The 144,179-nt window shown below is 33.0% G+C and overlaps 1 protein-coding gene across 1 annotated transcript; it reads right to left on the bottom strand.

The window, feature by feature from the left end:
• Positions 1-34,587: 34,587 nt before the first annotated feature.
• Positions 34,588-95,015, bottom strand: LOC137931490 (trypsin-1-like). Its single transcript, XM_068774888.1, has 5 exons — positions 94,804-95,015; positions 36,177-36,320; positions 35,772-35,985; positions 34,977-35,235; positions 34,588-34,884 (listed from the first exon to the last, which is right to left on the bottom strand). The coding sequence occupies exons 2-5, from the start codon at positions 36,208-36,210 to the stop codon at positions 34,588-34,590; spliced, it is 804 nt and encodes a 267-aa protein (XP_068630989.1). The 5' UTR covers positions 36,211-36,320; positions 94,804-95,015.
• Positions 95,016-144,179: the final 49,164 nt, after the last annotated feature.

Raw genomic sequence — 144,179 nt, 5'->3', positions numbered from 1 at the left:
ATTCTTCACCATGTAGATTAAAACATTTGTAAGTTAATACTCCTCGTCGAACATATTTTAAATGTACTTATAACTATATCTTATTTATTGCCATCATCATTTCAGCCCATAGATGTTCACTGCAAGCATTGGCTTCTCCTAAAGATATCTATGGAAGGATATAGAATAATCGCCACGCTTGGCAGGCGAGTCGTCGATCATAGTACACAGAGGACGATGCTGCCTGTCCTCTGGAAACTTATTTGTGAGCAGCGGCACACCTATATATATATATATATTTATATAGGTTTATATAATTATAATAATTAATATAATATTAATAAGCACAAAGTGTGAATTGCATAAAACATTACAAAACCCAGAACTACAATCGCAAGTATTAGTCCTCGGCCGTTGGGCTACCATTGCTGTTATTACTTACTTATTTATCCCAAAACTTTTTATGTTGAATCATCATACAAATTTTGTATTGATGATATTCAATTGTTTAATTATATTTAGTTGATAATTATTCTGAGCTTCGATACACCTTGGTTAAATATTAAAATGTTGCTATTGACTTAATGGCAATTACAGAAGAATAATTATTACTTTAAAACACTGTATGCCTAGCATCTTCAAGCGGTCTTATTAAAAATCTATGGGGATAATCTATGTCCGATGGACTACGTCGCATGTTTTAGAAAATTAAGAAGTAAGAGAAGATTGTTGAACGTCTTAGTTATTTATGGCACACCGTTTATCTTCTCGGAATGATCAATGAAGGAAAGTTTAATCCACTAGTTTTATTTTTTTTTTTCAATTTTCTTTTTTATGTTCATAATTTAAATATTCAAAATTCTTTTTTTGACGATTTAGTAAACTGGTAAATAACAGTAAATAAACAGGAAGTTAGGTTCGAAATAGCTGTGAGGCACAATGCAGAAGATGCGCATTTGAACGCGTGATCGATATCTATGTTATTATTTGAATACACGGAGCTGCCTAATGATTGGCATTGAGCGTTTGCGGATGCGCCAGCACTCGCTCTTCGACCACTTGAAATAAATTTACGATTATTTTAAAGTACGATGCCAACGCGTCGTTCATGGAAGGATGACGAACCTGAATGAATGGCTGGAAACGTGCAAATTTTGGATGAGGCAAAATTCATACAACATTTCTCTAACGAATTGATCAAGCACAGAGAAATTATTATTCTTTTTGCTTCTATCTATATTTGATCGTTTACATTTAATCACTGTAAGATATATGCTTCTCCTATATTGTCCTGTTCTTTGCAATTTTTTGGTATCCTCAGCCGCCCACTTCCAGCCTCTGTTCTTAGGTCGTCGGTCTATGTTGAACGTGGGCGCCCTATACTTGATAGTTCTTACGCAGCCGTCACTTTAGTATTTTCTACATCGTCTGCCGTCATCGATGCCACAAATACCCTTTACCACATTAGTCCATAGTCAAATGCCTATAAGAGCTCTACTGTTCACTGTTTGACATATATTTTAGATCTAAATTTCGGTACAGCTACTAACTTAAACTTATAGTAAGAAACTTGAAGCAGGCCGTTTCCAAACGCTCCATTGGAAATTTATGAAGAAGGGCTATGTTCAGCAGAGGACGTCTATGACAGGTATAAAATATCTGTCATAGAAAGGACGCATCTTGTTAACAGATAAATTTTATTCTCCAATAGTGAAGAATTAATGCGGCGACCCCTGGACATTTTTATAGATAATAAGTACGAGAAATAATAGACTCGATGTTACTTTCGATAAGTCTAGTCAGTTTACTTCTGATTTTTACAATACCTGTACGATTATTTTCTACTTCATAGTTTTAAGAAATTACATACATTTTACAACTCGTGTCCGCAAGTACTTAAGGATTGATGGAACGTAAAAACATGTATATTGTCTGAAACACAATTTTACTAGGTCAGCAAAATAGAACTGAACAAATAAATTGTGTTCTTGTAGAAAAATTAAAATTTAGTTTTCATTAGAAACCCTTTCTTTTTAAAGTAACAAGCAGTGTAAAGGTCGAGAAAATTACTTTATGGAGGGGTAAATGCAAATAGGATGTAAAAGCTTTAAAGAGATGAATGTAAAGCTCAATAATTTTACATCTTGTTCAAAAATCGATCGTTTCAAAAAATATTGTATTATCAATATAGTAAGAAAAAGCATTTTTAAGATCCGAATTACTATATATTTAAACTAATTATGGTTTACTATCTGCACTGCAGATTTGTAGTACCAGAAGTTATTGAACTGTTGCATTCCAAACATCAACAACGTTACTTATTTATGATTTGTAAATATTTGAAGGTGTTTTATTGTTTTAACGATCTTTAACATCAAGGTATTAAAAACTCACTGATATTCTGTTAGAGTTCTTCTCGGTTCAATTTAATTATAAATTTATTTGAACCGAAATAATGTTCTTTTATATCGGTGCGCGTGACAAGTTACTTTAGATTTGTTTGACAAATTACCACATCCATACACGCGTGTTGATTGATTGTCGCCGGGTACTGTTATAGTTTAACGACGTAGCTGACATTTTGTATTGGCGGACGCCGGACGCGCATTGTGGTATTTGTGGATTCTTGAACCTGTATATCGTAGATGATGTATGAAGGTGTGTTGTTGATGCGACCAATTTATTTTTGTTTTATTACGAAACAGCATATAATTTCAATGAGGTCAGGTTTCGACTTTTAAACAGTTCACCAAGGATTTCCATTTTAGAATAACAAACTTTGTTATTTATTTTATATTAAAAGCAATCATAGATTATCTGAGACGGTAACTTTTGAATAAACTTTTCTATAATTTGAATTATTATTATAATATATTATTCTATTATACGAAGAACAGACCACATACCACATTCATTCATTGTGCTTGTTGATTTAAAACAAATATTATGTAACTTTTTATTCAATTACTAAGAATAAATATGTTGGTATTATTATTGTACATCGAAGCAGAAATAGAAGAGCCAACGTCACCGATGCAGCTTTGCTACGTACATTGCTCGTGTAATCGACAGCATTAGGTCCGAAAGGTTCTTGGGAGGCGACCACGAGCTGGTGGACGCAGATTGGACAGGGCCACTACTAGGTGGACCGATAATATAGTCCAGGTTGCGGAAACCGCTGGATGCGGGCAGTGCAAGACCAGTCATTGTAGCGATCTTTGAACAGGCCTATGCCTTGCATTGGACGTCTATTAGCTGACATGATGATAATAGCATTGAATGTACATCTACATAAAGACTAAATAGATAGTTTTAAAAATAAAAAAATGGACAATATTCTTTTATTTAAGCCATTTAAATAATTTAAAAAAAAATTCTTGTTTATATGGCTGCCTTTTTATTAGAATATGTAATAGGTACATTGAAAATTTAAATTATTACTTTATTTATAAAGTGCTCTGTGCACACAGCGGCACAATGGACGCTCTTATCGCCCTCTACGTGAGTGTGTTCGTGCAATAGCTTACGCAATCGGAATTTTACACACTACGCTACGGAAAGTAATGATTTCTAATCTCAATGCCATTGTTATCTTAATTCGTTCTCTGGATATATTCGTAACGTTAGATTTATGCAAATAAAAATCAATCTTTGTGGCTAATTGTTCAATTGAAAACGCGTGTTAACTATAACTGGAGGAAGGCTTTATTTTTATGTGTACTTGTACTGCGTGAATGCGAATAATATAATTAAAGAAAACGCTGTAAAGTAAAAACATCAATTATCTCTTAACGCTTGCGGCAAACAATGGCTTTAGGAAAAACTTAACCGTCTGTATAGTAACTAACTGTTTCATCATCTTCATCATCACTTTAGCTGTAAGACGTCCATTGCTGGACGTAGGCTTTTCTCATAGATTTTCAAAGTCACTGGTAGGAAACAGCCAGCATGTAGTGTTTTCCTACGATCTTAACAAAGCCATATTCTGTGCCTGCCTGACTGCACTGTCGCTCCAGAACCGATTGCCCTTAGAGGTTTATTATATTGCTTTCTTGATAATGCGACCATTTTTATAATTATGAATTCTTTAGATAATGATAATTATATCAAAATATAGATAATTTTACTATAAACAAGAGATGACAATGCGAAACATTATATCTTCTTTCATCCCATTGATATTAGTGATAATATCTGGTTTATCCAGTACTTTATTGTCTATGGTGTTCTCAAAGCGAATCTCAGGAATATTGGCGCATTTTCTTTAGGTGGCAGATAAGAGTTCTTAGCGCTATCAATCTATAAGAGAGACTAACCGCTAATCCACTCTAACAAATTTTCTTCCTTTCTATTAGTTCTATAGTTAATACAAAGGATTTTATCAGTTTTGATGTAACAATTAATTTCGTAATTTTGAAGTTATAAGTGCTGTTTAAATTGCAGCAATACGCAATAGATAAAGAATTACTTCCTGGCTTCCGCATAAAATTTTAGTTTTCCCGGTTCATTTAAACTAGTTCACTTTTGATTAATTTCTTTAAGGCCATCGGATTAAATATGGTGTGTTATTGAAATTTTTCTGAAGGAAATAAATATTTCTGATCCATGTTTAGATAGTTTTATTTATGGATATGTGCAATATAGTTATTATTATTAATATTATGGACTAAATATATTAAATTAATATAAATTTATGTATTACTTAATATTATTTTCTACACGAGTTCGTTTTCCGGCGAATTATTACAAAACTATCGTTAGTTTTTTATTGCTTGCTTATCACTTTCCGTGTTTTGCTTGAGTGAAATTTCTCATAATCATATTTCATTCGATTTAATGTCTCTTTTAAAGAAATATTAATATGTTTATCGTAAAACATTTATTATGGATATTATTATTTTTTTGGAAACTCCATGCGTTGTATCATCCAAATTTACTTTCCTTACTAGTAAATAGGACAATGGTTTTGTTTTTGCTTATCGCCTACACATCATGAACTGTTTTTTTATACAAGACATTAAATAACTAAAACTAACTGTTATAACCATAGACAGTAACATTAATAAATTCAAAAATGCTAGTAGGGTGTTGGTTACAATGAAAAATTAAATAAAAAATGTAATAAAAACTTTGGAAGTTTAATATAAAAATTTAAAAAAATATTTTTACTTTGATGAGAATTTTTAATACTTACGCCAAAAAATTTTTACCGCCTCGTTTAATTTCCACCAACATAATTGATTAGGTGTAAGGTAAACTGTAAAGGGTTTATAAGCTATCAATAAAAATGTATGAATATGTATATATTACATTTGTATTTTTTGCAAGAACGATAACGTTGCTAATAGCTAGACTATATAATAAAGTTTCAATCACTACTTTATAGAATCGTCATCATTATCATTTTGACCATACGCTTATTGCTAGACAAAGGCCTCTTTAGATTAAATTTATGGATCCTCTATAGTTCGTCCTATTGGAATCAGTTGGACCTTGCATGCATTCAACATCTTCTATCGATCTTTACATCGTCTGTTTACCTTGTCACCCACATTCTACGTTGCGCTTGCCAGTATTTGGTCTCCACTTCAGAACCGTAAGTTCCGGCGGCTGTTCTACGCGTTATATACGCACCTGCCCATGGCCTTTTCAATTTATCGATCCGCTGGGCTATGGCGGTTTCATTTGTTTACTGATCTCCTCACTTCTGATTTGATTCCGTAGAGATATCCCGTGCTCTTCCATCCACATTTCACTGAATATTCTAAATGTAATAATTATTAAAAAAAAATTTTGATCTTACATGAAATTTTACATATACTAGGTATATAGTTACAAAATTATATTTTAAAACCATGTATACATATGTACATTTATCAACGGATATGTTATCTGAACGCGTTGAAACATTTAAAATTAGCAGCTTAGTGCGTTACTAGAATGCATTTCATGAATGTTAAACAAACATAACTTTTACTACAGGTTACTTTAATTATACTCAATGAATTCGACAAATTGTGTTGTCCGATTAACGATCTACAAGCGAACATTGCAATTTATGTTGAACTGTTGTTACTGTCAGTCCGATTTGTCCATACATATTTCATTTAAAATACACACTAAAATTCACCGATAATGTGACATGTTCATGAAATTTAATGCTTTATTTTATCAAGAATGATAGTTTTGATGATTTTTACATAACATCTAAATAAATTTCTAATTATTTTATTATATATGTCACATAGAATGTATATATACAAGAAATCCAAACTATTTTTCGACGAATTGACAATTTACCCTTGTTTATATTTATAAGAACTTTGGATACTTATATGTACATATATACACGTATTTTTTGCCTTACTAACAAATAATTTGGATTATAAACTGACGAAAGAATTAACTATCATGACTTCACCTGCGGTTTCTATGCTATAGATAGCTCATATAAAAGCTAAGCATGTGCGGCGACCTTTGAATATTTAGTGTGATTAGTGTTGGAAACAAAAGATATAAATTTTTAATACGAGCTAATTTTTTTTTTCTTGAAGAATTGTTTTTATTGCCGGGACAGCAAAAGTTATCCTTGACTCATATTGCTTTAAAATAAACTGTGGACCTTTGACGGTATCAGTTAGGACTACGGAAATGCATTCGCATCGTAATGTATGTACGTAGAGAGCCCTTTTATTTTCTCGTAGGGAAATCGGACTTAGGATTTTGAAATTCGGAAAACGAAAAGGTTATGTCCTGGCTCATGCTGGCTAAAACACCACGGTTCTCTTTGACGCAGTTCCAGGCCTGTGATGTGTGCAAACGTCAAAGACTCATATAATGGAGAACCTTCGAGGGAATATCCGTCGCTTCAAGTTTGATGTAACCCGTCTTTGTTCCATAAGATAAATGTGAGTCACAAGTCCTAAAACCTCAGTATTTGTCGTTCGTACGTATTTGTCGTCTAAAAGGAGATACTTCAATATATTCGAAACGACGAAAACTTTAAGACTAGATAGGAAAAAAACTATAAAACAAAATTGCATAAATCGTTTAATATCTCACCAGGAAATGTTTCATAAATCCCGTATCGCGTAACAACTCTTTCTATTATCTGATTAAACATATATACATTAAAATCTTCATGTTTATGCACGTACATTCAGTGCCGCGATATATTCTCCGCATTTAAACTTATCTAGTAGCATAATTATAACAATACTGATAAAAAAATTCTGCGTGGACTCAATAAATCTTTTTAATAGAAAGTGTTGGAAAGAACACATCAAATAATATTTTTTAGTATTGCAGATAATGATGTTATCAATATTGTATATACAAGAATTGTCCAATCCGGTAAAAAAGTGTGTCGGCCCGAACCGAGTTTCCTTGAAGATCTCGTGAGCATATTTACTAAAAGCGAGGTTTAGGTTAGGCAGTCCTCCTTCAAATGAAGCAGGCCGGATAGGCAGGGGACATATCCCGCTCAAAGACGACGCCGTCTACGTATGCTTTTCGAAGAATGGTGTTCCTCTACCAGAAACAGGGTTTTAATAGGTGTTTCGTTAGGGACGTAAATTTCCATTAGCTTTAGCGACGACGAAGTTGACGTCGGATCGACGTGGTCTCGAGCCATCATGATACAACTAAGAGGGATTTAGGGGTAGTTTGAAAAAAAAAAACACTTAGCTTAGTACTAACTATTCAAAATAGTAAAACGCGGAGGACTTCGGAGATCGGAGCCCCTCGCAACGCGCAGGTCTCTGTCTTCCTCCCACAGGTATGATAACTTGACCATTCAGAAGATTTCCACCCGAAAAAAAAATTTGCATTCGCAGTATTGTCTAATCTCCAATCCAAGGAAATCGTTAATTCCACTGTCGCGAATAGTAAACAAAATAATATCAGAAAAATCACAAAATGAAATAATATTTGCACAATGTCTTGTGCAAAAATATATCTACACTTATAACTTTAAAACATGTCTCATGTTGGCACACTTTATCAGCTGACTAATTTCACGGCGCCCTCGAACTAGTACATGGTAATGCTTACTACGCATTACTACCCGGCAAATATACACTATATAAAGATCTACCAACTGTAACCATTACCTACGTTTTAATTTTAGTTTTACATATAGCTAGTTAGTGTTTTACTTCCACAGACGATTTGCCTGTACTAAAAACTTACCTAAAAGCGTGTGTTTATGTGGACCTGACTGTTATGATGGAAGCAATTTTCTCGAACGAGCCATAACCTTTGTTATTAAGTTGACTTTTTATTGCTCGTATGTCCCGTAACGTTTTATATATCATTAATACTATACGTATGTAATCACATTTACGTACTATCTTCATTCACATATACTAATACGTCTAATAATCACGTAAAACTCAATGAATTTGTTATAAAATGTTTAAATTCTAGATTCAATTACAAAGCCCCGAGTCTTAAAGTTAAAATTTTATTCTATATCATTACAAAGTTGTAGTGATATTAAGTAGATATAAATCTATGAAAACGCGTCAATCTATGTCGCCGGTGACCCAATACAGAGAGTAAAAAGGAGCACGACACTAGCTGAGTCCAATGCTAAGTACATAAACAGTGAGAGAGCGCCGGACCGTATGTTTTCACCGGCTATACAACGCGCTCTAATTTGAAAGCGATATGCCTTTCACCTTCCGACCGGCGCGACGGATGCGGCTACGGTGCGTTATGCTTAGCTACATTTGTTTTTATTTTCTAAATCCGGATGTTCAGATATAGGAAATCATATAAAATATTTACAACATTGGAAATAGTAATTATAATTTCAATACAAGTCTAACAAGTCGTAGTACGTCATGCGATATAAGAAATAAAAATATTTGTTTCTCTGTATTACGTAATTTAACTTTTCAAACCTTTACATTTATTATTAAATTGAACATATTATTGGTTACCAAAATTCTTAAACCTTATTGTATGTTTGTCCACCTAAATAAATAAAAAAGTTAAAAAATAGTAATAAATAAACTATTATTAAAAACGACATATTGGCCTGTTAAATTGCAAGAAAGGAATAAAAAAATAGAAGGAATAAAGAAATCACTCTATATGCATACTCACCATACACTATATACATAATAATCTGCTATACTATTAGCAATGCTAAACAGAGTTAGAACATTCATTATGAATAATTAATGATAAATTACTTCTATTATTAAGCGTTTATTACAAATATGTTTTAATAATATTGTTATTGACGTGACCTTAGATTTAAACTTTTAAAATAATAAGAACTAAGGAACGAAATATTTGAGTAATAATTTGTTTAGTTAGCATTCATGCAGAATCGTTGTTTTTAGTTCCCTAATTTCACTTCATAATAAGAATAATTATTATTTTGTTATTATTTTAACAATACTATTCCTTGCGATGACAAATAATTACGACTTGATAAAAATACAGGATTATGTCGGTAAGAATTTATCTAACAACTCCAATGTAAAATATGTTAACAATAAACCGATGAATTTATATTGTTTTCGGTATCAATGGTACGTTTTACAGTTATTTATAGTTACAATAAAACCGGCCCTTAGCATCAAATGAGGTGTGATGGAATAAGGAGCAAAGCATCAACTTACCGAGTGAAAGTCCACTTTCTTGCCGCCTTGTCTCCACAGCGAGCCGTGGAAGCGAAGCCGTTTGACTAGAAGGGCCTATCAATGCCGTCATTTATTTTTGTTTCATTATATTACATTTTCTTCTACATTAAGCTTAAATTAATTACATAACTGTTATATTTTGCAAGAGCTCCTTAATTAAAATGTATCTCAAAATATGTATATAAAGAGATGAATAAATATATCAGATGTAATATTCTTAGAACAGAGAAATCGGGTGCTTAAAATACTATTTTTATTAAAATCAAGTAAAAGGGTTAGGTCAAAAGTGATATTTGAGATTCTAGTATTTTTGCATCTACGGAACCCCTTTAATTGAGCAAAACTCGTGCGACGGTTTCCCTACTACAGTGTAGGTTAATGTATTGTCGCTTTCTTGGCTTCCCTAGCCTCGTCAAACGCATCGCTAATTGTCCCATTGCTAGCCCACTAATTTAAATTGCCTGTTAACTTTAGAAAACGTTCAAGTGATTCAGGGTCAATGAGAAATCATGTTTGTTGTCGTCTTGCTTTCAACACTTCTTTTCACACACTTGTTTTATAAATAGAATCAAATATAATTTAAATTCTATAAAATTTATGGAAATTCTATAAAAAAGTTGTTCACACGACTATCAATCATTAATATTTTGGCCGTAGGATTACTGCTATTGGACATTGCTCTCCTCCCGACATTTTAAGCAGGACCGGTCGGAAGCAATCTGCATCCAGCGTCGACAGAAGATCTGAGGACTAAGGATATTCTGTGCTTGCCGGTTCGTGGTCTTCTCTCCAGAATCATAAGACTACCTGTTCTGTTCGCTTCGTCACCTGTTTATTGCTACTTCGTCTTGCTAATGGCCTATATCGGCTACTATTAAATATTACACAATCAGAATTAGATATACCAATGAATTCGTTTTTTCACAATTTCTTTTAGAAAAAACTTTTTGCTAATTTTTGTCATCAATTGCCTGTTTGTCCTTTAGCATTTACTGCTTCGCCAGATCTTAGGTCGCAAAACACTAAAGGTGCTTAGTCTAAACCTTTATGTTAAAAAATAAAATTACCGAACTTTGCCAGAGAACTCTTTCGAAAACGACTGCATAACTATTTTTATCTCATGGGATTGGGAAGTCACCTAGCTTTTACATAAATTGGGCGGGATAATTCGACTGTTTACAATTTTACATTATTAGCTTTAATATAATATCAGCTATGTAATTGGATATTTAATATCGCTCAAGCCAGCCAAAAATAACAGACAAATTAAATACTTTAATACAGTCTCCAAGCTTCAGAAGCGTGGATATAATACCAATCGAATTCAGTAGCCCGGTAATTTTTGTATTTTATAGCAAAGAAAGAGCGGTTCGTTGAAAATGTGTTGTAAATTGGTGCACCAGAGGTCTTTTCGCCGATTGAAATCCAACAATCATTGGCAAGTATTCAAGTATGCTCATCGCAAATATTTACCTGTCCGCCACAAGTTGATGGCACTCAATCGAATTGTGTGATCATCCGCTTGTTTACGCGTACTTTTTTAATTCGTTGCGTCTCTGTTTAGCCGGCCCCTACGGGCTGTAGTTTTTAAGATTTATAAATAGATCATTCTTTGGCAGACATTTCAAAATCATGATGAGTTTTTATCAAAAGATTTGTTGCCAGGCGCTTCTCATTTCATCTAAAAATGTAATGCATGTCGGCTTTACTCACATAATTGCAAGACGCATTGAATATTTCAAATATTTTTTTAATAATAAGTTTCATAAAACTCTATCAATACTTGTAATATTACCTTATAATTATAATTGTCACATAACTCAATCTCTTGGGAGCTTTATACAGAGAAATAAACAATGTTTATTTCTTATTATTTTGTTAATATATTTATATTGAAGAATATTTTTATAAATATAGTAATCGTAATAATAAACAAAATGCATTTGTTGAAAGTTTAATGCTCAAGTTGTTTATTAAAACATTTGTAAAGCTAAGAAGAAATTGTGAACATAAGCAATGATGGTTTTAATAAGGGAATAGATTTGTGTAGTATGAATCGAGGATGCAGGTCGGGAATAAGTGCTAAGTTAGTACAATTTGTAGGAGCAGAAGCAATCGATGTAGAAAGAGGTTGTAGGTTGCCCGAGCGGCAGCCGAGAGGCGCAGTAATAAGGTCGCGGACGCGGCGTGGCGGCGCCGGTCGACGCCCCGCTCCCGTACCTACCGCTGAATATCCTCGCCTCTTCTGATAATTGCATCACACGAGTTCATACCCGACTATATGCTACGTCTACTGCACCCAAATAAGGTTTGCTAGACACGCTACACACACATGTGCACACGTCTTATTCCTCCATATACAACATTCAACTATATTTTGTTAAACTGAATTTATTTTACTACATATATTAAACGTAAACGTTGACTTTAGAAACGTTTAGAAAAGCTCCTATGAAAGTTGTACGTTTAGGGTAGTGTGAGTAATATTTGTATATAGGGTGATTGGTTATACTTGTAAACGTTTTATAAGAGAGAATGTATAGATAAAAAAAAAAACAATATGTTAATTTACTAATAAACGAATAAGAAATCCAATAAAATATTATTGGAAAAAAATGTTCCTGCTTGAGTAAGAGGTAACTAAATAAACTATTACACTTATTAAAATAAAACGTATTCTATGCTTCACTGGTAAAGTGGAAGGCAGACATCCCAGAGGTGGAAGCTTTATCAGATGGTTGGACCTCAGCTCGAAACTTCTTATTAAATTTCATACTGCACTACACATGCCAAATATAGAAACAGGTGGCTTGTCATAATAAATACGAAGATTACTCCTGGACCAGTGGATCAAGGTCCTCAGAGATGAGGAGGAGGATTTCACACTACACTACTTTCACAGCTTGTGGTTTATTACAATACTCATTAGTGTAATGTGGTTAAATATTTTAAAGATTTAATAAGTCTTCAACTCCAATCCTCAGTCGTTATCATTCTTAATGATTCGCAGTCACGTAAAAGAACACAATGTAAACCTATAATATTTTTCATTATAAAAAGTAATTATTTACATTGTATGGTGTCGATGATGTTTTTTATTTCAGATGTAAATGATCTGTGACCTTATTACAACATAAGTATTACAATCGTTCTAAAATTACTTAACAGTTAAATAGTCGGTTACAAAGTTTAAGAGTAGGTCAAAAATTATTTACTTTAATCTCAATGATAACCTTTCATATAATAGAATTGTCTCAAAAATATTATAGTTATTAAAGCACAGGTAGTATAACACTACTATTGTCATCCAAGTAAAGATTTTATTCCATCCCTTAAAGGAAAATGTACACGCGTATGTAAATATTAAAGTGGTAAGAAAGCAAGTCTAGTGAATGTATATTTTGCTTTAAAGTGGCTCGATCTGTAAGCCTAATGAGACAGGCCCTTGCCCGGCCGTACCTAGCCCACTTTCTTTCGCAGCACTGCCTAGAGATGCTAAGTGTAGGGAAACGCTACGTGACAGGAGAAATAAGGAGTTACGCTAATAGTACGCTGATTCGTGAGCCGAGATTGGTTCGTTGCACGGATCATTGAACGCTATAATTCTAGATGTGATTCTATAAACTATGCATTAACTGTCTTACATATTAAATAAACTAAGACTTAAAGATTAAGCACTATAAATTACATAATTATGCTATATATTACATAATGCGAAAATTTTGGACAAAAAATAGGGTATTGAAGATGTAAAGATATTTTGCAGAAGTTCTTGATAAAAAACAGAAATACTAAATATTTTAAAACTAAGAAAAAAAGAAAAGATGGCTCGGAGCAATTCTCGTGTCAACTGTATGAACGTAAGTGAGATAGTTGTCTCGTCTTGTACGAATGTTTTTGGTTGATGATGTCCCCGTTGCGTTTAATGTCGGGGCTATAAGAACGCTTTAATATATGTCTATATAGTAAAACTAAGAGCGTGTAATCCTGCTTTTACACAAAGAATAATTTTAAAAAGTTTTCTCACGTCTATCTCATCACGTCATTATATTATTAATAAATTGGATAAACGCACTAGAAATAAAGCTACATGATCATATGTCATAATCATTATTCAAACATTCGTTATAAAACTAGTCACAGTATTCAATGATCGAGTTAGGCAATTTGCGAAATAGGCCAAACAGCAATCGCATCTACTTGTTCATTCAAAACTGGGCGTGACCGGTCTATTGTTATTCATACAGTGTTGCATCAGTTTGCAAATGACATCTTATCGAAATCGTGAATTTGGTGTCCACGACCTGAGTGGATCCTACTTCCGGTAACAGCGACGCGATGGTGGCAAGATCGTTTCCGCTCTTGGGCCCTTGCGTACGCGCTATTGATAATGATAAGGTAAGTGGATCACTTATTGCGCTGCGACTGTATTTACTTTCTAAAGTGTCAGTTTAACTACTAGTTATGGTTAAATCGGTGATATTTTTCTTTTTTGTGAAATTTTTTTCTTTCTTTTTTGTGAAAATGTGAAGCCCCAAAAAGATTGCTTGACCTTCAAGGTTCTGGCGTGGAAAGACAGAGAGAGAGAAAGAAAGAGAGATTACGTTGTCACTGCGAGGGACTTGTTTTTATTCTATACATAAAAATAATATTATAAAAAAAACTTACTTTTTCTTTTTGTATGCTAGATGTTATTTAAATTCTTTGTTTTTAGATATAAATCAGGTTACAACATAAATATACCAGGAATGAAAATTTTAATTACTACTGTAGAATATCCATTAAAATAATAATAATATACTTTTTGTTTGTGATGTTTTTTTTTATTATTTTCGTTTTACATTAGCTCTTCACTGTAAATCCAAACGGTAACACCACTTCAGTAAATTTTGATGCCACGCACTGACTTGGAAAACACACCGGATCTGCGAGCGCTAAGTTCGATATAGGTCTCCTCCAAAGATATCTAATGAGAGATATAAGCGCCACGCTGGGCAGGCGTGTTGGCGATTACGGTGTAGTGTTATGATACATAGTTCATGCTGCTACCCATCCTCTGGAAACCTGTTTATGAACAGTGGCATTCTTATATAGTTAATGCACTTAAACATTGTATTCTCGGGAATCGAAACTGCTACCTACGATCGCAGCTCAGAGTCCTTATCGCTGAGCTACTGCTTAACGAAATTTTTAGAGCAAATATCATCATCGGTTATATGTAAATCGCATTTGAACGGAAATATTGACGAAGACAAACTATAAATGCCACAACTAAAGTATATCTCTAGATTGTTATCTAAAAATGTTGATAAGCAACGTACACAATGCAGTACTACTACTCTTCGTGTATATATTTTAAAATTTAATGAAATTCCAATCTTGTAATCTCGATATGTAGTACAGAGATATTATTGAGTGATTGGGTGTTTAGTAATCTTCTCTTCGTCGTTTAATTTGCTGTCGGAATAAAAGATTTATGTTTTATGTTGTAAACATCTACGTATTATGTTTATAATTTCATTCTTTATAAATTTCATTTAACGGCACGTGAAACAGCTCGTGTAAAATGCAGCGGCTAATTCCTAGCGAGTTGCTATTTTACTGATAATCGTTTCTAGCGTAATATTTCCGCTTATAAATCATTTCGCTGTGCTTGACGTATTCACTTACGTACGCGGCTCGTATTGTACATATGCACGTTTACGTTCACTAGACCCATTACATATTTTTCCTTATGACGTTCGGTGAATTGTAGTACAGCAATATATGCTATATTAAACATCCTTACGTTTTTTAATATTTAAACATTGTCGTTTGCCAACGTTGTCACTCTTTTACACTGATTATGTGTTTTTTTTAAAAACATCTATTACTTTACTATTTAATATAATGGACAATTGAATGTAATGTAATGAATTGAATGGATGAATGGACTATTTGAATATTAACTACTACATAATTACAACAAAATGTTAGATAGATAAGATATATTTTTCTAAAGTTCTTTTTAATATTATCTTATAATCGTACGATAATTGAAATATAATATACTTTTCAGAGAAATCACTTTAATTATCAGTTAACATTTAAACGAATTTTTATTCGTTTAAATATATAGATTGGTCGACAAATACCGACTTTTCTCGTTTGGTTTAGTTTAACAATAATAATTTCGTGCATCGAACACGCGATCAACGATCCTTAGCCATAGCACCACACCACTAGGTTGCCACTGCTCATTATCAATAAAAACAAAAACAGTGGTGAAAATCTAGTTTAAGTGCTATATTTACATACTCGGCTTTAACACTACATATGGCGTCGTAGGATTTCAATTTAGTGTGAATTTCAATAAAATGAAAGTGGTGTAGGACATGGCCCGAACGACCGAGTCAACCGCCACTTGTCATCATGACGATAGTGATTGTAATATTGTGTTATCTCATACCGCGTATCGCAACGTTCTTGAGTACGTTTTCAAAGAGCACCGGCGGTTACGACGAGTGTTTGTTATTATACGTCGCATTACAGACTAATTGAAGGCTAATTTGGTGGTCTGCGCCGTCTGCCTTAGAGTGTTGTTACTGCTTCGAGTCGATAAACACTCGATAATGTATATCAAGGATGGTGCTTTCGTCACAAGAGTGTAGGGTTGCCAATATTTTTTAACTTGATATATTTTATATGTGACGATTAATTTTGTAATTTTAACTAAAATCGATTAAGTATTATTGTAGTACACCCAAATTTAATAGAGAAGAAAGAAATAGGTAAGAATTTTATTATTTATTATTGCCAAACATTCAGTATTCTGAAATTTCTTTATATAGGCAAATAATAGTTACCAAATAAAAGTTTAGTTTACCTTTGAAGTAGACAAAATTGTACATAAATTTTATTTAAAAATTCATTTACACCTTTGCTTACTTCATCATATAGCATTTTCATTTAATTAACTCATAAAGTAATTTTTATGAACAAATACATTTTTATAGTAGAAAAATAATTGAAACCTCTTTTGCATTAAAAATATAATATAATACAAATAATTGTTTCTGGGAGTTTTTCTTTCGGTTTAAATGAACAGATTGCAAAAGACGTACGGTTAATGTGCGTAAGAAAATGTAGTCATAAACTAAGAGACGGAGACTATCAGAAACAGAAGAAGAGATTTTGTCCTGCTTATTATTTAATGTGTGGTGACAGTAGGCAGAGCGGGCGCGGACGGGCGCGGACGGGCGCGGACGGGCGATTGAGTCATTGCTTGTGTCGAGTTCGCTGTAACCGTGTCAGTGCGACCGTCGCGGAATAGAATCAAGGTTGTGCGATACGAATCGCCGACGCGCGTTGCACCTGAATCCGTACACTGAAAATTTCCGTTTGCAGTCCACCTAATTAATGCTAATAACGTCTTCTTATCTTACCACATTCACACGTTTTCACTGTGTCTTTTAATTTCAGATAAAAGATGTAGTTACATTTAGGTTTTTCTATGTAATAATCTTTTTTTTTAACATATCGAAAATAATATTACATGATCTAATGTGTCCGAATTATCGTGCTATAAATTTAAAAAGTTTATTAAACTTGTACTTGTATAGGCATTTTACTACGATGTAAAGGATTCCTAAGTAACAATACAATTCAGGAATCATCATCTTCATCGTATCAGCCGATAGACGTCCAAGGTCTCCCCCAAATATGGTCACAATGATAGATCTTGCGCTGCCAACATCCAATGACTGCATGCGACCTTGACTATGTCGCCAGTCCACCTACCCATGCGGCGGTCAGCACGTGGTCACCATTCGAGAAATTTTCGCTCCCAACGGCCGTCAATTATACGAACGATGTGTCTAACTCATTGCAACATTCCATCAAGCAATTCTTTGATTTATGAATGAATTCCTCTAACTACTGTGTAAAGGTATTTATGAAAGAGATAACAAAAAAAAAACCGCCTGAGTTCTCAGATTAGAGCGTGTTTGGAACCATCATAGCTACGTATTAACTAAAAGATTGCAATTAAATTTGATTCCAGTGTCTATCAAATTGGGCTCATTTTGCATTCTTCTAATGACGTACATAGATAACCATTTTTAACGATTAAAAATGGAGACTGCTATAAATAAATAAAAAAATATTTGTTCTCACTCTCTCTGTCTATATGTCTCTCACATCCTTATTAGAAGGTGATAAGATTAGCAGGATGGCCACCTGATTGTAAGTACCTGATAGAATACAGTTTAGCGAATGATATTCATGTATGTATTTTGGCTGGCTTTTACTTAAAACAGAATAAATAAAAAAAAAACTTTTAATACACAGGAATGCGATAGCATTGACGCATTCCTGTATAATTGTAAGAAATCTATTCTTTAAGTATCAAGTTAAATTAGCAAACTTGCACCCGCTCTCATTGACATTATGGGTGTATTATAAAAATAAAACGTGTTTGGACTCACGTACGCAGTGTAGATAACGCAAACTCCGATTATTATTTTTGATTTTCATATACAGGGCGATTGATTATAGGTTTAAAAACTTTAAATGGGTGAATGCATATGTCATTTGGTAAATATTTTATGGTACACCAAATCTAAAAATCAATGCTTTCAGAAATAATTATTTACGAAATAATAATATAGTCGTAAGCTAACTAAAGTGAGAAAAAACGTTTTCAAAATTCGAATCATTACACCTTAAAATAAATTTTGTTTATTATCTTTCCCTATAGACTTTGTATTATCAGAACTTATTAGCCCGTCGTTTCTAATTGAAATAGAGGTTTACAGCGATGATTATTATACAGGTTAATAAAAAAAGGGATTGATTCAACATTGTAACTCTTAACAAAACTTTCATTGATCGTCGATTTTTTAATCTGTTTCATTTTTAAATCTACTCGGTCTTGCAGGAAATATAGTTATGGAGAATAAGTAAGAAGAAACCCCGCAACAACACATCTGTTAATAAAGTTTAATAACACAGATATAAGCATGTACACTTCGTCAGATATAGCCTAAATGAAAACAAAATAATCAAGTGAATCAATATTCTTATTATTTAAAGATTTGTTTGAAGAATAACAAGCCTTTTCATTGAAAGCTGATTGAAATTACAACTCAAAACTCACCTACACCATTATGTATAATAAACAATTGTAAATTTTAATAAATTTAACATTGTAATTAAAAAAAGAATTTAACATAATTTGTTAAAAGACTTATTATGAATTATTGGCTTGTATAAAATTATATATTACACTGTACCTGGAGTACGTAAGGCCAATGAGCTAATTTACAAAACAATTGCAATATAACGTTTAGAAATAACGCATTTTCAAAGCGGATATAGTAGCAGAGTTGTGATTTCCATCGCTTCCGGTCGTCCCCGGCGTCCCCGTTCTCGCCCCCACCACCCTTTCCCAAGGCGGGCCTGAAAACGGAGGGTCCGCTCGTTGGAACTGCCGTCGCTCTTACTACATTTTTATTATGAATTTGATTTAAAGCAATTACTAACGGTAATTTACAAGATCACATTAAAAATTTAAACAATTATGAATTTATCTTATTTCAAATTTTATAAAACTAATTCTGAAGTCCTTAATATTTTAGCACATAAATCATGGTTTCAATTTCAATGTAACCTTATAAAAAATCATATTTATACCCATAATTATGTTTGTTATTGAAATTCCCAAAATTATTAAAATTCTAGTAATGTTATGAAACAAAAATGTTTTTATCGTCACAGAAAAAACTTTAATTACTCGTGTTACGCAACGCAATAATTAACATGTAATAATGTAACCAGTAAGTGTCAGTCGATTAGAGGTTTTTGCCCTCCATTGTGAGCCCATCATGGGCAAGAATAATTTACACTGACGCCTTATGCACGGCTTCCCGTGCACAGCGTGCAAAAACACATGCGTATTACACACTAGTGTAACTAGTAAATAGAATGAAAGCTCTTCACGTTAAACGCTTGCTATACTTTTCTTTCAGCTTATCTCTTGATACCGTACATGAATTAAATCGTTTTTATTTAAATATTTGGACAAATTCAGCTAGATTAGTTTATATACATTTTTAATACATGGTTATGGTTTGGTAAAGTTGTTTTGGAAAGTGGAGGGTAAGAGATGGACAGACCGATATCTTAAACGGCGGTCCGATGCGAGCGATAGAGGCGGCTGGATAACAAACTCAGAAGGAGTCACATTCCTCAGAGTTGAGAGAAATAATTATAGAGAGAGATGGCTTAGTAGGTAAGTATAAGAATATATGTTAGAATATTGCCGGGTGATGTATTTATTGGTTTCATGCTTCTTTACGTACATTATTTTAGTAGTAGTCTTTACGTCTTCCCATATATCAAGGGCAAACCGAAATCGAGTGAAATGATTATGTACATTAGGCTAGGCTTCTGAAGAACCCTCGCGATTTACTTCTTAAAACAAGGTTTAGGCTACGCGCCATCTGTGCACTGCTCACTCAAAACTGTGAAATCTGTAAATTCCAACAGGGCAGTAGTGATCATGTGCCATAAGACGTAAAAAAAATTATTGGTACTTTTCTTTTTAGTACAACGTAAATACCATCGTAGCATCCGCAAAACAGTAATACATTAACTATACTTTTCAGTTCAAGGGCGCCGGCGCTACTACAGTTACCGAGCTAATGAATCGTATAATCACAACACACACAAGCTAAGATGTGGTGTTTCACAGGATTTTGTATTACATGAAGTTGCAGATTGTATTATAATAGATGGATCGTTTCAGGATAATGCCTAGTTCGTCTCCTCACTTTTTAGTATTAAAAAGGGCTTACTAACTTGGGAGACTGAAATGGGAGAAATTATGATCAAGAACGGTTTTCAGATCTTGTTTACTATTCGCAACTCGTATATTTTATCTTGGAAAAACGTTGTATTGTTCATAGATCCATAGGGGTTGAGATGGCATAACGTTAAATGTATTAACCATAGATAACTTTACAGTAACTAATCTCGAGGACTTTCTCATGAACGGGCTGCCATTACATTCATTATTACATCTGTCCGCCAAATTTTTGATTGCCGCGAGGTCGTTTAGGCGGACGCTTCATTAACAGAATAGGTGCCAGGGCAAGGCATGTGCTGCCGCTCGTCAAACCGTGTTTAAATTATATACACTTCAATTCGATGGTATCTGAGATGCTATACAGATGATATAGATGCTATAGTTCGATTTATTTACAAGTTAAAGTAATTCAGTTATGTATTTATATTATATCTATAGTTACGTGACCTGCAATGAAAATCTGATTCATTTTCTGTCGAAGTTTTGCTATCATAGCCACCAGACTTAACTTATTTGTATATAGAATCTTCAGAAAAGGGATAAAATTGTGATATTCTGCTTATCGCTATATAAAATCTAATGTACACACTTACACGTTACGCCAGAACGTTTTCTGTTTAATACATTCATTATCTGCTTATAACTTCGAAGGGAATACGTTTTTATTTATTTATCTTGATTTGTTAAACTATTTTAATTTGTGGTGTGTGTGTGTTTTACATGTAAAAAATCATTAGCAACGCCTGATACAACAACGGGTGGTGACGCTTTTTGGTGATAAGTAGAAAGATTTAACCACAATACCACGTCCGCATTCGTTACTTTGAGACATGATATCGTACTCATTTTCACCATATATGACACTTTATCTTGCATCTACAATCAAATTATAATAATTCTATAATAGCTTTGTTCGGCAACTAGACAGCGTTTTGTGTAAACTAGCTACCACCAATAAATTAATAATGTAGCGAATAGTGATAACATTTTAAATAAATGTTATTATAAAAATGTGAAGTATGTTTTCGTATACTACTTTGAATATCCCGCGAATCTATTAAACAATTTAGAAACAAATATTTTAACAGAAAATAATTATCCTGGTAAAAAGACCTTTGATTTTTATACAAATGTATGTAGTTACTTATTTTAATTAGGGGATATTTCTTAAAATAGCGATTATGAAATATTATGGTGATTGGGGTGTAGAAAAAGGACAAAATGTCAACAAGTTTGAAATTATAAGTTTGTCATTCTGAGTATACGGTCGCTCTGTTAATGTTTGAAATATGTACATGAAGGAGGGTATTTATAGATATTTTCGAAGAGCGACCGGGTGGCGGTCGAGGGTCCCAAGATTTATGGCAGAACGGGAGAGTTCCATCTAACTGGGCTCTTCAGATTTGGGGTGCAAGACATAAGCAAAAGGTAAACAGAATTAAAGTTAAAATATTTTCGTTTCTTTATGGTGAAATAATACATCTCCATTTATTTACCTATAAGTTATGTACGGAGTATTACGTGTTTTAAGTAGTTCTGCGTTGCCTGAGTTTCCTGTTTTTATTTGGTTTATTTTGAGATGTTGCAAAACTATTGCGGAGTTTAAGAACTATTTTTTTTAAATATTTCTCCCAACGAAGATTACCAGATACGGCTAGCAAGATTAATAAATTAGTTTAACTAATTATTTATCTACATGTTGCAGTGTACTAGGCTACAATTATAAAATCAGTCTCAATATTGAGAAAGTTTCATTGTTAGTGCTTTACTATAATAAACTATATTGTAAATATAGATTCATTATCGTTATATAATTAATTTACAAATTAATCATCGTGGTTTGTGATATCTATATTACGTTAAGATATAATTTGAATAGTCACAATAATTGATAATTAAAATAACACAGACATAAAAATACTGCTACGTTTTTGTTTACAACTTCCATTTAGATAATCTATCTAGACTTTCATTTTTTAACATACTTAACCGCTTTATATTAAATGTTAACAAGTTCGCTACCTAATACTACGAATAGCTTTGCGCTTTAAGTTTATTTGTTAATTAAAACTAAATATTACATAACTTTACTATTTTAATAATAAAGATATACAGAGTGATTAGTTATAGAAGAAAAAGCTTTATAGAAGTGAATGTATAGCTAATCTGCTGTCAATAACGGTACACCCTATCCAAAAATCAATGGGTTCAAAAATTATAAATAACGTAAGAAAAAAGTTTTCAAAATTCGGATTACTACATATTAACAGTGGTTATGGTTTACTATCTATCCCGCAGACATTGTGCTATCAAAAGTTATTGGCGGGTTGCATTTCAATTAAAAAAAAAATCAATCTGTACTTTAGAGCGATTAGATTCAACCACATACAAAGTGATTAGAAATAGTAATAAAAGTTATAAAGCTTTTGTTGAAAATTAGGCTCTACATATAGCACTTTAAAGCTTTCACCCCTATAACTGGTCAGTCTGCATAAAATGACTATTTATTGAGTTTTGTTTAATTATATAAATGTTAAAAAAATAACATAAAAATCGATTATAAAAAAATTATTGAAGTATTCAATGCAAACCGAGGTTATCTAGTATCCTTTAACTTGTACCCTACCAAGATTTTGTACGCCTCACACCCTCACCGGCTAAGGGCAACTCATTTCGCCACCCAGTACTCTATCTACGTTTCCAGATATTTTCCCTGTAATGCCATTGTTAAAGGGAACTGGCAATTGGTGACGTAAACTTAAAAAAAAAGTTTCACCAGATTATGCTATTTCGATCACAGTTTAATGAAGTTCACGTTTTTATGTACAAGACATTGACGTGGTAATAACGAATGTTGGACTGTGGCAGTATTTTTTATATTCGCGTGATTAAGATGGCAACTAACCAATACATCCTAATTTATACAGTGATTGGTAATAGGTGTTAAAGCTGTAAAAGGGGTGAAAGTATATCTCATTTTCTGTCAACGTATGGTTTATATACACTATAAATCTAAGGTTTTAGAAATAATAAATAACGTAATAATAATGTAATATTTTCAGAATTTTAATAGAAAATGAAGTAATGTAACATATTTCAGAGTGATCATCTCAGACATGTTGATTTGAATTGGCTGGAGAAGCTTATCACTATTATATTTCTAAGCCATCTTTTATCTTTAATACAGTGCAACAACACGTGTTTTTACGTAGTTCTACATCTGCCTCCTGTATATGTTTCGCAGAATTTTAAGGTGTTAAGCTCTATAGTGAACTCTTAGCACTAAGTTTTTTGAATATGCTTACAATTTATTATAATGTATTTTCTAACAACGAACTACACGACTTATAGATCAATATATAACTTATTGCGTGTAGATAAATATTATCTTGCAATGTGCTAAGTAACAATAATAAAACTAGACCCAAAATTGAGAAAGTTTTACTGAGTAGTCGTAATACGTATAAAGAATGCGCTAAGGGCCTGCAAACACAAAGGACAAGGGCTGCCTGTGTCCGTGGCGGTAAGCTGCGGATCTCGCACGTGGCACGGCCTCTTCCCGTTATTTAGCAGCAGGTAAAGATTTTTTTGAACAACATAGATATTATGGAATATTCGGGGCGCGTATCAGTCACGAAGTTTCGTTCCCATTCAAGAGTTATTACTTCCCACGCGTGAACAAGCTTTAGGAATAATAAAAATATATTTGGATGTCAATTGGCGATTTTAATTATTTTCTTATGAAGTCATTTTTATAAGCTTTTATTATATTATAAATAAGTATTCATTATGATTATATTGGTTCCAGTGGTCACCTAATAGCAATAAAGGTAAAAATAACTCAACAATAAATACAAGTTAAACATCACTAGTCATGTAACACCTAAGGTATTTTGCTAGCTCCTCCACAATTTCACCAGTTGTAATACACTTTCAACTATATTCATATAACAAATTAAAGCTTTTCTGAAGAAATAATGATGTTTTTTTATAGATGATCTTTTGCAAAAGGAATAATTTTTTTTTTGAAAATCAGAAGATATGGTGTAATAGAAGGAGGTTGTCATCGATTCAGTTAAAGCGTTAAAACTGAGACACAGAAGATAAATTTAAAATATTTTAAAATGGGCGCCAAATTAACAAAAAAAAATGATTTATTAATGATCCCCTCTTTCAAAAGAGCATGTTATTATTAGTAATTGTTATTATCGGCGATTGTCAACTTATGTTTCAAAATCCTGTCACTTTAAATAAAACGTGAAATCGATTATTTTGTAACTATGTCTAGCTTACTTTCGTAATGGTAGAAGTTAATGTTTGTTTATTAATCGTTTTATTTATGTTTTTTCATCTGAGCTATCGGCTCTATATATGAAGTTCTTTTGTATTTAAGGTATGCAATATTTACTTCAGTTACACGTCTACACGTGCTATAAAATAAATCTATATAATAGTGTTCGCACCTTGTAGATTTGAAGGCATAACGGTGGGGCTATGTATAATATTTTAATAGATTTATTAGTAGGGCGCTGAGCGTTACGGGTAGAGCATTCCGATCGCCATTCTCTAATTTGTGTTCGTTTTTTGTGCGTCGCGGATGGCGGTTTGCTCTCGAAAGGTTTTTTGTTTCCTACGATAAAGACGCAACCTAACGGAACAATACAACTCCGGCGCATGTTCGTACAAAATTGGAGATGAAACGTTTGTTTCTTGTTGTTAAAATCAATTTGAGAGTAATGAAACCAACAAGCGTATTATTTTGTCACTGATACTGTTGTAGATATATTTTGATAAATAAACCACAATGTTTTGTGGCGGTAAATATTTGAAAAATAAATGACGTACATATACTGAATATTTTGCGCAGATTTGTCTGAAGTCTGAGTTTTAATCTTCTAGTTCTAATCTTTTACTTAATAGATAGACAACTGTGTTAAAGTGGTCGGAAGATACTGGATACACGCCGTTTCAAAACAGTCTTATTAGAAATCTTTCAGGGAAGCCTATTATTCTAATTACCTCAAAAATGATTTTAGTAAGGCAATTGCTTGTATTGCATTGTTGATATTGTGATATCAAAGGGCTACAGGTATACGGAACGTATTATCTCATTTATACTAAATGAATATGTTCGTATAAAGATTACTCATCGGTTCGACCAGTTATCGACAAAAGGGAGCTATCGGAACTCCTAAAATAACTACATAAGTTCAGGAATAGGATAGAGTGATCGCCCTCGTACACGCTATTTTCAGCTATACTATTCTACTGTACCAGCCGTCGAAACGTTGTCGCGGCGAATTCAATATATTTCCATCATAATGAGATTAATTACCTTATAAGCCTTTTTAAGTTACAACTTTTAATATAAATAAATTTGTGTAAAAGTAACGTTTACTGTATTTTATTTAACTTTATAGTTATTACTTGTTCATTGAATCTTGTTTTAATGAAAGAGTATACGATGTGTTGTATGAATAGAATAGATGATAGCAAATAGATGATATGTTAAGGAATCAAGAATGTTTGTGGACGCCCAATGTTAGGAGAAATCGGGGTTAGAGTCTCATTTTCTCCTAAAATGCTTAAAGGCAGGTACAGGTAATAGAATTTGAATCACTTAACTTACTATGGTGTCATTTTAATGACGCTATTGACTTCTTCGCATCTACCATAATTGTTGAAGTGAATTAAGATTCTTAAAAAAATAGATAACTAGATAGATAGGTTCTTATTGAAACTTAAAAATGCTATCACAGTTTGAAGAATTTTTAAGTAATAATATGTCTTGGGAATGAATTTTTCTACTAATGTATTAAGAATATTATAAATGTTGCTAAAAAAACAAAACCTGCCTGAGTTTGTTGTGGGCTCTTCTCAGATCAAACCACGTTTAGAATAATCATAGGCTTATGTTTAAATATATAGGAGAGCTCAATCTGATTCTAATTTCTATCAAATCGGGCTTAGCTGTTTTCTTGTGACATAGACAAGAGGTCAATGTAAATGATCCTACGAGGATAGTTTTATGAATGAATGATATATCCGTAGAGCTTGCCTTAATACAATACACTACCTATATACTGTCTTCATGTGAATATTAACCTGTCACCTATAATACTTATACACGAAGTTTTTTGTACACATATAGATTTGTTCGTAGTCTTGTCAGTTATAACACATAACTGAATTACACGGGTATATTTTCTGCGTATAAAATTCGTCTGTTATGTTTAGAGCAAATATTGGGTTGAAGTAACATTGAAACTTTGATCCAGGACTCAGTAGTCTAATAGTATAGCCACTGTAACTTAAGCTAGTCGGGTGCATATGTTTTATTTTATAACAACTTCAATATTTATTTTGACTTTCAACAATAACATAATATTTCCACTGTGTTAGAAAAAACACACAAAAGCTGCAAATGTTGTTGAAACAAGATAATTAGTAGGGCGGATGTCACAATAAGTAATCACTGTTGACTCCCTGCTGGCAAGGATCTGTAAGACTGATTTATAGGATTGTCAAACAGTAATAGAATGCACTTGTAAATGATGGCACGCTGTGCTGTGTTGTGATCCGACACGACATAAAACATTTGCACCGCTTCAAACAAAAGATATTTGTTCACAATATTTTTTTAGTAGTCGGGTGTTGTTGTTTCTAATGAAGACGCCATTTTAAACTTTCCCTTGATATTATCTTCAAAGACTTTATGTTTTCGGAGTAAAACGATAAATAAATTTTAATTATGAACTACGGCTGTGGCTACCGGAAAAACGAGAGCTAAATAGGGCAGAGAAATGGGAAGCTACCTAATTGTAAATTAAAAAGTTCGCGGAGTTACGACACCACAGTCCACAATGACACCCCACCAGTTGAAAGGGGGGCGACGATGCCGCTGCTGCCACCCCCGGCCCGCACCCACGGACCGTCGCACGGGCGGCCTGGGGTGTAGACACCCGTGGAAAGCGTGTGACATTTTGTTTTAAAATATTGTCCGCACGAATACGTTCACGTGGGTCATTTTATAATCGTCCGTTTGCTTTCACCTTTTTTTCTTCGCTCTGTAAATGGCCAGTTTTGCGTATTTATTCACAGCGGCACATGAAAAATATTAAACATTAGCACAATGTTATATATACAATGTATTTAATTACATGAATGCATATAAAAGTATATTTGTCTAAACTGCTACTAAAGAGGCGTTCAGTTATATTACACGCGCGCCCGAGGTGTCTTAATTACCGTGCATGATACAAGACGCCGGCGCACGGGGCGTGGAAGCGTAGTAAACACGCGTTACCCTATCATTATTGACCACAGACTACTCGCAACAGTTCATAGGTCGTTTGTATACTGGTTGTTCCGCTTGTTATTGTTTTTGTAAAAGATTAGTGAGATGCTCGCACTAAATGTCGTAGTGTCAAGGCCGGCAGCTTTCCTCTGGCATTCCGTTCCCGCCGCCCACTGAGGGATATCTCACATTCACGTTGTGTAATATCACCAAGATTCGGTAACTATTGACAATGAACTCTAACCTGTTTCCCGAAGCGGAATTTATTCGTTTCCAGTATACAATTTTGGTTGCTTTTTCATTCTTTATTTCATCATTATCATATTATTTTTATGTCATATATGGAATATCTAAAACTATATTTATTCTGTTCCATTAGAAAATACAATATTATTAAATTGTTTACCTTCTGTATATTCCTCGAATAATCGACAAAACTAATTGTACTGATTAAACACATTATGCATTAACTTAACTTATGCAAAAAGGACATATTTTAAGTTCAATATTTTTCGGTCACTAAAATATTTTTGTAATCATTTCGTCATAGCTTAAATACTTGTTGTAATAGAAACTAAACTAGAACTATTTTTATTTGTGATGGCATGAACATTGCTATTATTTAAATCTAGATTGATATTCGTAAATATATAAACCAGTTATATGAAAGTCTAGTTTAAAACGCTTATGCATCCGTAAAACATTAATTTGCATGCGATTTATAAAATAACAGGTTGACTGATTTCACAGAAAATGCGATCAAGTCCTATTTGATTCAATTTACTACACATTGATTTGTAGGTTGTCGACTTTACCAACTTAGTAAATATTTTTATGAGTAAATCTAACAATAAGTAGTTATTACAATAAGCTTCCATACAATGTTCAGAAAGATGACTTTTTCTTTATTTTTGTTATGATTGATTATTTCAATGTTAATTAAACGTGAAATGGTTTATAGTTTAAAAGATTTTCTCGCCTGTAGGATTTATTGATTTCGACTTTAAGAAAGAAAATATGAGCTGTGGTTACAATGCGGATTGGTAGATGTCATGTATATTTTTAATTTTTAGCCAATTAATCAGGTATCAGTATTTACCTTTGCCTCAGAAATGCTATAAATGATAACGCATTTTTTCCTTATGGTTTTAATTACTTGGTATTTTACTTTTTTCACTTTAACTGCTGTTTGTCCTTTAGCATTATCTGTATCACCGTGTTTCAAATTAGGAAGCCGCTAACTTCCCAGATAGTTCACGAGGACGCAAGGCTTGAGATGTCACACGAATCTTGTTCGAATGCTTAACGTTTTCTCCATTTTAGTTTAGCTAACGTCATTTTGTCTATGTCAAAAACGCCGAGTAATATTTGGTGAACTAAAACAGTACAATGATAATAACACCGCTTACAATATTGTGATTTAAAAAAAAAAACGAATCAGAATTCGGAGGCAGTCGAGTCATTGTTAAATCGATACAGAAGCTCAGTGTAATGCACTCACACCACTCGATTCGCTTATAATTCGAGATTCATAGCGGCTTATTTCTCATAAAAAGTTGTTCCCTTCAAATGTAGTAATTTCGCAGGGAGGGTGAGTCTCCTCTTCCCCCTCCTACAATCTACTCGGGCTGGCCTTTTAACGCCAGGGATATTGTCTCTTTAGTTAGATCTGTATTTACCATAGTATAAGTAAGATTAGAAGACAGATCATTTGTATGTAAGAAGAAATAGTGTTTTTTTTTTTAACTAAATTTAGTGATTTTATCTATTTCGTATTTCTAATGAACATACATTTGCGAGGATTTAACAATTTAAAAAAATATGTTTGTTATCGATATTATGTAACGAAATAAATTTTGATATTTATTCATACAAACATTAAAACTTAATATTAAGTGCGTATTAATTTTAAAAGAAAACTATTAGCGAAGTTAACATTGAAAAATAAAACGAATACGTGATGCGCCATCTATATTTTAAGTATAAAATTAATGAATTAGTATAAACGAGATTGTGGCGGCAGATATCATATCTATACTGCTACTAATAAAGTGGGCATAAATATTTAATTTATGACAGCGAAGCACGGCGATACAGGCAGCTAGCAATTATTTGTCAATATAAATTTAATTTGGCATAAATAATGACAAAACGAGATAATATATTCCGATTGAAATTCATCGAGTTGTAACTAGATTAGTTGATTTAAAATGTATTCGCCGGCATCTCAATCAACAGCGAATGGACTTATAACGCCTCTAAAATCTCGTTATTAACTTTTTAAATCTGTCCTGATGTTGGTAATACGTTATTGATATTTGTGAACGGGCTGGATAATAATATTTGTATATCATTTACCAATATAACTTGACCTCCCCTGCCTTTGCGCCTTAGTTCGTTTTAGGTGTTGAAGGGGTTCCTGTGAGTAAAATTACGTGTCTGTATAGGCTGGGCGGGGTATAGTGGTGTCCACAATGGATGGAGAGGTAGGGTCGCATCACAATGAGCCTGCCGCGTAATTGTTAAACTGAACGGGGGTTGAGCGCCTTGTCAACTGTTCCGTCACAGATTAAGCTGATAATTCAACAAGTTTTTGTTTCGCTGCCTATAACACCGACCGTTAATTAGAGACGATTGTACACATTTTTTTGGACACTTAATCTTGTAGACATAACTTGACTTAGGTAATGGTAATATTGAATACATTAGAACATGATCTTCTTTTGTAAGAAATTGTTTTAACGCAAGTGGCCTGCCTATTTTTGTTACGCTTTCATTGTAAACGACAGGTAAATAGTTTGTCCATGCCACTTCATATTATGTGAATCACATATTTAAATAATTTAGGATATTGTTTTTAATGTAAATGCATACCTACTCGATATTTTGAATTAAAAAAAAAATTGAAAACGGGCTGCATTGCAAATTTATTGTTACGTCGGAATAGGGAAACAAAAGTAAAACAATAACTAGAGGGAGCCAAGTTTAAACAATACGTAGCCATTACAATAAACACGTACTAATGAACTCTACCGTAACCTTTCTAAAGAGTGAATGAAGGTAAGCACCGATACCGATCGCGAGTTGGCGCGCAACAATATACTTCATCCCTTATTAATTATTTTATTGTAAGCATAAAGGATGCCGTAATCGTCAGAATAATAATATCATCGCGCATAAAGAACCCCAAGTAGCGGCAACACAAGCGTAAAAATGACACGCCGTGCTACCAATATGTTTGTGTGTATTACATTAGATTTATTCGACTGGGTCACTCACACAGCCGCGCGACTACCCCGAAACGGGGTGCGCTCTGGTGTGGGGGCGACACGCACACGGCCGCGTGCTGCCACCCGCCAGATGGCCGCGCACACAGGCACACGGCGAAAGGGAAAGCTACACTGTGTAAACAAATCGCGGGAAGCGCCGTCCCTCTCGGCTACGAAGTCGGTGTATGTCACACCGCTGTGTGCTGTTGACGCGATCCGACGTAGATTGTTCTGTGAAATTGCCAGGTAATAGGCCGGGGGACTATATAACACATACTTATTGGTGGGTTTAGACGCTCAACGTCCTAATCGAATTGAATATTGGCGACACATTGACGCCACTGACTTACGACCTTATCATGCAATTTCATTTAAAACAATGATCATTAGACGAAGGCAAAATACTGTTTTCACCGTAAATTGATATCTAAAATCTGTTATTGATGTTAATTGCCGTTGGTGACAAATTATGCAACAAAATGATCTTAAGATTGTGTTTTAGAAGCAGCTAGCTTGTTTTACAAATTGGTCTCTTGTCACCGCAGTGATTGTCAAAAAATTTAGTTGTACATGAGTGATGGTCACAATAAGGTTGACATATCAAGGATATAGCTCTAAACTAAAAATAAAGATATTTAAAAATTCTATATTATGTAAATAGTAACAGATATAAACATATATAAAAAGAAAACCTGTACTATATTCTTAAGACAGTTAATATAGATACTAGTTGTATCTTTTTCTTCGCCGCTCTATATACAGACAAACAATGAATGCCTCTAGATGATGCGATTATTTGAAGCATGTGAAGAAGAAGCTTCGCTTAAAGATTTTTGTTAATGACACGTGGCTTTTCAGTTCAGTTGACAAAAATTTCAAACAAAATCACTACTGCTCAGTTTTCCGGGTTTGTCCGAGACACATATCAAGTAACTGTAAATAGAAATCCTTCGACAAATACGACGATCAATTTTTTCATTACCTATTTTTTACCAATTCGGAATATTAATTTAGTCACGGCTTATCTTAAACATTTAAATCAATTGTTCAAGATTATTTATTTACCCAAATGCTTAGAAAAAAGAACAGTATAAACAGTCCAATAGTATACAGGTCATAACATTTTGATAGACTTAAATAGTTACTTGTGAAACATGGCGGAAATATCATCCTGATCAAATAACGCCCGGAACATTTGTAAACGTCTCAATGACAACACTGTGAAAACATTCTTTTTATAGATCAGAGGAGATGCTTTATTTCAAAAGCAACATGCTCAACGTGCTATTAACAAATCTCCTATAATTATCCTACAAACATCGGAAGAGAATATAAAGAATGACGAAGAACGAAGTAGCCATGTGTAGAACTGAAGTTAAACGGTAAGTGTAGAATGATTAGGCGTGATATGACTAGTCAGTGTGCGAAATGTCACAAGCGCTGTGACGAAAGAACCAGATTAATTCTCGCAAGAAACTTGCTGCCCGCATAGGGTTGTCAAACTTCTGAAACTAAACGATACATTCAGACCCGTGATTAATACTAAACATTATTCTAAATAAATACGATTTAAATAAAGAGAGTATATTACATTATCAAAGTTATAGAATATTAAGGATTGAACCCACGAAGGGCCGTGGTCTCCTATTGAAATGTTGTTAAGGTCTATGTGTAACAATGGTAGGTTGCGGATTTAGTATTGTCGCAGCTCAACGATAAAGGAAAATATCCGGAAGAAATCGGAATTTCTTAAAATAAAAACTAACATTTATCCATCAATCTGTATTAGACTATCATGGTGGAATAAAACCCATATTCTTTCTCGAAGAACGAACCTTCGTCACCACAGTTTGCTGTTAATATTATAGAAGGATGTTATTGAACTAGAGCATTTATCACTAACAATTAAAATATTTACACTGGATAGTTTGTTATAGGTGTAAATGCCTTAAAGAGGTGAATTTTTAGCCCATTTGCTATCAATTATTGTATGGTATAGCCTATTCAAAAACCATTGTAACCAAGTAATAAAAAGCGTTTTCAAAATACGGATTACTTTATCTTAAAATTAATAATTATAGTTTGCTATCAGTGCTTATAGACCTTGTACAGCTAGAAGTTATTGGTACCTCGCATTTCAATAAAAAATAAATTAATACAATAACAATAACATATTTCAGAGAGATTATTTTATACAGGGTAATTGGAAATAGGTGTAAAACCTTTTGAACCTTTTTGTTATAACTGAGCTATATATTTAACCCCTTAAAGCTTTAATATAATCAATCACTTTGTATATGTACGACCGGCAGTGGAATAAGGACTCTTGAAAAAAGTAGACCATCAACTGTTGGCTGGACCATAGAAAGATATGGAGAAGTGGAGAGAACTGAAGCAATTGGAACTATTTATTTAAAAAAAATATTTTCGTTGCTTGCCTACTTTTGCTGACGATAGCACATTTTATAGCCTGACCCCGGCATATTGTCACGAAAGATGACTTCAATTTGATAGAGGCTAATCATAATCGAATCTCGAGCGTTGGATTTAAATGAGGCAATCAATCAGCGCGGCAGCGCTCGCTGACGGGAGGGCAAAAAGACTTGCATGCTTAGACACACGGCGCTCTGTTCTATTGCAATACCTTTAAATGTTTATACGCCAATTAAATTGGCCCATAAAAACGTTTTGGCTATGTTTTTTATTGAAAATACATTTATAACATCGTAAATTTTGAAATTAAACAATAAAAAATTAAATTAGGCGAGGACAGGTTTATTAAATTTAGCAATTTTTATATTATAAAAACAAAACAACCGTGACAATTGCAAGGGTTTGCGAGAACTTCTAGTATTGGCTTGTATAAATGACGGCATATATATTACAGATATGAAAACTCCTTTTATTTTACATTTTCTGATATAAATAGGTTGAGAGCCGAATGTCAAATGCCTCTGTTACTATACAACTAAACTCTAGGGGACAAATAACATATATTTTATTTTTATTACTAATTTTATTTACGGATTTTTATATGAAAAATGCACACAAAACTCGAAATAAAAATACTTAGTTTTCTGTTGTTAACCTTTTATGTGTATTCTGTATTTGTTTTAATTATACACAAAGTTTGTACATATCGTTCGATATGATTTAGTTATTGGCATCCTTTCATCACTCGCCGCAGCAATGTTTTAATTTTTTATTTGGTGATTTCCTACATCATCATCGTCAAGTTGGAAGGTCTCTGCATCTAACGTCGTCACTAGATTTGAATTTCTTAAGTTTGAATATTTGGTTACATAAATATTTTCTAATAATAGAGCTCTAGAGATACTAACTATTATTTACTATTTATGATATTTTAAAAAGGTTTAATGTTACCGAATCTTACAAGTTTTAAATTAAACAGATAATGTACCGTATTTGATACAATTTGCGGGGATTTTGAAAGCATTTAGGTTAGTTTTATTTGTCTTGTGTATTCTTTCGAACATGACACAATATTTTTGGAATTAAGATGTAAATAATTAAGACGTTTTAATCTCTGAAATACGTATTTATCCATGTTTTATACTCGGAGACTCTCGTATATACACCTGGATAATTAGGATCAGCGCAACCTTCACCCCAGGAGACAATACCAATCAAAGTATTGTTAACAACCAGAGGACCGCCGGAGTCACCTTGGCAGGCGTCTCTGAGTGGATCTTGTGCGTTTGCACACAACATACTGTTGGTGACGTCAGCAATACGGATGTATGCACGTGCGCATGCGCTCTGTTCAACAACTTTTACGCGTGCAGCCAGCAGTACTAGTGATGATGGACCTTCGAACTGTAATGTACATTGAATATTGTTAAAAAAAAATTTTCGGCTTTTTAAATTCTTAAAGATAATTCTAAATTAATAAAACAGTTTAGACTTACCGAGATGCTTCCATAGCCAGAAACTAAAGCATATGTTCCGACGGGCAGAATTAGATTATTCCCGGGTATATTCACAGCGCTCACACTCGAACTAAACGTCATTTTGTTAGTGGTGACCAGCAACGAAATGTCATTTTCTAAAGACGTCGACGCATAAAATTCATGGACTATAATTTTTAACAATTCGTATGTTTTACCCCCTACTAGCCGGTTTGCAGTACCCACAACTGCTCGTAATAAGGATGGCTCTGATATGTAACTGGAATTAAATTAATACTTGTTAGCACAGAATACTTCATGCATATTCTTTTTATATTTGTAAATAAAAAAGTCGATATTAAATTTTGTACAGAAAAATAAATAAACCGAAACCACTGTGGCGATCTTTGAGGAAGACCTATGCCTTGCAGGCGGTCCTATAGATGCCCACTGCAAAGGATTGGGCTTTCCCAAAGATATATTTGTGGAAAGATATACCATAAACGCAACGGCCGGCGATGAAGCGATCTTGGAGTGGTATCATGGCACGTAGAAGACGGTGCTGCCCATCTTCTGTAGACTTGTTTGTGAGCAGCGGCGATCCTTTACTGTTTACTTTAATGCACAGTGTGATGACGATGAGTGTGATGACAAAGTTGTATTCCGGGAATTAAACTCACGATCCACGATCGCAAGTATATCTTCTAACACTAGGCTACTACTGGCACTTGTTTTGATATGTAACTTGCTAAATAGTTATAGCTTCTTTTTTATATTTTATGGAGTTTTCTATTATGGTTCTTGTGTTTGACTTGCCTCGAGGTGCAATGCGCTGCTGTTAATAACGTCCTTGAGCTGATGATCACAGCGCCGCACATATGCGCCCATCCTGATAGTACTTTCCTCTTCAGAGTCGCTTGATATGGAACTTCCGTTATATCAACTTGGTAACCGTTTACTATTCGAGTTGTAGATGGATCTGTAGGCGTTAACTCAGAAAGAGGCGAGGATTCTAGTTCACTTGATAAGACTGAAACGTAAATAAACTATAAACAGACTAATGGGTTTTTTGCATTTTAATTTAGTTCAACAGTTAACCACAAAGTACGATAAAATTTACGATAACAATTCAGTAGCTCGTTCGTTACCCAATGTTATTGAATACAAATGAACCGAAATGATGTAAAGCAATGTAAATAGAAGTTATTATTTATCACTTACCGAAAACCAATAAAATCAACGTATACTTCTTCATTTTTCACAGTTGCAACTATAAAAATTAGATTTTGTACTGCCTCAACTTCGAATGATAACATTTTTATCATTTATAGACAGCAGCTCTTCAATTTATCGCGATTCAGAGATCTGCATCATGAAGCAATCAGATAAAAATATTTGTGAATTACTATGACTTATCTATATATATGTGTATATATATATATATAAATATATATATTTTAAGTCGATGTATAACACAAATTAATAGGGAAGTAGATGGTAGATTTAAATAAATAATAGTTAAGAGCAAGTAAAATTAGGACCATGTTTTACAAATATTATGTTTTTATTATGTCTTAAAAACAATATGTCCATTAGGCTAATTAAGAAATCCTTTAATTTATCTCTTTCATAACAATGTCAACATTTAAAACATTTAAGTTTTGTTTGGTGATAGATTGGTAGGCAGCGCCATCTGTTATTCGCACAAATAAACAGTATAGCAACAAACGAGGGATTGTATTATTAACGATGTAGTTATAACCAATAAATATTCTTTAACGAGATACTTAATGTATAAAACATGCTAATTAATAGCCTTTACAATAACTTAATATCGAGCTACTATAATTGATTATTATTGATAAAATTATGGTTGCAAACCAAAATTTTAGACAAACTAATGATTTGTGAAACGACTATTTGACGCGAAATTCAATATATTCTATTGTGTATATGGTATATTGGAATCACAAATTAGTTAATGTAACTCGGAAACGTTTAGACTGCGTAATAAGCATAGTGAGCGAGATAAGATAGAGCTAGTCAAATGAATGGAAAGTCAGGCGTATGGGAGCAGCGCCCACGCGGCGCGCATTCCATAGGGAGCCAAAGACCTCTCGCTTCCTGGATCACACACATCGAAATCATTAACACGTTGGGGTCTATCGGCTGATACCGTTTTTACTGGTTTGTGCTTTAGTACCTTCAAATATTTGATATGTTTTAATTTAAATGCTTAAAATCGGGAAAGGAAATCAAATCAAAATTAAAATTAATAAATATTATAAAGCCAAACTAAGAGACAGCAATTCTAAAATATTGGAATGACTTACAACTACAATAACTTTTAAAAAGTATGTAATAATTACGATATTTCAATTAACGTTACAGTTTACTGTAAATACTTAAAACTTTAAAAAGGTATTGAAAAATCATATTTTTTTTGGAGTAACATTTTATTTATTTTATACTACTACACTCATATTTCTTTTTAATATTTTGTAAATACATTATATAGAAATGACTTAACTTATGTTTAACGGACTAAATAAACTAAAATATATATGATATAACATAGAGTAATTCGCACAGTTTTAAATTAAAATTTCAAGACTAGCTGTTACATTTACATGTCCTTTTATATTCTTCGCACAGTTTTGATTTATCTCTTTCAATAAATATTCTCTGTTATATAGAAATCTTTACAAAACTTCGTAATCGGTATACTCATGAAATTAATACACGTTTATTACCAAGAATGTTTAATTTTATTTGAATTACGTTAAATAGTAAATAAAAATGTATGTCATAGTGATCACTGTGTTTGTGTACAATGTTTGCGGAAGTGTATTATTTACATGTTTCTTTCGTTGTAAATCTTCCATTTACTTCATAACAGTTTAAAAGAAAGAGTGAAACAAGCCTTTCATTAGTTGTATCTTATATTTCTACGCTTAGATTATGTTCTCTTTTATGATCCTATAAAAAGCTATAAAGACAGAAAAGTTCTAGAAATTTCTAATAAAGTAGCACATTTGGTTAATATGAAGTCAAAGTGATAAAAAGTATATAAATCGATTTCTCACGACATAGTACCCTTTTTCCTCGTCAAGGTCAAATAGTATTGATTTAAAGTCTGCATAAATAATATAAATGAGCTGCATTTCGATTAGATAACACTCGCAGTGGGTCATGCACTGAAAGCAAGAACTAACAAATAACTACAAATATTAACTAAAACTCACAGCCTCCGCACGTGATTAGGATAGTTTTCATCTCAATATTCCATTATTAAACGTACAGTTTACATTTCTATGATTAGTTCTGAATCCTGAATAATGTTGAGGGATTAGATTACAGTTGTAGTTATGATATATAAATTATTCATAACATAAATTTAACGATTCTCGATTTTTTTACTATTATAGTTTGTTATCAATTAGAAGCAAATTATTTATACAGGATGATTAGTTATAGGTGTAAAAGCTTTAAATAGACGATTTTACAAATTTCACCGTAAAAAGCTATAAAGCTTTTACACCGACTTCCAATCACCCTGTATAGAGTGACCGCTCTGAAATTTGATACATTTATATTGGAATGCCTTAAGTCAATAATAGGTCAAATTCACGGTCTCTCAATCCGGTGGAATTGTGGTATGTAACGGGACGAGCCGAGGCTTCCTAGGGAGCCCTCGAGCTTCTCCATGTTAAAAGAGGTTTTATGCTAAGCGACTTCAGCGCCCGACCTCCTTGCATCGCCGGAATCTGCAAATGATAATTCCAAAAATATATATAAGATACCTTTTGGCGTTGTTTATTATTTTCAAAATTATTGACTTTTGGCTATAATGTACATTGATAGTAAATAAGCAATGTATAAATCATTGATTATTCATTTAGGTTTTTTACACCCATAACCAATCACCCTCGTACAGGTGCAATAGTTTATGTATTGGAATCGCGTTAGGAATATTTTATTGATAATTATTGTTCAGAAATTAATTAAGTTATGCATCTATTTTATTGTGATGCATAAACGGAGAGTTTCGCACGTGGCTGCTGAAGCGTGAAGGACGGGCGGTATCGGCGCGCTGTGATTTGACGGCCGAGTTCTAACCGCGCCACCCGTGCAAGTAACAAGCTCCTAGCGTTTAAATAGTTCTCTTTAAAACGAGGCGATTTTCACAATGAATTCATTATTTGTTAGCCTACTATACACCTGTTCAAATAATCGATAGAATATTTTGTAAACTGCTCTGTTTTTGAGGATTCGACACGTATTATTATATAACTGATTTGGTTCAAGGTTGTGTTGAAAAAGATGAGTTCTTTTTGCAATTGTTTGAGGCAGAATTTACCGATAGGTGATTTAAGAAAACAGGCTAGATATTTTATTTCGATCTTTTATAATTCTAGAATAGATAGTCTTTAATATGGTTACGTTAAAATGAAATACTCGAATAAAATTAATAGTTAAACCAGTGCAATAACAAATATTCGAGTAGTTTTATGACCACGTTTTTTATGTAACTATTAATAAAAATACTATTTACCAACAAAGACTATTTGAAATAACGCCGTCATAACATTGGGACAACTAAAATTTAAAATTTATGAAACGAATGCCATTTGTCAGCGACAGCATTAGCGACCGGTTTGAGCGGTATTCATAAAACGTATTTGTGGCACAGCCGAAATGAGGTATCAAATGTCCAACAACTTGTTGGTGTTATCATTATCGCGACTTAGGAACATTATATCGACAGTTATGACATTTTTTACATTCGCCGTGTCGAATTTTTGATATTAATTAACGAATGATATTCGTCCATCATTAATAATAACATAATGATGTTAAGTGTAGCTACTTAATTAATTAAAAACTTCATCACTTTCAAGTTGTAAAATCGCATCGTATTTTAAACATAATGTTTAGCGTGCAAAATTTAACGCTTAGTATATTAACATAAATTTATCATTATCACATATTTATTATGATACCATAAATTTTTAATTTGTTTGTTTTTCAAGAATTTCTGCTGTAAGTCGTTTATAAAAATTACATCTCACTGACCCCTAAACATGAAGTGTACATAAGAATGGTATAATCCCACGTACAAAAAAGTTAAGAGTCACTGTAAGATGGGATTTTACTTGGTGCTAATAATAAGCTATGATATTATTTCCAGATTTTATCTTGTTTAACATAAAAAAGTTATAACACTAGTAAGATGGTAAGATACAGTGGTAAGCGATATTGCCCGTCTGTACTAATGACCGTCATTAAAGATTTTTAATTACAAAATTTTTGGCAGCACCTCAACGTCATCTAATAGGTTATGACATCAGGTTATAGCAGCCCAGTAATTTCATCATCTAAAGCGTCGTTCAAATCTAAACCCTAGATCGTTTGCAAATTGCTTTTTAACAATAAAAATAGATGTTTCGAAAGTTTAATTTGTTATCCTTATTTAGGAGTTGGCCGTTCTATTAGGCAACACTGCAATGGTTTCTTTTGTTACATCTTTTGATTTATATATAATATTATTCGCTTAGGATCATTTACAGTCACTTGTTTACGTCGTGGCAAGAATGTCAGACGCAGCCAATTTTAAATAAAATACAATCAGATTTAGCTTCTCTGTAATGGTATCCTTCATGCTTGAGTTATAAGGGTTCCCCAAGCGCTCTGATATCCGAACAGCCCACAACAAACTTTAACTATGGCTTGCACTTACTTTCATAAACCTGACTACAGTGGTAGAGCAATTTATTCTCAAGATCTGTTATCACTTAAAAATGTTTCAGATTGTGATATTTTTCGTTTAAATGTGATAATTGAAATACATAATAGAGGACTGAAGTGTAGCGTCGTAAATTAGGATGATAGAGGTAATGTTTGAAATTGGTCATACTTCATCATTATCATTTTAACTCTGAACATTTCATCACCTCTCCTATAGGTTTCCAATATAACCAGTAGGAAACCTGCATTAAGCGTCTTCAGACGACCTAATTAAAGGTAGACAGTCTATCTTGTGGATAGATTTCGTTCGCTGCGTTTGCCAATTCTTGACCTTAATTCCAAATCTTAAGGCCTCAACGGCCCTCTGCCCACAGATACCTCAACTTACTGATCCGCAAGGATATATCCGTTACTTTCGTTCGTCTACGGATCTCCTCATGTCTTATTCGATCTGTGATCTGAAGGCGATATAGCATCTCGATAATATTTCAGATCATGCTGTATGCATTACTCCGGTCTTTGCATATTGCCTTGTTAGTTACCAGTACTTCACGATGAGGATTTATAAGAAGCAAAAGATTTTTATGATCATCTCTAATAAAGAAACATTAGACAAAATGTTTCCATAAGATATTCTAGTCCTATTGGTGTGTGATTAGAAGAAGAATAATAAATTGATAATAAATATAAATTACATTTTTAGTTCACGACATTATAACGCTTCCATATATATAAAAATTATATTATTTTGCATCAAACTGATGACATGACATGAAACTTCTCAAAATAATATTTGTCGTATAAATTGAGTTTCGTATGTGATTATGGTACATAGATGTCGAAATAGCTAGGAATGAGATAAAGATTTTGGTTAGCAACAATTGAAATTGCCTTATTTGACTCCATGCATCCGCCATTTCGGACGTGTTATCAAGCGTTTATCTGTTTTGCAAATATTGATTTTAATCATGCCAAGTCTGTTTTAACCAATATGGATTTATTCGTAAAAAAGGCTTTTATATTTTTTACATCGGTTTCAAGGAAGGGGATTAAATTATTGATATATTACGGTAATAAAAAGTCGTTTCATCAAAATCATATAACAAATGAATGCAGTCATAGGTATCAATTAAAGTGTAGTAATTAAGATGATACAGTGATTTACGAGAAAATGTCAACGTAATGTACAGTAGGACTTTTCAATGTTGCGCAGAAGATTCCTAGCAAATCATAGATGCAGTAATGAATCCAATTAGAGTCGGGTAGCATGTACGATCACGATGTTTATGTCTAACGAACATGTTTTGAATATTTATAAACCAACCTTTGTCTCTACTGACACTGGCCGTACGTCACACGAACGATGGCGATCTTCTGACACTTTTGTTTGAACTGTAAACAAATTCTGATCGTGTGTTTATTCTTCGGATGCTTCGTCTTATTTTAATTACGTAAGTAACAATCTATTATTAGATTTCAAATTGATAAGTAGTTAATTGTAATCATGTATTGTTGGTACAAAATGTTTCGAACACTGACCGTATTGCAGCTTTTAAATATCTCGTAACCTTATTCTTAAATCTTCTACTTTTAAAACTCAAAATGTTCCTGTAATCTTTTTCCATAATTTTTTTTCTTAATCTTTTATAAGTGAGAGGCTGTATAAATTCATATGCAGTATAATATTTGCATAAAAATTACTATTGTCATGTTAAACTGAGGCTCTTAGTGAATTATCCGACCCAGTGGAGCGACGATTTCCTATTTATGGCGCTTTGGCATTGCGCCTTTATTTGTATCAAGGTAGTGAGCGTAAAGAAATACGTGTTAGATAACATTAATACTTCCGATATTAAATATTTCATCTTGCCTGTTCGCAATTTGTTACAAAAATTATTTATGTATTGTATACTTACTGATATGTACTGATAAAAGGTCCTTTAAAAGTTGCCATCTACGGGAGGTATAAGCAATTTTTGCCATGAGAGAAGAATGCATATTCTTTATTATGTTTTGATATCCAAAGCATGAGCACCAGTAAAGTTACTTGGCGGAGGAAATATACTATTTTAAGTAACCATTTATATATTTATACACAAACTATAAACAACTGAAGGCAATTTACATTAAAAAAGATTTTTTTTATTGTAATACAACACTTAGTCTTTTTGTGAGAGAGTGACAAGTTAATTATCATTGTCGTGTAATTTTATTTGCAACAAGCGCGATATCATTATCGTGTTGGGATAGATCTAAAAGTTAGGCTGAGTCTTGTGCCCATAGTTCGAATAAACAGTAACCGATCAAGTCCTGGTTCGATCCACTCAAGCTCTATTTAATAAGAATGCTAAAAGCATCGAGTAATAATCCAAGCTCATATCCTTCTGTGCGGTCCCTGCACCATATTGCTTCATTGCTTCCTAACCTAAAAGCTTCAGATTTCACAAATTTTCACACATCTGGTAAAGTTACTAAATTTCTTTACTTAGAGCTCTTTAAGACTGCAGCAAGTGCTCGAAAGAGCAGAGCAGAGCCCTTTGAACTGCAACGATTGAAGACCCGGTTAAAACACCAATTGGTAAACAGCATTATAGTGCTACCGAAACCGCTGTACCGTACCTTAGGTTTGCACGTGGCAATATTCCTGTAATGCTTGCGTAGGCGGCGTTTATGCTCTTTTTTATTTTTTGTTACCACCTCGCCGCGCTTTTCTAAAGAGCGGTATAGCCCTTCCGGTAGCTCTATATCTATAAATAAAAACTGTGCGACTAGCTTCTTATCAACACATTGTATGCGCTTTTTGTAACACAAGATGTCAATAGCTTGTTTGGCGACAGATAAAGGCGTTGTAGTGATACCTGACTAGGAAAATCCTTTAGTTTCTCCGGTAGCAAACTTTAGGAGAGATATAGCTGTAATAAAGCTAATTTTGTTTTCAGTAGTATTTATAAATATTTACAAATAAAACATTAATCTTTAGGTGTATTATATGCAATTACAATTGTAACACATTCTCTAAAGTTTATATAAAACTCTAATAAATGCAGTAATAGTTGTGATTTTAAAACTAAAATTTGTAAAAAGTAAATGCAAAATACAATATCTCAGTTTATCTAATTTGGTACACGATGATACATGATGCGACAGCTTTTAGACCATAGTCTCACAGCTTATAACAAGATGATAATGATAATGGTTGATCCAGTTACCGCACGAGACGTCGCCAGACAGCGGTATGGCACCGAGTCGGTGGCGCTACGCACGGCGCATCTCGTGTTATTATGCGCGTGTGTTTGTGGAGCATCGTCAGCGCGACCGACCGTTTTCTATTTTTCAATCGCACCGTTCCGCCTTTCGATACTTTCCTATACTAATATGTACGCTGAACCAACGCCGGCAGCCCCTTCCTGATTCACTTATTCGTGCACTGTTTATACGTAACGAACGAGCTAGGAATGTAAGACTGGGGATCAGAGTTAAGTGGTCGTTGGCAGGCGGAAGGCGGCGAACCCGTACAATGGCCGACGCCGATCACCGCTACGTTCCCAGCTCATTACGTATTTACTATAAAACTTTTGCTTCTCGCGCTCTTGTGTGGACGGAGCGTTTTATTTTCTTATGCATTTTTTTTTATTTTGTAGTTAATGGAATCTCGCTTTGAGGAAGTTAGCAACGGTCATTTCTCGCAAGGGGACGCAGTAATGCGGCTAACGATTACTCGACTACTAAAATTGCTCGACTTGTTGCGTTATCTTTGGAATCCTGAATTTCTAACCTACTTTAAAGCTTATTAATAAATGTCCTTACATTATTTTAATTTATTGCATAATTACAATGTTTTATGAGACAATTTCGTATTTGAACAATTACTAACCGTTAATTGACATTAACGGCCTTTATGATTATTTTTAGTTGCACAGAGATTATAAAAATCTTTATAAGGCATTTTAGTAACTTTGTTGTCTTTGAACAAATCATTATCATAATAAAGTTGTTTAGGTAAAAAGGTAAACAAAGTGCTAAGACAGAGGACGAGATTGACTAATCTCTAATAAATGTCATAATTTTAATAGTTGTAAAGTCTTTAGTATTTCCATTGATACACAATGTTGAAATATCGTTGATGAGTGATTGTTATTTGATAACCCTTTACAAATAAAACTTCACACATTTGCTTCATTCTAAATGTCAGGGATTCAATAGAAATCGCCAGCTTTAATCGATAAGCTTTTGAAAACAACACGTCAAGGCTAACGATAGGTGTAGATATTAGTCTATGTACAGACTGTGAATATATTTTAATTTTACGTTTTTTTTTTATAAACTTAAATAATAAACATAATTTTAATTCATTCGATGACTTTCGGTCGTCACTATTAAAAACTTTATAATTGAAATTATAGTATACCGTAATTTAATAATGAAAATCTATTGCCAGTTGACAAAAGGTTTTTTTTTTACTTTTCATAGTTTTAATATCTTACACACAACAATAAACAGATAATATCAAATATGTGTAATTTTTTAGAGTGTCGTCTACATTTAAAACATTAAATATTTTACTACCCATCCCGCTCTTTTTTTGCAAACTTAATGAAAGCTCCCTCAACTTCTCTTGTAGATATAATTTTGTATAATTCGATCTTATTAGATCTACTTACTACCAAGAAGTTCCAGTCTCTAAGCCTTATGGTTGTAGAAATATCATAGATAGAATATCATAGATTTGCTTTTAAAATCAATAAAATGGACTGTTAATACGAACAAGAGAAAAACAGTGGTTGAATGTAGACATGTATGTGTACGCAACTTTTCGTCGTTATGCAAGTCGGTCACTCATCAATTCACGTCGGCTCAATACGCCCGCCATTATTGTAGGTAGGTGAATCTAATAGCATTTGAGACCAGGGCCCGGTCACAACATGTTGCATTAGTCGGCATTTGTGACTTACACGAACGTTACTCAACCGTCTTTAATAATGTTACTTACGTCTTAAAACCTGAAACTTCTTTAAACATACACACACCCATATATATATACTCGTATATATATGTATATACACTCATATCACACTATATATATATATATATATATATATATATATATATATATATATATATATAGTGTGATATGAGTGTGTGTGTGATTTGTGAGTATAGACATAGTTTAATAAAATATAAAATCTATATTTTACTTAGTACTTTAAACATGCAAAAGATTGACAGGTTTCAAGTTTAATATCACTATTGTATTCATTTTTATTTATAAACATTTCCCTATATTGTTTTTTCATCGAGTATAGTTAGCAAGAGGTCTTGATTTTTCTTGAATGTCAACATCAGGTAATAAATAATAATAGCAATAAAATATTAAATTAAATAGGAAATTATAAATGAAGTAAATCGTAACTTTAACTAACGACATGACACTAGATTTGATGATAAACACAGACACTGAATTTTGTACAATTATCTCCATCAGTGTCAGACTAGATATGATACCATGAAAAGTATTATAGTTTCTGGTACAATAATAATACATATGTAGTAATTTAAAATTATATAATGATTTTAAATCGGCGGGAGTTTACACACATTTACACAAAAGCAAAATATCTGTCCATGTCTTTCGTTTTTACGATGTCGAAGCGTTCTTTTGCTCTTACTGTGATTGTTCCTGTTTAAACAGCGTCCTGTGAACCAAAATTTTATGCCAGCTAATATAACGAAAAAAAAATTACTGATTTTGTGTATGTGTCTGAAAGAAACTCGGAGTTGACCGTGTTTTTTGTATAAAAATAAATATTTCATAGTTTTTGGGGCATATTTAAAGAAAAGCTATATAAAAACGCATCTTAGAATTTCCTTACAATCGCTACTTGCTTACATAAAAATTTGTTTGATCGAAAAACAAAATAACATGAAAACAGAATAAGAAGTAAGTAGTAGTATATATTTACTGGACAGTTAAAAACCAGCAAATACACTATTGTTTGGCGATAGAAATGCGCCCTGTGGTATTATATACCCAGATGGCTTATACCCAAAGGAAATTTAACTCCGATATAACTCTTACACTTCTCATCATAATTATCATCATTGGCCGTTGGACACCCACAGCTGGACTTCATAGACCTTCCCCATAAATTTCCAATAATGACTCATTGGAAGCGGCCTGCATCTAGATCCTTCTGTCGACTATCTTCTCTTACTTCTACCAAAATTAAAATTTTTAACAGCAAATGATTAACAGGGTTAGAAACGGAAATTTTAACTAAACAAAATAAGTTTAATTTTTAATTACATCTATCTGCTTGAAGTTGACTCGTTACTTGCATGTCACAAATCGATAAATGACGAAATAAATCAAATCAAAACTGCTCTGTTCTGCCTCTTGCTTACTGTTAATTTTAGTTAAAATATTTGTATGCGGCCATTCTATGACCAGACAAACCGACAAGAATGAGTAATGATATTCGCCTGATAGAGTCGTTAATAGGAAATGAATATATCGGTGTATTGAACTTTGATCGAAGTTACGTCTTTAGGAAATTTAAAGGATTCCTTGTGTGATGCCCACACACACCTAATTTGGTCTGAGCAAAGATTGAGATATCAATTCGTTTTAAATTTAAAGAAGTAAAAAACATTTTTTCATGCCCACTTTTCGCCTACAATGATGACGAAGAGTAAGACTGGATATGCTTAAAAATATTTTTATGCTTGACTAAATTTATTATAATTTCTCAAGGTATTCGTATTTACCTTATAAATTAATTGGACTTTTTGTAAATTGCATCTTAATAATATTAAGGCCTCTCCCACAGATATCTATGAAGCATAATCGCCACGCCTAACAGACGGGATGGCGATCGCAGTGTGGTATTATGGTACACTGCTGCCAATCGTCTGAAATTTGTTTGTGAGCAGTGGTTATTCTACATAATTGATGCACAAAGTGTGATTTATGTAAGATAGTATACCAGGAATCGAACTCGCGATCATCATCATTTGAAAATAGTCACCCAATATTAAACTTCATAGTAAATAATTGTTGCAATTATTATCTATATATAATGTAAAAAAATAATTATTATATACTATTTAAAGTGTGACGTGTTCGTTGACTTATACCGTGTTTTTAACAGCGATTTGTAAGGTTGTATTTGACATAAGAAATTAATTAATTAATTAAGGTAAACATTCCAAAAAGGTGGCAGAAAATAAAACAACACAATTCCCAATTAAAATAATAAGGTATTTCAACAAAATATTAGCTTTTACTAGTTTAAGTTATGAATTACACAGAAAAATATTTGTTATTTCAGGTAATCTATATAAATAAATAATTTTTAGGCACATAAAAAAGGCAGTCACAATGTCAAGTGTAACTGTTATGATACAAATATATATGGTAGCGTTTATCATTTTCCTATACCATATATTGTACACATTACAAGCGCAGAGTCTGGATATGTAGGGCACACAAAATCTGATTACTGAACAATATATGTGATCAAGGCAAGCAAAGAATTAACATAAATCATTAAATATTCTAGAAAATTAAACAGTAACTTATTTGTTACAGTTCCGCAGTGTCCTCTACCGCATGGTTTACACTAAACAGTCCTATTTGATTCTTCGTGATCTTTCTTATATGAATCACACCTGCCATTCAAGACAGTCGAGAAATCTATATACTTCTAGAATTATTTATGATGTCAATCAGCTTAGTTATTCTTGTTTAACAATTCGTTTTTAAAATTGACAAGAGATGACTCAATGTGTACACAGCTTTCTATTTTATTCCAATCAAGCTGATTAAGGGGCGTAGTTAAGCTGACAACGTCTCTGTTTTTTTTTTACCGCGAATCAATTATAGAGTGAATATCAGTAATAATAAATCGTTACAGATTATACAGGTGACTCGTTATAGGTTTAAAAGCTTCACTTGTAGTCAATTAATGTATGGTAGAACTTACACAATAAATAATAGTTTCCAAAATAGTAATGATCATATGATAAAAAAGGCGTTACCAAAATGTGGAATGAAAAATAATAAAATTATTTATTGTTTACTATTTTTCTCTCCTGTCAGGAGTTTTTGGCCATCACATATTCCAGAGTGACAATGTTTACAGGGTAATTTGAAAAATTTTAAAGCTTTTTGCTGACAACAGAGCTATACACGTTGGAGTGACAAGGTGTTTAAAGCTTTGACACCTATAACCAATCATACTGTGTAACTTATTAACATGAGATTTATTTTTTAAATGCATAAGTATTGTGCTAGTCTATACAGTTCATAGGCATTGGACGGAGGTGCCACTAGGACGGAGGCGTGGGCGGAGGTAACAAAACTTAATGAACTACATTGTCTTATTGCTCTAAATGGCGGTGCGGGTTTTTTCTCCAAGTCCGACCGCTGGACACATGTAAATAGCGCCGTGGGCGGACGGTTTCCGCTGTTTATACGCGTCGGTTTCTTTTGTATTTACTTTCGGTCATGCGACAATTTAAACAAGATGTTTTTATAATTTTAAAATATATTAAATAAGAAATGTTTTCTAATATTTTTATTAAATATAATATAGTTTAAACATTACAATCAGCATTTTAAAACAATCTATTAAAGTAATGTTCGGTGATCATAGAAATGGTTCAACTTTTTGATTCTAACAATGTTTCTTTCGCAAATTCCATTGACATTTTATTATCCCTTCAAAACAATGCACTCGTCAAATATTAATTATATTTAGAGAAATGTGTTATTTACATTCATCTATTTTTCATTTTTCTTCAAATGAATATTAAAAGAATTTAATAATAAGCGCAGTGTGGGGGTTTTGAATCCCATGAAGCAGCACACTGTGAGTTGCACCATGACATAAAGAAGTAAAATATCGAGAGGAAATAAGCACGTTCTAGAACCTACATCTATCAAACCGCACTGGGCTCGAAGAGTAATAACACCCGTAGAGAAATTCCTGTCTATAAAAGAAGGCCGATGTCTCATTAATGCAAACTTTATGGGGTTTATACAATTACATATAATAGCATATGAGAAATTTACTCATACCTACCTACCGCTTCCTACCAGTGTGGTCGAAATGATGATCATGCTTAAAGGTCTCTTCCATATATTTACATTTACATTAGACGATTTGAAACCTTGACTAAAATTAGAAATTTAATAAAGTAAATAACAAGTGGTTAACTAGTTCCACACATTTTGATTTGTTACAGCAATATTTTTCAATTTTACAATAAATCAAAATGTCACCTTCGCTCACGTAGACACAATAATTAATAGTGTTTTTGAACATAAAACAATAAGCCGTGAATAATAGCATACTTTTATCTCTCTGTGTATCCGTAATAGATTTGTATCATAATTGATTGTTCCCGGTAGTTAAGAGGTGTTATTTAACATTAGCTCTTGTCACTGATGTCATCGCGCGATCTGAGCTAATTCAATTTTCCAGTTTCATGCGTAGCGTGATAGCATTATAAAATAAAAGTTTTAATTTCCAATTTGCGGTTCATACATTTCATATGTGTATAATTATTTTACGCGAGTTATATATTTTACTTATTGATCTTTATTAGTTTTTATCGTAGCAGCTAGTGTTATTTGCATTTTTAAAGTAAATGACATTAATAAACTCTTACTTTTGGATACGATCTGCTGTTAATGAACACTTAAATAAAGTATCTATTGTTTTCGACGAATAATTGTTGTTTTATTGCTTATCGTATACTCTACTTTCAGGTATTTTTACATCTTAACAAATGTTTCACGGTTATAACCTCAAAAAGCGTAACGAGAATGCGTCATTTGCTGTTGCAAACAACTGTATTCTCTTTAGGAGACAATCGCAGGATTATTGAACAAATGTTGTGTGTTAAAGTTGCTAATTTATTAGAACTGATTTAACTAAAAATCTAAACAGGAATATTTGCTAAGGTACAAGTAGATTTCAAGAGGAGTTTAGGTTGACGTCTATCAAGAAATGGTCGATTCGAACACAAGTGAACACTACAGAGAGGTATTAATGTACGGTGTAATACGACTGAGACACAATTTAACCAAACAAGGGCAGGAGCCTTGGCGCCCACGCGGCATCGTTATTGGTAGTTTTAATATGGGTAATTGCGGACTTATTGAGAATTGCGTCGGACCGCCAATACTCCCACGACTGTTTAATAGTCGCCTGTCTAATTGTGATACGGTTTTCGTTTTATCTGATTATTGATTATTCAACACGTTTATATTTTTATTAGGGGAAAGCCATGAAAAAGTTAAGGTTAAGTTTTTTTATACATCCACATTTAGAGTTTTTTATAGTTTTTACTCACTATGTTGATTGACACATACTACTCTAAGCGTCAAATAATCTAAAGGAATGATTGCTTATAGATGTAAAACCTTTGAAATCGTCAATGTATGGCTCATATTTTAGCAAAGAGTCTCAAAGTTTTGACACATTTTTCCAATCATCCTGTGTAAAGTGGTGTCTGTGAATTTTTTTATTGGACGTCGCATACCAATAAAAATGTAGTTAATGTAAATGACCAATAACTTCTGGTAGTACAAAGTCAGTAGAAACATATAGTAAACAATAATTAAATTTAATATGTAGTAATCCTTATTTTTGGAAACGCTATTTCTTACTTAGTTACTATGGTTTTTACAAATAATCCATTGATCCCTTTGAAGTCTTTACATCTTTAACGACCGTGTATATATTTTTTATATAGCAGATTACAAATCCCCCCATTTCAATTACATCCTCCTACGGTATTAGCAGGGAATTGTGAAACGATACGATATTAATATTACGTTATTTATTATTGCTTAACCATTGATTTCCAGAAAGGGTGCACTGTACATTATGTCCTACTTTTTTAAACTAAAAATTGTTAAGAAGATAAAATAAATAACTTTGGTGCTTATTATTTTACATTTACCACATCGACCGTGTGTCACACAAAGTCAACAGATAAAAAACAATCAGGCTTTAAATTTGCCTACAAACAATTCGAATAAAATTCTTAAATACGTAATACAATCAATTTTAAATCAATCAATAGAGTTAGAGATGATATATGTGATTTTTTACAGCGATCAATTGTTTTGGGGAACTATTAGTCTAGACAATGTTTTTCATAGCTTTCGATAAATGGGGTAAAATAGTAAAAGACATTTTATTTAAATAAAATATATAGCCTCGTCTTAGAAAATCAAACGTATCAGTGATATTCTTAAACCGCTTATGGTTAGTAATGTAAATTCTAATTGTCGTAATAATCGCTTCATGACGACACTTGTATGTAACTAGTATTAACTATTTATATAACAACAAAACCTGTCCACTGTCATTTTAACTTGCTGATTCCCTGCTATGCTTTGTCTACAGATCTCCTTATTTCTAATTAGATTTCGTAGAGAAATTCTGAGGATAATTCCACAATCCATGGATGTGAGCTTGCCAATGAGGCCCGAAATTGGATATAATGTTTTTTCTTCACGACATGTTATAAACAACCTAAACTGTCGGTAACAAAACCTTTAAGAATATCAATGGTTATTTTGTGTTATATTGTAAAACTAATTATTACGATAGTATTTACCTAACAAAAATGCATGACGGTAAATATAACGTATAGATACATTTACACACGTACACGGTTTAAATGCGACGTAACTGAAGACTTAGCAAATGTTACTTACGTAATCTTAGCGGTCACGGGACACACGATTGTATTAGTTTTAACTTGATGGGGCGTACGTACATGCGGGCAAATAACAGACCGATGTTTTGTATTTACATAGAATTGGTCTTAGTGCGTCGCAATAGACTTATAGAGTGATGTCACAGTATCGCAGATCTATCTGCTTAAGGTCATTCAGCGAATCAAATCAATCGGTCGAGCTCACTTGTAATACGAATTGTTGTAAAACAACACTGCGTTTCATTGCTATTGAAATATAATAAAAATTAATTATTACATTAAATACTAAATTATATAAAGTAAATAAACTTAATTAAATCTTCTTTTTCTTTCTTGTCATTCAATGGATAAAAGTAGTTATTAGTGTGCTAGAAGTGTCGCCATCTGTGGTACTTTCAATATTTATAGTTATAGTCTAACCTTAAAAGAATGAGTGTGGTAATAAGGATTGAAACAACATTTATGTTAAGTATATGTGTGTCCACGGTTCATCTAAGATTTCATCATTATTTCAGCTGCGATGTCAGGTGCTACCCTGGTTGGAAGCGGCCTTCATCTAACATTTCCTGACGATCTTAACAAGGTCATGTGTCCTCCTTGTGGATGAAATTGCTATGCTTGCCGGTCCGTACTCTTTACACCAGAACCTTTAGGATTCAACGGCTTTCTCTTCTGCGCCATGTGGCCTGTCAACTTCTTTTTTAACTTGCCAAACCAGCTTTATAGGTTATTTTCGTTGGTTTACAGGTCTCCTCATTACTGAATTGATATCGTAGAGATAACATAAACGTAGCCTTCTCTGTGAGTCGTTTAGTGAATGTAAGCTTGCTAATAAGATCCAAAGGGAAAGGCCATGCACAAATTGATTATTCTAATTTAAAAATGAAAATATTGATTAGTAGAATAAACCATATAACAACCAACTAGGTATAAGTCGTCACCGCTGGTGCTATTTGTTAAACTCGTCTGCCACCTTTCGGTATGCACTGGGATTGTTTTGTTATGATCCGTGTCGGCACCTGTCTTTATATGTTACGTGACGCTCACGATACGTTTTTCATAAAGCTTAATTAAATCTGTTTGGGAACTTCGTCATTTAGGACCGATGATATTTTGGTAATGTATTTTTAACATCTTAATTTATTAAAATTTAAATATAATCTTTGTCGTCGTAACCTTAATCGTCGTAACATCGTTAATCTCCATACATATTTATTACAAAATATAACGAATCGGAATAAGTATGAAACATTATCTTGTTATATATCCATATCTACAAGAGATTTCCACCTTAGTACTGATTCATCACGACATATCTGAAACCATAAAAGTAAGAGACTTGAAGTAGTAAAATTTTTTAGTACCAAGTAAATATCAGCTAAGAAAGGTTTTTACAAAACTCTATCCGTGACGAAAACTAATATGGGGCTCATTAAGTTCGCCAAGCGGGCGGGGGAGAGCTAGTATGTTTATAATACGTTTTTGACGTCAAGAAAAGTCACATATGACAATTATTTAATTATAGCTTCTTAAGAAAATATGAGTTTAGATGTTACACTTATATTATTTTTTTCACTTGTGTTGTGTAGAGTTTTTGATCCACGGTTTCTTGGAAGTGTACAGACTTAGGACGCCGCCGTTCCGTTAGCATGTAAACGGATGCGAACGCGAGCACGTCTCGCGTGTGCGTCGTTTTGTGTCCATTACCTGCTCTCGGCGACCCACGGGACCGCGGTCGCCGATGCTCCACTGCTGTCGCACGCTTTAACACTGACGTTTTAAACTGCCGCCTATATAACTTGTACGTTAAATATTATGAACGTTTTTGTTACTTTCTGTTTAGATGGATAATCATAAATAGCTATCAAAATATTTCACCCAAAAAAAACAAAGAGTAGATTTAATAAATTATGCACATAAATCTGAGACTTTTAATATATTTACAATATATATGTGTGTTGTGACTCATCAAAATATCTCTGGAATCATCAAGCATAGTTACTTGAAATTTTGCATAGCTATTCCTTCTCATAATCAAAGATCAGCTAAAAACGACATTTATGAAATATATAAATCTATAGTATTATATTTACTGATATAAAAATTGGTCACAATCATTTTTGGCGTGTTAAAAATGACCAAGAATGGATTTTATATAATCACATTCACAAAAGGGAGTACTGGCGAAGCGGGCAAAGGATAGATAAGACTTGTACAAAATCCTTGGTTATACAAATTTTACAATACATAAAACACTTTTTATCCAATTGCAAAGAAGAAACAAAGGCTTGATTTATAATATACCGTATAATACCTATATGAAATATTTTTTTTGAAATATGTGTTGTCCCTACGCGTTTAAAAACGCCACTGTCTAAATCCGAATTTGTCTTATTGGGCAATGAGAATGATATGCAGCAACAAAAGGGTTCTGAGAAGCACCCGTCCGGACTTGTTCGTCCCATTGACTCACTCGATACGTGTTGTTTAATAATAACTGCGCTTCCTTTTACAGGCATTTTGCCTCGCTAAGTATTGTTACGGTCGAAATAATTTGGTGTAATTGGCGCGAAAATTACGCGCAAAACTGCTCTTAAACTTTTATCACCGTAAAACGATTCCTTAATTGCAAGTGCCAGTAGTCTTATATACGCGTTTAATGATTATTATAATTTCTTTTGATTGGAAAAAGTAATAATATTAATTTATATGCCTTACTTATTAAACAACTCTTTTTCGGGACCGGATATCGCAGTGTTAAAGAATTATCATTTATCATACAATACATGCATGAATATAATAGAATTAGGACTCACCACTAAATTAATATTTTGCTTTTCTTACATACATACATTATTAACTTAATTTACTATTTTTTTTTATATTGACATTCTCCCGAACACCGAATTCAACTCCGATGTGGCAATAGCAACTACGAAATAAGAAATGATTCTATTTATACCAATTACCGCAAATGAGTTCAACAAATGGAGTAATTATAAACATGTAAAAATGGATCGATATTATTTACAATCACATCTGTATTTATTCATTTTCTTCATCCAATTTTTCGTGATTTTGTAACCATCGCCACTATTTCAACATATGACCATTATTCATATAACCATTTGTAAAAACAAAAGGTATTGTATTTATCCAGCAAAATGTATACAGCTATCAATAGAGTAATCGAAAAATCAAATTTATTAAAGTTGAATTAAATGCTACTGTAATCATTGACGATTCTTGTGATAATTCTATGAATAATCTAAGTATAAATTTGATACAATCTCTTCTGCTTCTTCTTAAATAAATCAATCTGTTCTGCTTCTTCTAACGAAGGTTGCGACCATTAGGGCAATTTTAATTTTTGGCACCGCGGCTTTGAAAAGTGAACTGGGACTCTTTCAAAATCACTGGCGTCAGATTTATAGCCAGGATCTATTCTTCTTCAGCCCACACTTGACTTTGAATCTTACCCTGGCCCATAAGTTGCAGTAGCTCGTGTTTTGGACTTCTCATAATGTGGCCTGAATATTGTAACTTCCTTGTTTTTATTGCATACATAACACTTTTGATTATTCGTCATGCTCTTTATCACTGTTTTATTTTTAACTTCGTCTTTCCAGGATATCTTCAGCAATCTATTGTAAAACCACATTTCAAAAGCGTCAACACTCTTTCTCATCGATTCTGTCAGTGACCATGCTTCAGTTCCGTACAGGAGAAAAAAAAAACGTAACAGCATGTTACTCGCATTAATAGCTTGATGTAAACACGTGCAGCATTTTCTAAGTAACACTTTGCTAAGATGTTACCACTGCATCCTATTCCTTTGCCGCTGATCGGTTTAGGACTGCAAAACCAGCTAGCTAGAATACCTCCTTGACGTTCCATTATTCGTCACCTATGGACTCTGATCGTGTAACATAAAAGAAAGCGCTACTTAGAAAATATTGCATATGGACCCCAGTTATAGCCTGCATTTAGGCCCTGCCTATATATACCGCTTGTTTAATTATTAACAGTTTCAGCATATTTTTGTAATTGCTTTTTATTTTCAACAAGCACATATTATTTATTAACGAATTATATCAATAAAATATATAAACACGTTTAATCGTTACATGTTCTTACAGACTAGGATTTATATTTATTATATACATCTAGAATATTGATCTCATTTTATAATCGATCACAAATTAGAACAAAAGTTACAAATTCTTTCTAGAATTGAAATTAAAATCAAATGCAGAAGTACTATAAAAATCACTTTTACGGTTACAAAGAACGCTTACATTTTTAAAGTTTAACGCAGCCTTAACAATATTAATCCAGTATTGAAATTTACCACTGTCTTTTTTGTAAAAAAATAATATTTGTTGAGTCTTATGGTGGTTTACCTGTAAACTGTAAAGATAAATTACATTGTTGTTTGGTTAATATCGTTAGCAACTGCGCCCTTACGCTACTAACATCGAGGTTTCAGTTGTTACATATTTCATTATCCTGGCTATTTCACCAGCTAATGCGTTTTTCAGATTCATACGTACTTAGTATTTGCTAATTTTAACTGTATTTTTCAATATGAATCAATAATAGCGTCACTTAAGTAGGACGACAAAAGACTGCCTGCCAGAAGAGATTAATCTGATAGAACCTAGTACCAAACTAAGTTCTTCTATAATGACCTGAAAATGATCTCCAAATTTATAATAAAGTTACAAGGTTTCCAAACATGCTGCGATATGAAAAGAACTCACGACGATCTTGACTATGTTTTATTTTATTACGACAGCCCTGTGGCTCTATTTAGGACAATTCTTTGCCTATTTTTTTTAATTACTTAATTTTCTTTACTAAATATAATCACTATAAGAAATTAGTATCAGAGTAACTATCTAGCTTAGTCATACTCCTTGACCTTGAAAGGAAAGGTGTTTATCAATTACGCATTTATAATTTTTAAAAGTTTTCTTCAACTGGTCAACGTGAATACAGCTTTCTAATTTTCTTAACGCATATAGACTGCGGTTTTTGATCGATATTTCTTTTAAATTTATTGTCTATTTATTACGATACATTACGAGAGTTTAGTGTTAAAGTGCACAAAGTTGTCTAGAAAAGAGTTTTTCATATACCTGTACAAACTCATGTAAAAAAAATTACAATGATTTGCAAAGAAAAAAATTATCTAGTCAATGTGGTTGGCGATTTCTTAAATAAAAGGTTATTTTTTTTAATACCTCATTACGTAGTACCCATACGTTCGATATGTGGTGAGACAAGTCATTTTCATCAGTCGCGGCGCAGCGGATACGACAGGGCGGATTATGTAACCCACTTTCACCATGCGTTAGACGAGAGAGAGTCCCTGAGATTTCCTATTACTGCATTACCATTGGAGTTAGGAAATAAGAGTGTTGTACGTAACACATCGCACGAAACTGTTTAATAGTCGTGCAAATTGTTCCTGCATGTCTTGTCATGTTTTAAATCAATCGTGTGTTAATAAAAAACGACATTTTTGTTATAAGCTATAACCAGAAAGTAACTTACAAATCAAACATCCGAATTAAATTTGAACTGTTGTTAACGAAAGTTTTTGCTTTTTGAATTATGACCATTTATTTTAATATTATAGTAATCATATTATTTCCATCAATCATCAATTTCTATCAATAATATTTCCTAAGAAAATGATTATCACTTAAAAAACAAGTCTTTTCTTCATCCATCATAGTTGTACGCAATCATTACAATAATCAAACATACAATACAATACAGTAACAATATGAGACACTAATGTTTTACAGGTAATTTAATAATTTTCTATTAATTTATGCGTGTATGTTTGTACGTGTGTGTATATCTATATATATATACACACACGCAAACACAAAGTTCTGACTCGGTTCCGAGTTCTCTCTCTCTCTATATATATATATATATATATATAAATATATGTATATCTCCTATATATGTATATATATATATATAGAGAAAGAGAAAGAGAGAGATAGAGAGAGAGATTAATGTAAATACAATTAATGTAAGATAATCGCATATATATATATTGTATTTACATTAATATAATTAACATCACAATCCATATTTACGTGAATTTTGTTAAGAGACAAATGTCCGGAGCACAAAGATCGTCCACGATAAAGTATTTGGGAGGCGACCTCTGGCGGAGGGCAAGGCTGTTCCGTAGTGCCACGGGCAGGAAGGAGGAAAATCATACAATAGTCGATGTACGGTAGCCTCGCTGTGACAGCGAATGCCACGATGAGGCGTTTCACACTTTATTGTTTAAGTTAGTCGTTGGTAATGTAATATCAGCCTTCACGTAAACCTCTAAAGGTATCAGGTTCGTTTTAAACGAATCGGAGTTTCTCTGGATTTAGTTTTACATTGCCACATAACAATGACACGGAAATATGTCATGTTATTGTTTTAAAATATTAAAAGAAAAAATATTTTTTGTATAAATTTATGTTTTAGATATAAACGAGTCAAGTAAGGCGACACGATGGTCGGCAGATATTACGTGTCCTTTTATGCATCATGTATTATCGCTATTTCCGCTGGTTTGGGGTGCCAGAGTGCTGTGGCCACTTATCCTAGACCTCGATTTCGCTACGAGTTGTTACTTTACTTATTCCACTGCAAAAGGCCTCTCTTTCATCCGACAGAGCGTAAGGACCCCGCGCTTCAACTGTCAAACAAAACCCGTTAACTATTCTGTTTCGAGGATGCCCAAGAAGGCAGAACTATGGTTCGATAGACTACCATTCTTTGTTTCTTCTATAACTCGTTGAGCGGTTGAGAGCTTGCTTATGTTATACTATGTGATATTTATACTTTGCGACATTACATCCACGCTTGTCGTTTTGAGGCAATAGATACATATCTCATTATCTTAGTATTTTAGCCACGAAGCCTTTAAGCAGAAATAGTCTCGTCAACAGATACGTCTTAGTTATCATTACTAGAGGCCTTACTTAAACTAAAAACTTAGTAGTCCTCTGTCAATACATTATATTTAATAAAATGATATCATCATCATGGTCATTATCATTAAAGCAAAAAGACATCCATAGATGGAAAATAGGTCTTTCACGGAGACATCCTCTAGGACCTATTGGGAGTGGCCTCTATCCAAGGTTTTTCAAAAATCTTAACGAGATCTTTTGTCCACTTTGTAACAAGTTCTACGCTGCACTTCCCGGTATAATATATAGTACATATAATATATAGTTTTGATAGACTTATACCAAATTACATACATACATTCAAACATAAAAAAATGAAGTTGTTAATGAACTGATCGAAGCACGAACACCAGACTCTGAGGGTACAGAGATGTGTTATTAATGTCTTGGTCAGTCTTGCAATAGTATTAACTACATGCAAGTTTAGCTAATAACGTTATATTTATTTACCGATAATAATAAAGATGTGCACGGAATAGTTCCAAAAATCAAAATTTACGTATTATAATTAATTCTTACTTGGTCTACTTGCGATACTTGCGATACGGGCCAGGCGCCTAGTTTGGTGACAGTTGTGAAATGATATAATAATTAAATTGCTGTATCTGTATATATATATATAAAAAGACAAGCGGTGTAAACATAATACCAATTTATAAAATAAAGTGATGAAGTCATAATTTCGTTCACCATTGACAATTCATTTATTTATTAAGTTAGTTGTTTTTTCTTTTCTCTCTTAGGCAATTGCGAACTTCATCCAAATTGATTTGGTGTTTTTATATGATTTGTTACATTTTTACGTGTTAGTATTTAAACATAAACTTAAGTATAAATGGGCATACAAGTAAAGTATGTTCATACCTTTTTGAAGACTACTCGATTCTTGTCCTACTTCTGTTTTTACTCTATAGTTGTCTGTAAGAGATTGCGTCGAGTGCTAACCACGGCAATTGTACTTTGGTTACAATAACTCTATGATTTTCGTTTTGATGTCACATTTAAAACAAAGACTATTAATTACAAAGACAATAATAATAATAATATATGTTATATACATATGTATAATACATATTTTCCGAGCATTGATGTAAAATATTTACTCTTGCTTATAATCAACAGTTCGTGAACGGTGTTCGTAATCTCGGATACGAGTTGAGAACCATAGAGCGGAACGCAAGCCGACTTTTTAAGAATCCCGCTATCCATCCCGCTGATATTATGCACGTTTTTCATTACTCACCGTCGAGCCCACCATGGACAATTATTTAATTTTTTTTTTCGTCTAAATCGGACAGTCGCGATGGTTGACTGGTGTCTCTCATAACAAATTGCATTTTGTCACGTAACATTTGCTTTTTAATAATTAGCAATCATGAAAAACTTCACATTGTCTAAAATAAATGCCTTACAGTAGTCAAATATCAAAACAAAAATTACAGAATTAAAACGTGTTTCAGGGTCATTAAAAGTTTTAATAATTACTTTACTCACAATATTATAATCAACCAACGATTTCTTATAAAAATTAATAATTTATTTCGTACACTGCAAACATTAGTAAAAGTATGATTGTGTTATGAATTTAATACGTTATTTTACACGATATTTTGTTTATTTACATTTTAATACGTCATTTTTATTTTGATTTGGCCTAAAATGTTTGACAGCGTTGTATATATGTTTTAATTTACTCTCTGATTTGTTTGTGTGAAAAAAATAAGTGCTGTTTGTATTTTCAATTTTTAATATTTTACAGTACATTCGATAAAACCTCACTTTTATTATGAAGAAAGTGTGAAAAAAATACAAGAATTGCAAAGTTATTATCGTGTTTTGCGCTTAGCAACATATTAGTAGATTTTTTTGTACGAATAAGTTTGTTATGACTTTAATTTGTAATTACTACACTACACTGTGAACTAAATTTATCAATAAATATTTTAACAAATAAATATACATATATATAAACATATAAACATATAACTAATATACATATATAATATGTATTCTTATTAACAAGGTCAAGCTCAAAAATGGCGGTAATAAATATTACCGTGATTGTATTATATTAGAAAGTCCATAAATAAAAATGTGGTGACTTCGTGATTGCTGTCAAACGATTCTGTCATAGAATTATTAAAATGTGTTTGCCCGAGTATGTCTCGACTGCGGCGGAATCCTAAATGTTGCAGTAACATTATATAATATTACTTAAAGACAAATATGTCAAAAAAATTCAATAAATTCGCAATGTAAATAACTTTCACATAGATATTATTGAAATACTTCAGAGACCATAGTGCACAGTATCGGCTAACTTTCTAGTAGTACGCGTATCTCAGAGGATCGGATTCTCACGGGCGCCGACGATATTCGCGGCCATTAGCCCCAGAGTTCTGGCGTTTTGTGCGCTCACAGAAATGGATGCGGCAATATTTTTGTGCAACTTTTCTAGTCATTTACTTTTAGGAGAGCAACTATGTTCATTTCAAAGCCTTTCCTATGTTTCCTCCTCCAATTTACCCTCTGTGAAGCTCAACTGTTAATCCGTGACTCACTAGATCTGTCCATCGCAAAATTGTGACCTCTGATTCTTAATCCGTTAATTGTACTTTAGACAAGGTGTCTCTATAGTGATGTCTTAAAGTAGCAAAAGTAATTAAAAGTAAAGAAGTAAAAAAAAATTGACAGCAAAAGTAAAGCAAACTTTTACTGTCAATTTTTCTCTTTCTTTGATGTTCTTTCATCGTATCGGATTATTTTCATCAAAATACATTTTCCCCCGAATGCTTTAAATCATAATACAACGTTCAATGTTTAACAAGAGCACACGACGATGATTAACTTGGTATAATTTTAGTACCGGGTCTCAAAAATGAAATCTGCTCTTTCTATATTCTAATATTTCCATTTCAAATTATAATACGTACAACAGTTTTATTCATATTTATGATTTCCAACGTCTTCTGACAACCTTAAGATTGTCGTCTGTACTTCTTGTGGGAAGACGTTTTACGATACGATTGCAAGTCCATAGATGTCACTCCAGAACCAGTCTTTAAGACCCCAGCTGTCATCTGTTCTGCACGCTATTTGACCTGCCGACTGCCACTTAATCGTGCCAATTCGATAAGCTATGTCGGTATGAAGATCCATAGATAAACGAAAGTCGTTTGTCTACGGATCTCCTCATCCCTTATTCGATCACGTTGTAAAATCCTGCTCATAACCCTCGCCATGGCTCGCTGTGGAACTGTTAACTTATCAATGAGTTCCGAAGTGTATAAATAAATATCGCTGTTAAAAGGAATCATGGTATTTTAATAATCAGTTATTTACACCATTGAACAGAATTCGAACGTAATTATTTTTAATTAAATAAATCTATTTTTTTTTTAAATATTATGTAAAAAATATTGTGTGTAGTAAGCGTCAACATTATTGTATCCAAATGAAAACTAGATGTAAATAAGCAAATAATATTTTATACCATATCATTTGATACGGACATCGCTGCTTTCTTCGGTCGAACCGCGCGTACGCCTCTTCTAGGTGAGTATATTTATTTAAATATGCGTGAACTTCGCTCGCCACTGCTCCTTTGTCTCGGCCTTTGTGTTGCTAATATAGCCAGTTCTCTTCCTGGTCGTCTTAACGTTTTATCTTATTGGTGTTTCGTATATACTAATGAAGGTTAATCCTTTTTTTAGTAAACAGATTACTTACAATTATATTTGCGGCAATAAAGGAACTGTTTAAACAGTCGCCTTGCCAAGTAAATACTGTATCCGCTTGAATACCAAAAGTTTTTTGCGCCTTTTTGTGTATTAAAAATTTTTGCGCAATATTTTTCGCTTTTCTTCGTTATTTCTCATTTTTGAAATTTTTGAATACGACCATTACCTGTATAGGATTATGATTTATATTTTTATCGCTTAACGTAAGAAGTGCGCACATATGTTTTATGTAACAATTAGCCTTGCAAAACCACAACCAACACGTCACGTGAATTTTATAGATGGCTAGCAATATGTTTGTTGTTTTTTTATACCAGATGATTTGTTGAATAATATCAATACGGTGATACCATCGAACACAATGTAAAAAAACCGGATTATAAATCTTTCCAGTTGAATCGTAAAATACTTACATGTATAAAAATAAAATAATTTTAAACCGTGTTGTTAATACGAGGTAATGTATGTAAAGATTCTCAGATTTATTTTCAGGTTCTTTTAATAAAGCACTAAGGTCGGGAGTACGCTGGTTGGAGCGAAGATTTTGACGTATAGCTTCATATTGAGAGCGAAGGGGTGGCGGTTTTGCGCTTTCTTAATGTTAAAGACATGCGTTTAAACGTTTTCTCAAGAACTGTCACGTAAATTAATGAAGAGCCCGCCTTTCAAAATGGAACAAAAGTAAAATGGCGGACAAATCGCCGTCCAGGCACGGACGTAAACTTGACCGCGACCATCGTCACTCGTAAAACATTTTACAGTTAATTTTATAAGGAAAACGTTATATAAAATGTATATACATTCTATTTTAATATTTTAACGTGCTATAAAAATTAAACTGGTACTGTTCTCTTGTGGTTTAAGCCCCCCTTAAGAGATTGATGAATGAAAAATACTGTAGGTTTGCCGTCTCAATAAATAATATAATATAAATAAATAGTTACATTAGTTAAGACTTAGTTAAATTTATTGGTACAAAATATGTTACACAGGTAAATTCTTATAGCGTAGGGTTAGATGTTTTAATTTTTATAGATGATTGAATACTCATATCACATTTATTCAAAATCTTAAATGAATTTTAAAATACCTTGATATCAATGCGTCGAAAATAAATAAATGGAGTACTTCGGAATTAAAATAAGCTAATTAAAAATCTTTCGTGATCAACTATGCAAACAAAATACTGATCTGCGTCGTAAGAACAGTTTTTTCTTGATTTTCGGCCACTACGTGATTCAGGGCGCGGCTAATCTCACGGTAAACCCACCGAGATGCTTACAACATTAGGTCTCGTTCACAATGTAAGATCAGAAATGGCTGCTAGCACAGCTATACCAAATTGAATCCACTCCGTTGGCTAAGCGCCTAGCAAATTCATATTTAGAACGCCACGCTCTCGGCGCGCTTCTATTGTGAACGAAACTTTATATTTCAACACCGCGGCACGTCTGTTGCGTACAACGAGATGAGAAAGCCGTTTGTGCCTTTATGACAACTTGGTGAAATTTTCACAAGTGATTATAATAAGACCTTTCGTCTTGTCGCGGTCTAAACCTCATTCACATTATAAGCGCGCTTTGAGTGAAAATGTGACACCGACCTCTAAACATTCATTATGCTTAATCTATCAAAATAAACATTACTGTCTTACTGTAAATATCAATACTTTCATTTAAAATAACTAATAATAATGAAATAAATTTGTATGTCACATCAGGTAGAAAGACTGCAATGAACAAAACACCAGTAAAATGAAAAATTGAAATTGAAAACAAAAGACGCCCACAGTTCATACGTAAATAAAATACGTTCATTAAAATACATATCTCTATTAACAAACAAGTAAGAAATCGTCACCTAGTTAAGTAGAAAGTTGGTTACAATGCACGTATCTGTTTAAATGTATGCGTGAATATTATTGGCAACACCATGGCGCGACGGACAGATTTAAAGCTAACTATTCATTAGACAACTCCAATGTCAAAGCCCTTTTATAGTATTTGCCTTGGCGAACCTACATTAGAACGAAGCGAAGTATTATATCTAAAATGAAATCGATTCGGTCGCTTTGTGTATGGGAAGCTTTAGCCCGTTCTGGATGCAGGAAGGCTCCACAAATAAAATATGTGACTGGAAGGCGACGGCGAAGTGCCGTTGAGATGAGGCTGCGCAGGCTTGTTAAAACGAAATAGAAGCATTGACTTCGTACCAGTTAGAGAGAGACGCGATGCGCTCGCTTGGCTATCTGGAGAAACGCGAGCACCTCATTTAATCGGTACGCGCTTCGTCGTATAGAGCAAATCAAAATTTCCGATGCTCCAAATAGAATATTTTTTAAACAATACTTATGGCTCATATGTTATCACGCATAAATATTTGATTATACATGTTATATACATTCATCAAGAACTCTTTAAAAAACATATGTTGTGCACTTAAATGACTAGACGGATAACGCAGCTATCCGGCTGATAAATGTCGTTACGTTAAGGCACCTCGCCTTGGGAAAAAAAAAATTGTGAGATTGTGGAAAAGCTTGAGCAACGAATCCTTTGACCCAGGCTGTTCTGACCAGAGCATTCGATATAGATGAATGCAAGTCTTGCTTCTGCTGATATCTGTACCACAAATTCTTTGATATCACATGTTCCAATACTTTCTACTACTACACCCTTTCTTCGAGCACAACAGTACCTAAAACGAAGTAGTACATAACATTATTATTATTTCCTAGTGAATAAAAATGGGAATCAGCAAAATAATATGTCCTATGATAAATATTTTGAATCTGTTTTGAGATTCCTAATTTTCCTCAATAAACCTTTAGACAAATCTTGATCAATACTGTATAAATCAATGTTGGCATGGTTATTACTAATCATCAAGTATATATATTTCGTTTAGTTCTACCTGTTACTTAAATATAAACACGATCTTATATTTTTAAAGACATTTTCGGCAACTTTGTGCTCTCTTTTATTACATCGACTCATTAAAATGATATCTACCTCGATGGTTATTATTTTTCTAATATTTCATTCGTGAAATCCGATAAATAAGTAATAATGCCCATTAAAATTACCCACTTTACAGCGTGATTTTATGATTAATAATGACAAGATTAGTTACAATAAACTTTATTTTTATAGTATGATAACAAAATTTTTGAGCCTCGCTTCGAAAATTTTACAACAAAATTTCACTGGCTTTAAATATGGTGTTTCTGTCATTTAGATCTGTACTATAGTTTTAAGCGCTTACAAACAAAAGTAACTTATTACCAGATGCCGAAGGCTCGGCGCAGGTTACATATTGTCATAAACTCACTCCGTCTTAGTGGTCGGGTATAACCTGACTACTAAAAACCCGCACTAACTACTATGTGCCGTTATCATTTTGCCCGGCACACACTTGCGTCCGTATGAAATATCGAAATGATATTTAAATTGTTTTAATTTATTTAAACAAATAGGTTACAAAAAGATTTTCTAAAACAGCATAATCGATTTTATATATCTTGTAATGAATTAAAAAAGTTCATCAAACAAAAACTAGTTATAAATCTTTTTATAATGTAAATGATTTTTAAGTCATTTTTATGGGTATAACTTGCTCTAACTACTGTATTAAGAATATAGTTAAATTGACCACAAAAAAAAAACTCGCCGAAGTTTGTTGCGGGTTCTTCTCAGAGCTTAGAACAGGGCGTGTTTGTAACTATCGCAGCTTTAAGTTGAATGATACCTTTTAGGGATGTTTAATCTGATTCTAGCTTTAAATGATCCTGTTTAAATAATAATATCAATAAATAAAAACGCTTTAAAAGAAAGCAACGTAATGAACACAAACTTTTAACAAAATAAATAATAATTCATAATGCAAGCACATTTCTTTGTGATGATAACGCACCATAACCGCGTACCGTTCTTTCATTTTCACAATGATAGCGAACTTGCGACTAGCGGTAGTTCTACGGGTCAATTAACCTAAAAATGTACGTTACAATGAACAGGCAACGCTTTAAGCTGTAAAATACAGTCCTCGGTTCAGAATATCTTTTTAATTATTTATGTTTAAGCGTCTTGATGCATTTCAACATAACCAAGATGTTAATTTAAACAGAGGTGTAACTATCGAGGAATCATTTTATAGATAATCAATGTTTTAGACAGATAATCAACGGGAGATATACATTAACACAGTCATGACATAAATTGAGAAACAAGTAAATTATTTAGATTTTTAATATAAATAATGTAAATAACGAATATTGAATAAATGCCGTCGGCCGATGTTTTGCAAATTATCCTATAAAGCTTGGCGCGTTGACTAGAGAACGCATCAAAATCCCTACGTATGCGTATAGAGGCGGGCGTTTGCCCTCGCTTGGCATTCCGGTCCACCGTCCACCGCGGGCCTCGCTTCCATTAGACACATTTACTGCCTGTTGCTGTCTTCATTTTATTCCTTACCCCGCCCTTTATTACGCCAGAACATACTTGCTCGAGGAAAAATATAAAGTAAACAAGGCTTCTAAGTCATATACAAAGCCAAACCTAAATACAAAGACAAAACAATTATTTAGGAATAGATACAGTCCAAGCGTTAATAGACATTACAGTAACAACTGTAGTTTCCCGAACTCGGAACTTCTGGAGTCAAATTGTACGAATGACTAACCCGTAATTTTATATTGTTTATATATTGTCCACTTTGATGGATCTTTCTAATTTTCATGAAGGTTAACTTGCTATTGTATTTGATGTAAATAAACGTAATAATTAAACACGTTTTTTTATATTTTAGTGCATTGTGAAACTTGAGAGTAAATAATAAGCAAGATTTATTTTTTATTAATACTATAAATATCTTTAACGAAATATACACATATAAATAAGCTTAATGACTGATTTTGTTTCCAACTTATTAGGATCGTGCATTGCCACCTAAAATTAATATAACCTTAAGATTTAGTGTAAGTTATCATTTTTGGAAGATTCTCCAGCTCAAGGGTTCAACTAAAGCGAACAAAGAGGTCGGATCAATGAAACGGATGCATGCTAATGTGGGATAAATACCAACACATCGCACGGTGGCCGGCGCGCACACACACGCACAAATCACTAACACACCTTCGTTTTGTACGTTCGGTGTATACTCGGGCATTTCTGCAGGGTTGGCGAATTTATCAATGTTTTTTGTGATAGATTTATGAGTGTTTCTGTGGTACATACATAAGGTATTATTGGACAGGAATTAGAATACATATTTTATATTAGTAAATTAATAAAGTTCTCTTTTTAACTACTTACGGCTTCACGTTAAGCAGTATTTTAGGAGATAAAACCATAACCTGCTTTGAAATAGTACATGTCATTTTAATGATAAACTGCCAATCTGATCTGGGCCAATTTCGCGGCCAACCATAAGACCGGGCCTTAGCTTCTGACCATCGAGTAGAATTCGTCCTGACATTCAACAATATTAATGCGAGGTATACACTTTCCGAGCATCAAGAACCGATATCAAGGTATAACGTTCACAATAGCCCAAAAATAGCGCTAAAATCTACTTGATGTTACCTCATTCAAGATAAGAATTCGAACGTCAAAAACTATTTAAATATAACTCATAGTGAAAGTTGTTTTTACGCTTTGACATTTTTTAGATCTTATATTTTTTTATCTACAACCCTACTTGTATGTTCATATGAAATTATTTTTTTTTTAATTTCGAGAATTTTTGACAAAATGCAATAACCTAAAAAAAAATTTTTACGTGAGTATGTTTTCTAATTTATATTATAAAAATATTACAAAAATCATCTAATACTACAATTAAAATACGATGTTATAAAATACATATTGTGTTTAGTTTAAATGAGTCATTTGGTAAATAAACGTGTGTACAAGTTATTAGTAGAGTATAACCCGGAAAACTTTAATTTCGATAAAACCATTAAACATAACTTTCATTGCTCCTTTATTGCGACGTGACGTATATAAAAGTTTAACCAAAAATTCATTGTATGATAAACAAGTAGAATCTCAAGTTACACGTTAACCGAAGGGTATAATGGTTCCGATTGGTAACGCGCCGCCAGCCTTGCAAGTTTTTTTTTCCATTTTAGAGGACACATTGCCATTTAACATCGGAGGTCCTCTTGTCATTCACTTTTTTTTTAATTTACCTGAGTGAGGACAGAAGTCATTTCGGACATCGCGACATCGCCAACAGATTATGCATCTTCAACCTTGTTGCGCGTTAATAAGCCATCTTTTTAAATATGATAGCAGTATAAACAAATGTACTTGCGCGAAGGTAACGTCCAAGATTTGACTGGCTTTATCGCAAATTTAAATATTTGTGTGAGTGCATGACGTCACATGCTTAAAATAAAATCACTTAAATTTGTTACAGAAAATATTTTACAGTGTTCATTTGCATATCTATAATTTCAACTTCATAATATTATTTTCTGTTGAATTTACAACCGGTTCTTTTCGACATCTATGGAAGAGGCGTATGTCTAGCATTGGACGCGTTAAATGATAGTGATAATTTTGTTTGAATTTACAAAAACAACACAGTGAAGTTAATACTCCTTACCTAAAATTGAACTTCATACTTAAAATCCAACGAAGGTAAAAATATTACTTAATTTTAATATTTGTAATAGAATAAATCATTAGTCATTTTAATTGATAAAAATCGATTTTTATATACAGCATAGACTTTAATCGTAAACTGAAAGAAAATAAAATACAAAGTAACTACTACCCATAGCAAGAATTAACTTGTTATGAGCATCTAAGGCGTTTCCAATAATAGTTTAAGCTCTTAACATAATTCACTATGAGAGACAAAAAATTAGAAAAAAAAATGGAATTGGTAAAAGCGCACATAAGAGAGCGGGAGTAGTGTAAGTTTGTGTATGGGCGTAAGTGTGAGAGACATAATAAAAAAGAAAATTAATTATTATTATATTAATTTGTATTAATTAAAATATCGGAATGCGTAATAAAATTATGAATTAATTCATGTAAAGTTTTCATATTAGTTTAAACTACATAATAAAAAATATGCATGATAGTTCCAACAAAAAGAATCCAGCTGTATTTTAATTTCCAATCAAGCGTCGTATTGAACAATCGTCGAAAACGATAAAGGCGGCGGCGCCAGTTCTTATTCGCTATGCTTTGCGGAGCGCGTTTAGTGAGCTCCGATCCTGAGCCTCGATTCCGTATTCGCTCGGAGTCCGGGGTCACCGCGTTCCCTGGCGCGCCCGGAGGCAAACCCGTTCCGACATTTCAATATCACACCGATATAAGCGATACATGCCGCCCGTTTATTTGGTACGTATTTATCCAGCGTACTGCCCGCTAACGCTAGAACCTTATGCTTATATAGGACGCACAGGTTTCGTTAAGTGTAAATGTTGCCCTTTCTAGGAAAGGAATTATATCTTATGATGACAAAACTGAAATGGGGAATTCCATACTAAATTACTAATAATATAGTTAGGCATAAATAATCTCATTTAAAAATATTAGTATAAATAAACGAAACAAACCTAATTTGTTTTAATTTACATATTAGCTAGATTGTTGCAAAATAAATTTTTGGAACATTTTTTTAAAAAAATGTAATGTTTCAATAAAGTTACTACGTAAGAAAAACAAATTACACAATAATTTTAATATATTATCGATGTTAATAAATTTACGTTTAACAATACTTTCTACTCTATATAGTAATGAAATCTGTCGTAGTAATACTTTTTGGACCTTAAAAGAATATGTATGATACGAAAATAGAATTCTTTAGTAACCTTACGCATGTAGCAAATATAACATCATTCTGTTATTTATTTTCACAAATTCATGGCAACTTTAACAATTACGCTTCAGAGTGGATTTTATATGTCAGCATTTATAACTTCCTTGATACTGAATATATTTGATCCAGTCTGATTATATTCTACATCCGGCTTCTTTTTTGAACTTTAGTAACAATAATATAACAATAATAAAACCTCAGAAATTGTTGCTTGAATATTTTTAGCCCAGTATAATTTGAGATAAAGAAAAACAGTAATGTTAAGATATTTCACAGTAAACTATATAGTCTTGAACGATATCAATATTCAATTTGCTATTTCTACAGGTCAGCTTGACGTTAATGAAGCATTGACAGCACGAGGAATGTTGCATTTATCACACAGAGTATTTAATCATTTCTATTTACAAACCAGTTTTTTTAATTTACGTTAGTATAACAGTAACTGTATATTTTTTCGTCAGCGTTTAACTTGCGAGACGCGGATGTGAACGACAGATATCCTCGTCATATCGCCATGAATCGACAAATTCGTCGATCTTTTTTGCTTAGAAATATCAATTGTTATTTCTGTATCGCAATTCTGGTTAATTTGTTTATCAAATAAATAGTTATTTATATACGAGTGAGAGAAAGAATTATTTAAAACATTTTAGTAAATTTTGGACATGATAATTTGACAGTAAAATTTTATTTCGGCTTCCAGTCATCTTTCTGTCATTTGCCTTTAACTATTAAGTGTATAATTTAGATAAAATTACAGGTAAATACTCTAACAAAAATTCCAAAAAATATTGTGGTGATTTTAGAGTACAAACCAAATATATTGGAGTCATAGAAAATTAGCAGTTATATGGATATCTACGTATGCACGTATGATAGAAGTGCCATCGAATAAAGAATCGTATTAATTTCAGATTTTTATCGTTAAAAATTAAACAAATAATAATTCATTAGCAGATGTTATAACTTACAGATGTTCAAATAATTTTTTTAATGTCATTGATTAGTAACTTTATATATTAAATAATTAAAGAAACTATATAATATAAACTATTTGATATTTTTTTTTACATCACACGCGCTTCCTTATAACTTGTTTAATTGAAAGAAGAGGATGAATTTAATAAAAGTTTGTTATAAATAAATATAATTACGAAAAATCAAGTAAAGGTGAAGAAATGCCTACTGCACCAGGATAGTGACATATGGATATATCTTTATATTAGAAACTTCTTACAATAAGAAGACCATGTAATGAATTGGGTATGATATTGGCATGATGACTAATACATTTTATTGGCGGTATTATTAGTTGATTTTAAGAGTACATTTTATTGGTCACTGCATTTGAGGTTGTTCAGTCGTATCTCTGACCCCTGATACATTTCGCATTCCAGAAAGTTCGGCAGTTTAAGTGCGGAAACTAGCGGCAAGATACAATAGTCCGAGACGCCCATTGGCTGCGATTCGATAATAGTGAATAAATACGGCGATGAGTTATCGACTGTGATCTCGGGTCGTCGCCCGCGGTACCGTTCCACTTGCCCCTGAACGCGACTAAACTAATGCCGCGGAGGTATGAAACTAAGCGCATTAGGGGTTTGGAGTAGGTGATTTTTACTTAAAAATATAAAACGTGAAGACATGAATACAAAACGAACTACATAAATAGAAATTGTGACAAAGTAAAGATATATGACGTATGTATTAACAAGTGTAAATATTCATTATAAATAGGTTATCTGAAAATATTTTCTCAAAGTGTTATATCAGCTATGGGCCATCCATTGCTAGACAAAGATCTCTCCCATCGATTTTTGATAGGATCGGTTGGAATCGTCCTGTACCCAGAGTCCTCCGATGACCCTAACAAGGTCGTCAGTTCATTTTGTAGGCAATGTTATTATATATTAATAAAATTATGGTAAATATTTATTGTGTTCACGTGCTATTATAGAAGTGTGGTTATGAAGTGATATTATAGAAAGCATATAACTGTAAAGTATAAAGTATAAAATAGGCAATACTAATATAAATCAAATTATCCAGTGTATTAGATTACTTATAAATTAATTTCAATTTAAGAGAAAATGAAAAATAACGCATCCATCCACGTCGTAATCATTTGAAATTTTGCTCCTCAGGTGCGTTTTTAGACGAATTCCGACGTGACCATTCTGCTAATCAAATTTCGTAACTGCGGTTACAATGCCATTATATTTTTTAGTTGATCAATTATTTTATACCGTTAAGTAGACATAGATGAATATCGCAGTCCGAAGTTTAAGCTCGCGCGAGATGGAAATTGGTACAAAAAGCGCTTGCGTCTCGTACAACGAAAAGATCGCTTTGTGCTTGAAAGTATAAGAATTCTTAAATATTTATATTGGTAACATTTATGCCAATATACCGGATTATAATAGATACATATGGCAAGAGTTTAACAAATATTTCCATATTAATGTGTCTACTATTAATTAATCAGGAAGCCTATATTAAGTAAAGGATCAATCAATCTGCAATTTATTTACAAGATTTAAAAGAATTCATGATAAAATTCTTTGAGTAAATTTGAGTATACATTAATTTTGTAATATTTAATTTATAATACCTGTAATGGTCTAAAATTTGTCAAAATATTTGATCACATTTTTAGTACCGCAAGAAAAAATTAAAATAAAACCTTATTATGAAACTGCTGTTTTTCCATTGATATCTACATCGGAAAACGCTTTAAATTGCCAACGGATTGTAAATTCCAATGAGTGGAATCTGAATTATATAAGTTACATGTATGTAAGTTTTATTATTTAATGTTATATTATCCCTAGCAATTACCTATAATTGGATTTGTACCGTTCAACGTTTAATTTATTGCTTTTTATATTATTAGCTAGACCATTAATTATCCTTGTAGAAAATAGATAAATATTTCAAATTTGAATAAAACAAACACAACATCTGTAAAAAAAAATCTCCACTTATATTTTACTATATTATCCGGAACGCATTTCTGTGATCCTAATGCGGTCTATTTTAACTCTATAGTGGATAAATACTGTTATGTACCGATTTATCGGAAGAGGTAATTAGTAAAATTATCGGCATAAACTTGAGACATGAGGTCCGAATCGTACCGTCTTATGTCTCAAGGTTTTAAAATCCTCTTGGGTGGATAGTTACTTATCTCTAGGTTGTTTGTTACTTGTCATTACCAGATGAAAGCTTTAGTGGTCTCGCCGTTTTATTACATGTAAAGAAATTACCAGTCTTGTTACGTTGTTGTCAGGACATTTAGTACTGAATGCCTGGCTCCCTTTTAGATTTTTAACACTGGTTAAAAGTTTGCTACTTGCAGCATCTTCTGACGACATCCTACGTTGTGCTTGTCGGTTCGTGGTATCCATTCTAGAACCATACAGTTTTAGCTACAATCTTTTCTGCGCGTTATGAAGCCTGTCCACTCACACTTCTTTTTATCAATCCGCTCGGCTGTATCGGTTACTTTCGTTCGTCTACGGATCTGTTGGTTCCTGATTCGATCTTGACGAGAAATCCATAAAAAATAATCCTACTTGTGCGGGCTTATGGTAAATTAAAATATAAGCATCAATATAATACACAATTACCAAATATTACTTATTAGCGATTTAGCTTGCTGTAAATGATCGAAGCGCACAATGTAGCTCGTTTCTGGTAAATTTTTGTATGTTTTGCTCTGTAATAAGTAATGCCTTATCCTGTTGGTCAAAGTACACCTTATTAAGAGCCATTCTTTCAATTAAACTCAGAAAAGTATATTTTTAGACGTATTTATTGATAAGATCAGCTTACAAGAAACAATAAATGTTTTCCGCGAAGCCTTAATTAAACTCTTTTTTAGGCAGTTTAAATGGAATATACGTGAGTGTCGTCCATTTATCACGCACAAAAAACTCGAAAGAATAAAAACTTGAAATTCTACAAATATATAAATATTTGCTTTAAATATGTTAATAAATGTCCGATGTTTATCAAAAATGTCCATGTATATTATCATAACATTTGCCACTGTGACCTTAAAATGTTTAGTAAAAGGATAAGAACAAAGATGTGATTGTTTTTTTCTTTATTGTTGGCAGGCACAACAAAGGCTCTGTTACGTCTTCCTTACTACGTGCTCGACCTTAGAGTGTTGTGGGCATATCGCGTAGATGAAAGCTCGGCGTACAAGAGACCAGTTTTCGCTGCAAACTTATCTGTCATATAGATCGTTTGACATTTCTTTAATGCATTTGTAATATTTTTTGACATATTTAGGTGGACCATAATAATCAAAGCTTCAAGAGCTTAATGAGTACAACTCCATGATTTCGTTTCGGAGGGGGTAACTTGTCACACATCTAATGCGAACAAGGAGGTCATACGAATAATATTTACAAGAATAATGAGGTGACATGAAGTGGACACCACGAAGTCAGAAATTTGTCGTTATGTTTTGTTTAAAGAAACATCTCAAAATTAGTCTTCTGTAACTCTTCTAAAACGCTTGGAGTTGGAAACATACAATATCGCTTAGAAGTATGTTCACGGAGATCAAGAAGAGATCTTAACAATGACCATCATTTTCAAAAAATTGAATTATATTAATTTAATTCTTCTGAAAGACTACTTATTATTAAAAAATGGCTGTGTAAATATGTACAGTGCCCAACTACAGAGGTTGAAAATTAACCAACATCGAACAGCGTCAAGTTGAAATATATTAATGACCAATTATGCGGTAGATGCCGCTGCGTCCCAACAATAGCTATAATAAAAGCCATAAACGTCACGATGTTTGGCGTCCCATGGCGCGCAGGGAAGATCTGTTAACGAGAACGAAACTCGTCCTAGTACTAACGCCAAAGACTAAGTCATGTTTGTGTACAGAAATGTAATTTCATTATTTTTTCCCACAACTTCTTTCCTAGTTAGAAAATACCATCATCTTCCCTTCAGCCGTTGGATGTCCACTGTTAGATATAGGCCTCATAGAATTCCTATAGAACTGGTTGGAAGCAGTCTGCAGATGATCGCCGGATTCCTAATTCGATCTCCCTATTTGAAAAATCCCAGGTATAGCCCTCTCCATGGCACGTAAAACGACTGCGAGCCTGCCAATGAAGGGGACTAAATCTACAATGAAAAAATTATACTATAGATAATAGATAATAGATATGACGAGTAATAATAACTCACCTCACAATAATCTCTGCTGCTATTGTGCCATTCTCTAAATGTTCAAAGTAAGGCTCGCGGCAATCGTACTTAAAGAAAGGTGACGCTTTGGAGGACCTTAATGTCGAGGTTCGAGTTAATATCTCAAGGTCCAGAGGTCGTTAAGTTATGATGGATGACCTATGGAAGAAGAAAGAACCCTTATAGAATTACCCACAAGCTGTAAGTGCCTTGCAGAAGCAAAAATGGCGAAAGACTGAGAACGGCCCAATGACTCGACGCTTGAACGACTAACAAGAAGAAACAATAGATACATGCATAATGACATACTTACAGCAAAGAAAAGTACCTATAATTAAACCATAATTTTTTTTGCTATAAAATAATGTTACCAAATACTATGGTACTTATAGTACATGAATATGTAAATGAAAAATGAAATTATAACTATATATTTTTATTTCACAAGTAAAAGTGTTTACTGCCTACTTACGTGTCTCGAAAACTCATCCATAGCGGGCGCGTCGGCCGAGTAGGGCGACGACAGGCGTGCGCGCAGGTCGCTGCGGGGTCAACGACCGGCCCGTTACGCGGCTTACGTAACAACGTAGCTTACGGGCTCGTAGCGATCGCATTAGCGCGAATCAACCCCGTAGCGGGATCAGCAACGCCGCTGCCCAAGTGACACCATAAAAAGGCCAACTAACATTTGTACCGAAATCTATTTATTTATTATTTTTATTATGTTACTTTATTATTGATCAGATAAACATGTGTAAATCACATTCTGTTTTTAAATGATACATTGAGTATTTATGAAACTTCCTAAACTTCTTTACCCTATTAATGTAATGCATGTAGTGTTTTGTTAATGTAATCTTTATCGAACATTGTTCGATAGTAAATGTGGCTACGTAAAAGCAAATTGTTAATGTAATCAGAGAACACTGAGTTTATTAATAGTATACGGAAATGCAATTGATATATGTTTTTACTCCGTCTGTTTTGAGGCGCCATATACTTACAAGAAAATTTGTAAATAAAATTTATAATTATGTAAAATACTAATCATATTTTATTACATTGTTGTTTCTTAAGTTAATTATTTAATGTCTACAAACTTTTCGAAGCAATGAGTGACATTCTTGTTTGAAATTACATTTAAAAAAGCTGTTTTAAAGTACTATTTCTATGCTTTTATATCAGTAGTGGAGCCATGTCTGTAATTTGAGTATATTTTTGTAAAAAAATATCAAGAATTGACTAAATAGAGAGCAATGAACCCTAACGAGCTCCAGACTTGTCTTGCCCTTGTCTTCTTAAAACGGTCTTAAATAGAAAAGGCATGAAACGTCTTTTAATTTATAATATGTTGAATATGAAATCCAGTTACCAAAAATAAAATAATATACCTCAAATTACCGTGTTTAATCTTTGTAAAATAAAACATTAATACGTCATAGTTATGACAAATTATTAGTATAGAATGTTCATCACGTCCGTACTACCCATGATCAGGGGCAGTGTGAAGAACTGCAAACATCGGCAACATAAAAATAAAATATCCGCAACAGCTAATTTAAGTATTATTTAAATTCATTATTTTGTTTACTTATTTGTTAAACATGAGAATATATAACAATGCATAAAAACGGTGTAATATGTAAATATGCAAATCTAATAAAAACCGAGACCTAATTTTGTTACATTAATTTCAATTTAGTAATAAATAATCTCTTCAGATCACACTAATTAAAATCATTTAGTGAAATGTTAAACACGTTTAACAATGCAAGATTAGATTGTTATCGGGCCCGTATTCGGTTAGTTAATTAATTCCGCAAATTAAATATCATAGCGCGAACAAAAAACCTGCGTGTTAACTAGTGGAAATTAACTTAATCACTTTTATCTAGCTGTTTTGAAATGAAAAACTGTTTCGCTGTGTAAACAAAGATGATGGAAATTTATGAGATCAGAATTACTAAAGTACAATTTCTATAATATAGAGACTAAAGACCACGGCAAGCGAACCGTAATACGTTTACGTACAAGATGAACAGATGACCTTGTTAAAGTTACCGGAAAATATATGATCCATGTCGATTCCAATCGCTGTTATTTGGAAACTATGAGGGAGGCCTAAGTCCAGTAGTGAAAATACTACCTGAAATGATTATGATAATGACTAAGTTAGACAAAAACTCGAATCCGTGTATACGTCATCTACATACCTATGTAACACTGTACAGCCAGTATGAATATTAAAAGAAGAAGTTTAATATATTTTTGTTGCAAAGTATACATTTTTGTTCGTGTGAAGAAAGTTATACTCTGATCTACCATAATCAGCGATATGAATTTCTACTATGGTTATGGTTTTTTCTTTATTAAATAAGGTCTGCTTCTAATTGTCAAAATTTACTACAATATTAAGGTTACACTAATTAAAATAAATTGCACAATAGACAAACAATTGCAAATACACACCACAAGTGTTGGATAAGAATATCACTTTGTTTCGGTGGGATACTAGTATATACGAAATGTACATGCAAAACCAGCGTCTACATCAGTATTAGTACTAAATTTGTTTGCTAATTTGCATATTCGAGGTATTGGTAAATAAGAGCGCAACGCGGATGGAAATAGCAACAATAAAATCATTAAAAATTACGTTAAAGGTAATAAATAATAGTGATACAAGTGTAGGGCATTAATCATTTTATCCTTTTTATTAAGATGCGAACACCAGCAAACTCGAACTATTAGGGGATCAATATCGGATACAATGGTATTGTAAAATAGGGGCTCACATTTTTATATTCACAAAAAACTAACTCTTCCACAAGCTCCCTCCGGAGTAACGCACGACCGCTCTATGTTATTTTCCTTTGTAATAAGAGTGAATCTTGCCTGCCTGGATATTTGTTGTTCACATTGTCTAGAGGAAAACCAATCAATGCGATATATGAACGTCTACCCTTGTGCTCTCGGATTAAGATTGAAACTTGCTTAGAGATTTTGAAGAAAAGCTTTTAAATCATCCACTAACATGTATTGATTGAAGTGACTCCCGTTAGGTTTGTACATACATAATATCTGTCTCCGTAGAGGGTGCGACACATGTATGTTGCTTTTTTTGTGAGCTTAAGGCGATAGTTTTGCAAAGGCAAATTCTTCCAGAACTCATGACACACCGTAGTGTTTTGTTTTGTGTAAGCATTCTTACTTTGAAGTCTACATAAATATGTTACACAAATTTAGAGATTAAAATATATTTAGACGGCCATTTATTAAGTTATCGTGTCAATAAATTTCATTTGAGTATTTTAGGTTTTTATTGCGGAAATTTAATTTCCATGTCAGAAACCGTCTTCTGATTTTTGATAAACTATTAATCATGTATGTTAAATATTTGTAAACTTTACAAGAACATGTAATATTATAAACAACACTTTAAATTTGTCATCATAAATGATCATGTATTAAAATTATATTGCAAGTGTAAACTTTACGGTTTAAGTTAGTTTTAATAGCTATAACTTTTTATAATAAGGCCTGTTAACCGGTTTAATAATATCAACCAGCTGTTACGAAATGTCATTAGGCTATAGGTACAGTCAAGTCGAAGGCTTGCAAGGCTAATGGACGCCAGGCTCGACGTATTGGCAATCTGTAACATCACCTGTCACTTTTAGAACAAGTCATTTTATTTACACTAAAGAAAACAATCATTGCTATTAACCGAAAAAGTAAACAATGACCATTTTGTTTTGAATCAAAACAATTATTCCAAAGAACAAAATCATCAAAAATAGTTCTTCCTTATAAAACAAGCAATTTCGAAAAGTTATATAAAAGAATTCTCAAGTTCGTGGCCATAACTAATTTAGCTTACACATTAAAATATATATTTTAATTTCGATTTCCCTAATAAACGTTATATTTTCTATATCAATGAAAACAATAAAATTGTAAACTGAATAATTGAATGCTCGCAAGTTTTAGAGAGGATTATTACTCGTACATATTTTTGGTGACATCTGGTACCAACATTTATGTTTTAAAAATAATAATATTTTGACTCTTAATTTTCAAAAAACAAATCAAATGTTTTTTCGAATGTTATCAATTTTCAAGCAATATCATATGTATATATTTTTTTATAATTCTTCGAAAATTACACGATATATTAATTCTATTATGACACTGCCAGCCGTACTAGTACTACTGCTAGTGTAAACTCTGTTACAGCCTTCAGTGTCCTTCGAATAGAAATAATCAAACAATACATTCCAAAGGTATTATTAAGATATTCATAAAACACAAAAAATAGGCTCTATTTAAAAATTTTGTTACCACATGCAAATAATATTTATTTATACGTTAATGTGTTTGTATGATTGTGTGAAGTTACTTAGCGTTTTTAAGTGTGTAAAAAATTAAACAGAAAATAATATTTAAAAAAAATTCTGATTATTCAATGATTCCCATATTGACCAAGATATTCCTTTCTCGTATTGCAGATATATAAGTAGACGTTCAGCGCAGGTTGAGCTCCTAGATGGTACGGCGCGTAGCAACAGGAAAAGCCATGAAAACATCGAGAATGAGGTCGGATATAACAGGGTTGTCGGCGCGCCAACGAGTGTCTCTCCGCGCGTTTTATTGCCCCTTTTATTTATTACGGTGAAGATTGAAAGGGGACGCCATTCTGGACGCGAGAGATGATTGTAAAGAACCCCCTACACAACGCACCGGCCTTATGGATCAATCTTATGTAAAAAGCTTTGAAGCTGTGTGCATTTAGTGCATCTTTGTAAGTGTTGTATAAATCGTACGCTTATAGACAAACCAAATAACTTTCATTATTGTCCATTTTTTCTATCGTGTTTCGTGATTTACGAACAACTATATAATGAACCTCAAGCACATGCGGTGAATGGGATATTCACTAGCAACACAAAGTCATAAAAAAAAATTCTGAACTGTCCTAACGTACTTGTAGAAGCTGATGGGCACTACCCAAACACGATGCGGGGTGAAACACAAAATTTCACTAGATATGCTGAAAACGTAGTCGCGCTCCTAATCTTGACCTGATATAATGTTACAGATAACGCTAAATATCCCATAGTAGCCGATAGATAAAAAATCGATTATTATCTATAACAAAAAAAGAAAACAAAATGCGCTTATTTTAGAAAAAAAATAATTGGATAGACTTGTTACTTGAAAGTTTTCACCTCTTACGACTAGAAGTGTAAAGCACGCTGTAATTTTTTTCCCGCGTAAAACTTTTGCCCTGTCATATTTATTTGGTTTGAATATTTATTCATTATATTTGTAGATGACGTCTTTATAGAAGTAAATAGTGATTTTTTTTTGTTTTTTATTACTGATATTATTGCTTCAATAACTATCGATCTAGTTTTCAAACGACATGGATTATCTTCAAACATTTTTCTAATTAACTAATGTGTGAATAACATACGACGATAACCCATTTTGTGTTTAACTTTATCAACACCTTGAATGCAATAGCTGATCGGCAAAATCAATACGCTTTGCCGTGGCGTATTTCACCTTTCCATAAAAGCAGTGCACTTCTCCAAATTTATGTAGCTGGGGTGGCCCCCCATAAAGTTCAGATGTGCAATAACGACTCGGCCAGTTTAAACCGCCGATATTACCCGCTCGCATGAAATATTGATGCCCTGCGTTACTCTGTACAAACACAGAGTAAAAACTGCCGCGGAGCTCGGGGATGCAAAAGAGATGGACTTTGGTTGTGAAATACTTAACAACCCTCGATAGTTTCTTTAAAGATGTTTATTGTATAAATTTCTGCAAGTATTTTTTATTACATAACTATTTTCATTTATTACAAAAAACCGAAAATGATATCATTATATGAACAAAGTTATAGAATTTTAATAATAAATACTTGCCAGATATTTTTAAAATCAGGAATAAGTAAGGTTATGCTGGAACCTACTGCTATAATTTACAGGAAAAACAGTTTTGATAAGAACCACGCTATTGTCTTAAGGAATATTGCACCGCCTGAAAAGTTCGTTACCTAGGAGAATCATTGTTACAGAAAGTCCGTTCTAAACAACCAATGATAGAAGCATTTAATTGGTACACTACGAGATTTTTGTTTTTAATTATACACACCATAACAATGTCGATGATTAGAATTTGTTAAAAATTATGAACGGAAAAGAGCTTCACTTTGTCGTGTTCCTCTAATTTTATATATTAAAACATTTCGATTATAAATAATACCAAATATATGTAACGAGATAGCGTGTTAAATATATATAATTCCACGAAATTTCTAGTGATAATTAATTTCACTAATAAATGACACCGCTATGAAATGTTAACAATAATAATATTTAAAATAAAATGACAAAATTAATCAAAATAAAATATAATCTTTTAGTAAAGAATACAACATGTAATAGATAAAGTTTTGTGAATTTATTTATTAATTACAACATTTAAAGTACGTTTTTAAAAAAATAAATTACTATGGAAAGTTCAAAAATGAAAAGTCTCGTTTGAAAAGCATTGGATACTCTGTGCCGTGAAGGTAACTAGATTATCGTCCGCCATGGCGCGGTCGTGCAATATATCGCACCGATTGAGCCGTTGCTGTATGTTGTATCATTCGCGGAATGATTTTCAACCCCCGTGCATACGTTCACACACCACCCTCCTTTAGGGTGGCGGTCGTCATAGAGTGCTCTTTAGTTACTCTCGCAACGTTTTTAGTTTTATTTACCGAGGTAGAAAACAAATCGGTTTGAAGTTTGGACGAAACATTTTTGAAAGTTATTTACAACTTGATTACTTAATTATATTTTTTTTATTCTTTTGCGCTTCCTGTTAAATATTTTAATATTACATTTAAGATAACATTTGCAACATCATAATATGAAAGCATTTCAATTACACTGTCACAACGTAATTACACAGCCCGTAATTAAATAATTAGACATCAGTTTAGCAAATAACATTATACATGATATTTGTAATCCTCAAGCCATAATAAGATAATTATACTCTACCACATTACTTACTATATTCGTTACAAATTGAAGTTCGCGATACAGCGCATAGCATTGCTAGTAATGTCATAATAATGGTACAGTGTTTATTTTCCTTCAGAAATATTCACCTATGGGTAAATGTACAACTCATTCGCAGTTGATTAATGTGTCCAAAAACCAATAGCAATAATAAATAATTCGAAGGTGATATAATAAGAAAAAGTGGTATCAAAGTACAGATATCTACATATCAAAATTAATTATTATCTAATTTACCAGTGTCTGTAAGTAAATATAAATTTAGTTAAATACGACGAAATTGAAATATATATTTACAATGTGAATCCATTCGTCTTGGAATCTAAAATGAAACGAGTCTTTAATCCAGAAATATCAATTAGGAGGACATGAAGTTTTCTTCTTACATATCCTGCATATAAGAAATTAGCAGAAATAATATTAGTCATATAAAGTGGCTCTATATCAACTTGTCCGGATAATACACACAAGAAGGGGTCGGTTGGGTCATACAAGGTCATAGGTGTAAAAGCTTGAAAGGGTTTACCCTTTTAAATCTTTCACATATAGCTCATTTGCTAATAATTAATGCGTAGTACACCATGTACAAATGACAATGGAGAAATATTAAATAACCTAATGACAATATAGTAAGAAGAAGCATTCCCAAAATTTGAATAAAATATATTAAAATATAACTATATATTAAAATTAATCTTCATTTACTGTCTGTCCCTGCAGACTTTGTGCTTTTGGAAGTTACCGGCCTGTCGCATTCTAGTGAAAAATAAATTATTGTAACGTTGTTCAGTGTGATACGAATATTTACATTTCAATATATACAACTAACTTATAACTTTTTAATGCTTTGAGACATATGAGGGTATAGGTCAATTTGAATTTACCACTTTAAAGATTTACACCTATAGCCAATCACCTGTATGTACATACATACTAATAATGTAGATATTATGATCTCAAGCGATAACAATAATTTACACAAAGTTATACTATACAATTAACTCAGAAAGAGTATGGAGTTGGAACTGAAGACATTTTGTAAGCTTTCGATCGAATTACGGATCAATTGAGGTTAGCGTAGAAACAAAGAGTCGGGACGAGCCGTCCGTCAATAAGTCTCGCCTCGGATCGGTCAGGGTTGGTAATTGACGGGGGGCGGGGAAAAGGCGGTGTACATAGGGTTGTCACTTCTAATGTTTTAATAAAATATTTATTCAAAAATATGAAATGACTAACTCTTTTATTTCGTTTGTTTACAATTTTAAAATGTTCTAATGAATCACGAAAACTTATAAACGCAAAACAGGTTTAATATGCTAAAAAAATAATAATGAAAGTATTACTTTTTATTGGTTTTATAAGTGTGTTGTGTTTTTTTTAAATAAGTATACATGGTATACAAAACAGTGGTTTTTCTGTAAATGTTTACGTTATTTGCACAACTGCAAGTGCAATCTTAATAACGCCGTTGGTGACAACCCTGCGAGACGCGACGTGGGGCAGTAACGGAGCTCCTTCCCCTAAAACATTGTCATCTGAATTTGTGCCCGGAGTAAATAAGAGTCCCGGGGAGTCCTCCGCTCTAATGGCGGCAGATTTATAGATTTTCCTGGATGCCCCGCCGCGCCAGGATTAAATTACGCCGGGCGTATTGGCCGGGAGGAATATTAGCGCTGCCATTTGTTTCGAAGCTTTGCTCTTAACCGTTTTCAACGGACACTCAGATTTTGACATGGAAAATTAGACATGTGACTGACTAGAGAATAATCTCTGAAATCGCTCCCTTTTATGAGTTGACTTACATTTTAATTGACTTTATCTTGGACACCTTTGTATATCAACAAATCAATCGATCAATCAATCGAGCGATCAATTTGTTTATTGTAGTGATAGTTTACGTTCGATTATTTTATACAAAAGGGGTAAATCTATAGCTGATTCACTTTAAAGTTTTGAACCTATTTTCAACTGTGTAAAGTGATCACAATTAAATATGTATTTTTTCTATTGGAATGGAATAGACCAATAACTTAGTGGTACAAAGTCCGCAGGGACAGATAGTTAACAATAATTGGTCCAATATCTTGGAATCCGAGTTTCCTAAACGCTTTTTCTGAGTACGTCAAGATTACGTTGTTTTTATTTCTGAAACCATTTATATTTGAATAGGTTGTTCTATTTATTATTTTACAGGTTGTGCATTCCCTCCGTTAAGGCTTTACTCCTTTAGCCAATCATAATGTATACGACCATAGACTTAAACAAGTAGAGGAATGATCATGGTATTTATTATCCGCGACACAGATAGTTTTAAAACCTTAAAAATATAAAAAATCAGTATTTCATATCGTTTACGACCGACGAAAATAAAGACTTTGATATTGTCCAGTTCCATGTCCATATTTTCAGCTTTCGTTAAATGTTTATGTGAAATAAACATATTTCCCTAATATAATAAGCTTGGAATGAAAGTGAAACCTGGTCATCTCAAAGTAAAAAAGGCACGGCGGTAATCTCTAGCGTTTTAATAACAGTTTTCTTCTACTTTGTCCCCTCGTCGCATTCAACCCTTCGTCTGCCGGATAAGAGGCGGAGGGGTCGTGGTGTCCCTCCCTCTCCTGATTTTAAAAATCGCGGCGGGTTAGGTCACGGGAGCGTAGTTTAATACTCTTCGCTTACTTGGTTTCGCTTTAATTATAACATTAGTCTTTGTAACGCCATAAAAAAAATATTTTTTAAATCTCAGTAAGTTTAAACGAAACAACTCATTTCTGTAAATCATGTAGAAGCATTTAATAAAACTAAGTGGATCGACAACATAGTCATAGTCGCGGGAATTCACTGGACCGGTCTATATGGCGACAGCAAGGCCTATATTTTATGCCCTATGCCTAGGTGAAGTAATTAATATCAAAAGTTAATATAATATAGTTGCTATAGATTTTGATAGTTTTTACCGTTTAATAAATAATTTAAACATCAACACTCATTATATTGCTGACATAACAAGCATTACTGCTCTTTTTCTACAATGATAACATCTTTTATAAAATTAAAACATTACACTTATCTGATGTCTCAGTTTTGAGCAACTAGTTTTAACAGTCTTTTTCTTGTAAATCTTTAATACAATTAAACAAATTAAAAGATTTAAAGGATATTTTTATAGTTGCAGTAATCAAATCATTTAATTCATCGTCACATTTGAACTATGACAACTTAGGATATAGCTAACATAAATAAAGTTTCTATCCAATAGATACTTTTAATGCCACTGATTTCTTTACATTCACTGTAAAACAATTCAAGAAAACAGACCATAAAATAACGACAAAATATTTGACGGCATCAATGTATTAACTATCTAATTTATAGCATTTAATTTATTCTTAATATCTGAACTAAGGCCTTATTAATAAAAAAATCGCTTCATTTTTTATCTTCCCCAATACGTCAGGTCAGCGCTGACAGAGACTGCCGCTTTCCAACCAAAATTAAGAAAGATACCGTCACCAAAGATGTAGCACATAGTAGTAAAGGATAAAAAGAAATAGAAAAGATTAGAGAGGGTCTTTGCAAACTCGTAAATAAAAATGCAGGAAATCAATAAATTACGAATATTAAACAAATAGTAGTAGTTAATATTGATAAAAAAGAGATTTTTTAAAATAACGCTCGATGATAAGGATAGTCCTTTTTTGTAATTCACACATTTAAAAAATGAAATCCCCATACAAACGACGACCATATTTACTAACGAAGATTGTCTCCCAACCTTAATAATAAATGGTATTAAAATATAAACACCAGTATTTAAAGATTCTTGAGAGGTTGATTAACCTTCTTACCAATACCAATACCGCAAAGAATATCCTATCAGAAAACCTCAGAAATCAGGTCATAAAGCTTGACCGACTCATGCGTGGATGGAAGCGTACGTTTTGGACTTCATCAGAGCTGAAAATTGGCCGTCATCTAGTTCCGATATATCCGCTAGATTATGATTTATAAACAGATTTAGAGTCTCGTATGCTATGATATTTTGAAATCCCGAAAACAATCTAAAACATTGGCAGTAAAGAACTTTTCGTTCAATTGATCATTGGCCTCAACGTTTCGAGTACTAGTAAGCTTTACGTAATTTCAATGTTGTTATTTTATTGTTTAAACTAACACACGTTACGGTAATAAATGCTTTATTAATAAAAAAGCAGATATTTTCTTGGAAGAATATTAATGTCTAGACTAAGTACACAGCGACGGTTTATTTGGTATTCACATTAAGTTTTAAATTTTAAGTGCTGCGTAGGATTGAGCTATTAATTAGCAATGTCTCTAAAAAAGCTACTACTATCAATTTTAGCAATGTATTATTATTTAAGAGTTTTTTTGCATAATAATATGTTAATTTATTTAACTTATAAACACACACACACACACATATTTACACACACATACACACATATTTATATATATATATATATGTATATATATGTGTATATGTATGTGTGTGTGTGTCATGGAACACACAAAGGTCGCACTTGTATTCATGAGTTAGGGCGGATCTCACTTTGCTCCCTTAAAAAAAGAAGCAAAAAGATCTCAATGGCTACACTCGGACAGCTACATATTCGCTTTAAAACAGAAAAAATTATTAATCTGTAGGTCGCGGATTCTTGAATCTCAAACTCTAGATAAATTAATAAATAATTGTTTTATGAAAATATATAAATTCCATTAAAACATTGAAATTTAATTAAAGAAATATTTGACAGTGCTCAGAAATTACTTTTATAATATCTTGGACCATAGAAGTAAAAAACTCTTCTTTGTTTGTAAGTTGTGGGTATTCCGCTTATTAGTGGCGTAGTGAATATTACTTCTACTGTGTTCGTTGCAAAAACAACGCAAAATGTTGTACTACATGAATTTGCGAAGATATGGAAGGACTTTCTACATTCGCGTAGGAATTAAAAGCCACTGTTACTATGATTCCTAATTTTTTAGAACCCCTTAAAAAAAGTTCATCATTTTAATTTTTCAACATGTTTTGTGTAAAATAGCCGTCAATCAAAAGTGAGGCATTGGTTACCAATTTCTAGAATGTTTCATCAGTGTACAGACACATTAATCATTTGCAATTACGTTAAACGGGCAAAGGATCCAACGGGCCATACTACGACCGCATTGTGAATAGGTACTCCACTGACAGTGGACAAATAACAAAACTGGGTTAATCTTTTGCCTCCCACTACGCCTCGGGGTAGGGAAACCCCCATAGTGTTGTCTCTTTCTACAACAAATGAAACTGAAAAGAGCAAATTACCTATGAAATGCTCTATTAAATTATGAATTTTTTAAAAAAAACTATTACGTGTTTACGTTTATTTATTTATTTTATTTACGGAATAGTGTAAATATTTGAACATTGATAATAATGATACAAATAAAAAAATATTGTGATTATTTTTTCAGGCAAGACCGATTCGAAGAAGTTCTGAAGGATTTTAAGTAGTGGTGTTCAGCCCGTTTTCAGAAGTTCCGATGTTCACCTGGCCCCTTGTTGCTTTGAGCTGTTTCAAGGCAATCCTTATCTGGTACTGACTGACGTACGGGATATTCATAGTGTCCCTAAATGGACAGCTTGGCTTTCAGGTTTTTGATCACAGGCATATGTATAACTGTGGAAATAAATACAAATTATGCTTTGGGATTTGGCTTAAAAATTTTAAGAAGTTCCTGTCTTTCTAATTTTGTACTGTTTTGCCTAACATGTATAGTAGTAGATCTGTAATTTTCTCGCTAAAGTGCTTGAATAATTGATCCTGGAGGAATAGCGAGAAATAAAAGTTACAAACTTTCTGCAAAAGATTTTTATTAGCAGCTTCAATAAACCCGCTTAAATTTATAACAAACTCAGTAATGTTATTATATATTCCTGTAACATAATAGTTAATTATGATTATTAATATCACGTTAGTTTATCTATGTGTGTGTTTTGCTAAATGATTTTATACTGTATACAAAATATAGAAGTTGTAGAGTGATTTTTTACAAGCACTTGAATTAAGTATGATTAACCGTAGAATCCAAACAAAAACGTTATCGTTATTTCAGCTGTAGTTAATTGCGGAAACTGCTCATTATAACAATTGTAAAAGTCTACGTAAATTTTGTTTATTATTTTTATATATTTAACTTTATTGTGTAAATGAGGATGTGAATTTTAAATCCATTGTATCATATATGCATATTTAAGTAAAATTTCCTGTAACTTAAGATACTGGAGGAACATATTATAATATTACGGAAACTTATGTGTGTATATATTTGTCAATTGTAGATTATTAACATAATATCTACGAAGTCTCACCAGATTTGCGTGATGGAATATGACCTGTGCATTCACTTTAAGACACAACGCCTGTGTAAAAACTAAATCCTCAGTAAAGCTACGTAAAAACGATTAAACGTTTAATTATTTTGCATTGGTTTAGCCAAGTTTTAAAACAGTTAATTACTCTGTCGAAGTAAACACCAGTTGTATTATAGTTACAAGTTATTTTAATTTCTTCTTTTCGGTCGTGCACTCTTCTTTGGTAATGGTTATGCCCATGTCGTTTCTGGTGCTCCTGCTGCCTTAGCTATGCGCCGCAGTGTTTGCGAAATAATAGCATTCACTTACTGAATTTTTAATAATGTACAATAACAATAATATTATATATTTTAAATTAAAAAAAAATAGCGGTGATTTACAAGTCTTACTATCAACGAGTGGTTATTATATGATCTTCTTTCAGTGTAATTTTCTAAATTCATAACAATGTCTTTTTAATTTTCATTAATTCAATTTTTATGTGACATGGCTTTAAATTTTTTTAATATCAAGTAAAGCGAACCAACAATTTTTTGGTTTCTTTTAGACTTTAAATTATAACGAAACAAAAAAGATTCGGGCAATAAAAAGCTAAAATTCTCGAAACGATATCGCTTTAGACGTATTGAAATATTATAATACGCCTAAACCTATAATTTGATTAAAACCGAGGCGAAAAAGAAAAGGAGTCCATTGAAATGGGTCATTAGAATTTGGGTCGGTAATGATCAGGCGCGCATCGCTTATTAGTTTTTTTGTTTGTTGTGTGAGTGTTGTTAAGCGTCCAGGTACTTCGATTAGATAAAACCTGATCATATGGATGTGCTAACCGTGTTTACAGAATGTGATCTTTCATCACGTTGTAGCATCGGAGGGGAATGTCTGTTTATTGGCTACAAACTCTACTCGATTCATCCTTCTTAAACTAGACTCCTTCAAGAAACATAACCCTGAGAAGAAATGAACTGCCGAAAACAGTTTTTAGCTCTAGAATTCAGGATGGATAAACTATAAGTTCAATAATGATGTAAAAACCATAAAGGTTGACACCACCGAATGCTATCGAATATGATGTTTGGTCGCACTCTAATATCTTCTTTTTAAGATTACTTCTTTATTTCTGAAAGTCGTAGTCCTGGCTAGAACCTTTCGAATCTTGAAACTGATCGATTTCTTTCACCAACTTTTGTGTATGGTCAGTCTAATTTACTAAATTATCTATAAACAGTATTAAGAGGGCCTATTCAATAAAGAAATTCCATTGTAGTTGTAACGTTCAACCATTTTGGATCCAAAACTTATGGTTTTTGTTCATCGATAATGGGAATCGCGGTTTGGTTGCTTCAGATTATTAACCGTTTGACTTTCAAGGTTTCATCTAATTCGGTACAAATCTCCGACAGTACACGTGGCGTATGCTAGTAAGACGGGTACCCTGTGCAGTGTTGCGATATCATTGCTCCGGTGTACAGTAAAAGCAATTTCAAGCGGAGGCTGCTGGCAGTGGGCCAGTGGAAATAAACTTGCTACGACATTCGGAGAGCAATACATGCTCCTCGGGTATGTTTAGCGTGCTTACCTCTATTTTACCACTAGTAAAAGTTGTCTTCTCGCTCTTTGCCCAATTTCTGAACTCATTTGTTTAACATCTTCCTTCGATACTTAGCTAAATATAAAAACTTCGTCCATTATAACCATTAAGATGAAAGGTTAGAATTATATACTTGATCAAATTATTCTTTTATTTGTAATTACCAAGAAGATTGTGAAAATTGTTAATTTCTGCTTAAGAAGTAGCTACAAATAATTTTATATTTCTACAATTGCTATTTATTACAATAAAGTTTAAAATGCAAAATGAGGACAACGCTCACTATATATTCATGTGGGTGACGCACATTTAGTGCAATGACTAATTGAAATGTCCATATCATCAATTCTTTATTTCCCTTCAAATTGAAAACATTTTTGTAGGTGAAAGACCTCTTCTGTCACTTAGGTACAAATATTAAGAAGCTTGTGTCTTCCGTTTATAAGCCTTGCCGAGATTTTTGGAGAACACTATAGCAATATGTTCTCCGTCAGCCTTCTTGTTAGAATGTCATCATCATTGTCTGCCGACCTAGCTATTACCCTTAAACAACTAAATCGTTCCTAATTCAAAACTCAAATGACACAGTGACTAATTGTTGGCGTACTTTCAAACGTAACGGTCGTGTCGTAACGATTTGATCCAATGAATTCTTAACGTGAACGAGCTTTGGTAAAATTACTAAACTACTAGGCAAAAATGTAAAATAGTGATGACTACTTCGGTAATACAGAGGTAAATTGTATAACTTAGCATCAAGTTAGCTAGTAACGTCACTTACACTAAAAAAATGACTCACCAAGCAAATTCCGACTGGTATTTCACTTCGATTAACTCTTTTTTAATGTTTATGTTGTGTCTACGTTGTCCATTAGGATAGACGGATTTCTGTTTCGCGATAATGTAGAAGATATCTAATGTTATCATAGGTTTGCGTCTTTATTGGTAAAAATCGTGAGAGCTGTCTGAGAGGTAGAAGCAATTTAAAGCAAAGTAAGTTGGCCAAAAGCCAGACGTCCGACCGGTCTTAGCTTACGACAACGTTAGGCATCGGAGATAAAAGTCGAAACTATATCATCGCATAACTTTTGAGTGCAGTTTTAGCGATATCTTAATTTAGTCACATTACAATTTGTCCACATCTATTCATAATATCAGTACTAGTTTATAAATGCAATCTTTCAATAGCCTTTGAGAATATAGACGTTTGCATTAAATATTATTCAAGATTCACAGTTTATAATGGATTTAAAAACTAATAAGTACTTTTATTTATATTAATATACTAAATATTTCACTTACGAAAAATTGAGCTCAATAAAAGAAAGCATGTACACCTATTAGGGCAATGTAATGTTGAAAGATAATGCTCGTTGACAATTATATTATTTTTGAACATATGCTTTGGTTATTCATATATATCATTAAAATATATCATTGAAAGAAAATTATATTAAATATTGTAAAAAATTCCTAATGAAACCACTAAAGCATACATAACCACAGTGGTCAAAAATTAACATACATCTGTCTAAAAATTAGGCATTCGAGAGAATTTTAATATTCGATTAGATACATCTCAGGTATACTAATAAAGAATTTATATCAAATACTTTCAAAAAATAAAATTTGGTGGATGGACTGGCCCAGATGAAAATCTTAAACATTCGGGAAATCATATTAAGAATAAATTATCAAAAAACACTTATAATAATCTGAACAGTTAGTTTTAGATAGAATTCACCGTTTTCACATAAAAAGAAACCTACAAATAAATATATACTTGTGCAATCATGATGAGGCGCTAGGTTTGCGTGGAATGGCCGGTGTTACGTTTTTCTTGGAGGTTGTAACCCATGGTTATCTTGTGTATATAGTGAGGATTCATGCTTAGAGTGTAGTGTTCCCAATTCATTCCTACAGTCAGTTTGTGCATTTCTCATGGCGAAGGAATGCTGTAACTAAAAAAATCTTTTAGAATATTTGCAATGTTGCGAGTACTATGGCATTCGTTCGCAAAGGGTTTATGAACCTTTTCTCACTCTGGAAATAAAGCATTTAATTTCTTAAGAATCCGTCGACCAACTGGTCATCGTTCTAGAAAAATGCGCTCGTCTTGATGCAAATTAAATATGTTTTGCAAGTAACGATAGGTTGCAATATTTCGAAATTTAAAAAAAATCCATCGATTTTATTACACAATCTTTTGAATCATTTGTAATAACATTCAGCGTAAGTTTTTACAATCTCTGTTATTTAAATATGTAGAATATTAATACTTTAAAAATAATTAATACTCCTAATACATGTATCGGGTGTAAAAACTTTCGGTACGGCAACAGCAGAATCAATTTGAGGCCAGATTATTGGCGAGTGGCCAATCCGCGTCCAGTATCCAACAACCGCAGAACTGCATATTATTATACCTATAATGCTTGCTCTGACATCAATCACAAAATTTTAACACATGGACAGTGTTGCGATGTACATTACTAAATATTAGACGAAACCTAACACCAACAAAAGAATTGTTGTTAATAATGCAAAGTTTTTGTTACACAAACAAAAAGATATGTCTAGAAATCTATCATCATCATCACCATTTCCGCCGCAGAACGTTCACCCCTGTATGAACGCTGGATGCAGGCCGCTTCCTGTCGGTCTTATTAGATATCTATGTGAGAGACCCATATTCAACAGTGGACGTCGTACAGAATCAATAATCAAGTCAAATAGTAAAAATTAATGTATCTACATGCGGTAATCGTTAATATTCTTTATGGAACTAAACAAGAAATTATAGACATATATTACGCTAACTAGTTTCTTTTAAGAAAATATGTCACCTTCCAAATTAAGGAAAACATTTTACGTTGAAAAGATATAAACTGATGTCATTGTTGTTACAAAAAAACGGAAGATAAACACGAATTCTCTATATTGCAAACCTATTATAAGCTTATTCCATTAATATTTAAAATAATTTAAAAGATTACGAAAATAATGCCAATTTATTTAAATTGCGCAGCAAACGATTTTCTAAAAGAGTCGATAGGAATTTCACTTTCCCGGAAGGCATGTCTGTCATTCAGTAAAGAACGTAGCATATGCGTGTTGTGCGATATGCGTGCTTGACTGCAACTGCTTCTGAGGAAGCCGAAGGCGTTTTGATGCGATCTTATATAACTTACCATTTTTGCAGCTTAACTTAATTTAATCGGATTAATTCGATGAATCGTGGGAAACATAATAGTAACTAAATGTATGTAATGGTTACTCACACGAATATCTGTAATTTCATTTATGAGAATTTGATTTCATATTTCTCGATGAACATTTTTTTTTATTTTTTGTCAATGAAAAAAATACAGAGCGTAAAATAGGTTCAGTTTCATTAAAGTATTAAAATTATTAAATATAATGAATCATATATAAAACTCTTGGAATCAAATTAGTTTTACAGACACAATATTTTATAATATACAAACAAAAAGCAAGCTGAAGGTACCTACCGATACTTCGTAGACAAAGATAGCTATTCTCTCGCAGACAGGCAATGTTCTAGTAAATGCCACTTCTTTAAAATTACGTGCTCAATCGGTTGATTGGCTTTTTCTTTGATGTGCTTGCCCTTTTATTCGTTACTGTTATGATTTACGCCGTGAAACAGTTTATTTGTAAGTGTATTCAGATTTATTTTCTGTCACATTGTCAGAACGTCTGCCCTGGCAGGGTAATACGAGGATAAACAGCAAGCCGTAACTTTGCGCCGGGGACACCTTGAGCGTTTAAATTTAGATAATTTCGTCAATGGTTATTTCATCGATACTTTCTGCGCATTTATAATCCAATATACATACGGAGAACATCGATTGAAATCGTTCCGGTACTTTACGACTTTATTTCTGGCCGGCGTGTTTTCTTTGACTGCGTCAGTTAGCTTGGGACGGAGCATTCGGGTGTGTATTGGATAAATATTAATAAAGCCGGCGGCCTCGTTTCTGGGAAGTTGGGAGGATCTTATTATAACCGCAATAGCACCTATAATTAGCACCGTCCAAATTACCAGTGGCGTGTAGGTACAAGTAACAACTCGATGACGTTACGTATCTGCCTGCTGCTCGGAACAAATTTAACGATGCGAATTGATTTTCGACGAACTTCTCGTACGATATGCAATGCGAAGCATTTATTCTTCGTGTTAATATATTATTGTATTTTAGCCAACCAATAATTACAATTGTTTCAGTTTTCCTGACAACGTTACGTTGCAATATTAGAGAACCGCTTAAATAATATATTGTTCGTAAAATTTTGACCATTTGAATATTGTTATCGTTATACAGTTCAATATCGTCGAGGCAGGCTTAAAGAATCAAATTACTAGAATATAATCACAGTTTTAGAAAATACCAGGTTAAATTAGCCGGTCAACCTTTTCTCATAAAGTGACTTCTAAGAATTCTCATAAGTTAGACATATTCATTTGACAAATTTATACCCCTTGCTCCGTAAAAAATAATATTATTTACAATACAGCAGTAGTAAACATAAATGAAGAATTGTACTCTAAACTTTGGATTGTACTTTGTTTTCTTTTCATCAAGGGATTTTTGCTTTACATTTGTTCAGTAAGAAATCGTTATATGCTTAACTAAAAACAAAACCATGAGTCAGAGAAGCCAACGACCGACGCTCCAGGGTGATCTTCGAAATTCCCGAATAATTGTCGACGCATAAGGTGGCGACGAAAATAACGTGCGAGACGAACCGAGTCGTTCCCCTACAACAAATTAATTTTATTTTTATATTGATGAATTGCCTTATTTGTTTTGTGCGCAAGCAAACCTCCATCTTAGATGTCTACGTTTACGCAATGCCTGGAACTAGGCCAACATTAGTCCTTAAGAGCTCGAAAGTTTTTTTCTTAATAATATTTTCGTTATTACATTAGCAAAGCCTGTATGTGCAACTAGGATTAATTACTTTTAGGAATGTTTAAATGAATTATTAAGATAAGATATTAAGGTATATTATACGTTTTTTACATTATTTAAAGCATGTCTTGTTAGTGCAACTTATATTTATAACAGTATGCTGACGATGGCACCAATTAAATCGAATCCTTGAGCCCTCCGCGACCTTCCTTTGCAAGGTAGTCCTGCGTTCAATTTAATATAATAAATAATAGAAACTTAGTTTAAAGGTATCAAAAATGCAGTTTTCTTCAAAAAGAATCTTTTTAGAAATTAACATCTGAGAGTTGAAATAGATCGAAGTAGTAGTGTATGTTTCATACATTTAAAAGCTGTGTACATAAATTCCATACATGGATAAATGATATGTTACGGAATTGTCCTGATAAATTAGGGAATTAAAAAATATTTTATTTCGTGTTAACTTACAATGGTAAAACGGTTTTTGATGAAAAAAAAATGTTTTGATTATTGTTATTCGTCCTTCAAAGAACAACGCATACCCTTCTGGTGCGAAGCTACGAATGACATGAGGCGCTTTAGCAATAAATATGAAAGTATAATGTAGCCGTGGATGACGCCACTTTGAATGCTAAGCCCGTACTGAACTACAAGCACGGGATCGCGCGGGAGGTGGGTAAATGTGGGAAGGGAGGTACCGCCAACAAACCGTGGGAAATGCCTGCGATACCGCGTTAACAGTCCGGCATAAAACAGCTATCATTTGTTATTTTGATGCGAATTCTTTTGCACTCAACGCTGCGTGACTATATTTAAAACTATCTATTTAAACTGCACCCGACAAGACAGACCTTAGCATTAGGAGTCATTTCAAAATTATGTTCGAGGACTTGATTTTGTACATAATTTTTGATTGCATCACAAAGTTCGACTTACTCGCTCCCAAAGTGTATATTCATTAGGGGTAATGATATTCGCGAATTACTACGTGTTTATACCCACAATGACTCGTGTCAGTGTGTCCGAATCGAGGTTACACACATATAAAGCGTCATGGTATGCGTTCACGTGGCAACAACGATCGTGTACAAAACCAGTGTCCACGTTAAGTTGACCTTAGAAAATTCACCTTTTACCCCGATATCATCGTTTTTAATTGTACAAAAGAGGAGGAGAGTAGTTCTCGATAGACTGGTTGAGTAAACGTGTGGCAGACGTCATTTGCACACATTCGTAAGTCTCGCACACTTAAGTATATGACCGTGGCATTCCATCGACATACACACACACATTTATACTGCGTACCTTATTAAAACGAGACGCGAATCGACGACTTATCGGGCAATTAGTCGCCAATGGCGTCAAATATTGTAAAGAAGTTTATTCTTGTTTTCATTACATTGATTCTATTATATATAAGAGCGCATAGTATGTGGCTTATCTTTAACAATTTTTAGTTAATTTAAAATTAAATTACGTTTCGTTCAGGAAGTAACATCTTTTTAAATTATTTACGAAACCCACAAAATTAATAAAACGATAAATAAAAAAGTATTTATTTAATATTCAATAAAATTTATAGGACTTGTTCATTTTCATGTGAAACCTTCAATGTAAATCGAATATTACGTACAGTCGCTGCGAGTAACCGATTGGTGTACCGAAGTAAGAAGGAGCGAAATCGGCACGCGCGCGGAGTTGGCCGTACGCATGCGCCCGATAACAAGTCTCATCGCGAAATATTCACATGTTGACAAGTTATGAATTATTATCAGAAACAATGTTTAACGATATTAATGTATTTGAAACCTCATAAGTATATTTACAATTATTAAATATGCTTAAAAATAATAATAGGTCTAAAGTGACACAATAGTATTTTATGTCCTTTGTAACGAGGGTATACATTGTTGTTTCAATCCATAGATGCTCACAGCAGGGCCTTCTCACAGATATCTACGGGGGGATATACCATCATAGTCGTACTTACCAGCGGGTTGGCGATCGCAGTGTGGTATCATGATACGCAGTCGACGCTGCTGCCCATCCTTTTGAAACTCGTTTGCGAGTAATGGAATTCGTATTCTTCCTTCCCCATAACTAAACGTCTAGCTGAAATTAGATTATCGGGCAAAGTTGTGGGCTAATGTCGGAAAATTTATATATATATATATATATATATATATATATATATATATATATATATATATATATATATATATATATATACTATTGCTGTAAGTATATAATTGTAAAAGTCATACAAATATACTTACAGCAATGCCACGATTTTGAAAGAATTTTTGTCTAACCGAGTCGTCCAAATTGTTCTATATACATCCATCTTTAACCCTGCCAGCAAATCTCTGCTTGACATTGATTTATAGGACATTCTGTTTACACATTGTATAGACAGTAATCACGGCATGGAAAATTCTTTAAAAACTCAATATTTAAAACTCAATGTTACTTTTTTGTTTTCAAAGGTTACGAGCCGAACGATTATCCGATGACGAGTGATATGGCATCTTTAGTATTATACGACGTTTTTTTATATAAATATTGCGCAGTGACACGTCTGTGCTTGTCACCTTGAGACATGAGAATTTTTTTTTAGCAAATGCTGTTTACCTTTTGATATTTAAAGCTTCATAAGATACAGAGCGCTGAAGATGCTCAGTACTAACCTCTTTACAGGAAATATGCCGTAGGGCTCCCAGATAAGCCTCGACACGAGTCCTAACATTTAATATTCCACCGGATTATACGACCGCCAACTTAAGGTCATATAGGCGGACGCTTCATCATGTGACTCGTCGCAAACAGGAAGAGAAGATATTGGCTCAGGCTGTTACCAGGCACATCACCATTTTGAATCAAAGATGTCCGAAAGGGCTTTACCACAGCTCGTGCAGTTAGCATTACAGGATTATAAACATCAAAGACGCTTCTCATTAATATAATAACGTTTTGTTTGGATGATCGAGATACCCTGCCTATTGAGGGATGGCAAGGTTATATGGTATTCCTAACTACTAAAACTGAAAGAACTCCAATTATTCTTTTAAGAACTTTTTTATTTATCCCTCTGTACTGTTCTTGACAGCTCGTCTCAGCAAATTCATAATTCACACTACTCCTGAAAGCCCAGTGTTGTTATCACGGTGGTCGCTAAAGCTAGAAGGAGTTTAAAGCACCCACCCTAAACACCCGTGACTCCGTAATACAATAACCTAAGCTCAGAATATAGTTTACGTACTGCAGTATGGTAAACATCACTGAGGTACTCAGTCGTTTTCCCGCCAAAAAATCTTACGAGAAATTCATTTTATTAATTTATAAACATTTGAACTGACGGAACGGACAACATAAAAAATAATAACTCTATAAAAAACAAAGGATAATAAGTGAGTCTTATCATTACACTAACAACATCGTGAAAAAATATAATAATATAGACGAATGAAATATTCACTTTGGCGTGACCTTTAGGTTTTTTACAACCGATGATAAAATTTAGCAAATGAAGTAAAGTACGTTTCCCACGCAATCTTAATACTTTAATGTTTATTGACCAAATTCAAAGACGGATCTTCTTTCAAAACCTAAACTATGCTTTTTATAAACCACGCACTTTCGCGAAAGGTCGATGTTAAAATCTTATAATGTATACCTAGTGAATATTAAATGCAACATCATATTAAAATAGATTAAGTTGATTGACCAGTTCCAAAAGTTTATTTTGTTTTTGGATACATAAACAGAAACTTTATGCTCGTAGTTTGTCGTTATTTCGTTATCAATTCTGTAAAAGAAACAGGAACAAAATTTATTCGAACATTGCGATCAAAATCTATTATGTCATTTCCATAATAAATAAATATCTACAACAATGCTGTTTTTGTCAAAATAAATCTAATCATCGAACATTACAACATAAATTACTTTTGTATAATTGATGATTATATTATTGTAAACAAATTCAATTATTTAAATTATTGTAAATGCAACACATTAATTAAATAAGTCGCACGTCCTGCGCGTTATTTATGGCCTATGAGAAATCTTTATTTAACTATTAATGTCTATCTACTTTTCCATAAATCCACAAAACGAATTAAAGAGATACTAAATTAAAATTTATTAAATAAATAATTTATTTCACTACACTGACTACAAAACTAAAATAATAAAAATAAGATATATCTTTATGTAAAATGCAATAAATTTTGAGTTTGGATGTTCATTTTTATCTGTGGTACGCCATCTGTCTACTGTGATGACAAAACAATATTTAGCTCACTGTTATAGGTTATATAAGAACTCATACGGTATGGAAATTAATTGAAAACATAAACAATGAATTATAGAATAGCAAATTGAATAATAATGGCATATCAGCGATAGGCACAGGTTTACGACTGCGGAACTCACGGACTGTGAGACATAAAGTAGCCAGGACAGTGGCTCTAAACATGTCACCCCTAAAACATGTTTTAATATTTTAAAAAAAACTAAACATTTTTTTATTTCCACTATTCCAAAATAGTTTAGAATTAATTTGCTACTATACATATAGGAATAAACAATCAAAGCTTGCGGTATTTGATGTGTTAAAGATATTATTGTTACCTAAAAGGTCTTGTCACAAAACATGTTCGTACATCATTAATAACGATTGGAAAAAAAATCGCTTACAACTATTTACATTTACGATTCATCTGTTATCTTTATTGTTTATACAGACATTTAAAGAACATTCGCGTCGTTGTACGATCAAGGTGTCATCTTAATGTATAATTCTCGAGATAACCACGATTAATTAAATTTTCCTTTTTTATTATTTAGAGGTTTATTCATAAATGGAAATGAAAGTTTGAGAAACGTTAAACTAGCACACTATTGAGAGGAAAATATCCAATGTTCTGAATCTAGAATCTTCGCTGGCTGCAGAGTGCACGATAGGACAACGCTCGTAAACTCTCCGCAGAAACACAAACACAAATGACTCTACTTAAACCTAGGAAACTTGTAGAATAGACTTACAAATTATACAATGAGAAAACTTAGCCAGAAAATGAAACTTTAACAGATGTTTCTTAGAAATATTACAAAAAATTATTGCTTCCTGAAAGTCTATATTTCATTTGATTTTGAATATATATATAATTATACGTATAAAATTTTTAAAAGGTTCAATGGGTAGCATGTTTGTCAGCAAAGATCTTTAAAGCAATTTCCAATTGGATTCAATGACGTATAATTTATTACAGCAAGTAAACTTATAGTTTAATGTTTACAATAAATACACTCACTTAAATATATCACAACATAATACTTGGAACAACAACAAATTATTAAACAATTCAATAATATTTTTTCTTCACACAAGCAAGTTGAATTTAATTTCTTAAGACAACGCGTGATTAAGTTGAATTATGCCTAATTTCTAATTATAGCTCCACAAGGAGTTTAAAGCGGTAAGTATAGTAAGTCTGGCCAGTTTCACTATAGAAGGCGTGTCTAAATTCTATCATTTGCTAAATGTACACACCTGTAACTAAATCAGACTTACCTATTGTAATTTATTAATACGCATAAATATTAATAAAAATTATAAAATTATAAACAGTGAAGTATATCTGTTTAATTTATCCAATTGATAAACTGGTTTAAGATTAAAGAACCTTAAAAATCTTCCAACGGGCTACTGATTTGGTTTAAGACATTTTGAACATAGCATTGGGCGCTAGTTCGAATCGTATGTGCTTATGGAGATTTTACATTCCGTACAGTTACGTTGTACCAGCTATCCTAAAACAGGTAAGTTTTATCCTATAAAGTAATCTTGTATACACGTAAAGTACAAACATAAGAAATTTGCAATGGAGACAAATTAATGTATGAAAAGTCATTTCATAACACTTGTAGTATTTTATTTTATGGTGATCCTATAAAAGATCGAATCTTTAAATAGACACATTACGTGTAATTCCTTGCACAGACTTTGTTAAATAGTCAAGTAAGTTACTGTGTCGGTGTGAGAAAGACGATAAAACTAATAGTCAACAAAGATAAAGTGTCAAAAATACAAGCAAAAATACAAGTTTCAGTAAATAAGATCAACGGTAAAGACTATAACTACTAGTAATGGAAATGGTGACCAGGCCATAGGTCACAGAGTTCTGGCTATAAATAGAGACGCCCTACCCTTGAAGATATTGAAGGCTTAGCCACTGATCTGTATTTTTCCATCAGACGGCAATTATAATTATAATTGCACCTGTAGGACACCCATTACTGGACACTACCCCCTTGGACCTCCCACAAAGATTTACAATTAGACTCTTTCCAAGGGTACTGCCTGATCTTGCCTGACCTTGTCTGACCTTCTTGGATAAAGTCTTAGTTGTAGTAGTTATACAGCAATTTGTGAATGGACGTGATGGACCTTTGCTGTGCTTGCGAGTCCGTGGTTCAAACTTTAAGACCCCTGTAGCCATTTGTTCTACGGGCCATGTGGCTTGGCAACTGCCACTTCAACTTGCCAATCCCCTGGGCTTGTCGGTAGCATTCGATCATCCACGGATTTCTAGTTCGACCTTATAGAGAAATCAATAGGTGTTCAATGATCAATGTGTGAATTCGGAGATGTAAAAGTGAGTAATAATTATAATTTCTTGAACGTAAGAGTTGCGACTAAGTATTAGAGACCCTTGCCATAGAAATTTTGAAATTTGAAATCTTATATATAATTATATCAATAATGGCTACACGTAGGCTAATTTAAACATTTTTATATCGTTTTACAAGGAACAGAGCATTCCTGCTTAGCAACGATATTGGTTCGACGAACATACTTAACATTATTAACCTATTAGGGATATTGATTCTATCGGCAGTAACAACGCACTAACTTGATTAATCTCTAAAACGGGTATAGTTTTGTTCATTATAGTAAAGGTACTACCTTGAAGATTATTCCAATATTACATAATAATTAAATTCCTTGTTAATTTTTTATTACTTTTAGATGCGTATGAATCTTACAGAGTAATGAAAACAAATATTCTGTAATAATACTAAATACAAAATTGGACAGTTATTATGTCATTAAGAAATATTGTTTCACACGTTCCTTAATTCTTAATGAAATATTTGTATATGTATTTATACTATAAAAGGGTGATTAATGATGACGAAAAGCCTTATGGGAGTGAGTGTAAAGTTCACTGAAAACGCTTTTAAATATGTTACATTAATTTATTTATCTATAGAAATACAACTGGCTAATAACTTCAGTGTAGGGCAGTACGAAATCTGACTCTAAACAAGCAAAAATTAATTTTGATATATTAGAGTAATTCCAATTTTTGTAAAGCTTCTTCTTACTATATTTTTATAACGTTATTTCTAAAACTATTGTTTCTATGATGGCGTGTATCATACATTAATTGACGGTAAATAAGTTACTTTTTAAAGATTTTGTATTAAAATTAATCACTATGCATAAAATCTTGAATTGAAATAATTTCTAATAAAATATTTACTGTTATGTTTGAGATAAACTTTGAAGTGTTTTGATATTATATGTATCTACGTGTAATTTTTACTAACATTTAAATACGAATTAACTACAAAATAATCTATTAAAAATTTACAAAATTAATCTAAGTGGTCTAGATTCGATTCATAGTGTAATATTCTCAATTATTAAAAATTTCCGGCGGACAAAACATAGCGCTAACAAGTTTCACCTTGACTTAAAGTTAGTGATATCACACCCACGTGACTCGAGATAAATTTTCTCTTTGTTTCTTCATCTGCGTATAAACATCGAAACACTTTATACACAGTAGGCTCTCGGTTAGCTAGTCAACGGTCAAAGTTTTAAGCGACAAGCGAACACGTGGCTGTAGCAACGTGAATGATAAAATTTAAATTATAATGTTTCTTACCTCCGAAAGCCGAGTTATTCATACTTCGATTTTGTCTTAGGACAAAAAAATTATTGTTAAATAGTAAAACACTAAAATAGAGAATTAGAGCATGAGTTTATTTTTTATTAGTAGTCCTGGAAAACACAATTGACGAGCTTTTAGAAGCTTGGACGAATTTTTAAACTATCAGTAAATAAATTGTTTAAATGTTATAACATATGCATTAAAGTCATTTCAGATAATAACAAACCAAAATGTGCTAATTTTTTTTTTTTTGTAGACTTAGTATTATACATTTTTTCAATTTAGTAACCTTTTTTTAATGTTAAACAAAAACAACTATCCGTAAACTGTTATTTAAGGGCTCTTTTAGGAAAGCTTAGATGTATGATTGTTTGCTGCATTATTTTTCTTGTTTCATGTATATCTCTTGCACAATAATTTGCAAACTAATAACAAATGTATCTTAATACACTGATAACTCTCTTACCAGAAGCCCTTTATGTGACTAATGTAGAGAGATGTGTATATGCTCTTAAACCGTAGAATATATCATTACCGAGTTTTAATTTGAGACCTTCGTAGCAGAAGACATAACTACTAGGCAAGGTGTGGTATTATGCAGGATATTGTGTACTTTTGTCGCGTTACAAAAAATAAATAAAAGCATACATTATGTTAAAAATTTTGTGGTACTTATTAGGTACTTTAGGTGTACATTATTTATATTATATATAGGAACAAATGCATTAATAGTTACTTCAAAACTTCATTGTTTTTCGCCATATATATATATATATATATATATATATATATATATATATATATATATATGGCGAAAGAATAAATAATATTGTATACAGAACAGTTGCATGTAAAAGCTTATCATTCATTCGGCCTCTTCTCAATAGTTGAAAATCAAAGATATGTTACTATTTTGCGTAGTACGTTTCGGTAATTAACCAATTAAACGCAGCACTTAACGCTTAGACTCTAAGCACATGTGTTGTAAGTTTGTAACTTGTACCGCCCAATAAGTTAGACATGCGTATACCTCTATGCAGCAGTCAATGAACTAGCAGAGGTCAGGAGAAATTATCTTGTACAGACCGCCTTACGCGACATCTCAGCCACAACGTCCGGTTACACTTGTCTCGTGATTTAAAATTTGAGTATGTGATTTTTGGATTTTAAAAAAATTATCCATATCACTAAAACTTTCGTTATTGCTTGTAGTCTGTTACTTATTTACAAGACAATCTGCTATTTAAATACATAGTAGAATCCTTTGTCCCGTATTGCGTTTTGCATTCTTTATTAAAGTCGGTATGAGCCAGTCTTCAAGACGTTCAATGACACTCGAGGGGAGAGAGGGGTTAGAAAGGCTGCGACGGTGCAGTCGACATCTCGCCCGCTATCGGACTGAGATCTGTCCACATATACAATTATGCAGTTGTCTACACTACTGTGCCTGCATACATTTAAGAGTGATAATTTTGAATGCGTATTAACTTAAAATATTTAACCTATCATAACATGTCATAACACATAACAAATTTTTATTTGATTTTTGAAAAAATATAAAATTAAGTAGCCATAAATAAAACATTTACAAAACATCACAATATTATAGACGACGCTGAATTATCTGAATATTATATTGCTTCCAATCGCTGTTCGAAGATGGAAGTTTATTCTAAAAGCTTTACACCATTCCGATCTACTGCCCAACTCCAAAACTTGCCTCTCTATGTACCATGTCCGATTGGACAGATGTGGTGACATCTTTTATCATAATCATTTTAGCCGCTGGACGTCCACTGCTAGACCTGTCCCTTTTCCATAGATTTACAATAACAGCAGTTGAAAGCGGCGTGCATCCAGCAGTTAAATATGAAGTGGTAGTTATAGATTAGTAAGAGAAGCTTTACGATATTCCGAATTCAGCAAGATATAAAACGACACATTCTGAATCCAACGTTTTCTGATGACCTTCAAAAGTCCTTATGGGTGGGCGTTCTACGCTGCGCTTCCATTATTTGTTACTAATTATATATTCAAACAAATCATTTTATTCAATGTAAGTTTTAAAATTTTGGTTAGAACAGCTCTAGAGAGATATTGCTTAATCGGCATACATAGCTCGGCACGCCATGGCTGCGTCGATAAACGCCGCACTGCCCGCGCCTTCGACCGACCGCCCTCCCGCGCCAATATGCGTTCACCCTTACACACACGCCCACTGCATTAGCGAACTCTGCGCACACATAGACACTAGGTGATCTAATTTATATTTTATTGTGAAACATTTTAAATATAATAAACACAATATTATCATCTAGTATCATATCGTTAGATTGTTCTCGATAGTCTTACATTTCTAGAAACGAATGTAATTGTCTTATTTCACGTTTAAGTGGAATAAAACAATTATTATACAATTAAATTCAATTTTTATTTTTAAATAAGTAAATAGAAACAGATTGTATAACTAAAATAACAAAAGTCTTATAACCGATTCTTTATAACGTTTAAAAACTATCTAACTAGAAGAACCACATGCCGTTCTAATTTAACTAATTTAGTAGAATCCTAAAGCTGTGGCGAGTGTTATCTCCTTATCATTTTAGCCGTAGAACGCGCTTTGTATAGGTCTTCCCTAGATTTCCTATAGATTTGAAGTAGATAGAATCCAGCGTCTTTCGATGACCTTGAAGGTGGTCACCTTACAAATGGACATCCCTTGGTGCGCTTGCCGGTCCGTCGCCACCATTCTAGAACCAAAAGGTCCCAGCGGCGTGCCTTCTACCACTTCAACTTCTCAATCAGCTGGGCTCAGACAGTCACTATCAGTCATCTACGGATCTCCTCCTTTCTGAATCGATTTTGTAGAGAAATATTATGCGTACTCTGTACCACGGTTAGTTCAGCGACTGGGAACTTGGCAATGATAACTAAAGGGGATATTAGGTGTTCTTATCCCAAATTAGTAATGAATATTCACATAACTACTCCAAACTACTGAATAAAGAAACATGCATCCCCATGTATGGTATCTATATCTTCCTTCATGTTTCTTTCTCATCGAGTAGAAGCTGTATAAACGATTTAATTGTACAACTTTGTTACGCTTTACGTAATCAACTTTAACAAGGCACATTTTACGACGCCTTGTTAAATCTGCAAAAGTGCAAAGGTCGACACATTCCAATAATTACAATATGTTAACTTTTATTTATAATAATAAGAAATCTGATAACTACTTGTTAGAGGACTAATTAGAGAATAAATTACCAATAATTAAACAAGACCTTCCACACAGTCATGTGATATAATGCGACACAACATCATGTGATATAAGATCTTTATACAAATAAAAAATTATCCCGAAATATGTTGCTTGGAGCCAGATTCAAGGTAATATTTTTTTTAATTTTCGTTAATTCACGTGAAAGATTTTTATGGAGATTAAAAAGTTATGAAATAATTGCGTCGAAATAAGGAACCAATTTTTGTGTTTTTCAATTCACAGAGTAAATTCAAAAAAATGTTCTTAGATGTGAAAGACATGACGTCAAGCAAAACCTTATCGTGTACCACAAAGTACTACAATGAAAATCTGAACGAATAATTTCTAAAATCTGACAATGTGCGAGATGGAACACCAATTTTATAAATAATCAACAAATGTTAGATTTGTGGCTTGCTCGTATGCTGTCATTTAATGATTGGTGTACCCCATTCAAAACATAATAGTTTCAGAAATAATAAATTGCGTAATTAAAACATAGCAAGAAAAAGTGTTTTCAAAATTCTGATTACCACGTGTAAAATTAATTATTGTTTATTTTCTGTCTCTGCAGGCTTTTTACTACAAGAAATAATTGTAGTGTCGGGTTTTAATAGAAAACATTAATTAATGTAACTTGATGGGGAAAAGGAGTAAAAGATTTAAAGTTTTTTGTTAACTAATGAGCTATACGCTATATTATCACACGATCAAAACTTTTATACGTATAACCAATCACCTGTATAATTATGATATATAGATAATAAATAATACTTTATAATAGTAGATAAAACCAGAATGAAATATATTATATAAAAGACACCTAGAATTGTCATTGCAGATTGATAATGCATATTTTAGATATCGTAGTGTTGTGAAATCAATCGATGTATGAACTACACTATCTTATCACGTGAAAGCCAAAAAAGTTGACAGACCCGCACATCACCCGAATATAAATGAACGAGCCATTCACCGAAGCAATCAAATATTGCCAATACGTAAATCGTGTTTTGATACGGTTTAGGTTTTTTTTTTTAATTCGTGTTTTAATAAAACTACGATATTTCTCAATATGTAACAACGACCTTGTCACCGGTTGGTTAAAAAAAAAACTTTATTTAAAATTTGTCATTCAGCCGCAGCCTTGTGTAGGGACGACGATACATGACCTAGGCATCAATACTGTTTACAACTCAAAGTCACGCAACACTCAACAACTGTCGAATAGTTAGCTACATATTTTATTAATAATGTTATCAAGTACTTATTCGTTTTTTTTTGGGCTAATAACTATGAAGCATATTCCGGTAAGTTTTTTATCATATCTAAAACAGACAAAATAGCAATAAATGTGTAAACAAGCTATTGTGGCTATGTACGTTCGGGTTTTCTCTCCGAAATCAAATCAGGAATGAGAAAATCCATTTATGAACAAAGGTGACCAACAAAGCATATGAGCAGGCCAAACAGCACGTGGATGATCACGTTGAGATTCTGGAATGGAGACCACGAATCGGCAAACGCAGCGTACAACATCAAGGTAGATAAATGACCTTGTTAAGTTCGTCGGAAGACGCTGGGTGCAGTTCGCTTCCAACTGCTCGGAAATAAGAAGATGTCCTACGGCTGAACGGATGACAAACAGATTTTAAATAAATTTGTATAGGCTCATGTACAAAATTTTGTTTACATAAAGTATAAAGTATACTTGTACATGGCGCGCTTACGAATTCCTTAGGCAAGTCCACACTGCCTACAAAGAGAGATCGTAATAACCATAAACAAATTACACATTCATCGTTACTGCAACAACCGTGTGGAGTGCAGGTAAGTTATTGTAAAGAGAAGCTTTCTCTTTACATAATAAGTTAGCTGGCAGTCGCTTCGTTGACGAAATCAGTGCATCGTGTTACGCAAGCAAGGTAAGGTAGCAAATGTTTGGTTTGCTGTACCGTGTTTAAGCTTAAAACAGTTTAATCCTTTTCACCATAAGGAATTTCGACTACAACTTATTTGGCACGAAGTTACTTTACATATAAAAACGCATCATCACCATCACTTCAGCTGCAGGAGGTCCATTGATTGACGGACCTTACTCATAAATTTCCAATATGACCGGTCGGAAGCAGCCTGCATCTAGTATCAGCTGCACTGGTGTATTTATTCTAAACCATATATATCAGTATCTATTCTTTTATCACAATATTCATTAATACATTGACGATGAAAATAACGAAACTATTTCGTAAATCTCGTCACCGATTTTAATGGTTCTTTACAGACTGTCAGAATCTTTAACACAACCCACAATAAATAATTCAATTGTATTAAATCAAACGATTTTATCAGGTAAAAAATATTGGCTGAATTCTGAAGTGCGCAACCATCCCACTAAAACTGTCTGTCAGTGAAATCCTTACTTGTTAAAAAAAATCTTTTTGAAAATTGAGCCGGAATTCAAAAAACACATAGTTCTACAAAGAGACACCTAAATGAATTAATTAAAAAGCCTCAAAATTATAATAGTATAAGCATAACATTCCTCTAATGAATGATTCAACCTCCAATGCGCGTTCGCTGGAAGCAGATTGAACACAACTACACATCGAATCTACCGGAGTAGAAATAGATCATAATTAACAGTTTTCGAGGATTGACTCCAAATCATGAGCACAATGTTATGGGTGGATTGTTCAAGGCCCATGTGGGTAGCATAGCCACTTTGTTCACTAATGCAGTCAGTATATTAAATTTATTAAAATTATACAATGCAGTCAGCCATGTTTGTAAATAAATAGCTTCATATTTTTGCGTTATTTTGCTTTGTATATTCTTCTCTGTAGAATTTACCAAGTTACCAAAGTACAAAGTTACCAAGTGACAAAGAAGACAGACGATCTTGTCGTCGAAAAACTCTAGTATCAGACCTCCTCCAATCGAAAATTTTTATGGCCTTTGTCCAGCAATAGACGTCTTGTGGCTGAAATGATGATAATGTTGATTTACCACATTTTAATTTTTGATTCCATTATAGAAACTTTACCACAAAAATTAACCTAATAAATGTATTAACATTAATTGCATAATTTTATTGTTGCTCCACTATTATTATACTTCTAAATTCAGAATGTCCTCCTGAGAAATATATAAATCTACCAAACAAAATTGATCTTTGCAATTGAACCAAATAAAAATGTTATAATGTTCAGAATGAGAAAGTTCACGCGCAATATTGAAGTGATCGTGAATAAAGAGAGATGTGCCAACCAAAATGTATATAAAAATAAACGAGAAAGGTTTTACGGAGTGAAATCTACGTGGAAATATCAGCGAGGCTCGTGCTGTGATGACGAGTAGCTAGTGATGAGCGGCGAGCGATTTGTTTATCGATAGCGAATCATTTAAATTCTCGGCAAGCGTCTGAGTAAACACGGCACAAAGGAATGTATTTTTAAATCAGAGCAATATGTATCGAGAGGCGACGAGCCGGTATTAAAGTAATTACGAAGGTGACTACGACAATGAAGTATGTAAGTAATTGTTATTGTCTTGGAGGTACGTACAGAGGTCGACGCAGACGCCAATAATAAATGAAACTCGTACGCAATTTGAAATCCTGTTTTACTGGTCAATAGGCGCAAATCAGCTTCAACGATATCGAGTAGATATAGTCTTGTGCGATTGAGTATACATGACAATGGCTTGTCATTGCGGCAGATATAGTTCTTACTTCACGCGTGACACTTATCAGACGTGAGCCGATTTATTAATTTGCAGTCAGGTAGTTACTTGGCCAACCTGACTCATCACTGTCGTGAATAAATAACCAACTTCTTGTTTTCGATCTGTTCAATATTTACACGATATGGTACAGAAATACTCTAGTATTTCAAATCTGGTAAAAATTACTCTTTGCCTAATTTATTTTGTGTATTTAATTATATCTAGAAATATAATATGCTTAATTTTCTCATTTATCGGAGTAAGCATTTCCGATCTGGCCTTTAAAACATCTGGCTTGCATTTTATAAATCTATAGCTTATAGTACGAATAGCGACAAGTAAAACCATATTTGATATTTTGTTATATCACTACTGTTGAGGTTTTTTTGCCACGTCCCTTCACTAGAGGCAGCGGAGTTCTACGTTGTTGCTTTTTTCCCATTTACGAGTTTCACGGCGACCGTTGCCTGAAACTTACACGTACCCAGAATACAAATGCTGAATAGCATTATCCTTTTCTATCTAATGCCCGTCAACGATGTCTGTCTCCCTCTTCCCACAAATAAAAATGTGTAGCCTGAACAAGGTTTAATCTGAACAACACTATCTATATTTAACCATTATTACAAAATATACTTTGGGCCTTTGTTTTATAGTTCATTTTCCTAGTAACACAGAGTTTTTGATAAGTCATTTTTAGTGTTTGTAGGAAAATGTTGTCTTTTTCGAACCAGTTGCATTTAAAATCCTCTATCCCTGTTCCTGCTCCCGTACTGGCATATCTAAAATGATCTGGACCAAGTAAAGCGATTACTTCAGCGCGGAGTTTATGAAAAATGTAACGTTATCAATTTTACAATTTCATTTTATCCGCGCCTAAAGACGTTTCAGAACACTTTGCCAGATAATTATTAATTATTATAATTCTTAGATCGAAAATAATTAACATTGCTATCCCAATTAATGTCATGACTTTATGATCAGACAACATATTACAAATAAACATGCTTTGAATATTTATTACATACAAATCATTGTTTACTGTTTAATTTTTATAATTCTGATTTAATATGATATAGTATTTAAAACTTTCCAGTCATCAATAATTTAATATTAAAACGTATTGAAGAAGTTACATAAAATTATATTTACTTGTAAAAAACATTGTAACAAAAGCCCTATGGACAAGTGACGGAATTGTACGTAAAAATATGGAATATTCGACGTGTTCTACACAGGCACAAAATTATTGATTTAGCTAAAAATAAACAATTCTCTGATGTTAACCAATACATGATATTATATTAATACATTGTTAACGTTTTTATGTACACATTACTTATATAACTGGTTATTTGTTGTAACAACCAGAAAGAATCATTGACATTTTTGCCGGGAAATATATGGTTTATTTTACTGCTCAATATCTGTATTTCATTATTTCGAGTAACCCCCTAAGCCGAGGACCCTTATCGGGTCCCTTGCATACATTCATCCTACAGGGAGTCCGCAAAGGCTACCTTGTTTGTAGGTCTCCTAATCTACTGAAATAGGTAATGTACTGACTACAACGGTTCCTGAGTAAGCCCTCGATTAATACTGTAAAAAAAGTTTTGACTGTTACCTGAAACCTGATGTATTTTATTACCACAAACATTAGTTCAGCCGCAGCATATTTACTGCTGAATATAGGCATCCCCTATAGTTTTCCAATAACATCGGTAAACCTGCATCCGGCACCTTCCGACAACCTTAACCATCCGTCTATTCACCTTGCAGATGAAAGTCGTCCGCTTCGTTTGCGATTTCATGACTCTGACTTCATTATCTTAAAACCCCAACGGCCATCTATTGTGCATACTATGAGGCCTCCCCACCGGCACTATTACTTCCCAGTGAGGCCTGAAGGGTTGAACCAGGTGTCAGAGCCGTAGATGCCAACGGCAGCTACGGCATTATAATGACAATATACTCCTTTTATTTTAATTAGATTTTTTAACATGTAGCAAAAAAGGCGATAAATAGTCTTATTAAATATTTAAAGCATATGCTAATTTCACGATTGTTCGCGTTTAAAACTGCATCGCAACTTTAAAATATCGATTGAGAAGTTCAAAGGAAGCGAGTGCGAGGTAATGCCTGCGCAAAATCAGGAATGCTGGACGTCGCCTACCATCGACCGGTTTCCACTAACGCACTGCACTATTTGCGCGCGCGCCTACTTACCAGCCACTAGGGTTGTAAGAGTTATCCCGCACGTGCACAGGGCTCGCACAACTTTAACTATCGTAACGAGCTCTGGCCGGACAGTCTGATAAATTATTAGAAACGTAATACTCTTGTAAATTATTAACGACGCTCCATGCATTCCAATTTTAAGCCTGCATAAAACCAATTCGAAACTTAAATTACATGTATTACATCATAATTATTAATTGTACATTGGTATTACAAACGTGTTTTATCATTAAAATTGTGTTGGTCTTAGATAACCAATGAGAAATGAGATGAATATTTACGATTATATCACACACTGAGCTTAGGACTGCTGTTAGAAATATCAAGACATGAATAATAAATATTTAAGTAAAAATTGTCTGTTTATTTGTAAATATATTCATATTGACTTTTCTGCTTTGCAAGAAGATTTGTTGATCAAAACAAAGAATAGGTCAAAATCAATCATTCGTATTATTATCAGCACAGTATCATTTACAATGATCACTTGCGCACTTCATAAGAGAAATGCCCGAAAAGCCTAATTTGATAACAACTAGATTGAGCTTGTCTATAACAGCATCCTTCAACTTAAAACTAAAAGTGTTTCAAATACGCTCTGGTCTTAAAAGCGCACGAAACATTCAGACAAGTTCTTTTTATCATAAATTAAGAACATTAACCACATCTATGAACTGACCTAATACATTATAAATAAACGTACATAGTTTCTTGTCGAGTCCTTCTTTGTTTTAGTTATTTTAGCATTCGAAACAGTGGTCAACTTTCTTTTAAATTAGTGTAGTGAGGACACTCCTCACATTTGCTCAGAAAATTAAAAAGATTACTAAATCTTTGACGCAGCCTCACTTATGGTAAGTTCTATTCGAATACAAAAATTGATTTAACTTGGTCAGACAAATGTTTTAATTGAATAATGTGACGCCATTGTGCTGTATTGCCAGGTTCTAACCGGCAGTAATAGTGATAGACTCATTAGCAAGTAAACACACGCTCAATGTCCGTGCTTATGTAAATTGATCCCAGACTCGCTTCATCCTATAGATGTATTGTTATGTTCGGGTAAATGTCACATTTACAAGTATGCGTGTGTTGCGTTCGCTGCGGTATGGTATGCTGTTTAACATGCGCTATATCCACATTGCGAATTATTTATCTATTATTTGTTTTCTCTTTACAGTAAGAACAGTTTATGTTAAAAGTGATCGGATAATTAAAATTGGTTACAAGTACAAACCAAGGCTATTTCAGTTGATGTTAAAAACGGATATTGGGTTTTATCATCGGATTTGTTTTGAATATATAGTATGTAAAATACGTTGCGTATTTTAATCAAGAAAATGAGGTGAAATGTGTACCTGCATAATTGTTAGGCCTCTTACTTCTCGACTCGCCTCGAAGCTATGTACTTTCTCATTTCTACACGATTTTCATTTTAGTCTCCCGCCGTTCGCTGATCGTCATGTTATTATAGCCTTGGCACCTTAAACTATTTACTTAGTAATTTGCTATTATGTCTAAATGTTTTATATGATAATTTAAGACTTTTTTAATACTGTACATATACATCTAATGTTTATTATTCTATTGTTGTCATCATTTACTCTGTTTACTTTTATATTTAATTTCTAGAAGACTTCTTTTAAATCATATTAACAATTTTATTTTGGTTATCCTTTATTAGTCATACGCAAGTTCATGACAAAACGGAATTCTATGAATTTATGTTCATCCCGATGACAGACAACCTCGGTATTTATTTCTACATCTATTTCTTAGACGCTATAAAGCCTATGTAATTCCATGAAAGTAACAAAGAGTCATGATTATGGCAAACTACAGTACACTGTTCCATAATTCATTAATTAGATCAAATGTCTCAGCAGCCGCGTATAGGTAAACTACATAGAAACTAGTTTATGACTGCATCAATTATGCCTAAGCATATCCTAATTACTGTAATGGTGTTCGTGTAATCGAGAAGGGGCGGGCGGCTGGCAGAAGGGCCGGGGTGGAGTGTCGCTCACGTGCCCCGAAACACTGATGCAAATGTGTGTTGACTGCATAAACTCTAATTATATCGCTGCTGCTCACTATTTCACAGGGTACTCGTTAATTAGCTGAAAGCCTGAAAACAATAAACTTTGCATGTCAACAGCCGACACGAGGAATACAACCACATCATCGAATATTACCCAATTAAGTCATACGACTGTAATCTGGTATTAGTAGGTTAGTCATGAAAGCATTATGGAGGAGTAATTAGAAATTAAAATTTCGGTTGTATGAAACGAGGAAATAACTTGTTAAAAAACTGTATTTTCTACGTAGTTCATATATCATAAAAGTATGTAGTTATTATTGTGAAATATGTATTATAAATGTATAGTATTGTAAGTAATCTGTAATATACGACCATTTCCAACACCTAATGGTTGCGCTTGATGACTAGTCGCTCTATTTTTCCTTCTTAGCCAGATACATTCAATGGTTGGCGGAAACAAATAGCGTTTAGCAATCAATTTGCCTTTTCACAATAACATCTGATTTAATTTTGTATTCTGTTTAACAACAAAGAGTTTATTAAGTGTGGTCAAGTTATATAATTATGAATTGTGATTAGCAAGCATTTAAAGCGTACACATTTCTGTAACCGAAAAACTACGTCATGTGAATTGTGGCCATTTTTATAGAATAACGTAAGGAGAACCTATGTGAAACTAACAAATAGCGATTCATGTGCCTTAATTCTTATATAAACAATGAGTAACGCGGAAGGGTTTTAGATAAATATTTGAAAATTTATGAATGTATATCAAATACTACATATGCATTGCGGCATGTTCAAATATACATATATTACGAAAAAAGAAAAATTAAAAGAAATCTGGTCATTTTCGTAAACTTTGCTTACCGTAAATTGTTTGAACATATGGGCTACAAAAAGGTTATCATTGTATTGCACGATAACAGCTTTCGCGTTGGTATTTTTGTTATTATCATAATAACATATTGTTTTATAGTTCTTTAGCAAAAGACTTTTATCAGAACAATTTTAAATATTTTATATTTAGTTATAAGTTAAAAGTAGGTGGGTTTGAAATTAGACTTGAAATAACAAATTTTCTAAAGTCCGAAATTTTATCTAAGAACCTGAACGCAGAAGAAACATCACTGCATGTCGTTATTGTAATTAAGCAAAAGAGGCGTCGGAAGAGGGAGGCTGCGACGTCGAGAATGTTCTCCGATCTCATTTCCATGCAAATGAGGGTAAGATGTGTTATACGTCCGGCGCTACGGGCTGTTCTCAATAGAACAATGCCTCACCTACGGCATGCTACTGGTATTTAGTCGTATTGCACGAGATTGATCAGCAAATACTATAAACGATAAAGTATTACAATTCCTCTATTTTTCACGATTTTCCATTTAGTGGTATTTTTGTATTAGTTTGTAAGGATCTACAGAGTGATTGGTTATGGATGTAAAAGCTGCAAAAGGGTGAATGTATAGTTCATTAGCTGTGAATTTATGTATAATGTGTGTGATCTTTGAGGGAGGACTACGCCTTTTTTTTCTTTGGTGGCCCTCTTTACTGGGGACCTCTCATTCCACCCCCTATTTTATTGGGAACAGGGATTTACTTTCTTTATTAAATTTTTCACTCTCTATTATTGTCGTACTCCTCTTCCATTCTTCACAATCTCTATATTCTCTATCATTCTGTTCTTCATTCCATAATTCAGTTAATTTTTCTCTTTCGCTCTAATATAACTTCGTCCATCCTCAATTACTGCAGTTTAGTTTATTTATACAATTTATATATATCAGAGCTTTTTTAATTAATTTTACTCTCTCTTTATAAGGCTTATGCCTTGCAGCTTTAAACTTACAAATTGACAATTGGCATACACCCCTTAAAAGATTTTACTCTTATAATCAATTACCCTTAATATATATACGCAAATTATTGTTCTGAAGTTTATTTAGATTACTATTTTCGCAGAACTAGATTACTGGTTATATTAATTTATCGTACACATTTTTTATAAGTATTTTGCAATAATACTTCGTAATTAATAAATATACCTTTAATAAATTTACCTTTTTTAATTTTTGAACAAATCGGAATCTAATTATTTTTTTTATTTTTATGTATTTTACATGAACAGATTAATTCAAATCAAAAATTTTGATTGATCATATCAAAGTCAAATCTTTACTTCAACATTAATTGGTATGTTTGTCATCTGACATTAAACTATTTGTGTTAATTGCAAATTCCTGTTCGTATAATAGATGATAGTTACCGTTGTTACTAGTGATTGTATTATAATACAATCATTATAGTTGAGTTAACTAAAGTAAAAGCACTAGGCCATATTTATGCATTTAAGTTATTATTTTGAAAGTAAAATTGCAAGGGCGAATTTTTAATATGCTGTTAAATTATTTACATGTACATGACTGCGTAAGTTTGTCGTAAAATTTTGCGCTAAGCGAGTTCAGAGCGACAAAACGCTGTGACCTTCCACTCGACGCGACATACACTGATGCGCCAAGCGTCACCTTTCTCTCGAGCGGCCCGTGCGAGAGCGAGACCAATGCAAAGCCGCGTCGGTGCACCGGTACTGAGGCGAGTGTTTGTTAATCGCACACAAAAGTGCAAAATTTGCTATCTGTAACCTCCCACTTTTTTCATTCAAGTTAATAAAATTATTGATCTCAAGGTTAACTCACCGCAGAGATGCGTCAGATTTTGCATTAGAAAATCTTGAAAATCGCCGCTTCTATTACAACCCCTATTAGAATCCCCACTAACTTTATGACACATCTGTCATTGAAACAAGCTTGTATCCGGTGAAATAAAAATTAATAAATAGACTTCTTTCGTGGTTCCCACAGAATCATCGAGTTTAGTTACAGTAAAAACTCTGGACCAAGTACCTTGAGCATTCTGCCATCTCACGGTAAGCGAAGTTGTAAATACCGTAGATGAAACAACATTTGTCAATAACAAAAAAATGACCATCAAGCTTCTTTGCTTCTTCTTTAATTGTGCCACTATTTCGTATTTTTTTTTCCTTTTTTGTTTATTCCAAACAGAAGTAATTTGAATGACCGTAGCATTTACACCTCTCTCACTTTGGGCCTTATTGGCAAGCTCACAGTTGCTCAACGAGTCATGATCTGTAGACAAACAAAAATAACATAGCGCTGCGGATTGGCAAGTTGATGTGGCAGCAGGCAGGCCACATGGAGGAGCAATGGAGCCAACGGACAGGCAACCGCACCGGACGCCAACTCAAGGTTTTCAGTGACCACAAGTCTGCTTCTCCGGTCTTATTGGAAATCGATGGGTTAGGTCAATTTTCACCAATGGACATCCCGCGACTGAAATCATTATAAAGGATTTAAATGGCAGGTATTATTTAATTTCATTAGACATATGCCCACCTTTAGAGGTAATCGAATGTAATTACTATGTTAGTAATTACATCAAAATACTTAAGTTATTCACATAAATTGAGCAATTGTTTTTAATATTAAAACACATTCGTTATTATTCATTAAATTAGCTTTTAATCACAATAATTCAGAAAAATATTAAATTATTTTCAATTTATCAATAAATTTAAACAAAAATAAAAAAATGTCCCTAGAAATAAAAATTGAGTATTAAGCTTTTGTATCGTCTGTACCTCTAATGATATTCTCGTTTCACGTTGACTTATTAAAGTGATTACAGCCTTCTATTCGTATTGGCATTTTACTCTTGAACATAATATATGTATATACCATAGAGAAACAAAGACAAAATGTGCAATTGCGATACATTTGTTTTAAAAATAGTTCTGGTCATATTAATAAATGAGCGCGCCGTCAATTATAGCGTGCGGGCGCAGGATCTATAGTGACACCAAAAATAAAGTCACTTCTCGGACATTTTTAGTTTTGGACAAACCCTTTAGTAAATTAAAGCCTTTTGTAAAACAACGTGTATGGATATACGTAAATTTCTTTACCAGGAAATTTTAGATGTTAGTCGAGATGGACAAATCCTCTCTATTTCGTAGTCTCGGGGTTTTTTTAGTAAAACTTAAGTTTAAAAACGAACAGTGTTAAAAGTTCCATCTTAAACATGAGAAAGGTATAATCTGTGTATGGTATATAATTTTTTTAGGTAAATCTGAATGAATAAAATTGAATTTCGCGATCCATTGACTGAAATTTTATTTCTTTTTACTATTTCTTACATTATGTTCTTCATTATGTTATAAATTTATAACAATTTAAAATTAAATAAAATGTAGCATTATATTGATGAGTATTATTATATATTTTTTTATTTACAAAATCATCATCATCATCATCATATCAGCCGATAGACGCCGACTGCCCGGCAATATAGTCTTTCCCTTAAGATAGCTACGATGTATGGTCTCGCTGTATCCTCATCCAGCGATTTTCCTCGATCTTTACTACGTCTGTTCACCTAGTGGATAAAATTCACGTCGTACTGGCTCGTGATTATCACTAAAAATACCTTTCAACTTCAACTGCCGCAGTGGAACTAAATTCCGGTGACCTTGTGTCACCGCTGACCTTGTGAAGTAGTTTGAAGAATTGCTCGTCTGAAATGACAGTTGTACAGGTGCAGGGAACATTGCTCGTGCAGGTTTTTTTACCTGGCTTACGATACTACCCAAGTGGCATTTGCGAATTCTTCGAGTTCGGGGCAGGGGGTAGGGAGGGAGCAAATTGCTAGGCTTAACCTCTGTTAAGGAAGCGAAGCTCAAGAGTTACTTGGAGACCCCCGGCTAAGGTCGCTCCACAATACAGTGTCTCCAAATTGAGCGGCGGCAAAAATCTTAGGTCAGGTGGATGTACCAAAAAAAAAGTAGTCTGCTATAACTTGTATAGTTAGGGTAGTGTCCAAAAATTTTTAAAGCGTTCATGGTCCCTAGACGCGACAACAACGCGACATCTGCCCGAGCGGCGCACGTGGCGCGAACACCTTTTGTCTACGCGCGGCGGTCGCGAACGGCTGCGCCCACCTTTTTTACCTGACCTATTTTTATACTGGCACAGTTCTATTTTAACGTCGCACATTTCTCTATCGCATTATCCTACTGTTTACTTAATATTCATATTAATAGTATTCACTAAAAATATAATTTTGAATATGTTTTTAATAACATCAATATTTGTAATGTTTATAATAATTCATACATTGTATTTTAAATTTAAATAAATCAGGGAAGGGCTATGTCGAGCAGAGAATTCGACGTCTTATGTCTAAAGTTATGACGATGATGATAATGTTCATAAATTTAATGTCACTTAGTCTTAAATGCTATCAGAATAAACATAGTAAAAAGCTTACTCAAAAGTGCAAACTCAAAAATAAAATAAATGTTTCGGATACATTTTTTTTCGACATCAATTTCATATTGTGTATAAATTACATAAATTTTAATATAATGGCGCGGATGAACATAACACATTATTCTCATTTCAGAAATAGAAACAATCAGAAAACATTTATGTATTGAGATTATTTTTAGGTACGGCATCGTTGTAATTTAAATTTATGAAATATTTGTTGACGGTGAACAATGGATACCTTCAACTGGTGATACAAAATAAAACGTCGACGCCGCGAATCGTCGACAGGTGATTATAAATGAGTGTAAAGAGACAGGTGCTCTAACCAAATTACTCGCCTAAAACTGCATTACTCTCTGAAATGTCTTAATGTAGGCAACTTAAAAAGATAAAAAAGATATTTATAAGATTATTAATACAAAATATTTAAATTCTTAGTTAATTATGTCCAAAAATTAAGGATAAAAATTAAAGGATTTAATACAGATTCCATAATAAATTAAATGATAAATTAAGCATAAAATGATATATAGAGCGAACATTTTAAAATATTTTTAGGGATAAATATAAGTTTATCGTTCAACGAGTTTATTACTTGTTGTTTAAAAATTTCGGTTAAATTGGTAATTTTTAACCGGAGGAGCTTTAATTATGTAATGAGATTGACAGTAATGTCAAATGAACGTAAAGAATAAAGTATTCTGATTTTAAAAAAAAAGTATTCATAGTGCTATCTTTTTATTTATTTGTCATAGTTATGCCTATTTTGATAATTAAGAAATAGATTGAGATAAGCATTTCGTATAAAGTAAGCCTAGAAACAAAACATTGGACTTAAAATGTGTATTTTTAAAATCTTAGTTATTGTTCATTTTATGTTTTTCTCCATTTATTTTGAATTCAAAGGTATAATTTAACGTACAAGTGACACCATGGTAGGAATATCAAAATCGAGTAGGTTACTTGGTCATGAACCATTGCTTAATTTGACACTCGAAAAGCACTCACGTTGAGCATAACTCATTACATTGCGCAATTAGTTCAGTTCGGTTTCGTTGACAGCAGCTTCGAGCCGCTGACGGTAGATTCACATCTTCGATTTTTCTGTATTAAAAAACCGCTGATTCGGAACAAAAATTAATGAAACTTTCTCCACAGAATTCAATTAATTGAGAAATACATTTGAATCGAAAGCGTATTCGGTTAGAAAATGATGCAGACATATGTTCGACACCTTTCATAACCGGTCGAACGAAGGACATCCGCTTTTTGGAGGGTAAAAAAAATCGGGTTCGACATTCTCACAGGAACCGCCGCGTATCCGGTGTGCGGGCACGGAATAAAAACTACCATTTGTTAACGTCGGCCTATCGATGCACCAGGTACATCCACAAGAGGTTTTCGCACGTACGCCGATTAGACAATTACGATATCTTTCACGATGCGCAAGTAACGCAATCGACAATCGTTAGATCAATTAATGTAAATCTTTGCATGATTACTTACAATTGTAATGTAAATTGTTTATCCATCACTTGCCCGTTAATGAATAAAAACCTGCACGACAAAGGATATTTTCTTTATTTTAAAATAAAAATAAATAAAATCTAAAATATAATTTCTAATAATGACGTGTATTTAATCAATATTCTACTTTTAATCAGTCTTGTCGAGCAGATAGTGATGATCTATGTGCTTGGAGAGAGTAAATTAGTTACAAGATTCCATCAAAATGAGCTCTTCTGGTTTCTTCACGCGACGTGTTTAAGTGATCAGTTAGTTTATTTATTGTTATATTTGATTCAGTGGCAAATAAAATTAATAAATTATGTTATTGTTTATTTGCAAAGACAAAATAACGGTTTTAAACTTAGTGTATACTCGTACATACTACTCGACATTATATTAAATAAAAAAGTAGGATTGCTGGTAATCTTGAATCTAAACAATGAAAATTATCAACAGATTTCAACGATATTCAAATACATTTAAAAAAATAATGTGAAACTCTAAAGTACGGTATGATGACCTCTAATCTACATACATACATGCATACAAATGACTTCCACGCATGGGCAACTACGATAATTCGAATATCTCTCCACAAATTAAATCTGCGATTAGTTTAAATGGAAATCACTAAATTGTATTGTCATAAGAATCAAAGTCCTTCAAATCAACTGCAACTTCAGAATGGTTTCTGTCAGAACGTCGTTTGGTAATAGCTAAGTGAAAGGCTGAATACATGAGAAAAGCAACGCCTATTTTAACAATGCCATATTTTGCCGTCTTCTGGGCCAATGATCGATCTACTTGAATATTTCCTCTGGCATTCAAAGTGACTGTTGAGTTACCACACTTGTGTCTTTTGAAGCTTACAGTTATAGTTTGCTCAATGTAGATACGATAACGCAAATTGTGCAACGTATATATTAATGTCTTGTGTTACTGTTTTCTCTACATGTTTGTGTTTACCTGCATTAGTTTAGCGATAAGAAATAGGTTGTTTTGATACAGTTCGGATACAAAGACGCCTGTATTTGACACAGCATTTCCTGTGACCTCTATAATTTGCGATCATTTTATATCTTTATTTATCCAAATTTGCTATTTCGCAGTGTACGTATGTAAAAGGACTCTTTGCATTTCTGAAGTTGTTAGTATAAACACGAACAGTGTATTACACAATTTGATATAAAAATAGATAAGATTTTTTTTATTTTGTGTAATATGATGAATAATGTCACTTTTGACACACTTAACAAAATTAAACTGTAAACAAATTTTTGCATTAAGAATCATTTTTTTACCCACGAAAATTATCATGGAATTGTAAATACGATAGTAGAAAGCAATTGTGTATTGGTCATGCAATCATTCGGTTAGCGTTCCATTGTTACCCCAACTGACGTGACCTCCCTTCGAACTTCGAACTGTCTCGGCCAATATTGATACACGGCTCGCTTTACAAGGGTAACCTATTGAATACACGCCAAGCATAACAACTAAACTACTAAATGTAACAAAACCAATTAAAATCAGTAGATGCCATTATTTTTTTTTACTTTAGATATCACTTATGAAAACAACACACACATAAAATCCAGTTTTGGACTACATAAAAAATGGTGTCTGTATTATTAATTACATGCTATTAGTCTATTCAATAGGATAAGATAAAACGTGTGACAACTTTATAAAATGATGAAACCGGGTAAAATAAAATGCTGTCAATAAATCTGCGTTCAATTTGTAGATACCCATGTCCATTAATTTAATAGTAAAGAGGTTCGTAAAACAAAGTGCAGCTTCCGCCAACGTTCGCTTCATTGTCACCGTTACATCGCCATATAACAGTTGAGCGAGCCACTTAATAAAATTATGGAGAATATTGTTCAAGATCGTATAAATCATAACACTGAAGTTTGTTTTTAAATGAAGTTTTGTGTTTTACAAATACAAAGATTTTGTACAAATAGAATGTATTACAATTCTCACGTGAAATTTTTCATACAAACTAGTAGTTACCTGCGGGAGGAATGCGCTACGAATCAGTTCCATTGGAAATCAATGTGTGAGGTCCATGACCAGCCGTGGGCGACGTGGAGATTTTCAGCTTTGTCCATATCTTTGTTAGTATTTGTGTGTTGAAAAAAATATTAATCAAAACACTATTGTTTCCTTAGTCACTATATTTAATAAAACTGTTGTATTTTAATTAACATAATTTGAAATAATGGCTAGTACGGCTACTGCCTATTTAATGAATCAAAACCAACATTATTTTTAACGCAAAAAATATAAACCTTCATATTGAGAAATAATCTTTCTTTCTTATTTTATAAAAAATTAAGAGAACTAAATGACTATGATAGACAAAAAGTAATTTACGAGCGTTCCAGAATTTTTAATATTTTACTTGAATCATCAGAAACACGGTTTCAAATAAAGAAATACAAGACGATATTGTCAAATTAAGAGTTATAATGATAATGGGTACATTGCACACAGGCCTCTTTAAATATTTTTACGGACTAATTTTTTTATGGATTTCAAGTTAATTGTAGCGAATACCCTTAGTTTAAATCTCGATATGTTTTTGTGAACCTGCTGAATAAAAACAGTCGATGACGTAGTACTGACGCACCTATGGCACGTATGTATGTCCACGGGGCGGATAAAGTAGATCGAAAATAAAAACCCCCCGCGGGGTGGAGAGGTTTAATCCCCAAACATATTACGAGAATGCTGGAAAGTCGAGGTTCCGGCCCGATTTTTTCTCACATTACAATACATAGACGCGTTTGTATGTGTTTTATTGAATACGATTCCGTTCTTACCTCGCGAAAACGTACAATAACTGTCAACAACACATACATGCATGTTTTAATTTTAAACATAGATTAAAATTGGATCTTCTAAGCAAACATATCATGCAAAATTAAATGTTATTGAACATTAAATATTTTCTTTAGAAGCATACAGTGATAAAATAAAGTTAAAAGTAAAAATAAATAACAATAAACTAATTAGATGTCTCTGCCTATAGAAAAACAAATTAATAAAAAATATCATTAAGGTTAGCATGCCTAGTATGTCTTCACTGGCGGAAGTAAATAACACAAACAAGTGTGTGAATGGAAAAGTTTAAAGTCATCTTCATATTAAAACAATGATTCACTATGTCGAACAAATTTATTCTCTAAGTGATTCTCAATTCTTCCGAGCACCGTCGATAAGGATGAAGGCTAATTAAGTACTATTATTGATAGTGATTATATTCCATTGTTTTTGTGTATTGTAAAACAAGTTATCAACTTTATGTCCTTGATAATAATTTAAGTATTAAATAAGCAAATAAATGAATTCGTATTAATCACGTAAGTGTACATTTTACAGACATCGTTTGTATGTAGAGTTTGCGAGATAAAAAATCAGTTTTGTACGTCATATAAAGATCATTTTTGGACCATCACCAACACCTCGGCAAACTTCGGTAAATAAAATGAAGATAGCCGTGAAAGCGAATGCGAAACGTATCAACAGATTCGCGGCAGCCTTCGTAATGGCTTTTCTATTCAATTTTCGATAGAGATTTTTTACCAACCCGCAGTTTTGCGTACGGCGGAACCAATAAATCTCCTCTTGAGGTAAGGGGCGAATTAATCAGCCGATAAATCCACCAACCAGTACGTCAACTGACATTCTTAAGTCTTTCAACTGTGAACTCAACTACTTTCGTATTTGAGTTGAAAGTTATATCTCGTGTAGAGTATTTTATTTACTAGTCGCAAGGTGAAAATAAGAAGTGGAAATAAATAGTAGGGTCTTCTCTCGATACACTCGCAGGAGATTAAAAGTGTTCGGCATCGGGAGCGTAACGTAAATTAGCGAAATGGTTGAGATACTTGATTGGCCAGCATTACATTATTTTATACGTTACATAAGCATAAAAACCTGCGATTGTTTTATTCCGAATTTAAAAAAACCATTTAAAATGTGAGCGAGGAGAAATTTGAAAGCTGTTGTTTCCCGCCCATTAGGGGTACGGCGGGCGTTTCGCGGGGTGGTTTTGTATTGGGCACGAATTAATAAACAAATCGGCCAAGGTCTAGCTGTGGCCTCTGAAATATTCCTTATTTACAAAAAAAAAATATTTTAATCGGGAGGTTTACTTTGAATTTTATTTTTGTATTAAGAAATTATCCAATAAGAGTAAAATATAGGTAAAGATAGATCATTATAGTGATCAAATACTCTATACCCTATAAAACGACGCGCTGAAAGTAGGTGCTCCCGCGCGACCGTCAGAGCGAACGTTGTCATTCAAAATCAGACCACGTGTACAATATTTCATCATCAGGAAGGGTGGAGAGGTTCCCCCTCCCGCCCCCTCCCGTCGGGTAGTGCTGCCTCCCACCCCGCGGCCGCCCGCGACCGACCCAAAAAGTCTATCTGCACTTGACACGAGAGGAAACGGGACAGATTAACCGTAGTGAAGGGAACAAAGCTAAATATGTTTCGCGCTGATACTTACCGTTAGTACAGTATACTGGAAAGTTTCAGAAAATCTCGATCGAGACTTTATGGTACATACACCAACTTACATTCAAGATTTTATAACCTAATGAATCTCTTAATGTATGAAAAGCTAAATGAAACTTTAATATTAACGAAAGTTTATGTTTTACAAGAATAATATATTTATTTAAGTTAAGGTTTGTCATGTTACTTTTTATGGATAAAAACATTTAACCAATGAAAAGACAATGGATTTAATTATTTAAATATAAAACTTTAAACAATAAAGAGAAAACATTCGTTTAGAAACTCAAAATATTTCGCTATACAAATCACGTTGTACACCATACACAATGAAAAAGGATGGAGGAGTAAAATGATGGAACCATTTTCAGCCCACGGCGCACACATAGGCGAGGTCCCCATCGAGCGTCACCCACACAGGCGCAGTGTCCCGCCGTGAAAAGTTTCAGCAGTAATTTATATGACGGTTTAAATAATTACTTCACGTTTTCGGCTCAATTTGTAGATGAGGCTGCGTATCGGCGGCGGTGACATTTATGCGTATTACTTCCCGAGGTTCAAATGTGATGACATCTCTCATTTGCAATGCTGAAAGTTTATTGCCTATTTCTCTATTTAATACAATGAACTCTACGATCGTTTACGATGCGCTTTGTGAGTTTTGCGCTGCACTCATGAGTGTATTTGTGTGGACATTGTTGTGATTCTTAACATGGTTATTATTACGATGTTAAATATTTTATTATACACATTTATTGTATTGAAACACAAATGTTTCCAGACTACACCGATGAATGTCAGATAAGATAAATGTCGGCAACTTTTACGGCTGGGCGTGCATTTAATGTATATGTATTAAACGTAATAATCTTTCAACAACGCTCTTAAAAGTAAGATTTTACTGGTTTGTAAGTAGTATTATATACTACATATTTTTTTAAGGAATAGAAAAGATGAAGAATGATAGACAAGGCTAAAAATTCAATGTGCATAGAGCATTTCGAGTTACCAGTGAAAAAATTTATCAATATCAAGATTGTGCCATGTAAAAGATTTCTCTCTTGGACCGCCGTCCGGTGAAAACAGATCGCATGTCAATAAAAATGTAAATTCGTCGCTTCAGCTCCCAGCTAATTCATTTCCCAATGGAAAATCCGGGAGCGCGTCACCGGAGATCGATCGAGCGTTCATTTCGGCAGAGTTTTTTTACTTTTTTTAAACGATTTCATACTGACCAGACGGTTAGCTACTTCACATGCAAACGAATGTACCAGCACGCCAGCGGAATCGTCCTCATCAAAAGTTTGAAAAACTTTTCAACCGATAAAAGCTCTCAACGTTTTTGTGAGAACCTCAGATATTAACGTCACCTCGATGATTTATTCAAAAGCAGCTCACATATAAAGCGTTCAGACACGATTAGAATATTAATGCTCCGCCACAATCAAACGATAAACAACCGACGAATATAAACTTCGTGCGATGGTTTACATGGATAAACGTATCGAAAACAATTTCACAGCAATTTTTAGATCAAGAGTGGGGTGCGTGCGCAAAAAATCGAAATACGCAAATTTGATCCAAAACCTCGGGCAAGGTTCTCACACGCGTGGTGATACGTCTGACACCCTAATCAAATAAGTACCTTTTACCGGGACGTTACAAAAGGTATTTGAATATAAACCTAAAGTTGTTACAGTAAGGCTGCCATTCGAGCAAAGGTATTCGGTCTGACTAGCTTCCGCATAGAGCGTATTTGTTGGAAGGACGACCCAGAAAATGGGTATAATATACTCACACTACCGCAGTAGCTTCCTCGCCTTATTCTCCCGACCGGGCCCCCCAGGAGTCGGCAGAAATTTATATAACAAGCTATCTCGTCCTGGCCCGGTTATTGTCGAGAAAACACTGCCTCGGACATTATTTTTAATTAAACACAACCTATAGTCGATATCAACCGATCGTTAATGAATACAATATTAATTGCTTACCATCCGCTATTATAATTTTTTTATTTATTTCACTTTAAAAAATTTTAGGTTTAAAAATTTTAACCAAATTTAAATACTTTGTGCGAAATTCACAATTTATTTAATCAATTCTATTACTCAATTATCCTAAAAGGTTCGTTTAATATTTTCAGCCAGCGTCGATGGAATTATAAAATCTGTAACTATAAACATTTCGCCACTTAATCACGTAAAATGAGTGGGGCCGCCTCCCCCTGCTTCGAATGTTCCGAGCAACGCAATCTACCAAGAGGTAATACGGGTTGGGTGTCCAGACAGACGCTCTGCGAAAAACAAGTAGCTATGAAAAATATATTACATTTAAACAAATCCCTACGCCGCGCGATAACCTTTTATACATTTTCATCACTGAAATTGAATATAAATACTTAAAATGGTATATAAATACTTATTTACCCTAGCTTAATTTGTATCTAGTCTATAGTGATTTTTAAACGTATATGGACATTTATCCATAATAAACTTAACACATATCTCATTAATATATTTAATATAATAATTGTAATATAAGTGATATATTTTGGAATGGGGGTAGGAAAATGCTTCTAGCAACGTTAACAGTGACCCTGTCAAAATTATTTACAAAAACAGATCGATATACGAAGAAATAAATGGATAGATAGCTATGGAGATAAAATGTTAAATCACACCGCAGTCACAAAATCACACATAATTATAAGAAAAAAAGAAAACCTAAGAAAAAAAATAAAGAAAAAGCTACTGTTAAATCGTAGTCTTCCTTGATTTTTAAATCATAACTATATCTATAAAGCATAATAAATATGGGTAAACTGTTTAATAGTATTCTTATTTTTCGCTTAAAGCCATGGCTTTTTGTAATTATAGCAATTTTCTTATGCGTATATAAATTGTATAATAATTTTATAAACTCATCATACACGTCCAGATCAGTTTCCTTTTTTTTAGAATTCCATATATATCAGAAATTATAATATTATACAGAGTAATTAGTTAAAGGTTAAAAAACTTTAGGTGGTAAATATATAGCTCAGTTGCAGTCAACGAACGAATGTTGCAGCCAAAATCATTCGTTTCAGAAATAATAAAAAACCTAATAATAATATGGTAAGAAAATTGTTAGCAAGATTCGAATTCCTCATTATCAACATATAAGTCGATAGACACCTGCAAGGTGAAAGCCTTCCCCTAAAATCGCCAAAATGCGCGGTCTTGCACAGCCCACATCTAGCGAATTGCCTCTGCTTTAACTATATAGTCAATCCATTGTTCTTTACTATGTGTTTCTGCAGAACTCTGTCTTAACATATCGGTTTAAAAGGCTTATCGCATTACAAATGAAAAAATAAATGAATGTTGTTACATTTAATCCTTTTTTTAGAGTGACCCACTTTATACAAATGGAATATCCAATTAAAATGGAGGTGAATATATAGCTCATTTGTCAGCAAAGGGATTTTACACCAATAACCAATCATTTCTGGCATAAATAACAATATACGTACAAACTGGTACATATCTATAATTATTAATAATTATAACATTTTATTGTATTTTTTAAATTTTCTATTAATCCTTCTACGAATTCGTACACATAAATTATCAGACGCAGTCATAGACGCATCATACCGAATGACCCTTAGACGACCTGCAGACGTTCTCCGAACGAAATGTTAACAAGATTATTGACTGAATGTGACCCAAGTCTCGTAACAAGTGCGTTAATCGTTAATTAGATACGAAATTACACATTTATTTATTCGTCACCCCCTTTTATATCGTAAAACATAATTTAAATTAAACAAAAACATGCATTACTGTAAACAATTTCTTACTTCTATTTCTGACTTCATCTGCAGAACAGACTGTTTCTAACTATTGTGTTTATGGTATAAATTCAACTTAATTTAAACAAATAAGCTTTTGTTAAAGAAAATTTAATTCGAAATCGATCAACTTTTAACTTGTCATTCCAAATAATCCACCAAACAGACCAAAACCTTATGATGCTTATTCGACCACTAAATACTTCCTCTTTTCGACAAATGAACCATCGAAGTCCAACTAAAAATACAGAGCCTTGCAAGATTATCTTTGTGCATATGCGCGCATAACGATGGCGCTACAAACAAAAGAGATAGGAGAGTATAGGTAGTCTACAACTTATGATGCGGTGGCTGCCTGGGTGATAAAACATTAGCAAAAGGTGAATAAGCTCGGTTGAATGAAATTGATCGTTAAGGTCTAACCTATCATATATTCAAATGCACCACACGAACGAGTCTCTACACAATACGTGAGATTGAAGCAAATAAAATTCAATTTAAGTTTTAATTAATCATCAATTGAAAATACATTTTACATATGTATTAACTGAAAAATTGCAAAATGGAGATAGGCCTGGAAATCAGAATTCATAAACGTCATCATCGTTACAGCCGCAGAAAATCTATAGCTGGACATAGGCTTTCCCCATATGTTTCTAATAGGACCAGTGACAAAGACTCACATCCCGCGTTTTAATCTTAACGAGGTGTCTGTCCACCTTGTAAGTGGACGCCCTACGCTGTACTTGCGGGCGCGGTCTATGGTATCCTGAACCTTAAGGCTCTAGCAAGTAAGTGTTCTGCCCACTGCCTCATTAATTTGCCAGACTGCTCGGCTATAACATAATCAGAAATGAGAATCAATTTTGTGAAAAAATATTTTGAATATAATATATCATATCTAGACAAAATGACTATAATGATAATTTTATTTCAAATTTATCGGCGTTAATATGAAACTAATTATTGTTTTTAGTTGAGAAGAAAGAAGGGTGAGTGGTGTGCAATAATAACGATGGAATACATCCCGCCTTGTATACGTGATCTGCAATCTTATATTGCAGCCAACTCTCGACTAGGGATCGGCCACAATATTTACTTCGGCTTCAATTTACCTATGTATAATGTATATTGTAATATAAATTTATTGTTTGGTAAACAAAATACACGAGCAATATTTATAAATATTGGTTGAAAGTATGTAGAAGTTTTCACCAAGTGTAGTCTGTATGTAATCAATATATGAAAATATAAAAATCGTCCGCACTGAAACATGGTCTTACTTCGAGACTCATTTGTTTTGCCAACTCACAGTAGCTAAACGAGCCGGAGTGCTCGGGATTTTTGTTTGAAATCTAATCAGGAGTGAGAAGATTCGTAAGCGAACGAAAGTATACCGGCACAGCTCAACGAGTTGGCAAGTTGGAGTGGCAGTTGCAAGGACATACAGTGCACAGAACACATGGCCGCTAGACCCTAAGGTTCTTACGGGACGTTACGTAGACCGTGGACTGGCAAGTACAGCGTATGACGCCCACAAGGTACGTATTAAGTTTTTACCATTTCACAACTTATCTAATGGTGAAAAAGTATACCCGAAAAAACGAACAAAAACAAAACAAAACTACAACTATACATGAATAAATGATAAAAAACAGGTTTACTTGGAAGGCTAAGAATCTAGAAGCTATTTTTTCCTTTATGATTACACATTTTTTCAGTCCTTAGTTGATCATAATTATTTCTATTATATTATATACTAGTCCTTTTTAGTTATTTACAATGTCTTGTGAGAAAATTTATGTAAATTTATTAGTAATATTCATAGACAGACATTACTACTTGTACTAAAAAAAAAGGTTCTGGAATGGAAGCCATGGACCGACAACCGGCAGCGCTGGAAGTCCACACATAAGATGGACAGACGACGGTTAAGATCATTGTATATGTACGACAACCAATCGACTGTATTCGAAATCTATAGGGGAGGCCTTTTTCGAACAGTGGGTGTATGATTGAAATAGTAATGATGATAATAAGTAGTTGAAACAGATTCAAAAGCCAGAGTTCGATATTTACATGTTAAACAAATTAATCGATATAACAAATTAATGTATTAAAACTGCAATAATGAAGATGTAATCTATAACAAGCACATATTTCATTTAGTTCAATCCTAATAGAATTTAGTTTTGATAACAAATATTGTTCCCATTTTGTGGCCACCGCAATGACCCAAATAAACTCTGCATCGCACCAATCCAATTCACTCCAATTACTAGCAACGTACCTACGGAAATATGTATATGCACCAACAAATGCTTTTACTTCGAATCAGCGATTAAAAAAATCATGTTTTCATTTGCGTTCCTTTAAAGATTCTGATGAATTACATTCCTGACTCAAATGTGAGATGATTGGTTATAGGTGAAAAAGCTTTAAAGGGACGAATGTATAACTTATTTTGTCAATCAATCTATGTTACACGCTATCCAAAAATATATGGTTTCTGAAATAACAACGAAATGCTAAGACAAAGCGTCTTCAAAACTCCAATTAATATAAGTCAAAATTATTAAAAAAATTCTGCTTGTCCCTGTAGACTGTACTGTGTGAAGTTATTAACTTGTAGTATATCAATAAAAAAATAAATTAATATACATGTAAGTGATGCCTTTATGCAGGACGATGGCAAATAGGAGTAAAATCTTTAATACTCTTTCCTGAGTCGTAGTTTACTCCTTTGTAATAAAGCATTCAAGAGTTTTCAGTCTATCGAATTGAGTAACTTGCTATATTGATTCATTTAAAAGTTTAATATTATAATTGCCACAAAAATAGCTGTTGAGTTTCTAACGGGCTCTTCTCCACAGATATGCGTTCCGAGTTGTTGGTGAAATGCGCATATAAATGCCTACTTCGAGAAAAACATTTAGAATTTGAATTTACCATAATTTTTTTTAATACCACATTATAAAATAATAACTATATGAAATCAATAATTAAGAGATTTAAACCAAAAAATATGAAACAGTAATCAAAACGTAAGTCACAGCATCCATGAACTATGACATGACAAGGTAACATAACACTGCTCTATTTAATACAATTTACACAGTTTGCGCGGTGTGGGAACGTCTCCCGTCTCTCTGCAGTAACCGCGCATGTGCATGTTAAATTTGTGTTGACGATGAATTTACGCGTTTATTTCAAATGTCACTAATTATTTGGTTTAATAATAAAACTTATTTGTATTTTGTACCTAAATATTAAGAATTTCTTTTCGTGATCAAATCAGGAATGGGGAAATCCGTGGACGTACAAAAGTATGCACTTATGCAAAACAGACGGCCACTGGAACCTTAACGTTCTGCAGTAGAGACCGGGAACCGGCAAGCGCAGCGCACAATGCAGCGTAAGACGCTGGATGCAAGCCGCTTCCAATCGGCATTATTGGAAATCTATGGGAGAGACTCCAGTGATAGATTTCCTTCGTCTGAAATGATGAGTAAAATGTTGACAGTGAGTGACATTATTTTAGCATACAAAAAATAATTAAATAACAATGTTCAAAAGCTAAATAAATTAACTAAATAAAAAGCACACAGTTATAAAAGCTATTGACGGGGCCGAAAGAAATTCGTTAAAGGCTTGTGACAACTGGATGTGGGAGCGTCCACGAGAGGTCAGTGCAAACGACGACCTAAATACTCTTCCGTCAATCCAATTACCACGAATATGGATGGAGTGCCGGCACTGCGTATGCGTGTAGATTATTGAAGATGTACCTTGTGTTTCTAATTTATCGAGGGCCATTAACACAGGCGTATATAATTTACCAAAAATGTATAAATGATTGTAGTCTTTATTCATTATTTACTATTTACTTCTCATGAATTTTTTTATTTTATTAAAAAAACTATCGGAGTTGGCATTTGATAGCTTATTCTGAAATATTTTAACATAAAAAGTAATTTGGTATAGGTTCAAAAGCTCTAAGAGCCGAATCTATAGCAGAGTATAAGCAGAAAACTTTAAACCATACCACCTATTTTTAATGAACTTTTATAAATTGTTATAAGTATTGGAATACGATACGACAATAAATAACTTCTGGTAATACAAACTCTGCATGGACACATAGTCAACAGTAATTAGTTATAGTATGTATTAATCCGAATATTGAACACGTTTCTTTGCTGTATTATGATTATACATACTTATTTTTTGTTTAACTATCGATTTTTGGATTAAGTGTACCATATATTAATTGAAAGCAAATGAGTTAAACATACTACATTAAACCTTTTCCATCTATTACTAATCACCCTGTATAGCAAGATTAATAAAAGATTTCCTACCATATTTAATTACCATGTTCGTATGCGCAGACAAAAGAGAAAAAAATGGCCTTTGTCAAAAAACATTAGAGTAGCCAATGAGGAAAATCAGAGCTAATTAGTATATACTTTAATTGGTAAAAACAGTTTACATATCCCAGCAGAAAGTATGTAAGCTGTATATGCTACTGTACTGTTTTTAATTTTGGTATTAAGAGTGACAATCGATTACCAAAAATAAAACAAAAACTTTTAAGAATGGTGAGTTTGGCATGTATAAAGAAGTCATGTAAAACGTCCGCTCTTGAGGTGGACAAACGACCTTGTGAAAGTCGTCGGAAGAAGATGGATACAACTTCTGTTTCCAACAGGCCCTATAGAAAATCTGTGAGGTAGTTCAACTTCTAGCAGGGTACGATATACGGCTGTTATGATGATGATGTTTTAAGGTAAAGATATGTTCGTAAATCGATAATATCGAAAAATATTTGTCCGGCAGACCAGATATTTAGTTTGACAAACAATTCATCGAAGTGAAATTTTGGCAAGAGGCAAATGCTCGAGTGAACGTTACCGATAATATTTCTTAATGTTCAGGTTAAGTTACCTTAATTTTCATTATAATTGTAACGCTTACGTAATTAAATATTAATAATGCTAAATTGCATCAATGATAAAAAAAAATTATTAATCAAAACATCGTTAAAATGTCACGTGGTCTTATTTCTGTCAGTCAAGTGACATTTGTTTTTTTTTCTCTCATATAACCATCGACATACGACCGAATAGTTTCTATTGGTTTACTGTTTAACAGAAAATAAAAACTCTTGACCCCTTTATGGATTAAAATAAAATATCACTATGTGATATAATAATATTTCGATCAATGTGATCATCCGTGACATTTAGGATCCAGTTAAGCTGTGTAATTGCATTCTATATTACCCAAGACAAATTTAAGTCATTTTGCACTATCCGAAAATCATTTAACTAGTTGTAATGACTTGTTATTAGAATCAATTTTGTTCGCTAATGTTGTTGGATAAATTCAAATATGTGATTGGTTGGTAAAAAAAAAAGTAAAAACGTACTTCGATGGACAATAAAATATATTTTATGCAGCACTAACGTAAATTCCAACATGTTTTTCTTAATACTTTATTACACCTTCAGTAAGTAAATCTAATTATTTTCATAAATAACGAAGGGAATATTACGAAATAAAATTGAAGGTCACTTCACCGATGCGCACGTGAATGTCTTCATTAAAAAGTTAAAAACGTTTGCTTTGTTCGCAGCTCTGTGGCTGCTTGCAAGGACGGGTCGGCGTCAAATATTCATACTAAGATCGATATGAGTAGGTACAACTCTATGCGCCAGCCTCGAGGTCGGACTACACTAATCAAAATGTAATTCCAAGCTAATATTGTATTCGGGGCAATATCAGATACTTACCGCAGACCGACTACAAATGTTAAAGGTTACACTTAATGAATTGATTTATACTTCGTACCGTCCAACACTTAAGGAAGCTATGGAGAATATCTAACTACATATATATTTTGGAACGTAGTATGTACAGCCTTAAATATTCGGCATGATTGTAAACAGGTGTAAAAACTTTAAAGCTTTTTACTGACAAATGCTATACGCTTTATAACTATACATTCACCCTTTAAAGCCATTACACCTATTTCCAATCAACCTCTACATAAATGTATCATTACAGAATATATTAGCGCTCCAAACAAATCCAATCAAATTAAATCTATGTTGTATTTTCTTTGCACAAAGGTATCTATAATCTACAATCTTTACTTGATTCTGGATATTGATCATCTGCATAGTATGAATATATGACAGCCTAAGCAGCTAATTTTACGACTTATATTTGAATGCTTCACTGTTGAACTGTGTGCTTTGAATCCGTTGAATTGGATTAGCAAACCGCCTACGACATACAACCTGAACTTGATTCGGATTAGCTAGACTAAAAGAAATTAATTATACCCAAATGTATGTAAACTTTTTTATTATGTATACAAAACATGATAGCGATTTAAGAGTGATTTCTAAAACGCTGCATTTCAGTAATAATATCAGGAGAACATTAAGCGAATCTAAGGTAAGCCTCCACTCTGTTGCAGCCGAGACCGTAGGCTGTGGCGCCTCTCGCTTCTAGAATTAATAACTTTCTCGCCCTCGCCCACACCCTAACCCATCCTCCCACAAACCCACCCAACTCATCCTACAAATACCACTACCACTTTCAGGTTTCTCGATCAATTTTCAAAAGCAAAACTATTACATCAACTCGACTTTAACATTGACCATATTAAATTATTTCATTAACTTATTTTATACGAACTAAGCGTTTTAGCAATGAATAATTGTTTCGGAAAATATGTATGTTAACTGATTATGATAACTTCGAGTTTACGTAGTAATATGTTTAGTCGTCTGTCTCTCTCTGGCGGTCGGAAAGCCTTCGGAAGTTTCAGGAGTGTTTCGGTTTGCCTCTTTGACTCTGTTTTGGTGTGTAATGATTTGGCGCGCGTGTAATTTTCTGAAAAAATGTCGCCGCCTTTCACCGCGGGCTTGTTACATCACGCTTATGATCTTTTGATTATTGTTATTACGATTTGTGTGCCAATAGGCCTACGTTCTGTAAATTCAAATTAAAATTACGGAGGGGCAATATTATGTAGTTTTCCTAGCATTTGTTGTTGTTCTCAACGAAGAATAACACGTGCTTAAGTTTTTTGTATTAACTCTTACTATTTATAAGTTTAACTGGTATGTTGTATGTGAACACATTTCAATGATAAATAAAAATAAATAAAAATAGTTAAAAAGTTGATAGTGCCCTACAACCTACTCAAGCAAATTCCACATTAGGATTATTTCAAAAAAATTCGAAGTCAAATCTCTTTACTATTATTTTCGTGTACGTTACAACTTTCAATTATTTATTTAAAAATTGGTGGCCAATTAAAAAATACTTTGCTACATTATTATGGTTTTATCTAATGATGTTTTACGATATTCGTTGCGAATACAGTCAGGAACATAATCACCACAGACTTCCATTAGGCTTTTGGTGATGATGGTTCATCACACGCTACTACTTACAACCGTGCCTAGATTGCATCGAGGACTATTTTAAAAAACAATATGTAAATAAAAATAAAAAAGTTAATGTTTAGTTTAATTTTTGTTATACTGGAAAAAAATTAGTGTCTTCAAATTTACGACCACAAGATAATACATTTCATACTCTCATTGGTTTGATAAATTTGTTCTATTTATTTTTTAAATTTTATACTTTTTATTATTCTATCGCTACTATAAATAAAGTTATAATGAGTAACAAATTTAAAAAATCTTAAATTGCGCTCATTTTTGGTAACGCTTTATTTCTATTTTGTAGTTTAATAATACAATATTTACGATAAACGTTTCAAATTATTTATTTCATAGTTATACATGATTACATACTCAAAGATGTGTAGTATGGTCATGTGTTGAAACAGACAGTATATCAAGCGAAGCCTTAGTGGAGCCTTGATCAATTAATTCAACACATTAACCCAAATGCCGCCAAGTATACATTACTCTCGAGTCCGTATGCTATGCCTATCTAGACCGTAGGTCTCGTAACCATCGACAGGTGAACGTATTCATTACCTACAAGAAATATGTTGCATTGATTAATAGACGCCTGCCTGTGGAATCAATTTCATAGATTACAAGACACACAGAGGCGTTCTGTTTACCTTTGCCTCTCATACATGTTATCATAGCCACACCTCCACACAATAGAGGTATGTCCGACCGGTACCGTTGTACCGCGCGCTAGGTTGTTGACTGTATCTCACAATTTTTATATTACAAAGGCTTTTAAAATATATCACGGATACCAGGGCATGCTGGGGTGTATCATAAATAAACCAAGACTTACGTCAACAAAACCATCATCTAACCGTTGTGAATGTTATGAATTGATAGATTCAAGTATGAATACTTACATTATAAGAGGTTAAATTTAGATCCAAGATTTCTCTAAAAAAGTATATGTAAAGAACCAGACAGACGTGGGACGTCATCTGCTAGACCTCTCTCATAGATTTAAAATAGATCGATAGTGTTCTTCATCTGGCGTCTTACAACATCTTTAACAAAAAGCCAATAAATTTACCCAATTTAATTTTTTAGTGTTATATAGCTGAAATACGTAAAATACATAGAAATTGTGAGAACAAGTTATCAACGACCAACTAGCTGTTTTAAGTGGGGCTACTAATTTAAACAATAATAATGAGCTTCATGCATTTCAATGCATGTCTCAATAATAATATAATCTAATTAATTGCAAGAAGTTGGTGATTTTCATGAGGCTTTCTTATTAGTGACCTGTTTGTTGACGTACCTGCTTGTTTTGGCGAAGAAGCGGTAATTCAAATCTTTCTAGTGAGTGACAGTAAATGCTGCCACGTGCAAAAGTTTAAATTTTAAAATTCAAATAAACAGCGTTCTTCTGGGCATGACGCATGACTTATTTTGATGACTAAGAATTCGTAGCCTGTTACATATAACGGAACAGAGAGCAGATATTAAAAAGGAGTACAGCAATCTTAAATGTCTGATAATATCTAAAAATCTGATCAATATCCTTTAAAAATCAACCATTGTGCATCAGCTACTGGAAATATCTCTCGTCCAGAGATTTTAGTCGTACCAGTTGGAAACAGCCAGCATCCAGGGCTTTCCGATAACCTTTTCAAGGTCGTTTGTCCACTTGTCATGTATCGACCGGTCCGTGATCCAGAACATTAATACCCCAATGACTATAGCGGTTACTTTCATTCATCTACAAAACCTTTTATTACTGATTCGACCTTACAGAAAAATTCCGCGTAAAGCCCTCTCTACGACTCGTTCAGCGACTATGAGATTGTTATTGACGCCCAAAAATACATATACAAGCAATTAAAACAATTAGTCAGAGATTAAAGCGCCAGAAAAATGAAGAATACATTGACATTTTTATATCTTAATATTATAGCCAATATTGTCTCAAGTTAAAAAAAAATTGCCACAAAATTTTATTCTAAATATAAGTTTTAAGTTAAGAATAAATAACACATTTTCTAATCACGCTGTAAGTAGTAGTCATTCTGAAAATTTTATTTTGCCAATTGAAATGCGACAGCTTATGAACTTCCAACAGTATAATTTCTGCAAGGACTGATAGTAATTTCAAATATTTTTAATACGTAGTAATCCAAACTTTTAAAACATTATTTAACACTATTTTATCATTGCGTTATTTATTATTTCTGAAATAGCAAATAAACACATTCACTCCTTTAAAGCTTTCACACCAATAAACTAATTCTGTATTTAAATGCCGATTACCTTTAGAGAGTACAAATTGATACATTAACTTTTCTATTTATCTTAAGCGAAAATTAAAAAAAAAACTATTATACATAATTTAAAATAAGAATGTCTGCACTAAATGTACTTGAACTAACCTAAACTGTTCTGTTTCGAAAGGATCATAGTATGACTTCATACCTATGACTCGTTATGCGCTCATGTTACAATTTACTTAGAAATCGTGTGATCAATTATATAGATGTGAAGTTCTTTGTATCATTTAAAATTTTATTAAAACAGGTGTATTTTTTAAATTTTTCATTTTTTTAATTATTACAGTTAAAAATCTGTAAGTTAGGTAGTTTTTAAGTAACAGTAAAACAAACTATACATTAAATCGTCAAACCACTCACAGTATATTAAAAAAGATAACCAAATATGTTGGTATTACAAGTACAAATCACATAACAAGAAAAATTAATATAACCTCTACAGCGCAATTTTATTCAAAGTATACAGGATGATTGGTTATATGTGTAAATGCTTTAAAGTAGTGAAAGTATGACTCATTTATCAGCAAAAGGTTTTAAAGTCTTTTTTACACCTAAATCCAATCATCCCATAAAGTGATCGCTCTAAAATATGTTAAATATACATGATTTTTTTTTTCTCTTGAAATACTATAGGCCGATAACTTCTAGTTACAAAAGTATAGACAGCAACAACTAACAATAATTATTTTAATATCTTTTAATCGGAATTAAGAAAATGCTTTTTCTTACTACATAACCTTCACGTTATTTATAGTTTCTGAAACTATTGATTTTCGGATAAGGTGTACCATACTGATACCATACTGATTTACAAAAACAAACAAACGAGGTACACATTAACTCCTTGAAAGTTTTACACCTATAACGTTGTTGTTGTAACTCATAAGATATTTGATACTTTTTATCGTTTTTTATTTATTTCTTATACATAATAAATATTAAGATATTTATAACTTTCATTGTAAACGAAAAACTTTACGTTACGCTCTTTATTGTATTTTCATCGCGAAGAAAAGCCAACGTCAAAAATGTAATAAATAAAGTACAATTCACTAAAGGTAATTTTGTTCAAAAAACCATAAAATAACGATTCGTCATTTCAACCTATAGACACCCACTGCAAGGCATAGAACTGCCCCAAAAATAGCAACGAAGGGTTATACTGTAATCGCCACGCTTGGCAGGCGGTATAGCGATTGCAGTATTGTAAGCAGAGGATACTGCTCGCTCATCCTCTGGAACTTATTTCTAAGCAGTAGCAATCCTATATCATTTATACAAAATGAAATATATAAGATTGTATGCCGTCCTCTACAGTTGGGGTACCACACCTCTAACTATAAAACAATGATTAGAATATGAGAAGTATAATATAAAAGAATAAATTTATTCAAATATACACAAAAATATATAAAAATTTATATATAATACACATTTCATTGAAAAAATATATAATCGTCTCATTGATGATTATTTATTTTTTTAATGTAAATAACCAATTTGCCATAATTAGTCTACGTATATATTAATTTGTAAACCACCACATTTCGTGTAGTAAGTATAGGATTTAAAAATATTGACCTGCTGTCCTCTTGCTACTTCAATGGTATGAAAATTGATAGGTTGTTTTACCGATAAACACTTTTCATATACACGAAAACGAAGAAAAATCATTATCTTACTTATTTAGAGTACAGGTATGCATTGAGATAATAATCCTGGATTAAACACGTTGCAATAACATCCATGTTCGTATTTTACAAGGTGGAAGAAATTAAAAAACATTTTACTTACGTTACTGAGAGTAGGAAACGCGAAACAAAGGGGTCTTAGAACTAGTGACGTGTAATCAACCTTCTTTTGTGTAAGGCACTCGGTTTTTTTTAATTTCACCACGGTGCAACACGACGAGGCTTAAACGCTGCTTGGGCGCGCCACAGGATTTATGAAGCTCCATGGTTTTTGTTCGCAAGGTTTATTTTTGAAAACGGAACGCAAATTGTTCCTTAAACATTTTCACGTTATATTTTTCATTTGTAGAACACAAACGGCAAGAAAATGTACTGAAAGACGACGAGAGCCTTCCTAATATTCCCTATTTAAACAGATCTTGGCTTATGGGTTTTCCACTAGAATTTTCTTTCCAATCTATCTATGGATTCGGTCGCATAGCTGCCGAAACATAAAATTTAAATCAAACCAAATTTTATGATCGCAAATCCTTGCGAAATTCCGCTGATAACACAGAACTATTTTTATAGGTAAAATAAATATTATTCAAAATATGAAGTAATTCAATAGGTATTGTCCAAAATACATATGTGGTTTAATTCAATATAGTCGCAAGTGAGTATTAATATAGAGCTCTTTCAGCCGCACATCTGAAGTAAGTGAAAGTATTTGAAGAAGTGTTGGCACTTTTTTTAAAAGTGCACAATTTCCTACTAATATCTTTAATGTAACCTAATACTTGTCGTTACATTATTTACTTTCAAATTATGAAAAATTTTCTTCATTCTTTTTATGTCCAAGGCATTATTTTTCTCATTTCATTAATATCAATAACCAAATCTCAGGGTAAACATGAGCAATCAACATGGGCATAATAACATGTCCGCACCATGCAAGCTACAGAAGTAGACTGACATTTTATCTGACATTATATCATACTAGCTCATTTTTACTAAATAATAAGATCATTTTTGTGTATGTATATATTATATTATATATTTGTGTATGTAAGTACATTACAGTCTCCTTCATTTTTAAATTATGGTCCATAACACAAGGTTTTTTTTTCGATCTGTACTTTTAGTAGAACTTCTATACTAATTGTTTATGATAAAATATAAAAAAACTTTGAAACCTTTTGTTACTTTTTATATAATATTATGCATGTGTAGATAATATGTACATATCTAAACCCGGTAATGGGGCAGAGGGCGTCCACCGAGAATTTCCTGGTGGCTTTTGAACTTTACACTCCACATCGCTCAATGAAGTTTTGTCAGGATATTTATATCACGACTTTTGATGTATTAAAGGTTTAAAGTTCTGAAAAGAATTTTTTTATCGATCAATGACTTCAAAATAGCGCGTTGAAATCTTTAATAGGGTACTCAAACGTACGTTTTCAATGTTGCTACTTAATATTGATTTGTATTTGGCGATTTTATGTAATGTTGCGAAATAAAACTATTTAATAGTACCCACGATTAAAGGAAGCTAAAATAAATAACGGTATTTTTTTAAATGAAAAATATTAAAAATCTTCCATTCAAAAGAAAATATCAATGTCACCTCCAATAACTTTCTAATATTATTAAGTAGATCTAAGTAAATAAAAACTGATATATTTCTTAATTTTGCTGCGACCTAATAAAAATATTTGGAAATGTCTTCATACTACGAAAGATGTAAACAAAAACTTCGATTTACGTCAATGATTATGGTTTTAAAATAGACGTTTTGCTTACTTTTTTTCGTTACGAAAATTGCAATACTAGTAAGTTGTAAATGACATATCTGACATATTTCTTCATAGCATAATATGTTGTTTTAATTTACTGTGCTGTTTCTAATGCATTACTTAAAATGATAACTCTACCATTATGACGATCCTATGCTTTTTTTACATTAACTGCCTCGTCAACCAGTGACTGTAAATTTATTGGTCTATTGTAGTTCAATAAACAGATAAATAAAACGTTGTTC

This window comes from Battus philenor, unplaced genomic scaffold, assembly GCF_028537555.1.
Source record: "Battus philenor isolate CCGP_79_NKW_IND1 unplaced genomic scaffold, ilBatPhil1.0.hap1 SCAF_8, whole genome shotgun sequence".
NCBI lineage: Eukaryota > Metazoa > Arthropoda > Insecta > Lepidoptera > Papilionidae > Battus > Battus philenor.
The sequence above is the reverse complement of the archived record's forward strand: the minus strand, read 5'-3'. Positions and strand labels throughout refer to the sequence as shown.

Bases quoted from the DNA above. Each gene is read 5' to 3' on its own strand.
- LOC137931490 (XM_068774888.1), bottom strand. From the start codon at position 36,210: ATGAAGAAGTATACGTTGATTTTATTGGTTTTCG. The intron at 35,986-36,176 runs GTAAGTGATAAA...TTTACGTTTCAG, and splicing joins GTTGATTTTATTGGTTTTCG to TCTTATCAAGTGAACTAGAA. The intron at 34,885-34,976 runs GTAAGTCTAAAC...TGTACATTACAG, and splicing joins CTGGCTATGGAAGCATCTCG to TTCGAAGGTCCATCATCACT.